General features: G+C 42.2%; 1 protein-coding gene and 1 pseudogene across 1 annotated transcript; both read right to left on the bottom strand.

Moving 5' to 3' along the window:
• Positions 1-36,092: 36,092 nt before the first annotated feature.
• On the bottom strand, positions 36,093-101,853 carry LOC123594352 (annotated as a pseudogene).
• Positions 101,854-101,961: 108 nt separating this feature from the next.
• LOC123594351 (glycine-rich cell wall structural protein-like) lies at positions 101,962-125,607 on the bottom strand (the record flags this gene model as incomplete). Its single annotated transcript, XM_045471147.1, has 6 exons — positions 101,962-102,296; positions 102,398-102,640; positions 124,371-124,460; positions 124,717-124,766; positions 124,882-125,029; positions 125,217-125,607. Coding segments are annotated over 6 exons (1,257 nt in total), but the record flags the coding sequence as incomplete, so codon positions are not given.
• Between the last annotated feature and the right edge of the window lie 18,572 nt (positions 125,608-144,179).

Raw genomic sequence — 144,179 nt, 5'->3', positions numbered from 1 at the left:
AAGCAAAATGCTAGTTCGTAATCAAGTTTTACTGAGTCTCACTTTGCAAGTGTTTTTGTTTCTAGCTTCTGAGGTCCTTGCAAGGATGACAGACAGATGAGTTGAAACAATGTCCTTGGATCTCTAGCCCAACACCATCGTATCATGCCTTTGTCGTATTCCATCGTAGCCCCAACTGCAGGGTCTTTCTGGAGCCAATAACTGCCCTTGTAGAAAGAAAAACATGATTTTGACATCTACTCTAATATGTATTTTTTCGTAGAAAACAATGGATTGGACCCCGGCCCACCAAATTGGAATTGTGTGTCTACCAGATTTGGCCATTGTTGTGGGGAAAGGTTCTTTATTGGTGTGTGGGGTTTTCTTGTTGTTGTTATTCCCAGCGTTTCCCAGGATTTGGGTAATTTATTCAAAAGTAAGGTGGGCCACTCATAATCTAGAGAGCTCATGTTGAAGTGAATTTTCAAATTTCATCCATCCATAACAACCCAGGAGTGATTCTCTCTTCAGTTGAATTGGGTCTCCCTTCCCGGTACCGCTGCAAATTCTTATGTTGAGGTCTTAACCCCCAGGGGACATCTGACTTTCACCTGGCCAGAGCTATGAGGAGCACCCAGCACTTGAGGATTCTCAAACATGAGCTTGTGTCTCTATGTTTATTGGAAAACGCCTAGCCTGCGCCTTCTCTTAAAAATTTTAATATTCTGTGTGACAAAGTGAGAAATACGCACAAAGCACTTCCGTCCACTAACATGTGAGAGTTGTCTGAAAAACAAGTAGTTGTACAATTGAGTCGTGAGCTGAACTAGCTGCCTTTTTCATGGAGGACCATTTTCACTTGAACAAATAACTGAGAGACAAATCACGGTTATTCGGCCTTGGGTATTTGGCAGATACATTTTTTTTTTTTTTTTGACAATGAACAAAGTGAGTCTGTTATTTCAAGGAAAACAACTGACGGTGTTTGTTGCCAAAGATAAAATTCCAACTTTCAAGAGAAAATTAAAATTTTGGAAAGCTTACATCTATCACCATGTGCCTGGCAGCTTCCCAAACTTTAAAGACGTTTGCTGTTGAGATTAGTGTTGATATGAACAAATCCGATTTAAAAGTTTTTGTGTCATGAAATGTGTCGACATTTGGAATATCTGCATAACTTGGTGAACCAATATCTTCTAAATGACCAGTTCATAGTTTCCTAAAAGTATGCACGGGGGAAAAAAATGTATTCCACGCGCGAGACGTCCCGACGAATTTTAATGTGATAGAGAATGAAAAGCTCACTGACGGTGGTCTCGGATTCCATGTTGCAACGAACCTTTACAGGACTCTACACTTTGCTGCATTTTGGTGTAGTATCTAAAACAGCTATGAAAATACTCCCTCCCTTTTCCAACTACATGTCTGCGTGAGCTGGATTTTGTTCATATGTATGCTTCCATCAAAACAACATATTGCAACAGCTAGAATGCAGAAGCAAATATGAGAACCCATCTGTCTTCTATTAAGCCAGATGATAAAGAGATTTGAAAACAAAATAATGCCAGTCTTCTCACTGATCTTCTTGGTTTGGGAAGAGAAAAAAAAGTTATTTTTCACGAAAATATTTTACTCGTGTTAAATTGTAAAACGGGTATTTGTTGTTATTTCAAAGATGATTTCTAAATAGATATTTACAATATTTCTCGGTTCTGATTTTTAATATGGTAAGAGTCAACAGACATAACCCACACAAGCCAAGGCTCATTGGGGTCCTAAATAATTTTTTGACCCTGTCAGGGGATTCTGGGCTCCAAAAATTTAAGAGGTGTTGGCCTAGGTGACCCAGGACAATGGTTCCCAAAGTAAGGTCAGGGAACTCTTTGTATCAGAGCCATCTGGGTAGCTTGTTATAAAATGCAGATTCCTGGGTCTTGTCCCAGATTGAATTGGGCTTCTTAAAGGGCCAGCCTGTATTTGTTTTCACATACTGACCTTTCCAAACAAAACGAAACTTGGGTTGAATCAAGTTAGTGTGCCAGTTTTTCCAAGATCCTATACAACCAAACTGAACACAATACTTGTTCGACCGGAATTCCAAACCTCAGGACTTAACGGCCACCCTTGTGCAAAGGCAGTGGTGGGAATTCATTAGAATAATATTTTCTGCAGAGATGACTTAGATATGGAGAGAGAGTGACATATGGCAGTGGCATGCATTTGACACATTTTCTCCAGCTTGTTGTGGAGCCAAATATGTATTCCTTTTCCTTCTTTCTGTTCCAGTATTGAAGCCAACCACTGTGGTGGCCATTTGAGATGAGATGGGGCGGGGTGGGGGGGGATGTGCAATGAGGCCGAGTTAAGCCCAGAAGAGTGGATCTTGGCAACTAAGACACACAGAAGCCAAGCTAAGGAATGTGTTTTTCTGAAAAGCCACATCTGGACCCCTGGTTAACATCCCGACTAATCTTTTGCCTCAGACAACAGGCCAACCACAGAAAAACACAGAATATGGAGATTGGTCCACTCCTTTGATTTGTCACATAGAGTAACATGAATCCAAAGCACTTTGGCCATAGTCATGAAGAAGCGTGTGCATGTGTTGGAAGCTTCAATATTCAACTGGGAAACACGTTTTCTTGTAATCTGCTTCCTGGATCAAACCCAATCTCTTCCTTTATGAACTCTCAAAACAGACAACGCGGCAGGCTCTTGTCGTTGGAATAGCTAAGCAACGGTACGGGCTAGAAGCTAGGGCCTGAAGGTCTGTTGTTGGTCCGTGGTACAGGATTTCTCTTGCTTTTTTCAATGACCGTTTTTGTTATTGCACGAGAGCATGTTTACAGAGCGAAGCTTCTGACATGTGATTCTATCACACTCGATTCACTTGTCCTTTTCCTTTGTCTTACTCATGGATGTTTATCTCCCAGTCCTTCCTCGACCCTACACTCCTGTCCCTGCGTAGACCTCTAAAGTTGGTTTCATTCTGATCAAGCTTTCTCCTCTCAAAGTTCGCCTGCGTCCTGCACAGCGCAAAGCGTAAGAGGTTCGGTTGGCTTTATTTTTTCCATAAAGCAAAAAATGTGGCTGGCAAGTCACTTACGTGTTACAGACGCAAGGGACGCAGGCAGGGAACATTGATTTGAGCGAAGAAATCCAGAAAACGGAGTCCATAGCGGCCAAACGTGTTGGAAAGATGAATTAGACTCGTGCAAGCTTAGGATGCGAGTCAGTATAACAGGCTGCGTTTGTGGGTTATTATCATAGTGCTTGCTTCTCCTTTAATACAGTATCCCCTCTGTACTGGCGGGGCTGCTGGCCAGAGAATGATATCTCTGCTTGCTCATGGCTTCCTCCGGCCTTCCCACCCTTGTTACCCCTCCTCTGAGAGGTGCTGTGTGGCCACCCCCCCATGCCCCACCACTGCAGAACTGCCTCTGAGCTCCAGAACAGCTTTCCTTCTTCCCTCCAGGTTAAACTTTTACTTAAGGACAATCTCTTCTGGGCCGGATGTTTGGTATGTGTTACTTGACTTGATTCTCACCGCAGTCCCATTAGTAGCCCCTTTCTACAAGTAAGGAAAAGTGAGGTTACGACACCTAGTGAGTATCAAAGAATTCTGGGTGTTCATTCCACTGGACGATCCTATCCACACCTGCCTGGACACCTTCCCCTTTTGTCATCCCCGAAGTGGATGCAATGAGCTAGCATGATCTAAGCAGCTAGTGAATGATGAGTTCTCAATGTGCTCCCCACAAGGGTGACTTTGCATTTTTTTTTAATTTAAATTTAAGTTAGTTAGCATACAGCCTAGTATGTTATGTGGCTTCAGAAGTAAAACCCAGTGATTCTTCTCGTACATACGACACCCAGTGCTCATCCCCCAGAGTGCCCTCCTTAATGCCCATGATCCATTTAACCCATCTCCCCACCCACCTCCCCTCCATCCAGCCTCAGTTTGTTCTCTGTATTTAAGAGTCTCTTATTAATGAAAGCAGCAAAAAGAGATATCAAGGAATCGATCCCATTTACAACTGCACCAAAAACCATAAGGTACCGAGGAATAAATCTAACCAAAGAGGTAGAAGGTCTCCACACTGAAAGCGACAGAAAGCTTATGAAAGAAATAGAAGAAGACATGAAACAATGGAAAAACATTCCATGCTCCTGGATAGGAAGAACACGTATTGTTAAAATGCCGATGCTACCCAAAGCAATGTACACATTCAGTGCAATCCCTATCAAAGTAACACCAGCATTCTTCCCAGAGCTAGAACAAACGATCCTAAAATTTGTATGGAACCAGAAAAGACCTGGAACAAGCAGAGTAATGTTTAAAAAGAAAACCAAAGCTGGAGGCATCACAATTCCGGGCTTCAAGCTGTGTTACAAAGCTGTAATCATCAAGACAGTATGGTACTGGCACAAAAACAGACACATAGATCAATGGGATGGAATAGAGGCCCCAGAATTGGACCCATAAACGTATGGCCAACTAATCTTTGACAAAGCAGGAAGAACATCCAATGGAAAACAGAGAGTCTCTTCAGCAAATGGCGCTGGGAACACCGGACAGCGACATGCAGAAGAATCAACTTGGACCACTTTCTTAGACCGTACGCAAGAATAAACTCAAGATGGATGAAAGACCTCAATGTGAGACAGGAAACCATCCAAACGGAGAAAACAGGCAGAAGCGTCTTTGACCTCAGCCGCAGCAACTTCGTACTTGACACGACTCCAGAGACAAGGGGGAAAAAAAGCAAAAATGAACCCTCGGGACCTCATCAAGACAACAAGCTTCTGCACAATGACGGAAACAATCAGCAAAACTAAAAGACGTCAGACGGAATGGATGGCTTTGCACCTTGAAAGAAAGGTCGTAGAGCTGGGAAAGACTGCTGCAGACTTCCGGGGGAGTAGCATATGGTAGGGCACACGTTTGGGGTCAGAAGAAACCTCTCCGGGAAACTGAAGTTGTACCACATGGCGGACGGTCCCAATCCTTGGTCTGTGGCTGGCAAACATTTTATTTGACCCACACGGTGTTTTTAAAAACTTGAATATCTGCCAACATTTCAAAACTAGGCGATTCAACCTAGAAAGCTAGCTTTGTACTTTCTCCTGAAAAATCGGAGGACCTAACATCACCGTATCCATATTCTTCAGTGACAGCAACGTCCTGGAGCTGCCCTCTGGTGAGATCCAAGCTCTCCTGTCATCCCAAGCCCTACAGGTTTTCTGGTCTATTTTGCTCACGTCGGGGCTGCTGTAGGCATCTGAGTCGAAGGCCTCTGAAGTACATGACGGTCTCTTCTGCCCATGGGAGGGGCACCATCCTTGAAGGTTAAGTCTATGAAGAGACCTGGAGGCCAAAATACTGTTTGCTTTCTCTTCCATTTTCCTTCCAGAGAGCAGAGAATAAGTACATCAGCCCTCATATTCCAAGGCTGGGAAATCTCTGACAAAATAAGGGCCCTGTGAAATAAAAAGCCCCCCAGACTTGTGGGCAGGGCTCTGCAGTCTGATGAGGCTGTGTTCTCATTAAGAGTCAGACCTTTGTCTCAATCATAATTAAGGTGCTGAGGCCACGGAGAGCTGGCAGCTAGCTACATTCACCACTACAATTTAGCTGAGAGAATTGAAAAGTATCCAGGCCCACGAAAATGGCAATAGGCCCATAAAACTCACAGGACCTTACCCACTTTTGTAGGCATTCTTTCTCCCCTAACTTGGTCGTCGCGATGTCCACTCATGGGGAAACCTACTCCCTCTGTTGATCCTTAACTAATCATAATGCATTTCCAATCGAGGGGGTCACCTAGGAAAAGTCATCAAAATTCATGCTATATTGTAATAATCACAACTGCAATTGTAGCTCAAATTCATCCAACTTCTAGTTTATAACCAGGCGCTGTGCTGAGCTCTTCTAATGCCATATCTCATTTGATCCTTGCAACGATCTCAGAACTAACCATCATTACTATTCCCTGTCTACGGATAAACAAACTGAGACCAAAGGGGTTGAGCCATTTGCCAAAGGTCGCACAGTTAAAAAGTCTTGGAGTCAGAATTGAGGACCAATTACTAGGGATGGGTACCCTTCCCATGGGCAAAGACGGTCTCCATCTACACTATTAAGTTTGGAAATCTTTCATTAAAAACCCACACTAACTAGAGAAGACATGAGACCAGGCTAATTCTGTCGGCTTCCTTTTGGCAGCCAGTGCCTGATGCTTCTATCCTACTTTGTATTCTTCTTTGCACATGGCTGGTCATCGAGCCGCCAGAGTCCTAATCATATCTTGGAAATTTCTTTGAGCGCTTTTTGACTGAAGATCGCAAAAGCTGTTCCCATTCTTTTGCTCATTACCACTTGTGCTCAATTTGGCTCTGTGCTCGATCCCAGCGATCAAAGACCTCACCTCACTGCAAGTACACTTCGTTTTATATGCACCACATTAGGAAGCCTTTTCAATCAGAGTTTGATATGTGCTGAGAATTTAGCAGTGAGTGGGAGAACTTGAGCAGATCTGTTGAAGTCGAGACAGTACCAATGATTTCCCCTTTAACGGGAAATGCCTTAAACTTTATATCCATGGAATATGGTGCTCGCGTGTGCCTGGATAATTTTATGTCTCGGAGCGACGTAAACATGGCCATTATTCTACCAGCCACCATTCTTCTGTTTTATGTGGGACTTCATAGAATGGAGCAGTTCCATTCTTCTATTCTCAGAAGGTTGTTATTTTTTTTCTCCCCCGCCCAGAAGAAAAATATGGAGTGTGCTGAGTTATGTTTAGGTGGTAGCAAAGAACAAAGGTGCAAATGACAGTTTGAAAAATTTTGGTGTTGAGTGGGCAGCTCTAAAATGTCATAGAAATAAACTCAGTTAGATCTTTGGCTGGAAACCATCAAAATGGATTATCACTGCTTAGGCTGGCTTCTTATAGCCTGAAACAACGTGGCACAGAAAGGGTATTCAAAGGCATTGGTTGTAGGAAAATTGCTACCCCAAGCAGGGCTTGGGCAGGGTGAGTTTTGGGGATGGAGGAAAAAGAAACCTCTTTGTATCTGGGCTAGAAGTTAAAAAGGAGACGGTGATAAAACCGAGACAGCACTTTTCTGTATCAAAGCACAGACTTCACCTCTGACTTAGCGAGCAGGTGCCCTGAGCAGGTGGCCTGTGCGTCCACCATCAATCTCTATTGAGCTCTGCAAAGCGTGAGGGGAGCGCGAAGGGTGCCAGAAGGGCCAAGTTTCAGAGTGAGTTAAGGCATGCGGAAAGCACAAAGAACACAAAAAGGGCTCGTTTAGTCATACACAAAAGAAATGCAAGGAAGGGAGCTGTTCACCAAATGGGAGCAGGTCACGGGATAAAAGCAAAATGCCTCAACTTTTTTTTTTTTTTTTTTTTTTGCCTTCACAATTGAGAAAAAGGATCTTCAACCTCCCAAATATATAGTCAACAATACACGGAGGGACAAAAGTGCCAGAGAATTAGAGAGCTATAAAGAGCTCTTACCCAATAAAATGGATTTAAATTATACCCTGGACACTGAAAGAGGGTGTGAGAGGCTCCTGAAGAATGGGGATGGTCCTATGAGTCTAGTTCCCTGGGAAACAAACTCTGAGTCAGAGACTCACATTAGGGTGTGCCTTCAGGACCAACGCTGGTGAAGAAAGAGGGGAAGCAGAACAGGAAAGAGAGAGAGAAACTGAATGGAAATTCAGTTACAACAAAGACCTGGGTTGATCCCACGGTGGGCTCTGAGGCAAGAGAACCAGGTCTTTGTAAACTCACTTCCACCAGTTGACAAATATGAAGATTAACTACCCCCTTCCTCCCACCCAGGAGCGGGAGGTGGCCTTAGGAGAGGTGGCTTCTCTTTAGCAGGGGGCAGTGCCCAGAGAAGGATGCAGCTATAAGCTGTCAATAACCTAACTCCCAGAAGTTGGAGAAATGAGTTCCTTGGTCTTAATGGGGTATCCAGCCGTGCACCGTCAGAGTATCCCGATTTACGAAAGGAAGAGAAATTTAGATTCCGGAAACTATATACCGGTAGTCTTGATATTGTACCTCAACCAAATTGTAGAAGGATTATCAGATAGATGGTCTTGGGGCCTTTAGAAAAAGAAGTGGGGACCACTAAGAACCTAGGTGGGATCGGGGTGCCTGGGTGGCTCAGTCGGTTGAGTGACTGACTCTTGATTTTGGCTCAGGTCTTGATCTCATGGTTCATGAGATCAAGCCCCTCATTGGGCTCCATGCTGAGAGTGTGGTACGTGCTTGGGATTCTCTCTTTCTCATCCTATGCCCCTATCCCTCATGTTCTCTCTCTCTCTCACTCAAAATAAACAAACTAAAAAAAAAAAAAAAAAAGAGAGAACCTAGGTAGGATCATTGGGAACAGTGTTACATTCATGAATTTATTATTGTCCATCATGGTGACAGCCCTCCAGACTCCACTTAGCTTTGCCATTTTCAGCATTTTAAGTCAAATGCCTGGTGGAATACATATAAGACACATTTGTCAAATCTGCAGATGACCTAGAGTTTGAAGGCTAGCCAAACCCAAAACACGTATAACGTATTTTTTTTAAGCCGTGTCCAAAACATCAACAGAATGAAATTTAGGAAGAATGAATGTAAAGTAACTCCCTGAGGTCCAAAAGTGCAAGAAGGAACAGATTTGACATAACAGTAGCTCATAATGAAAGGTGACGTTGGCTTTCATATAATTTCAATCAGCGGCGTGACGTGATTGCCAAGAAGGTTAATGCAGTATTGGAATTCACCAAGAGAGATATGATGTCCAAAGCAATTGAAGTAAATCCCAATTTATCAGCAGCTCTATTAGAGAGAGTGCTCTATGAGAGATTAAGTATGTGAGGTTTTTCATGTCTTTAGAGAGAGGTCTTCTAAGATCATCACCATGTAGGCAGAAGCAAAGAACCTGCCTCAGAAGGAGTGGTGGCCTTGGAATCCCTGAAAGCAAACTTTCTTATGGTGGGACTGAGAACCTTAGAAAAAGGGTGCCAGATAGGCTTTAAGGTGGTGCCTATGATCCCAACCTTCTAGGATGCACACCTTTCTATGATCCCCTCCCCTTGAATGTAGGCAGGACCTGAGACTTCCCTCTAACTAATAGAACCCTAGCAAAGGTGATGGAATGCAATTCCTGTGGTTATATTTGGTTATATACCATTCCATCTTGCTAGCGGACTCACTCCCTTCCTCCGTTTCTGAGTCTGGAGAAGCAAACCGGCATGTTGTTGGGGTGCCTAGGGAGAGAGCCACGCGGCCTTCAGGAACGGTTGGAAGTCTCTGGGAGTCCAGGGCCGCCTCCAGCTGGCAGCCAGCAAGAACCAAAGCCTGGAATGGATTCGGACAACTTGAGGGAGCCTCTCAATAATAACTGAGCCTTGACCAGCACCTTGATCCGAGCCTGACAGAGGACTCAGCTAAGCCAGGCTCAGACTCCTGACTGACCTCCATAAACTGATACCTTAAGCTGCTACACTCGCGGCAAATTTGCTTCGCTCAGCAATCAGTCAATAATACAGAAGGGAAAGTAGGGTGGAGGAAAGAAAGAGAGGTTGGGTTGGGGGGCTCTGTGTTTGTGAGGTAACAGATGCCCGATCATGTACTCATACTTGATCCAATCAGTGTGGCCACAGAAGGTGACACTCGGATTGATCAGGCCTGTGTCCTGTAACTACCCTGAACACAGAGTCTCGGAGGGCAGGTAGCGGGCCCTGTTAATGCCTTTTCCCTCAGCCCATCTTTAGTCCACTGGTAGCTGAAGTTTTTCAACCTCAAATTCCTAAGCCTTTCTGCTTTTTTTTTTTTTTTGCCTGAGGGCTTGCTCAGCCTTCCAGTAGGGCAAGCCAGAACTATTAGCCATGTCACAACCACCCCCCCCCCCCCCCCGGGGCCACCTCCAGCTGCTGAGGGATGGGAGTCAACAGATAAATGCTGCGGCCTCCCTCGCCCTTGATGGAACAATTGTGAGGCACGTTTGACACAATTCCTGTGAGGGTCACAGTGGGATTGAGCAAACTACCCATTAACACACCCTTTATTGACTTTCCTCTCTTCCTGTCTCACGTGTGCTTCTGGGACCATCTCCCAAATCAACTACCTACACCCAAGTCCTTGTTTCACAGCCTGCATTTGGAGAAGCCCAAAGTAAGACAGAGTATCAAACCCACTGGTGTCACCTAAATTGACGGGAGGTGGTGTTGAAGAAAAGCAGAGAAACCGCATTCAGAGCAAACCTGAATACCAGATTTCATGGCAGGATTGATTTCAGGCATTTTGTTGACTTCTCTGTTCCTATTCCATAGGGAATGCCAGCGTCAGTTTCCTGTACTTCTAACCCTGGCCATTCCCTTTACTGGAGAAGGCCACTGGCGACTAGAGAGGCCAAGTTAGAGTGCGGGATGGGTTGGAGAAAGCCCATTCTTTCACCTCAAAATACAAAAAGTCAAAATACGGGTTTAATAGACAGTAGCTCAATGGTATCATCTTTTTATCCTTAAAGGTGAAATTTACAGTCAGTTTTCTGAGGTCGAGGCAAATTTTAACAAAGTGTGAAGATAATGTTATCTTGCGTATGTATACATACAGACTATCTTATTTTTAATGCTTTTTTATTTGTTTTTGAGAGAGAGGGAGCACACACAAGCAGGGGAGGGGCAGAGAGAGAGAGAGAGAGAGGATTGAGAGAGGGAGACACAGAATTCACAGCAGGCTCCCAGCTCCGAGCTGTCAGCACAGATCCCGCCCGATGCGGGGCTTGAACTCACAAGCTGTGAGATCATGACCTGAACCGAAGTCGGATGCTCAACTGACTGAGCCACACAGATGCCCCCAGAATATCTTATTTTGATGCCAATAACAAAATTTAGACAGCATGTTCATGTTCCCTTGCTTTTATAAAATAATCCAGTGGGATTTAGAATTCAATACTCAGAAGACTGTACTGTTGATTACTAGGCATATTATAGGAGAGATAATACCCATTCTTGCCTTCTTTTACCTATTGGAACCCTGTATTAATGGAAACAACTATGTGCCTGGCTAAATGCTACCATCTGTTACAGATAGGGGCGGCCGATAAGGGGTGCTGATATAATTGGGAAATGTACCTTTCCCCCTCTTCCCCTTTCCTTCCTTTCTGATGCAAGATTGTTGGAGCTCTAGAACCATCTCTAATGATGAGAGAGTCTTAACAAAGGGAGCCGTGTGTTAGGATGAGTTAGAGCCATGTGTTAGAGTCAAGGGACTAAAGGGACGTCCGTCTCTGACATGTGTAGACCTGTTATGCCAGTTCTAGAGAGCTTCTCATCACTATAATGTGGGCAAGAAATTGGTGTTGCGTCTAAAACATTGTTAGTTGGCTTCCGTGGTACCTTCAACCAACCTTGATCCTAGCTGCTACATATATCCGCACATAAAGTCAGAAGACAACAGTTGAAAGGCTAGCTTAAAATTATCAAGAGTGAAGATGGTTCATTAATATCAGCGATGGGTATGCTTGCACAACGCAAGAATAGTTCCACTGCAAACCAAATTATGATGTGCACAAACATATCCACAAACATAGGCACAGTTGGATAACGCCGTTGTTTGGGAGTATGGTCGAATTCAACAGCAGGATGTTGAGAAAGGGGACCTGTTCTGGACAAAATGTCTGTGTCCCCTCCAAATTCATATATTGAAGCCCTGGCCCTCAGTGTGATGGCATTCAAAGGTGGGGTCTTTGGCGGGTCATTAGGGTTGGTTGAGGTCATGAGGGTGGGCCCCTCGTGATGGGATTCATGCCTTTGGAAGAGACCAGAGTCAGGACACAGCAAGAAGGCAGCTTTCAGTAAGCCAGGAAGGGACTTTCATAGGAACTGATCTGCCAGCACCTCGACCTTGGACTTCCCATCCTCCGAAACTGTGAGAAAATAAATGTCTGTTAGTTAAGCCGCCCAGTCTGTGGTCGGGTATAGCAGCCTGAGTTACACCACAAGAACGTGTGTGTTTTCAATTTTTCCCTTTCCCTTGATTATCTGAGACTCAGAGATCTTATATAGCTTGACGTAAACTCAAGCATCTCTTTTAACCCCGTCCCTTTCGAAATGAGAGAGCCAAAGTTGCCCCCTCCAGTCCCTCTGTTACCAAGTTCCACAAACCTTTCTTTGAAACACGGCAGATTTATCTTCTCTTTCTTGTGTCTTCTCCTTGCATATCAAACCAGCTCTCACCGCTTCACTTGGGAGAGTCCACTACCCCCTCACTGAACCTCCCTGTCTACGGTCTCCCCTTCCTTCAGTTAATTCTATGCCTTTCTCCTGTGCCAACGATCCTCACAAAACCCTACTTTTGCCCAGCGACTTCCCTTTTAGAGCACCTCCGACGGTCTTCACTGGGCTAATCAACCCACCACCGTGGGTCCTGCTTTTCCCCAGCTCTAAATTTTATTCTTTCACATTCGACTGTGCCCAGAGAAAGCGTTTACATCAATCTTTACTGTTTCAATGGGCTCATTCATCAGTCTCAATAACAGATCCATCAGATTTAGCTGCCCCGCTGCACACTCAGGCATTGGTTTGACTTGCAAACAGGCAGAGGCAGGTTGAGACAGAAAGCAAGGACAAGGAACGGAAGCAGTGTGTGCAAGGACTGCCGCATCCACAGGGAAATGGGATTCGCCACCTTGCCTTTGATCGCGCTTTGCCGACCCGGTGCTCCTTTCTTCTCTCCGACCATTCAAATTCTGTGACATCCACCCAGAGGAGTCAAGTCCCCTTCCTCTCTCTATGACTGTTGGAGGCATTTGGCTGGGAATTTTGTTTTATTTTCCAGCTTATTATATAGCCTGGTTTGGCAGTAGCATTGTCTGAGATATGCAAGGCCCATCTCTCCCAAATAATGTTTCCAAATAATGAGAACTAGTGGTATGTTGTCGTAGATAGATAGTAGATGATAGATAGATGATAGATAGAGAGAGAGAGAGATGATAGATAGATAGATAGATAGATGATAGATAGATAGATGATAGATTGATAGATAGATGATAGATAGATAGATGATAGATTGATAGATGATAGATAGATACATAGATAGATGATAGATGATAGATTGATAGATAGATGATAGATAGATAGATGATAGATGATAGATTGATAGATAGATGATAGATAGATGATAGATAGATGATAGAGAGATAGATAGATAGATGATAGATTGATAGATAGATGATAGATAGATGATAGATTGATAGATGATAGATAGATAGATAGATGATAGATTGATAGATGATAGATAGATAGATACATAGATAGATGATAGATAGATGATAGATTGATAGATGATAGATAGATAGATAGATAGATAGATAGATAGATGATAGATGATAGATTGATAGATGATAGGTAGATGATAGATAGATGATAGATAGATAGATAGATAGATGATAGATTGATAGGTAGATGATAGATAGATAGATGATAGATAGATGATAGATTGATAGATGATAGATTGATGATAGATGATAGATTGATAGATCTTTCTATGATAGATAGAAAGATGATAGATAGATAGATAGATGATAGATTGATAGATGATAGATAGATGATAGATAGATTGATAGATAGATGATAGATACATAGATGATAGATAGATACATAGATGATAGATGATAGATACATAGATGATAGATATAGATATATAGATATACATATAGATATAGATATAGATATACATATACATATACATATACATATATTATCACAACAGGGCTTGGCATATAGAAAGTACCAAAGAGATTGACTGAGATTATCTGAACGTAGACAAGATATATTTAACATATATAAATATGTACAGTTGAGAAAATTTTCTTCAATATAACAAATATTCTCTTCAATATAATACAAGTAAATTTGATTTGTATAATATTTTACTAATAAAATTGAACATTCTGTAGTCATTAAAGCTCATTAAAGTCATTAAAGCTATACACACCCCGGAGGCACCTGAGTGGCTCAGTTGGTTGAGCGTCCGACTTCGGCTCGGGTCATGATCTTACAGTTCGTGAGTTCGAGCCCCACGTCGGACTCTGTGGTGACAGCTCGGAGCCTGGAGCCTGCTTCCGATTCTGTGTCTCCCTCTCTCTCTGTTCCTCCCCCATTCATGCTCTCTCTCGAAAATAAATGAAGATTAAAAATTTTTAAAAGTATATAGACACCCCAATTCTTTAAATCGGCAGAAATTACATTCAACATGTTTCTCACCGTTAGATTGACAGGGACTTAGGGACTCTGATCACACAGATTTCTTTTTCATGAAAATTTACTATATATACACCAGCAGAGCAATTTCAACCTGGATGGTTAATCAGATCATGAAAATAGGCTCGTTATGTAATTATGACAGTTCAGTGGTACTCATTAAGATCAGATTCCGCCTATAATATTACATTTTATAACATCAACAATAGAACATTTTCTCTGCACAACAGAGAAATACAATGTCTGTGAAAGCATATTCCATGGACTGATGATGTTAATGGGTCTTACGTTTAAAAAAATGGGTCTTACGTTGGGTTCCTTAGTCCAACAAGCTTGGGAAAGCTAAACTGACATCTCGGTGCCTTTTAGATAGTAATGTGCTTTTTGCGTCTCCAAAAAGAAATACGTAGCTACGCCAGCTATCCAAGAACAGGCATCAGACGTGTGGATAATGAAGTCATCTGAGACGCCCCAGCTCTAGCAAACGTCATGTGGAGAAGAATCCAGGAACTCGACCAACAGGTAGAGCCGTGACGGCTTTCTCCAGCCATTCAATCTACTCTAGCTAAGACCTTAGTTATTGTGGAGCAGAGGCGAGACCACCCCACCGTGCCCTGTCTGAATTCCTGGCCCCAAAGGCTGTGAGATGAATACAGTTGCTGTTTGGTGACACTAAGGTGTAGGCTAATTTGATAGGCAGCAGCAGATTCCTGGGCAGTTTTGGTGACATGAGTACAAACGTGAGGTTTACCTTGATATTTGGCATAAAATGGATGTTCACTAACATGAGTTTCTTTCCTTTTTTTCCTCCAGAGGCCTTCCATCATGTGGCCCACATGCCCATGGTTGACTCTATTCTTATGTAGGTCGTGATGCTGAAAGAGAATAAAGGTGATGACAGGACAAAAGTCAAGATTCCAGATACCAAAAACACTGAAAATGTGGATATCCGTGGGGGTGAATATCTGGGCGAAAGAAGGTCTGTCTTAAGATTGACCGGCGCTCATTCTCCACAAGGAATGTAAATTGTCCTCCTCTACTTTCTGGTGTATTTGCAGTGATTTTTAAATATGTCTGCAAATTTTTTGACTCTCGCCACATTGAGAGGTTGGATCTAGATCCCTACCCATTGAAAATGGGTGGGATTTTGTGACTGGGTTGACCAAACAGAGTATGACAGAATTAATGTTATGTGACTCTCAAGGCTAGTCATAAAGACGATTCAGTTTCTACCTTGTGAGCTGGAATATTTGCTCTTTTTTTAATGTTTGTTATTTTTGAGAGAGAGAGGGGGAGAGAGAGAGAGAACGTGAGCAGGGGAGGGGCAGAGAGAGAAGGAGACACAGAATCCGGATCAGGCTCCAAGCTCCGAGCTGTCAGCACAGAGCCCAACGCGGGACTCAAACCCATGAACCGTGAGATCATGACCCGAACGGAAGTTGGACGCTTAACCAACTGAGCCACCCAGGCGCCCCTGGAGTATTTGCTGCTGAAGCTTTCTGCAACCATCAAGCAGTCTGATAGTTACAAAGAAATCCGAACTAGCCCATGTAGAGAGACCACATGGAGAGTCCCAGAGACTCCTGGAAGAGAGATACCTGAACAGCCCCCGCTGTTTCCAATCCAGTCATTGCCCGGCTGCAACCACATGAGAAAATCAGAGCCAGAACCATTCAGATGAGCTCTTTCCCAACTCTCCTCTAAATTCCCGTCACACAGAAACCATTAGCAATAATAAAATAATTGTTCCCTTAGGCGGCTAACTTTTGTGGTGGCACGGGCTAATAGCCAGTTGGAACTGTATCCTTTCGGGGCGCCTGGGTGGCTCAGTCGGTTGGGCGTCCGACTTCGGCTCAGGTCATGATCTCAAGGTCCGTGGGTTCGAGCCCCACGTCGGGCTCTGTGCTGACAGCTCAGAGCCTGGAGCCTGTTTCAGATTCTGTGTCTCCCTCTTTCTCTGACCCTCCCTTGTTCATGCTCTCTCTCTGTCTCAAAAATAAATAAATGTTAAAAAAAATAAAAAAAAAAGAAACTGTATCCTTTCAAATACATTAGTAAAGTGTTAGACTCTTGTTAAATTATGATCAGCAGGTGGTGCCCATTTTCCTTTGTGTGTGTGTGATTCTATTAAATTTGGTACTTTTTTTTTTTCTAACCACTCAACTATCTGTGGGCAAATGATATATTTACCTGTGAGCGGAAAGCCTCCATTCGTTAAGCTAACTCAAACTGCAAAAAACAGTTCTGACCTATGAAATAAAAAGTTACGGTGCAGGGGTGCCTGGGTGGCTTGGTCGGTTAAGCATCTGACTCTTTTTTTGCGTTGTTTTTTTTTTTTTTTAATTTTTGAGAGAGAGCGAGAGAGCGAGAGCGTGCATGTGAGAGATGGGTAGGGGCAGAGAGAGCACAGGGCAGTGGGTCTGAGGCGCCCCTGACTCTTGGTTTCAGCTGAGGTCCTGATCTCATGTGGGATCGAGGGATCAAGCCCCCACTCTGGGCTCAGTGCCGACAGTACAGAGCCTGCTTGGGGTTCTCTCTCTCTCTCTCTCTCTGCGCCTTTCTTGCTCACCAACACACATGTGCTCTCCCTTCCTCTCTCTCTCTCTCTCTCTCACACACACACAATAAATAAATCAGCCTGAAAAAAGTTCAAGCGCATAATTGCTTTTTACATTTTCAAACACTCCAATCATTCTGTCTTCCAGTGGGCGCATACTTCCCCTGGGTATTAAGATTTCTGGCAGACCAGAGTCCAGAGTTTGTGGACACAAGAAAAAGCATTGAGGACGGTGTTACTCAGACTTCTTTTCTTTGATTCCTATTCAGGAGGACATGAATAAAAGGACTATTTTTACTCCTCTCTGGGCCATCTCTTATCAGTCTACTCTGTATGGCGAGTGAGACGTGAATATTTTAGAGGGGAAGAAATTTCAAGGAAGGATGCACAAACTCTTAAGGGCTCAGCTAACACAGATCTCCCCTCTTACTATCACATTGAAAACTGCACAGCTTCTCCATAACACTAATCACTGTTTGGCTCATTTGGCAGGGACCCCAAGTCCACAGCCTTGGCAAAACTCAGATTTTTAATTGCTCCTGAGCTGTACTTCCAAATGTGCCTCTCCGCTTTCCACATGATTGAAAGTGAAAAGACCGGCTGGCTTCTTTACCTGTTTTCACAGAAAATCACCTCCCAACTACGATGACCAAGAGTTCAGCAACTTTGCTGTAGATCTGAAAGGCCGTGGAGGGTTGTGAAGTCACGGAGGACAAGGTGTTCTTTCTCTCCACTGGCTCTCACCCTCTTTCTCCTTATGTCGCTAGATCATCTTCTCTCCTTTTCATATGTACTGGTTTCTTCTCACCCAAAAGCCCTTTTGGATTTTAATTTTTGAAAGTATGCCTTAAAAACTATAAATCGAGGGGCGCCTGGGTGGCTCAGTCGGTTAGGCGTCCGACTTCGGCTCAGGTCATGATCTCAAGGTCCGTGAGTTCGAGCCCCACGTCGGGCTCTGCGCTGACAGCTCGGAGCCTGGAGCCTGCTTCAGATTCTATGTCTCCCTCTCTCTCTGCCCCTTCCCCACTCGGGTTCTGTTTCTCTCTCTGTCTCTCAAAACTAAATAAACATTTTAAAAAAATTTAAAACTATAAATCCAACTACAAACTAAAACTTTTGGTGTCTGGAGAGAAATATATAGCCTTAAATGCTTAAGCTGAAAAAGAAGAAAAGAAAAATAATTAACGGGATAAGCATCTGACTTAATAGAGGGTTTATAAAACCAATAGTGAATTCTTTGAAAAGACTCATATATGTGCAAACTTGTGGTAAGATTGATCAAGAAAAAAAGCAAAAATACAAAAATACTAAGAATGACAAAGGATACGGGGTGCCTGGGTGACTCAGTCGATTAAGCACCTGACTCTTGATTTCAGCTCAGATCATGACCTTACGATTTCTGAGTTCGAGCCCCACATCAGTGTGGGGCTGACATCCCACTGTCAGTGTGGAGCCTGCTTGGGATTCTCTCTCTCCCTCCCTCTCTGCCCCTTTCTCTCTCTCTGTCTTTCTCTTTCTTTCTCTCAAATTAAATAAATTAAATAAAAACTTTGAAAAAAAGAATGAGAAAGGATACAGGCATTAAAAAGAACTTTGTCCAGGAACCCATGGGGGAGGGGAAGGAAAAAAAAGAAAAGAGAGAGGTTAGAGTGGGAGGGAGCCAAAGCATAAGAGATTCTTAAAAACTGAGAACAAACTGAGGGTTGATGGGGGGTGGGAGGGAGGGGAGGGTGGGAGATGGGTATTGAGGAGGGCACCTTTTGGGATGAGCACTGGGTGTTGTATGGAAACCAATTTGACAATAAATTTCATATATTTAGAACAAAACAAAACAAAACAAAATCAGGAAATTATTCTGAATAAAGTATGCATTTTAATTAATAAAAAAAAACTTTGTCCATACGCTAAAAATTTCAGGCAAAAAATTAAAAATATGACCCAGCAATAGCACTGCTAGGAATTTACTCAAGGGATACAGGAGTACTGATGCATAGGGGCACTTGTACCCCAATGTTTATGGCAGCACTCCCAACAATAGCCAAATTATGGAAAGAGCCTAAATGTCCATCAACTGACGAATGGATAAAGAAATTGTGGTTTATATACACAATGGAATACTACATGGCAATGAGGAAGAATGAAATATGGCCCTTTGTAGCCACGTGGATGGAACTGGAGAGTGTGATGCTAAGTGAAATAAGCCATACAGAGAAAGACAGATACCATATGTTTTCACTCTTATGTGGATCCTGAGAAACTTAACAGAAACCCATGGGGGAGGGGAAGGAAAAAAAAGAGAGGGAGGGGGCCAAATCATAAGAGACTCTTAAAAACTGGGAACAAACTGAGGGTTGATGGGGGGTGGGAGGGAGGGGAGGGTGGGAGATGGGTATTGAGGAGGGCACCTTTTGGGATGAGCACTGGGTGTTGTATGGAAACCAGTCAGACAATAAATTTCATATTTAAAAAATAAATAAAAATATGTACAAGAAAATTTCAGGAAAATGCTCAAATTCCTAGAAAAATATAAAATTAACTCAAGATGAAATAAAGTGTCTAAAATACTACTTTATTTTTTTTTATTTATTTTATTTTATTTTTTTCTAAGAGTTTCCAACTGATATATTTTTTTTAACGTTTTATTTATTTTTGAGACAGGGAGAGACAGAGCATGAACAAGGGAGGGTCAGAGAGAGGGAGACACAGAATTCGAAACAGGCTCCAGGCTCTGAGCTGTCAGCACAGAGCCCGACGCGGGGCTCGAACTCACGGACCGCGAGATCATGACCTGAGCCGAAGTCGGCCACTTAACCGACTGAGCCACCCAGGTGCCCCAACTAAAATGCTACTTTAAAAACTCCTTTCACAAGGAGGACATGTACAAAGAACATACACATTTCTGTAAGTGATTCCAGAGGGGAATTGCCCAACTCTTTTTATGAGACCAGCATAAGCTGGATGTCAAAACCCACCTTTGACAGTATGAGAAAGGAGAATCATAGGCTATCTGAATGACTGATGTAATGCAAAATACTAAATCAAATACTACCCAGTAAGACAGCGTAATGTAAAATAAAAGTAATACATCATGACAATATTGGGTTTATCCCGGCAATGGAAGCTTGGATGAAATAGAAAATCATCTGAATACACGCAAATGTGTTTAATGAACTTTTAAACAATTCCGAGCAAGATTCATACTTAATGTAAGAACGGTAAAAGCGTTTCCTTATGGAGCAGGAACAAAAGACAATGGACTGTGTTATCAGAAGTTCTATATCTACAATTGTCATAATGAGCACAGTAAGGAGAGAAATCAAAGATGCGAGGGCTCAAAAACAAGAAATAGTAAACTGCTGTTTTTCAAGAGTGAGATTATTGTCTCTATCGAAAACCCAATTTATTAGAGTTTGTAAAAAGTTGAGCAGGATGCGGGGGGGGGGGGGAGTTGTATTCAAGAATAGATTGCCCTCGACAATAGTTTGTTAATGGATAAAGAATATAAAAAGGTGCGAATGGTGACATCCGAAACATAAAAAGGTGGAGACTCAAAGGGTAGAGTGATCCAAGTTAAGTTGCTATCAGCTTAAAATAAGCCATTATGTCTATAAACAGTGTTGTGTAAGCTGCACGGGAACCAAAAAGAAAAAGCCTACAGTAGATACACAGAAGATAAAGAGAAGCGAACTAAAGCATATCACTACAAAAAATCAATTCACAGGAGTGCCTGGGTGGCTCAGTCGGTTGAGCCGTGACTTCGGCTCCCGTCGGGACCTCACGGGTTCGTGAGTTCGAGCCCCATGTCCGGCTCTGTGCTGCCAGCTCGGAGCCTGGAGCCTGCTTCGGATTCCCTGTCTCCCTCTCTCTCTCTGCCCCTCCCCCACTTGCGCTCTGTCTCTCTCTCTCAAAAATAAAAGAAACATTACAAGATTTTTAAAAAATCAAGTCACAAAAGAAGACACGAAGAGAGGAAGAAAAGAAAAAGGAGCCAGGGAATAATGAATAAGTGGCATTAATAAGTCCTTACCTATCAATAATTACTTTAAATGCACATAAATGGCTTCAGTTCTCCAAACAAAAGACAAAACTCAGCTATATACTGCCTACAAGAGACTCGCTTCTGTTCTAAGGACACATTTGTTAACGTATCTGAAGGGAGAAATCAGCAGTGGTACAATAGTGTAGGACTTCAGTACCTCACTTTCAACAACGAATGAATCTTCCAGAGAGAAAAGCAATGCAAAGATGTTGGACGTGAACTGTACGTTAAACCGGAAGGACCTAACAGACATACACAGAACATTCCATCCAACGGCAACAGATACACGCTCTTCTCAGAAGCACACATGAAGTATTCGCCAGGATAGGTCATGTTACATCACAAAACAAGCCTTAGCAAATTTGAGAAGATTAAAATCACGCCAAGTATCTTGTCTGACCACAATAATATAAAGCTAGACATAAGTAGCGGGAGGAAGATAAGACAATTGATAAAGATGTGGAAATTAAACACCACGCTCCTAAACAGCCAATGGACCAGAGAAGAAATCAAAAAGAGAATAAAAAAACATCTTGAAAGAAGTGATCACGGAAACAGAGCATACCAATACTTACGGGATGTAGCAAAGGCAGTTCTAGGAAGGAGAGTTATAGTGATAAACACCTACATTAGGAAAAAAGAAAGATCTCAAATCAATAACCTAACGTTACACCTCAAGGAACTAGAAAAAAAGCAAACTAAGCCCAAAGTTAGCAGAAGGTAGGAAATAACAAAGATCAGAGCAGAAATAAATGAAATGGAGACCAGAGGACAATAAAAAAAAAAAAAAAAAAAAAAAGATTAACAACATGAAGGGCTTTTTTTTTTTTAAAAAAAAAAAACACAAACCAAATTGACAATGCTCTAGCTAGACTGATTAAAAAAGGGAGAGGACTCCAACATATAAAATCATAAATGAAAGAAGAGAGATTACAACTAAAATAAATGTGTGTGTCTATAATTAACCAAATCGAGGGTTTCCGGGCCATTACTTTGTTGTTATAAATTTGTATTAGATTAAGAATCATTTTAGAAACGAGCAGAGCCAATGTAGCAAGAAGTCAGCACCTGTGAAGGCAGTCGGGATCACTGGATGGGCTGAGGACCAAGAAAAGGACAATCCTCCCTGTGAAAAGAAACCTTAACCTCTCATTCCTTAACGACCCCCTAGGCCCCCCCCAGGCCAGTCCCTGAAACAGCTACTCCCCCAAAAAACCCCAGGCCTGATCCCCACCTGTCTTGTCAACAGACCTTAGACCAACCCCTAGCAAAACCCGCAACTGCAAATCCCACTGGAGGGCAACGCATTCCGATGCACCTGCAACTTTTTACTCCTTGGAATTCTTGCCACTGACCCCTCTCTTGATTGATAGTACTATTTTTATCCCCACTGGTCACTCTCTTGATCAATAGTACTATTTTTATCCCCAGCAGCAGGCCAAAGTTCCCTAAAGGTTCTACCTTATAGATTCCCTTATGCGGGCACTTCCTTGAATTCTGACACTATTAAATTTTCGCTAATTCTTCAAACTCTTTCTTCCTGACATCACGTACCCATGATTCTTCTCCTACTTCTATGTAGGGGCGTCCTCCTCTGGAGGCGCATCAATAGAGTTTCTCAAGACTCGGTTTGTTTGAGGCCCCTTTTCCCTCTCTCTCTCTCTCTCTCTCTCTCTCTGTAACTCTTCCTATGAGGCAAAGTCATCCACATCCAAGGATGATTGTTATTTTTTTAAACATTTATTTTTATTTTGGAGAGAGAGAGAGCACAAGTGGGGAAGGGGCAGAGGGAGATTGAGAGAGAGAGAGAATCTCAAGCAGTCTCCACCCTCAGCACGGAGCCCGATGCAGGGCTCGATTCCATGACCCTGGGATCACGACCTGTGCGGAAATCAAGAGTTGGACCCTCAAGCTCCTGAGCCACCCAGGTGCCCCCACAGGTGATTATTAAAAACGGTATAACCCCATCCCAAATCTCCCCTCTGAGATTCAGACCAGTGCATCCAACGTCAGACACCCCAATTCAACGGGTCCACGTTGGACTTTATGCTTTCTCTCCAATGTCTGATCCTCTCTTAGTGCCCCTTACTGTTTTGATTGTTTCCAGTAGGCTCCATGCTGGGTGTGTCAAAGCTCAGGTCAAACTTCATTTCCTGAAGGAAGCCAGGTAGAAATGCTTTTCTACCCGCACCAGAGTACAGGCCAAAGGAGGCCTCCAGGGCAGGAAAGGAAGGCATTTGTAGAACCTTGTTTTCTCATTCTTCCCTACATCTGTTTTATATATTGGTAACTTGGGAGCTCTATTTTCCAAAACTCCCTGCATCTCCTCATATCGCCACAAGGTCACAGCCGTGTTTCCCTGGGAAACACGGGTCCATGGTTTTGTATCATGGCCAACTTGGCAGTTGACAACTGACTCAACTTTGAGATATAAAGGACAAAAAAATCCATCCTTTCCTTGTCCCCATTGATCTTGAGATCAAGGAGCTGTTATTCTTATTAGGCACTAAGGAGCAGAAACCAAGAACTTCCCTTTTTCAGCCCGGATGGACACAGATCTCCAACAGTTCAAGACTGGGTCTAAATTTAGAATTGCTAACGTTGGAGTGTTTGCTTAGTCCGACAAGTACACTATTCTCCTGAGTCTAATATTTAAAGCCTACCTACTTGTTTTTCCCATTCACGAATCGCTACAGACTGTGACTGCTAGTCAGCTGGGAGTTCTAATCATAACCCTTAAAAATGCTCAAGTCATTCTGACTTGGACCTTCTTCACCCAAAGACATAACCAACGTATTTTACTTTAGCAAAACGTACTTACCATTTTCCCCATGCAAGTCTGTCTTACATGTCTCCTGGTTTCTCCCCAGAATTTAGTAGTGAAACTGCCATTAATGGGAACACATTTTTCTAGTTGTCCCAATTTGGAAGAGTCACAGGAGCCACATTGCTAAGTTGTGATGACACATTGGGCTGTGGCTGAACTGCCCCAAACAGGAAAATATAAACTGTAACAATCTACTCCAGAAATGGGAGAATGGGCCACCTCCTTAGATTTGATTAGATATTAATCATGTCAATCATTTAGGGGCCCCCGCCCATTTTTCAATCATTTAGGCACCCCCCTCCCTGTTTTTTCCAGCTTTCTGGAGATGTAATTGACATATGACGTTGTGTAAGTTTAAGGTGTACAATGTCGTGATTTTATATATGTATATATTGCAAAATGATTACCACGATAAGGTGAATTACCTCACCTCCATCACCTCACATAGTTATAATTTGTGTGTGTGTGTGTGGTGGGAACTTTTGCATTCTGCTTCATTAGGGACTTCCAAATACACAATATGGTATTGTTGTCATGCTGTCCATTACATCCCCTGAACTTAATCACCTTATAACTAGACGTTTGTACCATTTGACTACTTTCATCCATTTCCCCCACTCTACACTCTCTCGCCTCTGGCAACCGCCAATCTGTCCTCTGTTTCTAGGAGTTCAAGTGTTTTAGGTTCCACGTATATGTAAGATCATACAGTATTGGTCTGTCTCTGTCTGATTTATTTCCGATTTAGTTCTCTGATTTCTTTAGCATGACGCCCTCAAGTTTCATCCACGCTTTTGCAAATGGCAAGATTTCATGAGTTTTTTTTTATGGCTGAATATAAATATGAAGAGTATATCCAGGGGCGCCTGGGTGGCTCAGTCAGTTGAGCGTCCAACTTCGGCCCAGGTCATGATCTTGCAGTTCGTGAGTTCAAGCCCCACGTCGGGATCTGTGCTGACGGCTCGGAGCCTGGAGCCTGCTTCGAAGTCTGCGTTTCCCTCTCTCTGTGCCCCTCCCCCGCTCACACTCTGTCTCTCAAAAATAAATGTTTAAAAAAATTTAAAAATGAATATATATATATATATATATATATATATATAGTCTTTATCCATTCATCCAGTGATTGATGGACACTCAGTTTGTTTTCATGTCTTGGCTTTTGTAAATAATGCTGCTATGAATATGAGTTTGCAGATATCTCTTTGATATGATGATTTCATTTCCTTTGCATATACACCCAGAAGAGGAATTGCTGGGTTGTAGGGTAGTTCTATTTTTAACTTTTTGAGGAACCTCCGTACTGTTTTCCATGGCGGCTGCACCAGTTGGCATGCCCACCAGTGGCGCACCAGGGTTCCTTCTCTGTACACCCTCCTGAGCACTTGTTAATGTCTTTTTGATAATAGCCGTTCTAACAGGTGTGAGGTGATGTCTCGCTGTGGTTTTGATTTGTATTTCCCTGCCGATGGGTGATGTTGAGCGCATTTTCGTGTCCTTGCTGTCCATTTGAGTAACTTCTTGGTTGTGACAGTTTCTATCGAATTTCTCAGTGAACTCGTTGCATTTCTCAGCTCTTGGATTTCGGTTTGTTTTTTTTTATGGTTTCTATTCCTTTGCTGAGCTTCTCATTATGTCCCTGCATCGTTTTCCTAATTTTGGTGTCTGCCTGTGTGTCCTTGTCGTTCACTGAACATCTTTATGAGGGTTATTCTGAATTCCTTATCAGAATTCCTTGGTGGTTGATAGATCTCTCTTTCCTCACCGTCAGTTATCGGAGCTTTGTTAGTATCTTTGGCGATGTCACGTTTACCTGATTTCTTTTTCCATGATCTTCGATCCCTTGCATTGGTCTCTATTCATCTGAATAAGGGGTCTCCTCCCGTAAACATTACAGATTCACCTGGGCAGGGATAGTTCTGCACCACTTGGCTCAGCCTGGCTCCCGGGATGGGTCAGTCGGTGCCATCCTTGGGAAGGCGGAGCTTCCTTTTGGGGGTCTCTATTTGGGCAACATGCCGCAGCCTTGGGGGTGGGGTCTCACATGCTGTGATCCCCAGTGGTGCTCTGTGATGAGGCAAGGATTCGCGCCGTGCCCCGGAGTCGGGCTGGGCTGTAGGCTGGGCTTCGTGCTCAGGTAGGCCCGTGGTTGTGCTCGGTTGCTGGTTGGGCTCACTGGCTGGACCCTTCGGTCAGGAGGAGCGTCCAGTTGTGTCTTGCAGTTGGGTGGGGCCAAAGACTTGGCTCCACGGTTGGGTGGGGTCACTTTTCCCGGGCTTTTTGTGGTCGTTGTTGTGGGGAGGGGCCGCAGGGAATGCGTCATGACTGGACTGCATCACTGGCTGGGCTCTGAGGCTGGTGGGGGGGACTGTGGACTAGCTTCTGAGGCCGTCCAGTGTCACTGTTAAGGCTTTCCGGTTATTCAGAGCCAGAGGCTCTATTCTTCACTGTTGAGCTGTACCGCCGGCTTCATTTCCTGCCCAAGCATGGCTATCGGATGGGCTCTGTAGCTGCCCAGATTCTCTTGGCAGGTGACACTCCAGGTGGCAGTTGGGGCTTCACATTGGCTTTCCTGCCCGTGTGGCTCTGAACCAGGCAGAACTGCCCACTATGCTCCCCGGTCATACGGGGGCCACTAGCTCGGCTCTGGGGCAGAGTTGCTGGCTGGAAGCCCTTCTGGAGCACAGCCGGGGCCTTATTGCCATCATGGTGCATGTATCATCCGTCCTGTGACGGAAGGCTTCGACTTGCTCGTCCATAGATGCTAATGTACTCAGGCCAGATTCACTCACAAAGCCACACAGGCATTCCCGCAACACCACACGGCCAAACACACCAACTTGCGCGTGGTGGGGCATTATCCACGTCTTTTGGTTGACTGCAGTCATTCTAGGGAAGGCCCACCGACAACTTTGCGGCTTGCTACAGTGTAGGGCCTGAATCCGTAGGCCATACTCACACGCAGCCTGAAAGGGCACGACTGGATTGGAGAAAAGAACGTGTCCCGATCAAATGGTTAAAGTCCCAAGAGCTTGGCAGAAGTCTTCTCAAGACTGGGTTTTCCGCTTGCCGGGTAATCATACACAGGTGAGGGCAATGCAAATACATTTTTTCCTGAAAGGTAAGCTACGGTTACCAACGCCAAGGTAGAAAACAAGACAGGAATTGTTGTGACAAACAAAGAGCCATAAGCAATCGCAGCACCGCTAAACCCAGAGATCGCGCCAAGCTTCAGGTTATAGGGATGACTCCCTAAGGCCAGAAAGGGTGTGTTATTACTTTAGGTTCAAGTTCTGAGCGCAGTTTTTTCAAAACCAGAAATAACATCCTTTGCAGAATTCAATTTCAACTTGGCAGTGGAGTCACTTTGTTTTCGTGCTGATTCACCCAGAACATGCCGAAGAAAGTACCGGCAACAATGTTCATGAAGTTCTTGATAAAGCAGGAGACAGAGAGAGTGGTCTTTGAGGCTTTTCTGAATGGTTTCTCTAAATTCTTCTTGAATTTGAAAGACGAATCTGCACTCCTTCAGGCTCTGAAGGTCAGGCTAGACCAGTTACGACTTTTCCAGGAAATGAGTCATAGTAGGACCAGGGGACTCATTTCTAGAAGCCGGGAGGGACGTTTCATCCAGAGCCTGTAGGTGGGGTTTTCCCTCACAAAAGACTTCAGGGAGTTCCAGAGGCGTGTGCAAACTTGAGATGGGAATAGTCAACCTGACACAAGCTTGCCCTGGGGATTCTGCCAACTCTCTTAACTCTTGCCTTGGTTTTCCCCACCTGGCACGGCTGGTCCTTCCCATTCCTTCTCATTCTTCTCTCATTTTCAGCTCACTGTCCAACATTCCTCCCTACAAACTCCAAATCTTAAAACCTGAGAATTATTAAATAAGCATCATTTAGAATTCTCTCTTCCTGGAAGACATGGGAGGAGGCTGCGACAGCCATGGAGAATTCCTAAGAATCATCGCTGGGTGGTGGGCGGGCGTGGGGGGTTGTGCATTCATAATTCTTTTGAAATTTGTCTTCTCTATAGAGTGAAATTTATAGTTTTTGTGTTAACATTCAGTTAAGTGGCTTCACTTCCTTCCTTCCTTCCTTCCTTCACCGAAAATGTATTATGCGCCTACTGTATGCCAGGTGTGGTGGCTGGGAGATCCCGCGATAGAAGACACAGTCGCTACCCACGAAGATTTTTATGGCGTGGCGAAGAAGGTAAGAAACATGATGATGATAATTACCCAATTCCTGGAGCCCTGAAAGATGAGTAGTAGTTAATGAGGAGGTGATGTGTATGCGTGTGTGCGCCCTCCTTTCAGTTGTTCAATGTCTCTCCTTCTCATTAGGTTGTGATACTCAACACTGACAACATTGTTTCCAAGCAAAGCCTTGGGCTCAGGAGTCTCCATACGAGGATAGAGCAAACCGATACGTCACACTCTCCCCAGAAAAGGGTGAGGAGACAGCGGAGAGATCACAAGGAGGGGAGCTACTGGGATTTTCAAACGTGAGGAACTTCTGGGGTTGCTCAGTTTTACAAAGGCTCAAGTTATCACCCAAAGTCACTTTCTAAAGCTTATGACATGGCAGTAGGATTCTGTAGGCAGAAGAGTGAAGTGGACCAAGCTTTCCTCAGTCTACCTTTTCGTCTCTCTGGTACCCCCAAGTTTTCTTCTCCCTTCCCCTGCTTTCTTCCCAATGTTCAGGAAAGAAGCAGCAGGTTCAACTCTTCTTTGGGTTGTGTTTTATTGCTTACCCCTCACAGGGACATACGCACCTCAGTAAATGGCAGTGTCTTCATTCAAAGTCGAAATCTGTAACGGAATGTATTTGGAAATCAGGGGGTAGGTGGGAAGGAACCCTTCTGGTGTCTTAACCCTTGCCCTGGTAGGCAAACACCTCTTCTGCCCATCCTGCCCATGTCTTGAAGGAATGATCTTGGCACTTCATGGCACTGAGGAGCAAAAGGGAAACCTATCCTACACACCTTCAACTGTAGGTCAGGGTCCATCAAGGTGAATTCCAACGGCTGCCCAAATTCTGTAGCTCTATTGGAATATAGTTGCATCTAGTGTTAGGCAAACTGAGTAAACTTTGCACTAGTTTAGAAAGAGCTGATGTCGCGGGACGGATGATCTCTCCAGCTCCAAAGTGCCACAAATTCTATGAATTGTATCCCTATTAAGTTCTAGTTGTGACCTGGGGATAAGGCTAACAGAATAAAATTAAAAGCTTAAGTTTGTCTTTTTTCATCTAAGTTTGTATGACGAAGCCATGCACGATATGTTAAAAAGTCCACCCTCCGATGAATATACAAAATGTGAACTAAATCTCCCTGCCACTCCTGGTTTCTCTACCCAGAGTCAAACACTGTTAATATTCTCTTGTAGATCTGCTCAGATATTTTCTGCGCATGCACAAAAATCTTAGTCTTTTTAAGAGAAGAATTTTTCCATTATGCAGGACTGCTAGAAACAGACACAATGAATAATATATTTTCTATTTTAGTGTATTTAACTTATTATTCTTTCTACTGTTTCTCGTGTTAAAATTCTTGTTCTTAAAATGATTTTCTTAAAAAACGCATACATATAGGCGGCATAATATTCTCGGATCATTTACATAAACTGGAGAATTTGGGGAACATTCGATTTTTACTGGTAGTTGAGTTCTTTTTCAAAACACACTTACATAACCTCAGATATATTTACACTTAAGTTAAAAGTGAGCAAATTCATGTCAAGCATATTTTTAATCTGTCTTCAGAAAGGATCACACATGGGGGCGTCTGGGTGGCTTAGTCGGTTAAGCGTCCAACTTTGGCTCAGGTCATGATCTCACGGTTCATGGGTTCGAACCCCGCGACGGGCTCTGTGCTGACAGCTCGGAGCCTGGAGTCTGGAGCCTGGAGCCTGCTTCAGATTCTGTGTCTCCCTTTCTCTCTCTCTCTCTGCCCCTTCCCCTGCTCGCACTCTGTCCCTGTCACGCTCTCAAAAATAAATGTTGAAAAAAAAATAAAAAAAGAAAGGACCACACACGTCAGGTGGTTTGTATTCAAATGCTGATGTCTCATTCATGGATCCATATTACTTTATAAAATATATAGTTTCAAAAATTCTGTCAGTGTGCCTTCTCGAAACCGTGACTGTTTGACACATTCGTAACTTCCTGGCATGAGGCTTTTTTGAAGGAACCACCCTAGCTCTATTCTAGGTCTTATGAATGACATATTAGATGATACCGGGAAAACACGACAGCATAGTTAATAGCAATTATCAGATAAGATGTGCGTGATTTTTGTTTTGTGGATTTCTGAAGAGAAGAATCCCAGGGAAGTGATTGTTTAGCTTCCTGAAATGCCTTTTAAACAAGGTTTTTTTTTTTTTTTTTTTAGCTTTGTGGAAAGCCTAGAGGCCGAGCTCTATTGTTACTAAATGCTAAACTGTACCTCCGGCCAGACCTCCTGCTGCCTGAATTGATCCTATTAACCAGATTGTTGCTAGGTTTCCATTTCAACCTGAAATGACTCCCCCAGAGATGAGGGAGGGGGTATTTTGAGATGAAAACCCCAGCCCCTGGATACAGTTTTTATATCAGCAACAAGGTATGTCCCTGAAGAGAGTGTGAAACAGCTCGTACAAATGAACAGCGGTTTGTCGCTTTGGCTTTCAGAATGCGTGTAGGTGACACGCATGGCACCAAGGCACATGGGGCTGTCGGCTGGGGCCCTGGGGGTTTCCCTGCACCCACACGCCCTCTAGATGGCTCCAGATGGATAGAAAACTCGAAACTTCTCCTTCCGGCATCAAGAGGCAGGTGATGAGCATTTGCTGAGGCGTGTGACACAGAAGAAGCACTTGAACGTTAGGCGAGGACAGCCACCCTTGTTCTGTTCCCAGTAGGATGTAAAGGGAAAGCCCCACAAAATAGCAAGATCAGACCTGTGGAAACACCGAGCGGCTATAGCTGCAAACCTTATGTAAGTGCCTCTCAGGGATGCACCAAAGGAGAAAAGAGAAGGGGAAAGAGAGCAGACTAAGTAAGGGAAGCCTAAGGAAAGGTACTGACATTTTTGTGGGGTGGGGAATAGTACTTGGAATCCAAAGGGATCAGAACGTTAGCGTGTTCAAGTAGTGTATTGGATCCAGGAAGACGAGGGGCCAAGTCAACAGTTAGGGAGAACTACAACAGAAGGGGAAAATTTGTCTACAGCGCTTTTTTTTTTGGGGGGGGGTGGTTGAAGACAAAGGAATTCGACCTATGATGGCGTATGCTGATTCTGAGGAAAATCTGGAATCATGGTGGGGTAGACTGTTCCGTTGATGGGCTCCAATGAAACACACCTCGCGGCATTCATACCTTGTGTAGGCTTCTTCCGAACGGACTTAGGTTTGCCCATCTGACTGGCTTTGGCCAATGGAACGTGAGCAAGCAAGATGACAAGGAGGCTGGATGAATCCTCTACGTTGGAACTTGCCCTATGGGAAGACTGCATCTTGGGGTGGAAAGAGGACACAGGGAGAGAGACCGTCGGTGGCGAGAGGCCACTTTACATGGTACTGCCCCAGCCAAACTCCCAATGGAATGCAGCTCCCTGAGTGACCTCAGCGATACTACGTAGAGCAAAAGAACCTTCCAGCTAATACCAGCGAACCCACAGAGTTATGAGAATACTGAATTGTCATTTTAAGAAACTAAGTTTTGGTGGCTTACGATCCAGCAGCAGATATCTGAAACAAATAGTCATGGGAATGCCCTCCTTTTCCGAAGGGGAACCTGGGACAGAAAATGGCCAAGGAATTTGCCCAAAGTCCTGCAACTAGTTAGCGAAAGAATGGGGACTAGAACTCAGATCTCTTGACCAATCCAGTACCCAAAACACTACTATCAATATCTAACACTCCGTAAAGAATTTCTGCATGCCAGGCACTACAGGAAGCATTTTATATTCACTGAGGCAGATACTACCATTATCCCCACTTTATAAGCCAGGGAACCAACGTTTAGAGAATAATTTGCCTGAAGTCACACAGCAGGTAAATGATAGAGCTTAGGCTTCTAAGCCTGCACTCTGGCTTCACAGATTTGTCTGAAGCAAGTCATTCTTTGCTTCAGATAAATTATAGGTTAAGTCTGAGTAAAATAAAACAGCCTATACAACAGCTCATTTCATCCATGTCTGTCTTATTCGTCAACTCATTTGAATTAAAAAGGAGTTGATCCCCACTAACTACTGTTGTTGAGGATTAAATCAGCTGGGCCTTGATCCTGTTCAGATATATGGTCTGCCACTTTGGGGATTTGGAAACCAACATTAACACCTTGTCACTACTTAAATGTTTGGCAAAATTCTCTCTTTCTGTAAGTTCATATAGAACTTAAACCCGTGGCTTTTTTTTTTTTTTTTTTGCAATAAAAGTATCCATATGGTATTTTCTCGGTTACATTTGAATGATTGATATGTTATTTAGCAAGAACTGTTTGCTTCATAAGGAGCCTTAAAAATGCATATCTTTTATGCTTGAAAAATGTTTTTGGCAACTGAAGTAAGGCATTTAAGTATACCTCTTCTATAAAGCCTTTCTTGGCAAATCCTGGTCCTTAATGGCTCACTCCTTTATCCATTCTCCTTATTCAGTATATATTAAAGCGTTCTGGTGTGAATACACTAGACACAGGGGCACACAAATGAACAAAACAGAGCCCTGGTTTCACAAGGTCAGGGTAATGGCAATATATGTGGACGTGTCCCGTAACAAAGGTTCGGGTGAAGTGTTCTTCATTGTTCATGAAGCCAATTTTGATTAAGTGCTGACCTTGGGCCAGATAGAGAGCAGAGAGATAGACACAGCTCCTGTCTTCAAGATCCCACAGCCCAACGGGGGAGGCCACTCGTGGTCTGGTAGACCCATTGAGAGAAGTGACGGGAACAAAAATGAGGAGGCTGCTGGAATCAGCTGGGGAGAGAGAGCTGGAGAGGGAGTATTGCTAAGAAAGGAAGATGGGGGAAGATCTCGGGCATGGTAACATTTAAACAGCCAGACAGACGTGTGGAGGAGGGGAGAGGGGAGGAGACGCGTTACAGAGCCAACTGAAAGTGCAAAGGTGCCGGGGAAGAGGCGGGCCTGGGACTGGGGCCTGGGGAGTTCAAGTAGTGGGCAGCGGTAGAGGACGAGCAAGGCAGGGAGTAGATCACATAGGCCTTGAAAACCACGGTAAGAATTGTACTGTCAGTGGGATGAACGGCCGAGAGGGGGACGGCATGGGGACGGTGTGATGCCGAGATCAAGGACTCCGGAGCCATGCTGTCTTGGTAGTGAATGTGCTCCCTTGGGTAAGCAACTTAACCTTTCCGTGCCTCATCGTGCTGATCCGTAAAGTGAGAAGAGGGATACATACTGTTGTGAATATTTAAGGCGTCAACAGACACAGGGAGCTTAGGAGTGCACCTGACATGAAGCATTTGGTCTGTTGTAGCAATTCAGCAAGGAAGGGGCCTGATCCGAGGCACGCTTTTTCAAGATCATTCTTCCTGCAGCGTGACGTCGAAATGTCCACTGACTGATGAATGGATCAAGAAGATGTGGTTTGTATACACGAGGGAGTACTACCCGGCAATGAGAAAGAATGACATCTGGCCATTTGCAGCAACGTGGATGGAACTGGAGGGTCTTCTGCTAAAGTGAAATAAGTCAGGCAGAGAAAGACAGATACCATATGGTTTCACTCATAGGTGGATCCTGAGAAACTTAACGGAAGACCACGGGGGAGGGGAACAGGGGAAAAAAAGTGACAGAGAGGGAGGGAGGCAAACCATAAGAGACTCTTAAAAACTGAGAATAAACTGAGGGTTGATGGGGGGTGGGGGGGGGGAAAGTGGGTGAGGGGCACGGAGGAGGGCACCTGTTGGGATGAGCACTGGGTGTTGTACGGAAAACAGTTTCACAATACATTATGCTTAATTTTTAAAAAGGAAAGAAAAGAGGAGGTTGGGGGAGAAAGGAGAGACCTACCTTTGCTATTTATCTGAACTGGAGACAGGACTTGGACTGGGCTTGGGCTCTTAACTGCTATGCTCTCGTATTAGACCATATTGCCTCTCCAGCCGTATGAGGTCACTTGACAGGTAGCTGAAAGGAGATTTACTCAGCATGGTCAGAAATGGACTTTGGTTGAGTTAGAACAAGCCAGACGCATATCCACCAGGAAGGTTAGTGAAAACAGAAAGATCTCTGAGATAGTAAATCATCCAGGGAGATGGGACTGGTATCTAGAACCAGAGGGACGCTCGGGTGGCTCAGTCGGTTAAGCATCTGACTTCAGCTCAGGTCACGATCCCGCGGTCCGTGAGGTCGAGCCCCGCGTCGGGCTCCGGGCCGACAGCTCGGAGCCTGGAGCCTGCTTCGGATTCCCTGTCTCCCTCTCTCTCTCTGCCCCGCCTCTGCTTGCACTCTGATTCTCTCTGTCTCAACAATCATAAATAAGCGTTAAAAAAACTTAGAACCAGAGTGATCCAGCAGGGGACTAACTGAGCTTCCCTCAGACAAGCTGAGGGAATTTGGTAGAAACCAGTGTAGTTCAATGAGAATTTCTGGGTGTCGACTGTGTGTATGCCCACAGTTGGGCAGACGGTTGGCACAATGGGGTATGGCATGACCCTGATGTACAGCACAATCGTCTTCCCGGTGGGTAACAGGAGTCTATCCTGAATGCACTGACTTCTCGAGTCAGAAGTGAAGGCAGAGGCTCAAGTCTAAACACCGGCAATGACCATTTTATCTATGCTAAAGCGTGACTTTCTTAAGAGTCGGGAAATGATCTTATGTGTATTTTATTTTATTTTATTTTATTTAAAAAAATTTTTTTAACGTTTTATTTATTTTTGAGACAGAGAGAGACACAGCATGAACGGGAGAGGGGCAGAGAGAGAGGGAGACACGGAATCGGAAGCAGGCTCCAGGCTCTGAGCCATCAACCCAGAGCCCAACACGGGGCTCGAACTCACGGACCGTGAGATCGTGACCTGAGCTGAAGTCAGACGCTCAACCGACTGAGCCACCCAGGTGCCCCAATGTGTATTTTAAAAGCTGGTAGCTTTATTGAGATGTAATTCACAGAACATAAAGTTCAATATTTTAAAATATGAAATTCAGTGGTTTTTATGAAGCATACAGTTTGCGTGGCAGTTTGTCTGGCTTCCTTCACTTAGCATAATGTTTTCAAGATTCATTCATGTTGTAGCAGGTGTCAGAACTTTATTCCTTTCTATGGCCAAATAATATTACATTGTACGCCTATGCCACATTTTGTTTATCCAGTTTTCAGTTGATGGTTTTTTCCATTTTTTTTCTTTGAGGGAGAGAGAGAGCTGGAGCAAGTGAGCGAGAGAACAGGGGAGAGGGGCAGAGGGAGAAAGAGAATCTTTCTTATTTTATTTATTTGTGGATTTTATTATTTTATTTTTTTTATATCACTTATGGACAAGTTAGTAAGTTAGTTAACATATACTGTATACAGCGTGCTTTTGGTTTTGGGAGTAGATTCCCGTGATGCATCACTTAAGTAAAACACCCAGGGCTCATCCCAAGACGTGCCCTCCTCAACGCCCATCACCCGTTTTCCCCGCCACCCCCTTGCACCCTCAGTTTGTTCTCTGTATTTAAGAGCCTCTGATGGCTTGCCTCCCTCTCTGTTCGTAACTATTCTTTTTCTTTCCCTTCCCCCGTGGTCTTCTGTTGAGTTTCTCAACTTCCACATATGAGTGAAAACATATGATATCTGTCCTTTTTTTGGACTGACTCATTTCGAGAAGGAGAATCTTAAGCAGCCTCCACGCTCAGGGCGAAGCCCCATATGAGGCTCAGTCCCACGACCCTGGATCATGACCTGAGCCAAAATCAAGAGTCGGGTACCCAACTGACTGAGCCACCCAGGCGCCCCAGTTTTTTTCCAGTTTCGATTTTATGAATGATGCTTCTACGAACATTCATGTCCAAGGTTTTCACGGACATCTGCTTTCCCTTGAGGATACAGCTCAGGATAGAATTTCTGGGTCGTGTGGTAACTGTATGTTTAATTATTGAAAGAACACCTAAACTATTTCCCAAAGGGCCTACGCCCTTTAACATTCCCTCTGTCGATGTGTAAAAGTGTCGATTTCTCCACATTCTCGTCAACACTTATCCTTGTCCATCTTTTTTAGTATAGCCATCCTAGTGCCGTGTTGTTGTTGATTTGTTTGTTTTTGCAGAAAAAAAAACCCCCACTCCACATCGTTGTATTTCAACCTTTATCGAAAAATGTGGGAAGTATTAAACATGTGTAGTGCTGAGCTTCCGATGCTGACCTCCGATCTCATAGGTAAAGTGGGGAAAGAGGGTCAGAATAGAAGTTAAGAGGTACTGCCACTCAAGGACGCTGGGGCCTGCCCCCTTGACTCTTGGCAAGCAGGAGGGGGGACAACTCGGCTTCCTCCTCCTCACTCCCCTCTTCACTCTCTTCTTCATCAGAAATGTCATTGCTTTACGCGTTGCCCCGCGATCCGCGCAGGCCCGGAACCCGACTCCAGATGGAAGGTTACAGGGGGTTGAAGCTGGACGTCCTCCAACCTGAGCGTGAGTTGGACAACTCAGGACAACTCAGGACAACTTGAGGTTGGCCACCGGGACTGCAGTCTCCTGGCGGTCCTGGTTCCCGGCCATGACTTCTAGGACATTACACTGACCTTTGGCCCCCTTGATGAGGCAGAGCGTGGTCAAAGCCAGCACACGCCCCACATCATCCTCTTCCTCTACCTTGAAGGTGAAAGAGCAGATCTGGCTGGATTGCTGACAGTCCACTTAGGAAAAGGAAAAACTGTCCATGGTGACGGGAGGCCAGACCTGCCCACCACCCTCTACCCTGCCCGGGCATGGGCTCGGCTGTCCTGATTCCAAAATGCTAAGGCGGTGGCAACACTGGCGGCCGTGCTGCAAGCTTGCTGTGATTCTGGTTTACATTTCTTCCCTGATGACTAATGATGTTAAGCAAGTGCTTGTTGGCCATTTGTATATCTTCTTCGGAGAAAGGTCCATTCAATCCTTTGCCCCTGTTTTAACTCATTTAATTGTGTGTGGTTTTTTAAAAAAATTGTTAAATGGTGTTCTTTATTTACTCTGGGCACAACGCCCTATCAGATATATTATTTGCAAGTATTTTTCCACTTATGTGAATTGTCTTTTCATTTTCTTAAAGACGTCTGTTGACGCGCAAAAGTGTCTAATTTTGATGAAGTCTAATTAACGTATTTTGTCCTTAATTGCTTATGCTTTTGGTGTGGTCTCTAAGAAGACGTTGCCTAACCCGGGGTCATGAGGTTTTACTCCTTTATTTTCTTCCAAGAGTTTTATAGGTTTGGCTCTTACATTTGGGTCTATGATCTCTTTTGAATTATTTTTTGTATATGGTGGGAAGTAGGAGTCTAATTTCTTTCTTTCTTTCTTCTTTCTTTCTTTCTTTCTTCTGTCTTTCTTCTTTTTTTTTCTTTTTTCTTTCTTCTCTTTCTTTCTTCTTTCTTTCTTCTCTTTCTTCTTTCTTCTTTCTTCTTCCTTCTTATTTCTTTTGTATTTTTTCTTTCTTTTCTTTCTTTCTTTCTTTCTTTCTTTCTTTCTTCTTTCTTCTTTCCTCTTTCTTTCTTTCTTTCTTTCTTCTTTCTTCTCTCTTTTTTCTTTCTTCTTTCTTCTCTTTCTTTCTTTCTTCTTTCTTCTCTTTCTTTTTTCTTTCTTTCTTCTCTCTTTCTTCTTCCTTCTTCCTTCTTTTTTTCTTCCTTCTTTCTTTCTTCCTTTCTTTCTTCTTTCTTCTTTCTTTCTTCCTTCTGTCTTTCTTCTCTCTTTTTTCTTTCTTTCTTCTTTCTTTCTTCTCTTTCTTTCTTTCTTCTTTCTTTCTTCTCTTTCTTCTTTCTTCTTTCTTTCTTCTTTCTTTCTTCTTTCTTTCTTCTTTCTTCTTTCTTTCTCCTCTTTCTTTCTTTCTTCTTTCTTTTGTCTTTCTTCTTTCTTTCTTTCTTTCTTTCTTTTTTGCACGTGGATGTCTAGCTGCCTTGGCTGGCACCATTTGTTGAAAAGACTATTCTGTCTCTCATTGCATTGTCTTGGCACTCTTGTCAAAAATCAATTAACCATGAGATCATACTTATCTGTGATTTCTGCTCTACAACTTAGAGTACGGACTGAGCTTTGAAATTTCCTAGTTTAACTCAATACAGACTTCCATTGTATTTGACCTGACATGACCTTTTACGTCTGCCACTACTGTATCATGCTGATCCTTTGTACCACCAAGCTCCGGGCCTCCCCCCGCCCCACTTACTCCTATCCATCCCCAAAGTTTTGTGTCCCTCTCTGGTGTGCATGTCGACAAAAGGAGCAGAGAGGTGGATGACCTCTGGTGGGCATTAAGGTTTACATATGCTATTCAAGTATAGCAAATGGGTAGAGGGCTAAGCAGGAAATATTTATAGAATGAAAATAAAAACTACATATGCCATCAATGATAATAATGGGAGACTTCACTAGCCTATGTTTAATAGTGGCTAGAAAAAAAATAGATGATCAACAAGGAAATGGAAGATACGAACAATACTATAGACGACTTAGAAAAGACATCTTCGGATCACTCCACGGAACAACGGTAGAATGCACATTCTTTTCAAGTGCACACCAAACACAATCCAAGGCAGACCATATGCAGAGCTGTATAACAAGACTCAATAAATTTCAAAGGATTTAAGCCATACGAAGTATGTTCTCTGACCACAAAGGAATGAAATGAGAAACCGACAACACAAATAATTTGTGAAACTCACAAATATGAAGAAATCAAGTCACGTACTTTTAAATAGCCAATGGGTAAAAGAAGAAATCACAAAGGAAATCAGAAAATACTTTGAGCTGAATAAAAGTGAAGATAAAATATACCAAAACCTATTGGATGCAGTGAAAGCAGTGACTAAAGAGAAATTTATAGCTCTGAACACCTATATAAAAATGATCTCGCGATCAACAACCTATTCTCCCATCTTAAGGAACTAGAAAAAAAGGGAAACTAAACCCAAAGAAAGCAGGAGGGAAATAATAAAGATCAGAGAAGACATTAACGAAATAGAGAATACAAAACCAAAAGAGAAAATCAACAAAACCAAAAGTTGATTGTTAAAAAAGATCAACAAAATGGACAAGGCTTTAGCCAAATCGACCAAGGTGAAAAGAGAGAAAATTCATATTGCTAAACCACGTATGAAAGAGGGACTGTTACCTACAATCTTACAGAAGTCTTAAAAAAGTAGAAATAGAAGGGAACTTCCTCTTTCTGATAAAAGGTATCTACAAAAAATTCACGGCTAACATCACACATAATACTGAATGCTTTCTCCCGAAGATCAGAAACAAAATAAAGGTATCTATTCTAACTACTTCCTTCCAACATTGTACTGGAGGGTCTAGTCAGGGCGATTAGACAAGAAAAAGAAATAAAAAGTATCTAGATTAGAAAGGAAGAAGTAAAACCATTTCTATTTTTACATGAACGGATCTTGTATATAGAATATTTTAAGGAATACATACACAGAAAAACTATTAGAATAAAGAAGTTCAGTAAGGTTGTCAGGTACAAGATCAATATACATCAATTAACTGTATTTTTCTAGGAAAGAAAAAAATATCAAAAAATAAAATAAAATACTTACGAATAAGTTTAACCAAAAAAGTGCAAAATGTATAGTCTGAAAGCTATAAAACAAGGTTGAAAGACAGGAAAGAAAATGTAAATAAGTAGAAAGCCATACTGTGTTCATGATTCAAAAAGCCTAATATTGTTATATGGAGATACTCGCCACGTTGATCTATAGATTTAATGCAATCTCAGTGAAAATCCAAGCAGCCTTCTTTGCCAGCTAATCCTAAAGCTAATCCCAAAATTCATGTGGAAATTCAAAGTTCTCATGATAGCCTAAATGATATTTAAAAAGAAGAGCAAAGTTGGAGGACGCATTCTTTCTGATTTCAAAACTTACTACAAAGATACACTAATAAAACCAGTGTAATGTTGGCATAAAGATAGACATATAGATCAATGGAATAGAATTGGAGTCCATAAATAAAGGCTCACACTTATAGTCAATTGATTTTATTTTTTATCTTTATTTTTAAAATGCTTATTTATTTATTTATTTATTTATTTTGAGAACGAGTGTCTGTGTGAGAGAGCAGGGGAGGGGCAGAGACAGAAGGAGAGAGAGAATTCCAAGCAGGCTCTGTGTTGACTTGGGCCTCAATCTCAGAGTGATCATGACGTGAGCTGAAATCAAGAGTCAGATGCTTAACCAACTGAGCCACCCAGGTGCCCTGTAGTCAATTGATTTTCCTGAAGAGTGCCAAGTTAATTCCATAGGGTAAGAATCGTCTTCAACAAATGGTTCTGGGACAACTGGATATCCACCTGGAAAAAAAAAAGGGAATTTACTACTTCACACCGTATACAAAAAATAATTCAAAAGGTATCATTAGGGCGCCTGGGTGGTGCAGTCGATTAAGCGTCCGACTTCAGCCAGGTCACGATCTCGCGGTCCGTGAGTTCGAGCCCCGCGTCAGGCTCTGGGCTGATGGCTCAGAGCCTGGAGCCTGTTTCCGATTCTGTGTCTCCCTCTCTCTCTGCCCCTCCCCCGTTCATGCTCTGTCTCTCTCTGTCCCAAAAATAAATAAACGTTGAAAAAAAAAATTAAAAAAAAAAAGGTATCATTAACTTAAATATAAGAGCTACAATTAGAAAACGCTTAGAAGAAAATATAGGAGTAAATCTTCATGACTTGGGTTAAGCAAAGACTTCTTAGCTATGACACCAAAAGCATGAGAGCAAATCATATGTCTGTTAAGGGACTTGCCCCTAGAATCTATAAAATTCTAGAATATATGAAATATAAAATATAATTCAGTAATAAAAGGGCAAGTAACCCAGTTGAACCATGCACAAGGATCTGATTACACATTTCTCCAGGAAGATATACCAATGGCCAATCAACATAAGAAAAATGCCTGACATCATTCAACTTCAGGGAAATGCAAGTCAACAGCACAATGAGCTACCGATTCATATCCACGGGGATGGCTAAAAGAAACCAGATGGGCGAGAGTAACTGTTGGTGAAGACGTGGGGAAATCAGAACCCTCATATACTGCTGGTGGGAATGTAAAATATTTCAACCGCTTTGGAAAATGTCTTGCAGTTTTTCCAGAGGTTAAACATAGGGTTACCACAGGCCCCAGCAATTCCACTCCATTTTTACGTAGGTATTTTCTTGAATAAATGTATAATGACTATTAGATTAATAAGTACATTATAAATAGTGTCATTTTCCACAACAATCTCTTAAGGTGGGTACGGCCAGTATCTTTATATCACTGTGACAAGATTGAGATCCAAGGTTAAGTAACTTGCCTAAAGTCATACAACTGGTAAGTCGTGAGGCTAAAATTTGAACCAAGGTGTCTGACTCCAGACCCCATGCTTTTATTTATTTATTTTTTTTTTCAACGTTTATTTATTTTTGGGACAGAGAGAGACAGAGCATGAACGGGGGAGGGGCAGAGAGAGAGGGAGACACAGAATCGGAAACAGGCTCCAGGCTCCGAGCCATCAGCCCAGAGCCTGACGCGGGGCTCGAACTCACAGACCGCGAGATCGTGACCTGGCTGAAGTCGGACGCCCAACCGACTGCGCCACCCAGGCGCCCCAGACCCCATGCTTTTAACCATAAACTTCACTGCTTCCATATAAAAATAGGTATTTGAAATATGCGTATAATAAAAATCCACAGTCTTCTTGAAAGGCTTCTTGAAAAATTGTCCCTTGTACATGGTAATAAACCACTGGTTTTTAAAATTTTATCCTACGTGTCAGACACCTAAGAAAAATTTTTTTTTCATTGTGACATAAACACGTTGGCGTGGATGCTACTTTTGTCTCATTTTGTTAGAGCAGTTAAGCGATTTGCCCAAGATCACACAGCTAGTTAAGTGTCAGAGCTGGGATACAAACACAGCTAATCTGGCTCCAGTGTCCATGTTTTGAACCACTAGGAAAGACGTCTCTCAATAAAATATATTGGGCTTAGGGGAGCCCCAATAGTTGCCACCCTTCTCTTCCGTCTGAGCTCGCAGGACGCACACTATGAGATAGAAACACCAGCTTTGTTGTGGCTAACGCTGTTGGGAGAAATGAAACTTAGGTGGGTTATCTGCCTGTCCCAGGCCTCTCCCACGGAAACTCAAAGCTCTTTGCAGGCAGCTACCAGGGAGAGGCCGAAACAGTCACAGCGGCCCAGGTCTTTCTCCCAACCTCACCCACTAGGTAAATCTGACCACGGGCTGGACAGAAGCCAAGGAGTGTGACCACAGGCCCTCAGGAGAGGTCAGAAATTGTAGACAAATTCTACAGTTTGTTCACCTGTAAACCAAGATGTCCTTTTACAAATAGCGAGGCACGGCATCTGCAAAGCTTTCTCTACCCAGAAGGGAAGCAATACAGTGAAAAGAACCCCAGTTTAGGCAGGCCCGACCCAGCTCTGCCTGTATGACCATGGGCGTTACAGTTCACTCCTCTGAGCCAGTAACTAATTACTCCATCCAAGATTCTGCCAATAACATACACTCTGCGAGAACAGTTTCAGAACAAAATAAAGCAAGACAAAACAAAACTGTCCACTTAGAGAAAAATTAAGACTGTTCTTTCTTTTAAAAAAATAATGTTTATTTATTTGTTTTGAGAGAGAGACAGAGAGAGCATGAGTGAAGGAAGAGCAGAGTGGGGGTGGGGGGAGGGAGAGGGAGAATCCCAAGGAGGCTCCTTATTGTCAGCGTGGAGCCTGACGCGGGGCTCGATCTCACAAACTGTGAGATCATGACCTGAACCGAATCATGACCTGATCGTGACCTGGGTCAGATGCTTAACTGACTGAGCCACCCAGGCGCCCCAAGAATCTTCCTTCCTAAGTGATTTCCTTCTTCTGGATTTATTTCTCTAAGCTTACCAACTCTGCCATTAGTTTCTATTATCAAATATTTTAAACAGAATTCACGGGGTCTTTGGTGGTTTTCCTTCCTTTCTTCACTTCCTTTCCTACATCTTGTTATTCTTCTTCCCATGCTTTCTACTTGAGGAAAGTGTTCACGTTGTCCTTTAGGTTTCCCTCATATTGATATATTCCAATCTCCTTCAACTTATACATTCTCCAATAAGCAACAAGGGGAGGAGGAGGGGGCGGGAAGGAAGGAAGGGAGAAAAAGAAAAGAAAAAATTTAAAGCTACTTTGCATTCTTTTAAAAAAAAATGCTTTTTCTGGGGGCACCTGGGTGGCTCAGTCGATTAAGCGTCAGACTGTTGACTTTAGCTCAGGTCATGATCTCACGGTCCGTGAGTTCGAGCCCTGCATCAGGCTCTGTGCTGACAATGCAGAGCCTGCTTGGGATTCTCTCTTCCTCCCTCTCTCTCTCTTTGCTCCTCCCCTTCTTGCTCTCTCTCTCTCTCTCTCTCTTTCAAAATTAAAAAAAATGCTTTCTCTTCATTTTTTAAGTATAAAGTAAATCACACTCATCATGTGTATATATTTGTCTAATTATGTATTCAAACCCTCTCTCTTGTCATCTAAACTATCAGCTCCATGAGGGCAAAAATTACAATGGTTTGTTCAGTTTTGCATACCTATACCTTGCCTGATGTTGAGCATAAAAGTGAGTAGTTACAAACAAGTTCAGTAATCATTTTAAAGAAACCCAAAGTGTATGGGATTTCTCATTACAAACAAGTGACGATCTTCATCAATTGTGAGAGTACGATCATTTCTCTCCCGTTTTCTTCTCGGTAAGCATGCAACCTCTTCCCTCTAGCCTTCATGTTGCAAGTTGATTCAATCAATCCAGTAAAATAACTTGCCAATTCAGCTACAAATTACAAAGCCATCGTCTAAATGTATTGATCATGAAATTGATTGACTAGGGTAGCACCTAAGTTCATCAATAGTGCCACGGAACATAGCACAGGGCTTAATGAAAATGCTTTACCCAAGCGCAGTGACACAACCAGGTCTAGGTACACACTGCCAGTGACTCTGTCCTTTCGGGGGCGTCCATAGACATTTGAAACGGAAGGAGCTATTTAGATCATCTTAACCTGATAAAGATGAAAAAGGTGCATCTTGTTGGTGTCCAGCTTTTCCAAGTCTTAGAGTTTATTCCTCTGAGATGTTCAACATTTGTTATACTTGAGAAAATTACAAAAGGTAATTCACTGAAAGCTAAACGCTGTCATTGTCTCCTTTTTCTCTCCATACGTGTGTAAACTTCCCAAGAAGCTCTTGATATTCATTTTGGCAGTTAACAACAGTTAAGGGAACCTTTTTTCCCCCTAATTTTTTTCTGGGAGCAAATAGCAGTAATTCCTTCTGGAACCTCCCCTCTGGAAGCTCCCTAAGACTGGCAGTCGCGATGGGCTGAGATTTTCAGTCCTGCAGTATTTCCACATTTGTTCTATTTATAGGGCTGTTATTTTTTTTAATTTTATTTTTTAATTTTTTGTGCTTGATGTATAGGAGAGAAGTTAAGTCTCTAACTAACCAAGACATTTTTCCCCCCAAACTTCCAGCAAGTCCTTTGCATCATCTCTTCCCGTGCTGATCCTTCTTTTTGGAGTGCAAACAATGCCTTAGGTAATGCTGCAAACGTTTGGTTCAAGCTGAAGATCCCTTGGTTAAAGTCACATTTGCAGACCTTGAGGGTACTTCATACCAAACCAATGCATCTCAAAGACTTCCATAGACCTCCCGGAAGCCCCTATACCAGTTTTTCACCAAGAAGGAGGAAAATGGGTGTGTGAGGAAGTGATAACAACTATGGTGGAAAGAAGAAGCAGAATGTGTGTGTGTGTGTGTGTGTGTGTGTACGTACATACTCGTGTACTTGGGTAGTAGGTGCCCAATAGGAGTCTGTTCTTTTTCTTCTTATTATTACTATCATCATCATTATTATTATTATTAGTCACATGTGAAAAAATGTCTTCTTTCTAAAAGGATACAGATCACACAGGTCAAGGGTTATATTGGCCCTACACTTCAGTGACTGATAGGTCAACTCTTTAATCCTTTGTTTTTTCCTGTGTCAATAGCGAAGTATCTGCCAACATAATGGGGAAAATGTCCAAGCAAACATGGTAAGTGCTCCTCATGACAGCTGAGGACATCTGGGTGTTCCGTCAAAATTCAACCTCAAACTCTTGGAGTTTGACCTGAAAACAGAAAAATGCAAAGTTTAGATTATATGAATAACAGTATACTTGTTTCTAAAAAGTCCCAGGCGTAACAAACAATTGTTGCAAACATAGTCTAATCACTGGATTCTGATGTATTTGTTCCTCATACGACAGAACGATGTTTTAAGCAATAGTTTTTTTTTTTAATGTTTCCTCATCGAAAAAGAAAGCCCAGAAATGGCTTATTTATTAGCTTTCAAAACTACAGTGAAATCACAGCTGAAGGAAGGAAAAAAGACTAACTTTCTCTTCCATTAAAATGAGATGGGGGTGTCTGGGTGGCTCAGTTGGTTAAGCGTCTGACTTCGGCTCAGGTCATGATCTTGTGGTTTCATGGGTTCGAGCCCCACGTGGGGCTCTGTGCTGACAGCTCAGAGCCTGGAGCCTTGCTTCAGATTCTGTGTCTCCCTCTCTCTCTGCCCCTCCCCCGCTCGTGCTCTGTCTCTGTCTCTCAAAAATAAAAAAAAAAAGTTTAAAAAAAATGTAAAAAAATAAAATGAGATAAAAATAGTTAAATGATGAATACAAAACTTACTTATGTTTTAATTTTTCTCTCCCATTTTTATAACTGACTCATGCGAGTTCATTTTTATTTCAACTTCTAATTAAATGAAATAATGTAAATTTCAGTCATAATACAAGTAGGTAAAGCAAGAAAATAAGTAATTCATCTTTCCATGATTGGCTCTGTTACCAGATTAGAGTGGGTTCAAAAATATGTGTATTAACACTTGAATGATAATACTAATGTATTATTATTATTATTTTATATTATATTTATATTTATATTATATTATATTATTTATATTTATATTTATTATATATTATATTATGTTTATATTACTTTTTATATTTTATATTATATTTATTTATATTATATTATTATATATTACATTATATTTTTATATTTTATATTATATTTATTTATATTACATTTATATTATTATTAATAATATTATTAATATTCTATATTTATATAGTTCCTCACCTTGATAAAGAATATCTACAAAAAGTCTATAGCTAACACCATACTTAATGGTGAGAAACTAGAGGTATTTCCACTAGGATCAGGTACAATGCAAGGATGTCCCTCCCCATCAGTCCTTTTCAACATTATCCTGGAATTTTTAGTGAATACAATAAGACAAGAAAGGGAAATAAAGGGCATACAGATTGGGAAGGGAAAATAAAACTATCTTTGTTCACAGATGACATGATGGTCAATGTAGAAAATCCTAAAGAATCAACAAAAAACTCTTGGAATTAATAAATGATTCTAGCAAGTGGGAGGATACAAAGTTATTATACAGAAGCCAGTCATTTTCTTATATGCCAACAATGAACAAGTGAAACTTGAAATTAATATCACAATAGCAATATTAGCAGCCCCAAAATGAAATACATAGGTATGAATCCAAAACAGTGTGTATAAGATCTATATGATGAAAACTATGAAACTTTGATGAATGAAATCAAAGAAGAACTAAATAAATGAAAAGACAGTCCATATTCATGGATAGGAAGACTCAATACTATGAAGATGTCAGTTCTTCCCAACTTGATCTATACAGTCAATAGAATCCCAGTAAAAATCCCAGCAAGTTATTTTGTGGCTATCAACGAACTGATTGTAAAGTTTATATTGAGAAGCAAAAGACCTAAAATACCCAACTGAATACTGAAGAATAAAGTTGCAGGACTGCCACTACTCAACTTCAAAACTTACTATAAAACTACAGTAATCAAGACAGAGTGGTATTGGTGAAAGAATATACAAATAGATCTATGGGACAGAATGGAAAAGCCCAGGAATAGGGACATATAAATATGGTCAACTGATATTTGATAGAGAGCAGAGGCAATACCATGGAGCAAAACTGGTCTTCAACAAATGGCGCTGGGGCAACAGCACATCCACATGTAAAACAGTGAATCTAGACATAGTCTTTACGTCATTCACAACAATTAACTCAAAATGCATTGCAGAACTAAACGTAAAATATGAAGCCATCAAACTCCCAGAAGAGAAGACAAACCCTAAATGACTTTGGGTATGGTGATGACTTTTTATCAACGTTTATTTATTTTTGGGACAGAGAGAGACAGAGCATGAACGGGGGAGGGGCAGAGAGAGAGGGAGACACAGAATCGGAAACAGGCTCCAGGCTCTGAGCCATCAGCCCAGAGCCCGACGCGGGGCTCGAACTCACGGACCGCGAGACGGTGACCTGGCTGAAGTCGGACGCTTAACCGACTGCGCCACCCAGGCGCCCCGGTGATGACTTTTTAGATATAATGCCAAAGACCACGATCCATGAAAGAAATCGTTGGTAAGCTGAACTTTACTACAATTAAAAATTTCTGAGTGACAGCACCAAGATGGTGCCACAGGTTGTTCCTGACTTCCTTCCCTATCACTAGAAGAACAACTGACAGCTTTTTAAAAACAAGACACCACTCAGGGAATTATAGTACGTGGGGGGTGAGGTGAAGCACCTTCCCGTATCACAGACACCAAGGCAGACTGCATTCGAGGGGTAAAAGAAGAGGCTACACATTGGCCACATAACCCTTCCCCCAAACCAGTGCAGCACCATGCAGAGATGTCTCCTCTAAGCCTTCAGTCTCTGTAGGAAAAGGGAGCCCACGTGGACAACTCATCCTCCCAGCATTGTGAGTTACCCAGCAGTAGGCGCTACTCTGATCTTGCACCATGGGGATTGTGGGGAGATCTATGGGGCTCCACCACGGGCATCTGAGAAAGGGGAACACAGAGACGGGGGGAAGGGGCTCATAACAACCAGCGCGTGGATCTTAGTAGACCGAGTTCATATCTGCAGTGTCCCGAGTATTAATCTCAACCAGTGGCATTGCTCCTCCGCAGAACCAAGGCAGAGACACGTTCTGACCAGGGGATGTGATGGGGTGCGGATTTGCTTGATTTGGATCCTCACATGAAAACTTTTGCCAGCTCAGGAGCCCGACTTGTCCACATGCAAGCAAGAGGCTGAATCACAGTCCTACCTTCTGTGGAGAGTGTCTTCTGGTCCTATCTTGACCAGAAGGGCTGGTAACAACTCCTGAAAGCTGTGCAGCCCAGAGGCACTCGAGCCAAGAAGTGAGCAGGAAGAGCTGGTAGTTTCTAGAAGGAATCGGCCTTGTTCAATTAGGAAACTTGGGGTGTGGGTCAGCTTGAGTTGAGACAACAAAGAGCTTTACCAGCCTTAGAATGACTTCTTCCACTACACCTGGGCAGGGAATCTAATTTATAGCCTTGCTCATCACTGACTAGAGCCTTCAGCCTGCCTGGCCAGGGAACCTAACTAGAGCATATGGGAAGCTGCATAGTCCATTCAACAGGCCTCTGTACAGTGGCACTTAAACAGAGAGCACATCCCATGGCTTCTTCCACCTGCAGAGCAAAATGGCGACTTCACTTCACCAGGGAATATAGTATACTCTCTGGCCTGATTTGGGTCCCCAAACAATGAGCTGTACAGACCCTAAGTCTTATCCTACTGCCCCGCCCAGATAAGGAGGCTAGTTCATAGCCCCATCTATTATCAAATATAGCACCCAGCCCCAATCATCTAGTAAGCTTTACTGGAGAATCCAAGCAACTTCACAGCTAATCCTATATCTTCACTTGGTTAGGGAGCCAAGCCAGCTGTCCTATCTAACTGTTCTCAACAAGAGGCACACACCCCATTTCTGTCCTTAGAGCTCAAACACTCGTCTTGCCCCCAAATAGGCCATAATACCAGCCCCGACCTGCCCAAGGACATTACCAGAAGACACATCCAGAAACCCAAACTGAGCTAACTGGTGAACTGTCTCTTTCCAAGCAAACCATCAAAGTCTGAAAGAGGAACCTGATTACCCAAGTGCACAGATACCAATGTAAGGAATCAGGGATCATGAAAAATCAGGTAAATATGACACCACCAAAGGAAATTAATAAAGCTCCAATAACTGATCCTAAAGAAATGGAAGTCTATGAACTCTCAGACAGAGAATTCAGAATAATTCTCTTAAGGAAGTTTAGGGAACTACAAGAAAAAACAAACAGGTAACTGAACAAAATTAAGAAAACAATGCATGAACAGAATGAGAAGTTTGACAAGGAAAAAGCAAGCCACCAAAAAAAACCCATAGAAAAGTTTAAAAATGTAATAACTGAACTGAAAAATTCTATAGAAAGTTTCGAAAGTAGACTCAATCATGTAGAGGACTCAGCAACCTGGAAGATAAGACGCTGGAAATTACCCAGTCAGAAGAGCAAAAAAGAATAAAAGACGGAAAAAGAGTGAAAATACCCTATGAGAATTATGGATCAATATGAAAAGAAACAATATTTGCATTATGGGAATTCCAGAAGGCGAAGAGAAAGAGAACAGGACAAAAAGTATATTTAAAGGAATAATGACTGAAAATGTCTTGAATCCGTGGAGAAAATGGGCATACAGATGCATGAGGCCCAAAAGACCCCAAATAGGTTGAACCTGAATAGGGCTGCCCCATGACACACTACAATTAAATTATCAAAAGCCAAACACAAAGAAAGAATTTTAAAAGCAGCAAGAAAAAGAGAAGTTACATACAAGGGAGCCCCCATAAGACTATTGGTGGATTTCTTAACAGAAAATCTTCAGGCCTTTTCTCAACAGAAACCCTTCAGGCTAGGAGAGAATGCAATGACATATTCAAAATATTCAAAGAAAATAGCTGTCAGCCAGGAATTCTATACCTGGTGAAGCTGTCCTCCAGAAGCAAAGAAAGGATAAAGACTTTCTCAAACAAAGAAAAGGTAAGAGAGTTCATTACCATCCGGCCTGCCTTGCAAAGAAAGATGAAGGGAATTTGGTAGAAGTAAAAGAATGCTAATTGACGTCATAAAAACATTAAAAGGTAGTTAATCTCACTGGTAATGGTAAATATACAGTCATAGTCAGATTAGCAATATGGTCATAGTGGGACATAATTCACTTGCGACTCTAGTTTGAAAGTTAAAAAAATGAATGTAATAAAAATAACCATCGTTACGATAACCTATCATTAGTTACACAATATAAAAAACACATAGATTGTAACTGCAATAACCTAAAATGCGAGGAGGAGACATAAAAGTATAAAGCTTATGAATTCTTTTGAAGTTAAGTAGTTATCAGTTTAATAGGGTGTTCAAGTTTAAGATATTTTGTTAGCCTCACTGTAACCACAAGGGAAAATCCTGTAGCAATTGCACAAAAGGATACAATAAAGAACACAATAAACACAACAAAAGAATACAATAAAGCATACTGATACCAAAAGACATCAAAACAAAAAATCGACACCACGATAAGAAACAAGAAACAACAGGTTTACAAAACAACCAGAAAACAACTAACAACATGGCAATAGTAAGTCCTTATTTATCGATAATTACTTTAAAAATAAATGAATTGGGGCTCCTGGGTGGCTCAGTCGGTTAAGCGTCCGACTTCAGCTCAGGTCACAATCTCACGGTCTGTGGGTTCGAGCCCCGCATCAGGCTCTGGGCTGATGGCCCAGAGCCTGGAGCTTGGTTCCGATTCTGTGTCTCCCTCTCTCTCTGCTCCTCCCCCGTTCATGCTCTGTCTCTCTCTGTCTCAAAAATAAATAAACGTGGGGCACCTGGGTGGCGCAGTCGGTTAAGCGTCCGACTTCAGCCAGGTCACCATCTCGCGGTCCGTGAGTTCGAGCCCCGCGTCAGGCTCTGGGCTGATGGCTCGGAGCCTGGAGCCTGTTTCCGATTCTGTGTCTCCCTCTCTCTCTGCCCCTCCCCCGTTCATGCTCTGTCTCTCTCTGTCCCAAAAATAAATAAAAACGTTGAAAAAAAAATTAAAAAAAAATAAATAAACGTTAAAATAAATAAATAAATAAATAAATAAAATAAAAGTAAATGAATTAAATTCTCCAATTAAAAGACATATAATGGGCAAATGAATAAAAAAGCAAGATTCAACAATATGCTGCCTGCAAGAGACCCACTTTAGCCGTGGACACACACATAGATGAAGAGTGAAAGGATGAAAAAGACATTTCAAGCAAATGGTAACCTCCTCCCACGCCCCTCCCCCCAAGAGCAGAAGTAGGCTATACTTACATCAGACAAAACAGACTTTAGGTTAAAAATAGTGAAAAGAGACAAAAAAGATGATTATATAATGACAAAGGGTCACTATATCAAGAAAACATATCAATTATAAGTATTTATGCACTTAACTGAGAAGCACCTAAATATTTAAACAAAAACTGGCAGAGCTAAAAGGAGAAATAAACAGTAGTACAGTAATAGCTGGAGGCTTTAATGCACCACTCTCAACAATAGATAGATCATCCAGGCAGATAATAAGGAAACAGCAGATTTGAACAACACTACAGACCAAAAGGACCTAATAGATATACACAGAACATTTTAGGCAACAGCAGCAGAATAGACCTTCTTCTCAAGTGCACACAGAACATTTGATAGGATAGACCATATGTTAGACCACAAAACAAGTCTTAGCAAACTCAAGATTGAAATCACATCTAATATCTTCCCTGAGCAACATGGCGTGAAATCAATAACAAGAGGAAAACTGGAAAATTCACAACACATAGAAATTAAGCAATGCTCTCCTGAACGAAGACGAAATTAGAGTGGAAATGAAAGTTTCTTGAGACAAATGAAAATGGAAACACAACATACTAGAACTTGTGGGATGCAACAAACGCAGTTCTAAGAGGGAAGTTGATAGCAATAAATGCTTACGTTAAGAAGCAAGAAAGATCCTAAATAAGTAACCTAACTCTATGCCTTAACGAACTAGAAAAAGAACAAACTGAGGCCAAAGCTAGCAGAAGAAAGGGAATAATAAAGATTAGGGAGGAAATAAATGAAATAGAGAGCAGAGAAACAATAGAAAAGACTAACCAAACCAAAAGGTGGTTCTTTAAAAAGATCAACAAAATTGACAAACCTTTAGTTAGGCTAAGTTAGCATAAAAGAGAAAGACCCAAACCAACAAGGTTATAAATGAAAAAGGAGACATTACAACTGATATCACAGAAATTTAAAGGATCATAGGAGGTTGTTCCGAGAAACTCTCCACCAAAAAACTGGACCACCAAAAGAAGTGAAAGTAACCGTAACAACATACAACTTACCAAGACTGAATCATGAAGAAATAGAAAATCCAAATCAATCAATTACCAGTAAGGAGATTGGATCCATAATCAAAAACCTCCCAGTGAAGAAAATCCTAGGACCAGATGGTTTCACTGGTGAATTTTACCAAACATTTAAAAAAGAACACCAGTTCTCAAACCCTTCCAAAGGAAAAAAAAAAAAAATCAAAGAGAAGGGAACATTCCTAACTTCATTTTAGGAGGCCAGGATTATCCTGATACAAAACCCAGAAAAGGACACTACTAGAAAAGAAAACTACAGGCCAATATCACTGATGAATATAGACGCAAAACTTCTCAATAAAATACAAGCATATCGAATTTAGCAGCACATTAAAAGGATCATCAAACACCATGATGAGTGAAATTTATCCCTGGGATGCCAAAGATGGTTCGACATATGCAAATAAGTCCGAATGATACATCGCATAAATAGAATGAAAGAAAAGAATTATATGATCCTCTCAATAGATGTGGAAAAAGTATTTGACAAAATTCAAAATCCATTCTTGGTAAAAACTCCTAGCAATTTAGGTACAGAAGGAACATAACTTAAAACATAAAGGCCATGTATGAAAAGTCCACGGCTAACAACATACTCAATAGTGAAAGGTCCAAAGCTTTTCCTCTAAGAAGATGAACAAGACACGCGTGCCCATTCTCACCACTGTTATTCAATACAGTACTAATAGCCTGGAACAATGAGGCAAGGAAAAGAAATAAAGGGTACTAGAATTAGGAAAGAGGAAGTAAAGTTGTCTGTTTGCAGATGATATGATTTGGCATATAGAAAATCCTACTAGGAAACTGTTAGATCCATTCAATACAATTGCAGGATACAAAATCAACAAACAAAAATCAGTCGCATTTCTATACGTTAATGACGTATTATCTGAATCAGTCCCATTTATAGCAGCATCAAAAAGAATAAAATGCTTAAGAGTAAATTTAAGGAGGTGAAAGATCTCCCCTCTGAAAACTATAAGACACTGATTAAAGAAATTGAAGACACAAATAAATGGAAAAATACCTTGTGTTCATGAATGGAAAGAATTAATATTGTTAAAATGTCAATACTACCGAAAGCCATCTATGGATCCAACGCAATTTCTATCAAGATTCCAATGGCATTTTTTACAGATGTAGAAAAAACAATTCTAAAATTTACATGACACCACAAAAGACCCTGAATATTCAAAGAAATACTGAGAAAGAACAAGGCAGTAGGCACCACACTTTCCGATTTCAAGCTATACTGTAAAGTTATAATCAAAGCAGTATGGTACTGGCATAAAACCAAAGAGACCGGTGGAACAGAATAAAGAGTCCAGAAATAAGCCCAAGGATATACAGTCAACTAATAGCTGACTAGGGAGCCAAGAATTCTCAATGGAGAAAAATAGTCTTTTCAGGAAAAGGTGCTGGGATAATTGGATATTCACATGTAAAAGAATGAAACACTCACAAAAAATAACACGAAAATGGATTAAGAACTTAAATGTAAGACCTGAAGCTATGAAACTCCTAGAAGAAAACACAGGAATACACCTCCTTGTCATGGATCTTAGTAATGATTTTTTGGATATGACGCCTAAAACACAAGCAACAGAAGCAAAAATAAGTAAGCGTGACGACATCAAACTAAAAACTACACAGCAAAAGAAACCATCAACGAAGGGAAAAGACAACCTACAAAATGGGAAAAGTATATGCAAACCATGTATCTGATAAGGGGTTAATATCCAAAATATATAAAGAACTCAGACTCATTGTGGTTTTGATTTGCATTTCCCTGATGATGAGTGAGGCTGAGCGTCTTTTTATATGTCTGTTGGCCATCTGTGTGTCTTCTTTGGAAAAATGTCTAGTTGGGGCCTCTGCCCATTTTTAATTGCATTATTTGGTTTATTTTTGGTATTGAGTTGCATCAGTTCTTTATATATTTTGAATAGTAACCCCTTATAGATATGTCCTTTGCAAACATCTTTTCCCATTCAATAGGTTGTCTCTTTTGTTTTGTTGATGGTTTCCTTCATTGTGCAAAAGCTTTTTATTTTAATGTGGTTCCAATTGTTGACTTTTGCTTTTGTTTCCCTTGCCGTAGGAGACATATCTGGAAAACATGTTGCTATGGCGATGTCAAAGGAATTATTGCCTGTGCTCTCTTCGAGGAAATTTATGGTTTCAGGTCTCACATTTAGATATTTAACCCATTCTGAGTTTATTTTTGTGTACAGTATAAGAAAGTGGTTCTTCTGCGTGTAGCTGTCCAGTTTTCCCAGCACCACTTATTGAAGAGACTTAGCGACCATTTACAGATTCATTGACCATAAATGCATGGGTTTTATTTCCGGGCTCTCTATTCTGTTCCATTGATCCACGTGTCTATTTTATGCAATGGAATATTACTCAGCCATAAAAAAACGATGAGATCTTGCCATGTGCAATAATCTGGATGGACCTAGAGGTCAGTGAAATAAGTGCATGTAGAATGTAAGAAAGAACAAATGAATACACAAATAAAACGCGGCATCAGACCTATACACGTAGAAAACAAACTGGTGACTGCCACAAGGCGGGGTGAGGGGTGGGCAAAATGGGTGAAGAAGTTGGAGATAAGGCTTCCAGTTATGAAATAAATAAGTCATAGGAATAAAAGGCACAGCCTGGGGAATAGAGTCAGTGGTACTGTAATAATGTCGCATGGTGACAGATGGTCACTATGCTTGTGGTGGGCACAGCATAACGTATAGAGTTGCTTAACATCACGTTGTATACCTGCAATGAATGTAACATTGTATGTCGATTCAAATTTAAAAAGGAACTCAAAAAAAAAGAACTCAGACAACTTGCTAGCAAATAATAAAATAATAGTGATAACAACAACCCGATGTAAAAAAATGGGCCAGAGACCCAAACAGACGTTTGTCCAAAGAAGATACATGAAAAGCCAAAGGTACATGAAAAGATGCTCGACATCACCAGTCCTTAGGGAAATTCACACGAACAGCACCATGAGAAATCATCTCGTGCCAGTTAGAACGGCCATCATCAAAAAGATTGGAGGTAACCAATGTTGACATGGATGCAGAGAAAAGGGAGCCCTTGCGAACTGTTGGTGGGAATGCAAATTGGTGAAGCCATTACGGAAAACAGTATGGAGAATCATCAAAACATGAAAAATAGAACTACCATATGATTCAGCAATTTCACCTCTGGGACTATATTCAAAAGAAATGAAGGCATTAACTCAGAAAGGTATCTGCACCCCTCTGTCCATCACGGCATTATTTACAATAACCAGGACATGGATGGATGAACAGATGAAGAAGTTGTGGTATATACATACAGTGGAATATTATTCAGCCATAAAAATGAGAAAAATCCTACCGTTTGCAGCAACATGGATGGACCTTGAAGGCATTACGCTAAGGGAGATAGGTTAGACAGAGAAAGACAAATCATGTATGATCTCACTTGCATGTGGAAAAAAACAAATACACAAACTCATAGAAAAAGAGATGAGAATTGTAGTTACCAGAGGCAGAGGGTGGGGGGAAGTGAAGGAAGGTGGTCAAAGGGTACAAACTTCCCGTTATAAGATAAATAAGTACTAGGGAGGGTCACCTAGGTGGCTCAGTCGGTTGAGCGTCTGACTTCAGCTCAGGTCATGATCTCACAGTTTGTGGGTTGGAGCCCCGTGTGGGGCTCTGTGCTGACAGCTCGGCGCCTGGAGCCTGCTTCGGATTCTGTGTCTCCCTCTCTCTCTCTGCCCCTCCCCCGCTCACACTCTGTCTCTCTCTGTCTCTCAAAAGTAAATAAACATTACAAAAAATTTTAAGAAGTACCGGGGATGTAACATACAGCGTGACGACTGTAGCCAACCCTACTGTGTGATATACTGGACAGTTGTTACGAGAGTAAATCCTAAGAGTTTTCATCACAGGGAGAAACTATTTTCCTTTTTTTCCTTTTTATTACATGTAGGTTAGAAGATGGATGTTAGCTGAAGCTATCATGGTAATCATTTCACAACGTATGTAAATCAAACCATCATATTGTATATCTGAACCTTAAGCAGCAATGTATGTCGATTGTTTCTCAACAAAACTGGAAAGAAAAGATACTTGTAGTAACATGTTTATAACAAGCTACTTACAAACTTCATCAATAGCAGTGTTATGTCAGTGAATGCAAGAGATCCACATTCTGTAATGCGTGTAGAGAAGTGTCTAAAAACACTTGTAATAGTGATGTTTCTAACAAGCTACCTGAAAGCTGCCTTCAGAACAGTGTTATTTCAGAGACGGGAACTCATACTCATTCCTTAATGTATGTAGTGAAGTGTAAAAATCTATCTTATTGAAGATTTTTAAGCGTCCACAGTTTTAAGCTGTGCTCGGCACAGTGTTATTTCAGTGAATGGAAGTGATCCCCACTCGGTGATGCAGGTAGTGAAGCGTTAAACAACGCTTGAGATGAACATGTTTTTAACAAGCTAAAAACAAAAAAATAAAAAATAAATAAAAACTCTCTGCTCTGCCAAACACAATGTCAAGACAATGAGAAGATCAGCCACAGTGTGTGTGTGTGTGTGTGTGTGTTTGTGGGCAGGGGGGTAGAATATAATTTATATTATATTATATTATATAGAGAGATTATATATATAATATATATATAATAATATTATATTATATAATATATAATATATATTATATATATTATATAGAGAGATTATATTATATATATTAATATATAATATTAATATATTATTTATTATATTATTTATTATTTATTATATTATTTATATTTATAATGTTTATTATAAATATTATATATTATAAATATTATAAATTTATTTATAAATTTATATATATATATAAAATTTATATATATATAAAATTATAAATATTATAAATATAAAATAAATATTTATAATATTCATTATATTATATAATATATAATAATATATTATTATATATATTTATTATATATATATTATATATTATTTATTATATATATTATAATTATATATATATATAATATATTATATAATATATATAATTATATATATATTATTTATATATATATAATATAATATATATATAAATATATAATTTATATATATATAAAATTATAAATATTATAAATATAAAATAAATATTTATAATATTTATTATATTATATAATATATAATAATATATTATTATATATATTTATTATATATATATTATATATTATTTATTATATATATTATAATTATATATATAATATATTATATAATATATATAATTATATATATATTATTTATATATATAATATAATATATATATAATATATTATATTTATATTATATTATATTATATTATATTATATTATATAGAGAGACAGAGGCACAGAATCCAAAGCAGGCTCCGGGCTCCGAGCTGTCAGCACAGAGCCCAACGCGGGGCTCGAACCCGCAATCCGTGAGATCATGACCTGAGCCGAAGTCGGGTGCTCAACCGACTGAGCCACCCAGGTGCCCCCCAGGAGAAAATATTTTTAAAAAAACACTTCTGATAAAGGGCTATTATCCAAAATGTACAACGATCTCTTAAAACTCAACAATAGGGGCGCCTGGGTGACTCAGTTGGTTAAGCATCTGACTTCCGCCCAGGTCATGATCTCGAGGTTCAAGCCCTACGTCGGGCTCCTCTCTGACAGTGCAGAGCCTGCTTGGGATTCTGTCTCTCCCTCTCTCTCTCTGCCCGGTCCTGCTTTTGCTCGTTCTCTCTCTCAAAATAAGTAAATAAAGTTAAAAAAAAAAAAAAAACCCTCAACTATAAAAACAGACAATTAAAAAACGGGTAAAAGATTTTTATGGACACATTTTTATGGTCAAAAAGCAGTTGCAGAGAGCAGGCAAGCATATGGACATATACCCCACATCCTATATCATCAGGGACATGTAAATTAAAACAATTGTGCTACTCCTGCATGCCTTTAAGAATGTAAAAAATCTGGAACACTGATCACTAAATGCTAGTGAGGAGGTAGAACAGTAGGGAACACTTACTCATTGCTGATGAGAATACACAGTGGTACAGCCATTGTGGAACACACTTTGGCAGCTCTTTATCAAAGCGAAATATTCTTTTACTATACGAGCCAGCAACTGTACTCCTTGATGCTTACCCGAAGGAGTTGAAAACTCATGTTCTCACAAAAACCGGCACACAGACGTTCACAGCGGCTTTATTCACGGTTGCCAAACTTTGGGGACACCCAGGATGCCCTTTGGTAGGTGAACAGGTAAATAATCCGTGGCACATTCAGACAATGGAATATTAGGGCTAAAAAAGAAATGAGCTCTCAAGCCATGAAAACACATGGAAGGACCTTCAGTGCACGTTACTAAGTGGGAGAAGCCAAACTGAAAAGGCTGCCTAAGGTATGGTTCCAACTGCATGACCTCCTGGAAAAGGCGAAACTACGGAGACAATCTAGAGATCGGTGATTGCCAGGCTTTAGGGGTGAGAGAGCGCTAAATATACTCTGTGTGGTACTGTAATAATGGATAGATGTCATCATACATTTGTCCAAACCCATACAATGTACCGCACCAGGAGTGAACCGGAAAGTAAACAATGGGCTTGGAGTGATGACGGTGCCTCCACGTAGGTTCCTCAGTTGTAACAAATGCATCATTCTGGTGGGGGATGCTGGTAATGGGGGAGGCTGTGGGTGTATGGAGGCAGGGAAGGGGGTACATGGGAAATCTCTGTGATGTCACCTCAATGTTTCTATGAACCTAAAACTGCTTTAAAAGTTTGATTTAAAGAAGATTTAGGGGCGCCTGGGTGGCTCCGGCGGTCGAGCGTCCGACTTCGGCTCAGGTCACGGTCTTGCGGTTCGTGAGTTCGAGCCCCGCGTCGGGCTCTGTGCTGATGGCTCGGAGCCTGGAGCCCGCTTCGGATTCTGTGTCCCCCTCTCTCTCTGCCCCTGCCCTCTCTCTCTCTCTCTCTCTCTCAAAAATACATAAAATGTTAAAAAAAAATCCTTTTTAAAATTTAAAAAACATTTTTGTCAGTCATTACGCTTCTCCACTCAGTGATGATCCTGTGGCAGGCGGCCCTCACCTCCTGACTCTCCCAGGGCTACCCACCAGCTCTTCCCAGCCCCAATCAGATCTTTTCGCACCATTTCTCTCCTGTTGTGCGTGTGTGCCTACGTGCGCGTGCACGTATGCACACTCTTGCACAACGGAAGTAGAGGATTGCTGGCTACCAGAGGCGCGTTTCCTTTTCTCCTGTTGCCTGAACACCTCGCACGGCCATAGACGTCAACCAGGCCCCGTGGAGATGCTGCCGCTCCCTGGCACCAACACGCACCCGAACCCTCACCAGCTCGCACCCAAATCACTTGGGGGCTCCGGTTGAAGTGACGGCGGTACCAGATCTGGAGCCTGGGAATCTGTATTTCAACCAGACTCCCCAGGAGCGTTGAATGCGCGTGGACGCTTGAAAGTGGATGTTTCAAACGTGGTATGTGGCTCATAGTCAATTTTCAACAGTACGCGTTGCCCGCAGGAGTATATCGTTAGTATTTCAAACTTCATGTGTGGCGGTATTATTCTTTGAGAATATGCTTTAGAAAAGGATAACGAGTGAATGCGTTTAGGCTTTTAGACAAGCTCGAAAGGCAACATTCCGTAAGTTAATAGTCCTTTAAACAGACCTAATCGAAAATGCATCGCGTCTTGCTATGGACTGACTTGTGTACCCCCCAGTTCCTGTGTTGCAGCCCTCCACCCTCAGTGTTGGGGTGTGGGAAGTGGAGACTTTGGAAGATAATTAGGGTTAGATGAGATCATGACGGTGGGGCCCTCCCGATGGGGTTAGTATTCTTATAAGAGGAGACAACAGAGAACTTGCCTTCTCTCTCCGCCAAAGGAAGACAAGCCAGCAGTCCAAGCAAGAAGGCAGTCATCTGTAAGCCAGCTAAAGGGCCCTCACTAGAACCTGAGCATGCTGGCACCTTGATCTTGAATGCTCCACATCCAGAATTGTGAGAAAATCAGTTTTTGTTGTTTAAGCTACCCCGTCTATTGTATTTTGTTACGGTCGCCTGAGCAGACTAAAGCCATCCATCGTCAACGTCAGATTTGACTCTCTCCTTGACTTCTGAGTCTCTCACTTCAATTATCCACCTCTCGAACCCTTTACTTCAGGAGATTGCACCACACCACATATCCTAGATCACTTCCGGGTTGTCTGGAACTCTGAAGTTGTGTCTAACAAACTCGAATTATCATATTTTATTTCATCCACTTATCCTGTGATCCGTTCATTTTGAGACAATTTATTGAGGGCTTGCTATGGGCTGGGCCCCAACTTAAGTGGTGGTAAACAGAGGTGAATCAGATGTATGTGCTCCCTGCCTTTAGGGAGCTCCCGGCCCCATCAGGAGCCAGTAAGGTAATACACAGATATGTAATCATAAATCATGAAATAGGAAGAAGGAAAGCAGGAAGGCCTCACTGTGACACTGATATTTTAGCTTGTTTCTGAAGGATGAGTGCATGACATTTTCTAAAGGAGAAATGACTTTGAACTGAAAGACACCTCGGCGGAATGCTTATCATGTACCATCTAGATCCCCTTTCACTGAAGGACTTATTGTCCCAACTTCTGGGAGTGCTAAGGGCAGACAAGCTCTCTCTAAAAAACATCCTGCACAGGGGCGCCTGGGTGGCTCAGTCGGTTGGGCGTCTGACTTCGGCTCAGGTCATGATCTCGCGGTCCGTGGGTTCGAGCTCCGCGTCGGGCTCCGTGCTGACAGCTCAGAGCCTGGATGGAGCCTGCTTCAGATTCTGTGTCTCCCTCTCCCTCCGCCCCTCCCCCACTCATGCTCTGTCTCTCTCTGTCTCTCAAAAATGAATACACTTAAAAAAAAAAAGATCCTGCACAGTAAACTCCATCTCACGGTCTGCTTCCTGGGCAGCTCAAACTACCATACCGTGTGTGGTTTTTTAATTCTAGTGTACTGGAGACCTCTGAAAAAATCTTTAAATAAGGCCTACTCCAATGCCTCCTTCCAATCATTAAAAAACATCAGAAAAACCGAAACCAGGGGACATCTGACTGAAATGACTAACTATTACTCTTCAAATATGTCAAGGTCATGAAAGAGAAGGAAAGAGTGAAGAACTTTTATAGATGGGGGGAGATTAAGCAGAACCAACAACCAAATGCAATGTGAGATCCTGCATAGGATCCTGAAAGAGAAAGAAAAAAAAAAAGGCAGTGGGAAAACTACTAAAATTAGAATAAAGCATGTAGTGTAGTTAATATTATTGTGCCTATGCGAATTCCCTGGTTTTAATAAGCATGCCGTGGTTACATAAGATGCGAACGAACGTTACGGAAACCTGACTGAGGGATACAAGGAACTCTCTTGTACTACTTATACACCTTTCCAATAAGCCTAAATTAGTTACACTTAAAAAACATAAAACAAATGTTATCCAGGCCGCTGTGTGGAGAATGGGCTGCAGGGAAAGCAAAAGCGAGAGAAGACAGACCCGTTGATAGAGTATCATAACGGTAGTAGCAACAGACAGTAGTAACAGTAGGTGTTAACTTTGACCATAGCAGCTAGTGGAGGGGGATTTAAGGGGGAAAAAAGAAGTCAACCGTGTCAACCACACCACATCTTTTCTGTCGCAGACTTCTAGTCTGAAGCACGTACAGAGTGAGAGAGAAATGTAGTTTAATGCTACATCAAGCTTGGAGTTTTGACTCAACCGGGACTGAACAATCTAATTTCTCAACGTAGACTGCCCCATAGAGCATCTTGAGGTCTGTCCAGTCATGGTCAAGAGTCTTAGGCTGCTGGAAGTTTTCAAGCCTAGGAAGTAGGGACAAGGCTGTCAAGACAATTCCGTGAAGGTTTCAGATGGAACGTATTACGCGTAGAAAGGACATATTTAACGCACACACATAGCTAAATGAAAATTACAAAATAAACTTCTGTTTACCTACTACCTAGCTTGGTTCTCAACACTTGTTGCCTACCAGAATCAAGTGGAGAGCTAATAGAGAAGAAAGAGGTTCAAGTTCATGGAAGCAGGATAGGGCTCAGCCTTTGACTGAGTTTTCCTCCTGATTTTGATGCAGATCAAAGTTTAAGAACTGCTGAGCTAGAATATTACCAATACTTTTGAAGGCTTCTGTATACCTCTCCCTAGTCACATCCCACTCCTTCCAGATTCAACTATTGTCTTCAAGCTTTGTTAATCATTCCTTCATTGTTCATTATTGGTTTTTCATTTGCACTCATTCAGGTATCCCTAAAAATATTTTGCTCAGGGTTGCTCAGTCGGTTAAGTGTCCGACTCTTGATTTCAACTCCGGTCATGATCTCACGGTGTGTTCGAGCCCCGCCTTGGTCTCTGCGCTGACAGTGCAGAGCCCGTTTGGGATTCTCTCTCTCTCTCTCTCTGCCCCTCCCCTGCTCACTTAGTTTTGCCCATTTTCAAGCTTTATTTAGTTATAAGCACAGTATATGTTTTCTTCTGTGACTTGCTTTTTATTTGTCACATTATGTTCTTGAAATTCATCCATTTTGGCGCACGTAGCTACCATTTGTTTGTGGTCATTGGTGCATAGTATTCCATTGTATAAATATGTCACAGTTAATTATCCATTGTCCTGATGTTGAATATTTAAGTTGTCTTAAAATTTTTTTTTTCAACTTTTATTTATTTTTGGGACAGAGAGAGACAGAGCATGAACGGGGGAGGGGCAGAGAGAGAGGGAGACACAGAATCGGAAACAGGCTCCAGGCTCTGAGCCATCAGCCCAGAGCCCGACGCGGGGCTCGAACTCACGGACCGCGAGATCGTGACCTGGCTGAAGTCGGCCGCTCAACCGACTGCGCCACCCAGGCGCCCCATTAAGTTGTCTTAAGTAACTACATATTGAGAACTTCGCTGGCTGCTTGGGAAGTGTTAGGACCTAATGAAGGGTAGCATCTCTGCCCTCTGTTACTCCCTTGCTGTCCTCTCCTCATCCACATTTTTCGTCCCCAACGGCCACCAAGGAATGACAAGGAGCCCCTTTCACCCAAGGGCTAATGGAAGCTGAATGGAGAACCTGAACTATCATCCTCACCCAACGGTAATGAGGTGACCCTCTCACTCACCGGAATGGTATCAGAAAATACATATTTATTTTCATTCGAGCACTTCCCACTGATGCTAGACTATGTATTTATCTCTTTTATCTGTCCCCAACATTAGAATGTAAACTCTATGAAGCCTAAGAACTTTATATTGCTTATTGGTGAATTCTTAGATCCTACAGCTTGCCTGGGGAAAATCACCCTAAATCTGTGTTTATTGAATGAATGGATGGATGGATGAATGAATAAGATAATATCATTTAATTTTTATTAGGTGTCCATAAGCCACCTATTGTGCATAGAATATTCTTTGAAAGGTCTTTAAATGTAAATGTAAGTTTTGCGAGTTACGGAATTGCCCAGATTTCGTCCAAGCGTGCAACAGGTTTATTCTACTTTACTCTTTATTCGGCTTCCACCAGTGGCTCTGCTAAGGAAAGCATGGAGAAAAGAGAGCTTGGATTGGTGTTGTTGATGTTTCTCTTGACTGTTGGATACCTTCCATGAAGTGCATTGGTGGAAGCTACCTCACTATACCTTTCTGTTACCTTTAAGCTTTCTGGCAGACCTCTGTTAATAATACCTCTCATCTTCTGCTTCTAGGGGGCTTCCCATAATCTCTATTCTTGTGGGGTCTTTTTTTTTTTTTTAGCCCAGCAGGTAGCTTTTTTGGGTGGAGTCCTTTCTTTTTTTTTTTTTTTTTTTAATTTTTTTTTCAACGTTTATTTATTTTTGGGACAGAGAGAGACAGAGCATGAACGGGGGAGGGGCAGAGAGAGAGGGAGACACAGAATCGGAAACAGGCTCCAGGCTCTGAGCCATCAGCCCAGAGCCCGACGCGGGGCTCGAACTCACGGACCGCGAGATCGTGATCTGGCTGAAGTCGGACGCTTAACCGACTGCGCCACCCAGGCGCCCCTGGGTGGAGTCCTTTCAAGGATCCCCTTCATGGCAAGGACTTGAATTTGCTCGCCCAAAGGTGGCAGTACGGTTTGACCCAGTACTGATGCTCCTCTCCATGCCATGCCCTCGTGATCTACTCTACCAGGATCGATATCAGTTATCTACTGTTGCATACAGACTTAGTGGGTTAAAACACTCCAAATCTTAGTAGATGGAAACAACAACCACTTTATTTTCTCAGAATTCTGTGGGTCAGTAATTTGGAAGAGGCTCAGATCGATGGTTTTTCTACTGGTTCGCCTTGGGGTAACACATAAAGCTGAAGATCACATTAGTGGCCATCTAGCCTCATATATATATTCTGAAGATTGGAGATGGGGTGAGTAACTGAAGGACCAGTTAGCCTACATCTTAGCAAACCTTGGGGGACTGTGCCTAATGGAGGCCTTGTACTCAACTTTGGACAAAATCATTCCATACCTTTTCATGTAACCTGTTACCCAAACTTTTCCTGGGCTGGATACATATATATGATTTATCTCTATATAAATAATACATACTGAAGGATGTGCAGTCCTCCCATCCTAGAGATCCTAAATCTTATCCTTGAAATAAGCGAGAGCATCAGAGAGCCGTAAATCTACATGTTGGCGCTCTGCCGTTGGCCTACACAGACGCATGTGTGATTTAAAAAAAAAAAAATTGAAGCGAAGAGTTAACCATTCTATTTCCTCTCAGAACACTGCTTCACCCACTGCTTCTCTGAACACCGAGAAGGCTTTATCTCACAAACACCAGAAGATTTGTAACAGGCCAAGTGTTTCGTCTTGTTCTGGACATTAAAAAGTACAGAAATGCTTTCCCTTCTCTAGCAATTGTTCAAGGTCACGACGGTTTGCAGTTCCCGCATCATCTGATCCTTCTAGACTTCTGTTTTTTTTCCTTTCTTCCTTTCCTACTTTCCCCTCCTTAACCTCAGCATTGTCGTGACCAGAGGCAGAGGGAGGCGGGGGCGGGGGGAGTGGAGGAAGGTGATCAAAGGTACAAACTTTCAGTTATAAGAGAATGTAACAGGGATGTAACATACAGCATGACGGCTGTAGCCAACCCTACTGTGTGATATTACCGGGCAGTTGTTACGAGAGTGAATCCCAAGAGTTTCCATCACAGGGAGAAAATAGTTTCCTTTTTCTCCTTTTTAAGGTATGTAGGTTAGAAGACGGATGTTAGCTGAAGCTGTCATGGCAATCATTTCACAACATACGTAAATTGAATATGTAAATATTGTGCATCTGAAAGTTATGCGGGAAAGTGTGTCAATTGGCAAAAATCTCAATTTCTTCACCTTTTTTATTTTTTATCTTGTTTTATCACTCATGGTTTCATAAACGGCAACAATTTTTTTTTCTTTCAACCAAGAAGATGTACATAAAGAAATCATAAAAAGACTACTCTCCTCGGAGTGTGGTCCACGGGTCACCAGCATCACCTGGGAGTGTTAGAAAATGCAGAATCTCAGGCCTCGCCCCAGATCTACTGAATTAAAACCTACCTTTAACAAAATCCCCCGGTGATCCAAGTACACATTCAAGTTGGAAAAGCACTGTGCTGAGGCACTCCCTCTGTTTGGTGCCTTGGAATCCTCAACAGTAAATTGCAGCAACGCCAAGGGCGCCTGGGTGGCTCAGTGGGTCGAGCGTCTGACTTCGGCTCAGGTCATGACGTTGCAGTCTGTGAGTTCGAGCCCCGTGTCGGGCTCTGTGCTGACAGCTTGGAGCCTGGAGCCTGCTTCCGATTCTGTGTCTTCCTCTCTGTCTCTCTCTCTCTGTTAAAAATAAATAAACATTAAATTTTTTTTTAATTGCAGCACGGTCACATCGATGGGTGCAGATTTCATACTCATGGATTTCTGTTTGCTTCTTTGTTCTCAGGACTTTCTATCTTCAAAATGTAAGAGCCCTGCTAAGTCCCTAAGACCACGTTCCTGGGAGCCCTGAACAGAATTCTGAGAATGTTCTACCATCTGTGGGGTAGGTAGCACAAGTTGTTTGGCTACCAAGAGTATGGTGCTTTAGCCATGAAACTTTTTGTTAACAACTTTCAAATAGACTGTCTGTCAAGCCACACAGATTTAAAATGGTAAATAATAATAGGGGACAAGAGAAACTGGGAGAAGTGAGGGAGAAAGATGCAGGAGAGTTGTTCAGATAAGAAAGGCTATAAAATAGAAAGTTCTCACAGCAGGAACTTGACGTGAATTGACACCAGATTGATTCCTGATCCTCAACTCCATGCATTACAATTTCTAAGTGATGTGTCTGAATGATGTGATGCTGTTTTTGAAGCTAAGTCGGGGGAACATCAATCTTATAACTTTTGTAAGGTCCAATTTGGGGGGGGGGTGGACTAGGAAAGGATAGTAAATGTCGTATCACCGATCTCCACTGTCTTCAAAATACGTAAAGCAATTTCACCTTTAAAACTGCAGGCTCAAAAGTAAGTAAATAAATGAATGAATAAATAAATAAATAAAAACGCAGGCTCAACATTAATTTCGGAGTCATCTTTCTTCGACACGAACAGTGTCTAATGGGGGCACATTACTTTTACTCATCTTTGGAACTACATTAAATACCCACAGAACTGAAGAATGAGTACAAGCCTCCTTCCCTCTTCTAAATTTTAGGCAGAGATCTCTGGTAGACCCTTCTTTGGAAAGCACACTTCTGGCCAAACCACTGGAAGATGGGCCCTGCGACTCAGCATTTTGTCTCTGTGAGCAGCATCTTGGTGTACCTATGGCGAAGGGGTCACACATTCAAGAAACCATCGAATAACTCAAATATATAAAATTAAACACTGATCTCGGCTCCCAGGCTTCAATGCACCTTATCTTTCTTGTCTTCCATACATATCTGTTCGGTGTCTACTATGGGCCAGGTCCTACATTTTGAGCTGGAGAGGGAGGGACAAATAAAATAGTCCCTGGCCAAAGACTCCTATTCTCAGTGGCCATTTGAAGAGATTTTTCATAATGAAGAACAAAAGACCATGTTTTCTGGGGGTGAATGAGTTGTTGAAGAACGTCCATCCTTCCAAATAGGATCTAGTTTCTCCCCATGGCCTTGAAGATTCCAAAACTTAAGGAGAGGGTCTCCGTCGTCATGCTGACATGTCCCACCAGATGGAAACCTAACAGTGAGAGCACCAAGCTCTTCGAAAGGGATGTGGAATAGCCTGTAGAGTAAGAGAACGGTCTTGAAGACATGGCAAGAGACTATTACATGCAAGCAGTACTTATTTTAGCCATCCCTTACATATGGAAAGCCCTGTCCTAAGGTTCTTCCTTAAGAAGCCCGACATACAGGCCCATTACATTGACCTAAACCGCAGTCATCAGAGATAAAGGTGTCATAGAGCCCTGTATTATGAGTCGGTGTGCAACCGGAAGGTGAATTGTGGGGCCATTACGTGCCTTACCCTTTTCGAAGAAACTCGAGATCTGCAGGGAGTTGGGGGTCAGCCTGATGACAGTTCAATAAAGGTTTTCGCCTGAGGCCACAGGGTCTCCAAGGAAGAATGGGGTAGAGAGCCAGAGCCACGCAGGGTTACTGAGATTCCGAAAGTCAGGAGGGATGCACAGGGCTGGCACGATCAAAAGAGGCCAGAGACAAATCACGGGAGTAGAGGCTGAGACTGAGGATCTAGAACAATGATTAGAAATAGATGCTGGGGGCTGTGGCTGGCTTTTAGAATCTTCAGCAGTCTGAAACCATAGGGTCAGGAACATAACTGGACGGGATGCTTGTTGGGAAACGTGACCCCACTCTGGATGAATGGTGTCCCCTGCAAATTCATGTTACAGCCCCAAACCCCAAGGTGACTGTATTTAGAGTCAGGAAGCAATTAAAGTTAAATCAGTTCATAAGGGTGGGGCCCTGATCTGATGGGATTAGTGTTCTCATAAGAAGAGGCACCAGAGAGTTCCTTCTTTTCTCTTTGCCATGTGAAAATACAGCAAGATGGCAGCCATCCGCAAGTCAGGAAGAGAGCCCTCAGTATCAAGTGAGTCAAATGGCACCTTGATCTTGGACTCCTGGCCCCCAGAACCACGAGAAATCTGTGTCCGTTGTTTAAGCCACCCAGTTTGTGGTGTTTTGTCAGAACAACCTGAGCTAATACAGACCCCATTACAGATACCATCCAAATGCCTGTTCATCACCAACAAAAACATAAAGAACATAGTAGTAGAGGAAGAGCTGGCATTGATCAATGGAAGAGAAAGGAAAATCCAGAAATCGATCTGATCACAGATAACATAAAGGAGGCATCCAAAATATTGCAATTCAGGTAAGTGGTGGGCAATGTAGAAAAAGAACAACTTAGAAGTGAATGTCACAGAATTCACCAAAATAAATTATAAGCGTATAGGCAAGTTAAGTAGAAGAGTATTCGAATATCTTTCAGGTTTCTGGAGGAGAGTTAACTTTAAAAACTTTAAAGCCTTCAAAGGAAGCACAAGAGGAAAGATGGAGTCAATCATATAAACATCAAGACCATCGTTTTGAAAAACAAGATCAAACAGCAAGCCACATACTGAGAAGAATGCTTCAGGTAATGATTTGCAGGGAGGTGAGTTTTAAACGCCCCCACCTCCAAAAGTAGAAATTGACCAGAATATAAAACATGCAGATATCAATAGAAGATTGGGACAAAGAAAATTCACACAAAAATTCCCTACTTTAGAAAATACAAATAAGATGAAAGTCTCAACTTTGGTTCCAATTAAAGACGGGCAAATAAAAATCAAACAGAATGGGGCACCTGGGTGGCTCAGTCGGTTGAGCGTCTGACTTCAGCTGAGGTCACGATCTCATGAACTTTGTGAGTTTGAGCCCCACGTCGGGCTCGCCGCGGTCAGCGCAGAGCCCGCTGCGGATCCTCTGCCCCCCCCCACCCCACTGCTCCTCTCCCGCTCATGCTCTCTCTCTCAGAAATAAACATTAAAAAAATCAAATGGAATATTTACACAAAAGCCTGCACATGATATTTACAGTAGCGTCATTCATGAATGCCAAACGTACAAGCAACCAAAATGTTCTTCAGCAGGTGAATGGATAAAATAAACTATGGTGCATCCAGGTAATGGAATATTATTCAGTATTAAAAAGAAACAAGCAGCCAGGCCATGAAAAGACATGGAGAAAATCTTAAATACATGTTACTAACGGAAGAAGCCAATCTGAACAGGCTACATACTGTCTGAGTCCAACTATAGGCCATTCTGGTAAAGGCAAAACCAAGGAGACCGTAAAAGATCAGTGGTTGCCTGGGATTGGAGAGGAGGAAACGATAAATAGGCAGAGTGCAGAGGATTTTTAGGATAGTGAAACTGCTCTGTGTGATTCTCTGATGGTGGATACGTGTCATGATACGTTTGTCCAAATCCCTAGAATGTACGATATCAAGAGCGGCTCCCCGATGGAAACCATGGACGCTGGGCGATAATGACAGGTCAACGCAGATTCACCAATTGTAATAAATGGACCACTCTGCTGTGGGATGTTGATAAGGGGGGGAGGCTATGCATGTGTGGGGCAGCGGGTATATAGAAAATTTTCCTCTTCATTTTACAGTGAACCTGTTCTAAAAAAAAAAAAAAATAATAATAAAGCCTTTAAAATTAAAAAAAAAAATCAAATAGGTGATGGCATAGAATACTAAATGAGGCCACGTCTCATCTACTAAATGGGCCCAAAGTATGATGATTAAGATAATCATGTGCAGGAGTGCTGAGGAGAATGTGGCAAATCTGGAAGGCACTTGACGCTGAAAGGTTGTCATTTGACTAACGGTACTTTTAGAAAGCGATTTGACAAGACAGGTCAATTGCCATAAAAGCACTCATGTTCTATTAGGGATTTATCTTAAGGAAACGATCGAAAGAGAAAGTGAACGCTGTAGAGGTGAAGGAATTTTTGACACGATTTGCTTAATGTTGAAAAATAGGGAGCAATCTAGCTGTTTAATGGTAGAGAAATTACGCCATAGCCACTTTATTGAATGTCATCTTAGCACTAAGAATTACAACGTTGAAAGTAGGCATTTACACGATGAGATATGTAAAGGTGAGTAAAAAGCCCCCACTTGCACACACTTTGGGACTATGTCAAAACGTGGGGCCACGAACAGAGGCTGGGAAGAAATGCACAGAATTGGAAAGCGCCCTTGTTGTAGGATGGTGAGATGTTCGGTGGGTTTTCTTCATCGTTTTGCCAAACTTTCTGCAACGCTTTTATATGGCCTTTCAGTGGCAAGGAGAGAATAAGACACGATCTGCCTCATTGGGGTAATATTGTGAGCATTCTATTCTATAAAAAGAAGAAACGACTGGGAAATGAAGAAAGGAAAAAATAGTTGCAGTAAGAAATTCTCAGTGACAAAAACAACCCAGGGGGACATGGACAAAATGGTGCTAATGCTATTCCTTTCTAGTGCAAAAGACTCTCCTAGTGTTTTCTTTCTTTCTCTTCTGAGTTTGGAATGAGCTTCATTCTGGAGTAAATGTCAATTTCCTTCCTTCCTGTGAAATAGAAGATACTCTGAAATAAAAGTAGTTTTATAGCCCTAGAGAAACAACGCTTCAGGAATCAAGGCCAACCTCAACTTACATTCACTATAGAGTAAACCCTTTGAGTTTTGATAATTCAAAAAGAAAAAAACCCCACCCAAACCCTCATAATGGAAATGGGTTCTTGCATTTTAGTTTTTAGAGAATGAGACGTATTACACATTTTTTCTTCCTTTCCCAAGATGTATTCTATTTTTTTTTTTTTTATTTTTTTTCAACGTTTATTTATTTTTGGGACAGAGAGAGACAGAGCATGAACGGGGGAGGGGCAGAGAGAGAGGGAGACACAGAATCGGAAACAGGCTCCAGGCTCTGAGCCATCAGCCCAGAGCCTGACGCGGGGCTCGAACTCACGGACCGCGAGATTGTGACCTGGCTGAAGTCGGACACTTAACCGACTGCGCCACCCAGGCGCCCCGCCATATTACACATTTTTAAGAGACTATCAGGTATTTTAGGAATGATCCCCAGAGACTGAATATTCAATCCAATGTTATGCCTTCTCTCCAGTGGCGGTTGGATATTGTTGCTAGAATATCCAGAATTTTGAACAGACATTACAGGAAACCTGGGGCTTTCTGGGCAGCATTTATGAATTTTCAGGGGACCGAAATAACCCGTTTTTCTGGGAAGCACTCGCTTAGGTAGAATGGACTCTTCTTAATGATGTGTTAATGAGGCGGTGGCCAAGGCCTGATGCTGTGGCCTCCTGCTGCTCCCCCTCTGGGGCTTTTATTCAGGAGAACGCTCCTGCGGTCAAGTTCCTTGAATTCCTCCACTCCTTCCCTCTTTGGGGCTTGACCTCTGTGCACATACACGCGTCCTGATGTATACACCAGACCCCTCCCTGTCGCAGGCACAATCAACCCAAGCTGGGGTGTGGCCCAGACCTGGTTTCAGCACTTGTTCGACCTCTAAAACACCATCCCCTGAAACACCAAATTGCACATTTGCTTTGTGCAGTTAACGCCCTACTGACGTCTAATGACAAAACCCAGAGACGTTTCCATCCTGCAAGACATGTGTTCTCCATTGTGGAAGGATCGACTTGGGGATTCGGAGCGGGACCTTTTTCTGTTTTCTGATCACCCTGCCTCCTGCACCGGGGTTAAGATTTGAGCACAAAGGGAAATCCTTCCACCTGGCCTGCTCTCAAATGTTGCACCCGCTGCGAAGGTAGTATTTTTGGAGTAACTTTTTGTATGCGAATTTTTTACTTTGATTTGGTTTCAAGTTCCACGTATAAGTGTAAGGATCTCTCTTACGTTCTTCACTCAGATTCACCGATTGATTACATTTTGCCCCATCTGTTTTACTCTCTCTCTCTTTCTTTTCTTTTCTTAAATGTTTATCTTTCAGAGAGAGAGAGACAGACAGAGCGCGAGCAGGGGAAGGGCAGAGAGAGAGGGAGACACAGAACCCGAAGCAGGCTCCAGGCTTCGAGCTGTCAGCACAGAGCCCTACGCGGGGCTCAAATCCATGAACTGCGAGATCATGACCTGAGCTGAGGTCGGCCGCTTAACTGACTGAGCCACCCAGGCGCCCCTCTCTCTCTTTCTTTTTATGTGCATGTGCATATATGCTTTTTTCTCTTAATTTTTTTAATGTTTATTTATTTTTGAGAGACAGAGACAGAGCATGAGTGGCAGAAGGGGAGAGAGGGAGACACAGAACTCATAACAGGCTCCAGGCTCCACACTGTCAGCACAGAGCCTGACATGGGGCTCGAACCCACGAACTGTGAGATCCTGACTTGAACCGAAGTCGGATACATAAGCGACTGAGTCACCCGGGTGTCCCTATGTGTTTTGTTTTTGGTTTTTGGTTTTCTGAACTGAACACTCTAAAATGAAAGTAAGCTGGCAACATTAAGCCCCATTACTGAATACTTCACTGTACGTTTCCTGAGATCAAGGACATTCTCTTAAATAACCAACCACAGTACCACAGTCAAAATCCTCCTTCTCCTCCTTTTCTCCTTCTTCTCCTCTCACTTCTTTTCTCCACCCCTCCCTCTCTCTGGGTATCACAGGCCTATACATTTTCACTTATTTCCTGCTACAGTAAAATACAGCAATTTTCTCATTCATGCCCAAATTGTCAAATTGCTTTATCCTACAATATATTTCAACCAAACTGATAGTATTGACAATAAATCTACAGAGTAAAGTTTAAGATATATATATCTTATATATATGGAAATGGTTTTCTTGCATTTGAGTTTTTAGAGAATGTATCTTATATATATATATATGTTCAAATCCATGAACTTGGAGATATATATATGTATATATATATTGCAGCTCTTTTTACCTTTAGAATATATGCCACTAAATATATAGTGTATTGGAGTCAGAGAACAGTGCTCATAAGTTGCTTGAAAGGATTTATGGTTTTTTTCCCTGTGTGATTATATTATCAAGTTTTTTAATGTTTATTTATTTTTGAGAGAGAGAAAGAGAGTGCAAACGGGGGAAAGGTGGAGGGGGGGAGGATGCAGACGATCTAAAGCGGGCTCTGCACTGACAGCAGCAAGCCCCAGGTGGGGCTTGAACTCACAAACCTGAGATCATGACCTGAGCCAAGTCAGACCCTCAACTGACTGAGCCACCCAGGTACACTATCTATTCTTTGATATACAGCAAGGTTCATTGGTTTCTGCTTATGGTCCATATTAGGATTTTCTTTTTTTTTTTTTTTTTTTGCTTTTTTTGACGTAATTTTAGTCTTGAATATGTAAAATATTAATAGATTTCAAAAGCGAGAACTGCACAGAAAGTCATCCTCAAAGAAGTCTCAGTCCCGTCTTGATACCTTTCTCTCCATTCATACCTCCATAGTAGCAATTTTTATGTTTCTGATGGTCCTTCCTGCATTTTTTTTTGTTTTGCAAATATTAAGCCCATGTACATGTAGCTATACATATGGGGTTATATATTGTTTTATGTTTTATATATATATATATGCATATATATATATATATACACAATATACACAATGTAAATAATGTGTATGTGTGTAGACACACGTTGTTATACCTATGTGTGTGGCAGGTGGTAGACTGTTCTGTACCTTGATTCTTTTTTTTTTTTTTTTTTTTTTTGCTTAATACATCTTGGGAAGTACTCAGGTTTTTTTTTTTTTAAGTTTATTTATTTATTTTGAGAGAGAGAGATTGAGAAAGAGAGAACGAGTAGGGGAGGAGCAGAGAGAGAGATCTGGGGCTTGAACTCACGAACCAGTGAGATCATGACCTGCGCTGAAATCAAGACCTGGACGCTTAACTGACTGAGCCATCCAGGTGCCCCGGAAAGTACTCAGTTTCGATTCATGGAGTTTGTCTCCATTCCTTCTTTATAGCTGTATCGTACTCCATTGTGGGGCTAGTTTGTTCGACCACTCTACAGGAACAGAGATGCATTATTTTCAGTCATGTGATAAATAATACATGACTAATAAACTTAGGAATATATTGTGTTAGTCTTGTGGAGGTATATTTTCAGTACGGCTGAGTAAAAGAGTATGTATGTATTTAATTCCATTCCGTATTGCCAAAATCCCACCAAAGCGTTTGTGCCGTTTTGCACTTCCCGTCATTAACGATGAGTGTGCATATGCTTGGGCACTATCTTGCAACAGAACGTTTGGTCAAGCATTTCATTAAAAAAAATTTTTTTTTAAGTATGGTTTGCACCCAGTGCAGAGCCCAACAAGGGGCTTGAACTCACAACCCTGAGGTCGAAAACTGAGCTGAGATCAAGAGTTGGATGCTTAACCGAATGAGCCACCCAGGTGCCCCAAACATTTCATTTATGCCAATTAATAAGCATAAAGGATCTTTGGGTAGTAGTAATTTATATTTCTGAGTGATTTTAAGCATATTTTCCTATGTGTAAGGGTCGTTTTATGTTTCTCCGTGCAATTTCTCTGTCACATCTTTTTCTCGTTTTTCTGTTGGGCTTTTGGTATCTTTCTTCTCAATTTGAAAAAAGTTCATATATTTATTTATTTTCCTATTTTTATTTTATTGTGGTAAGGACACTTAATATGAGATTTAACCTCTTTACAAAATTTTAAGTGTACAATACATTGTTTACTATATGTACAATGTTATACAGTAGATCTTTATTTTATTTAAATTTTTAAATGTTTATTTATTTTTGAGAGAGAGAGACAGAGCACGAGTGGGTGAGGGGCAGAGAGAGAGAGGGAGACACAGAATCCGAAGCAGGCCCCGGGTTCTGAGCAGTCAGCACAGAGCCCGACGTGGGGCTCAAACTCACGAACCGTGAGATCATGACCTGAGCCGAAGTCGGAAGCTTAACCGACTGAGCCACCCAGGCGCCCCTGTTGCATAGATCTTTCGAATTTATTCATCTTCCTTAACTGAAATGTTATACACATTGGTTACTAACTCCTTATTTCCCCCTTTCTCCAGCCTCTGGCAACCACCATTTCATTCCTTGATTTTATGAAGTTGACTATTTTAGATACCTCAAATAAATGGAATCAGGCAATATTTGTTTTTCTCCGACTAGCTCATTTCACTTAGCATAATGTCCTCAGTTTTCCTCCATGTTGTCACATATTGTGGCATTTCCTTTTTTTCAAAGACCGAATAGTATTCCGCTGTATGTATATACCATATATTTTTTTTTTAATTTTTTTTCAACGTTTATTTATTTTTGGGACAGAGAGAGACAGAGCATGAACGGGGGAAGGGCAGAGAGAGAGGGAGACACAGAATCGGAAACAGGCTCCAGGCTCCGAGCCATCAGCCCAGAGCCTGACGCGGGGCTCGAACTCACGGACCGCGAGATCGTGACCTGGCTGAAGTCGGACGCTTAACCGACTGCGCCACCCAGGCGCCCCTATACCATATATTTTTTAAGTCATTTCTCTCTTCATCGACATTTAGGTTGTTTGTACATCTTGGTTACGGTAAACAATGTTTGAATGAACATAAGAGTGCTAATATCTGTTTGAGATCCTAATGTCATTTCTTCTGGATAAGTACCCAGAAAGAGGATTGCTGGGTTATATGGTAGTTCTAGTTTTAATTTTTTGAAGAACCTTCATACTGTTTTCCAAAAAGCCTGCACTATTTTTCACTTCCACCAACATTGTGTGCAAGGGTTTCAAGTTCTCCACATACTTGCCAACATTTGCTGCCTTGTGTTTTTGTTTTTTTTTTTAAATAATAGCCACCCTGACAGTTGTGACCTTATTGTGGTTTTGATTTACATTCCGCTGATAATTAGTGATGTTGAGCATGTTTTTTTCATATTCCTGTTGGCCATTTGTATGTCTTCTTTGGAAGAATGTCTATTCAAGTCTTTAGGCCATTTTTAAATTGGGTTATTAGTTTTTTTACAATTGAGTTGAAGGAGTTCGTTATGTTTTGGATATCAACTCCTTCTTAAATGTGTACCTCGTAAATATTTTCTTCCATTTTGTAGGTTGCCTTTTCACTCTTGATTTTTTTCCTTTGCTGTGAAGAAACTTTTTAGTTTAATGTGTGTGTGTGTGTGTGTGTGTGTGTGGGTGTGTGTGTTTTGGCCTGTGCTTTTGGTGTCTTATCCATGAAACTGATGCCAAGACCAATGTCATGAAGCATTTCAACCTATGTTTTCTTCTAGGAGTTTTACAGTTTGGGGTCTTACATTTAAACCTATAATTTATTTTATTGATAACTGTGTATGGTGTAAAATAAAGGCTTAATTTCATTATTTTGCATGTGGATATCTCACTTTCCCAACACCATTTGTTGAAGAGACTTTTTCCTCCATTGTGTATTCTTGGCTTCTTTGTCAAAGACCAGTTGACTATATATATGGGAATTGATTTCTTCGCTCTTTATTCTGTTCCATTGGTCGATATGTCTGTCTTTATGTTAGTGTCATACATACTGTTTTGATTATTATAGCTTGCTAATATATTTTGAAATCAGGAAGGATGATGCTTCCAGCTGATTTGGCCATTCATGGTCTTTGTGGTTCCATATAAATTCTAGAAATATTTTCTGCTTCTGTGAAAAAAAAATGCCATTAGAATTTTGATAGGCGTTGCATTAAATCCGTAGAAAACTTTGAGTGATATGGAAATTTTAACAATATTAATTCTTTCATTCCTTGAACATAGAATGTCATTTCATTTGATTTTGTATTGTTTAATTGTTGTCATCAATGTTTTATAGTTTTTAGCATACAAGTATTTGATCTCTTTAGTTAAGTTTATTTCCAAGTGCTTTATGCTTTTTGGTGCTATTGTAAATGGATTGTTTCCTAACTTCTTTTTCAGACAATTCATTGTTGGTGTGTAGAAATGCAACAGATTTTTGGATATGATTTTGTGTCCTGCAACTTTACTAGAATTCGTTTCCTAGATATAATGTTTTTTTTTTTTTCAACGTTTATTTATTTTTGGGACAGAGAGAGACAGAGCATGAATGGGGGAGGGGCAGAGAGAGAGGGAGACACAGAATCAGAAACAGGCTCCAGGCTCTGAGCCATCAGCCCAGAGCCCGACGCGGGGCTCGAACTCCCGGACCGCGAGATCGTGACCTGGCTGAAGTCGGACGCTTAACCGACTGCGCCACCCAGGCGCCCCTAAAATACATTTTCAATTTTAGCCTCAAAATGTCTATCGAACTGAATTTCCCTTTAATAGTCATCTGATTTCCTGTCTTGAGCTCCTCAGAAGCAGACCACACGTTGAGGATTCATAAGTATGTGATTTATGTAAAAAGGGCTCCCAGAAGAAATTAGGAAGGAAGTGGGGGAAGCAGGACAGAGAAGGGGAAGAAGCCAAAGCAGAGTGAAACGTCAGGCAAGGTGATCCCTCAAGGGAACTTTATGGTTAAGTTACGCCTCCAAGATGTCCCGACTTGCGGCAAGGAAGCTGAGCTTTCGTATTGCCTCATCCATCAGTCACTGGCTTAAAGCTGTCCCAGGCAAAGAAAGCAGGTCATCAGAAGAGCCTCAGATGTGGCCTTTGGAAGCAAACGCACATCCAAACCAGGAGAGGGGGGGGGTGCAGAAACAGTAAGAGAAATCTGAAGGGATCTGAGTACGAGCCATGCTTTCGCCACAGCTGGCAAAACCTAAAAAGCTTTTAGGTTGTGGGAGGGGCATGGCCGGTGTTGAGAAGGAAAGAGAGAGAGGAAACAAACAAACAAACAAACAAACCCAGAGAAGCAATCATCTCTGGTCTCAGCAATCCTGTTAATTATGACATTTTCTGAGGGTTCCCCAGGAGCCTGTCCGCGAACTCCTCCCGCTGGCCGATCATCTGGAAATCCGAGGGCAGACTGCTGACCCTGACTGAGGGTCCCTTCCAGCCAGAAGAACTCGTGAACACACTTCTAGGTTTTCAGTGAGATGAACCCATGAAGTCTCCCTGGAGACCAAGGAGGTCATTGGAGGCCACTGACCAAAACGGGAGCTTCTCCAGCACCCACTGCCCTTCTATCCTTTCGCTGATTGAAAGATTAAGCCTCGAAGTCAAATATGGGAAAATTGATTGGATACGTGACTTTAAACAAGTTTCTGCGTGCCCCCATTGTCCGTTTCTTCATATGAAAAAGAGCGATAACGCCTACATTGTGAAGTGAGGGTAGTAATGAAAGAAAATAAATATATAAACCCTTGGTAAGGTTTCTGACACACAGTATTATTATCACTCGTGATTGTCATTCTCCCTGGATATTTCTCACACTGTTGCCTTCCCTCCAATCCTTTCCTCAAAGTCCCTCATTCTCCTCTAAATAACCTCTCTTGTATCCTCAACACTTCGCAGAGCACTGTCTCTGGGCTCTCTCCAGAGCACAACGTCTTTCCTGAAATTTCCAAGCTGCTTCTATGGGAAAGGCTGATTCTTCCACACCCGCTTACCATATGCTGTGGCTTGATCAGGTCTCCTAACACTCCCAACACGACTGGCAGATTATTATTCCTCCATCCTGGGGCAAGAAATCCTCCTTTATTAAGATTTGTGCCAGGGGCACCTGGGCGGCTCAGTCGGTTGAGCGTCTGACTTCGGCTCAGGTCATGATCTCACGGTTCGTGAGTTCGAGCCCCGCATCGGGCTCTGGGCTGACGGCTCGGAGCCCGGAGCCTGCTTCGGATTCTGTGTCTCCCTCTCTCTCTGCCCCTCCCATGCTCCTGCTCTGTCTCCCTCTCTCTCTCTGTCTCTCTCCTCTCAAAAATAAATAAGCATTCAAAAAAAGATTTATGCTAACTCTGTATACTTCCTTGATCCCTCTCCTCTTTGTGTTATCGTTGAACCTCTCACCTGTTCCTCTGTATTCATTAAAAGCCTGGATGCCTGCTGCCTCCTTTCTTCTCCTCCCCGTGTCCTGTCTTCACGCTCTCCATGAGAAGCCATCCAGCATCCTGGCCTCAGGGCCATTTTCAAAAACGTCTTGAACACCAACGGTCATCTCCTGTCACTGCCTCAGTGACCCACTTTGATTGTCGTACCTTAGACCTCAGATCACTTGGAACAGCCCTGCCTCTAAACTCATATTCTAATGTACCATTATGGACCTTATTCTTTTCTGCTTCTGGCCTTTTCTCTCCCTTCAGCTCTTTAACCTCACACACAGAGACATCAAAGCCATTTTATGACCAGTCCATCAGCCCTGTTGGCTTTACTTCCTCATCTATCCAACCTTGATTCCACTCTACTCAACCACTGTACCCTTGAACTCAGAACCAAGCCCATCACCTTTTCACCACATCTCTCCTACAGTCTTCAACCTTAGATCAACCTTACCATCTTCCTTTGCTGCTCCCATATCTGGGCAGCTGAACGCCACTCCAGAAAATCACATCCTTGAATGGATTAGGACCGCCATGGATGTATGGCCTCCAGTCTCTCCTAGACCCTCAACGTCCCTTATTAATTTGTTACCTACTTTCTGACCAGTTTCTCCTCTTGTCTCTCTGAGTGGTTGCTCCACTAAATTCAAGTACTCCATCACTTCGGTGCAGATGGCCTTACCTCCGATTTCACCCAGAACATCAGGTCTATCAGGTATTGAACTTGTGTAATTTCCCGCCACACCGATGAGTCATTTTTATCTGCACCTACTTTCAGATTTGGTCACTGATGCTCATGAAGGAGAAAGTAGGCTGTGGAGGCTGTCCTTTCTCTTGCTCAAGGCAATTCCCTCCATAGCCCCCTCATCTATGGATTCAAGGCATTATTCTGCTCATTACCATCATTATTCTCTATTTTCAACTTAGCTCCTTTCTGAGGGACTTTTCTGTGGCTTCTCAATCTTCCAATAACACTATATCCTCCCTCGTCTTACACTAGCCTTCTCTGTCCCAGTCTTTTCACAGCCCAAATGCTAACAAACAATATTCTAGACTTCCCTTCTTTCTCACTTCCTGTATATGCTCCAACCTGCCCTAGCCAGGTTTCAGCCTCCACATTTCACACGGACTGATCTGCCCAAAGATACCAGAGGTCTCATGACTGCCAAATCTGTGGACTGTTTTTCAAAATTATGTCACGAACTCCGCAACATGAAACACTACTTGTATGGGGCGCCTGGGTGGCTCAGTCAGTTAAGCGTCTGACTTCGGCTCAGGTCATGATCTCACGGTCCGTGAGTTCGAGCCCCGCGTCGGGCTCTGTGCTGACAGCTCAGAGCCTGGAGCCTGTTTCAGATTCTGTCTCCCTCTCTCTCTGCCCCTCCCCTGTTCATGCTCTCTCTCTGTCTCAAAAATAAATAAACATTAAAAAAAAAAAAAAAAAAAAAGAAACACTACTTGTATTAAATCTCTCTCCTCCCTTGGCTTCTACTGTACCACTCTTCTTCTGTTCACTTACTTTCATCATTTTCCCTCCTTTATTAAAGTATTTTCACAGGTTCTCCTTCCCTTACACTTTCTTTTTTTTTTCCTTTAATTTTAAAATTTATTTTCTTTATTTTTTTTTATAAAATAAAGTTTATGGTTACAGACAGTCAACAACTCATACTCTTTTTAAAAATATAATTTATACCTTACACTTTCTTAATATTGGAGAAGCCAAGGATTTTCTTCTCTTCTCTCTATGCTCTTCCCAAAAGATCTCATCGTAGCCAGGACTTCTGTTACTGTATTCATGTATACTTATATCCCAAATATACAGCTCCATTCAGGCCTCTTTCCTAAGCTCTAGAACATATATCTAATTACTTATAGATGAGTATCTTGAATGTCTCACAGGTACCCTAAACTCATCATGCTCAAAGTAAAACTCATGCTTTATCTTAAAATCTGATTTTCTATAGACTCAATGCAATCCCTAAGAAAATTCCAGTGTCTTTTTTTTTTTTGTAGAAATGGAAAAGCCAATATCCAAACAAATAATATTGCAAGGGATCCCCGATAACTAAAACAACCTAGAAAATGAACAAAGTTGGAAGACTCACATTTCCCAATTTCAAACATTACTACAAAGTTATAATAATCGAAACAACGTGATATATATAAATCAATGGAATAGAATTGAGAGTCCAGAAATAACTCCCCAATCAATTGGTCCCCATCTATGGCTAACTGATATTCACTAAGGGTTCCCAAACCATTCAATGGAAAAATAATAGTCTCTTCAATAAATGGTTCTGGAGGGGCGCATGGGTGACTCAGTCGGTTAAGCATCTGACTTCGGCTCAGGTCGTGAGGTCGCAGTTCATGGGTTCAAGCCCCACATCGGGTTCTGTGCCGACAGCTTGGAGCCTGGAGCTTGCTTCAGATTCTGTGTCTCCCTCTCTCTCTGACCCTCCCCCACTCACGCTCTGTCTCTGTCTCTCTCAAAAATAAATAGACATTTAAAAAAATTTAAAATAAATAAATAAATGGTTCTGGGACAACTGGATATCTACATGCAAAAGAATGAAGTTGGACACCTACCTCACACCATATGCAAAAGTTATCTCAAAATGAATGAAAAACCTAAATATAATAGTTAAAACCATAAACTTTCTATTAGAAATATAGGAGTAAATCTTTATGACTTAGGATTTGTACAATGGAATCTTAGATATGACATCAAAATAGCATGAGCAACAGCAGAAAAACAGATAGATTGGACTTCTTCAGAACGAAAAACTTTTGCGCAACAAATAATACTATCAAGAGAGTGAAAAGACAAGCCACAGAATGAAAGGAAGGATTTACAAATTATATATATATGATTAAGGTCTAGTATTTAGAATATATAAAGAACTCTCGCCACTCAAGAACTATAGGATAGACATCCCAATTAAAAAATGGGCAAAGGACTTCAATACACATTTCTCCAAAGAAGATAAACAACTTGCTAATAAGCACAGGAAAAAATGCTCAACACCACCAGTCATTGGAGAAATGCAAATGAAAACCACGATGAGATTTCAGCTCACATCACTAGGATGGCTATAACAACAACAACAAAAAGGAAAATAATAAGTGTTGGTAATGATATAGAGAAATTGGAACTCTTATACATTGTTGGCGGGAATGTAAAATGATGCAGTCACTGTGGAAAGCATTTCGGCAGTTCTTTCTAATGTTAAACAGAGTTACCATATAATTCAGCAATTCCTCTCCTAGGTGCATACCCAAAAGAACTGAAAACGGGTATATGAAAATACATGTTCATTAAGCGATGAATGGATAAATTGCGCTATATCCATGCAGTGGAATATTAGCCATTAAAAGGAATGAAATACCGATACATACTACTATGTAGATGAATCTCAAAAAAATTATGTTAAGTAGAAATAGCCAGACACAGTAGTGCACATACTGTACGATCCCATTTGCATGAAATACGCCAAACGGGTAAATCCGTAGCGACAAAACACAGATTGGGGGTTTCCCAGGGGCTGGGAAATGAGGGAATGGAGCGAAACTGCTTCATTGGTACAGGATTTCAGTTTGGAGTGACGGAAATGCTTTGGATTTAGAGATAGGTGGTGGTTGCTCGGTTACTTTTCTGTTACGTGAGTTTCACCTTGGTCAATTTTTAAAAATCCGCTTTTCCTGCTATACTTCTCCCTCCAAGCTCAATTCACCCATTCATCCCAGTCAGAAATCTGGACATAACTCTGACTCTTTCATTTTCCTCATTGCGAACATCCTATTAATGACGCAGTCCATTTGGCTCTGGATTCACTGAACTTCTTGAATTTTTTTCCTATACTCTATCTACTAGCAGCCCCTCAGTTTAGGCCATATGCTAGTGCAATCGTGTCCCAACTGGATTCATTGTCTTTAAACTTACACCCTTTAACCTCTCACCCTTCCATCACACAGTAACTATGTGGAATAGTTACTCTCAAATCTTAGAGTGCGTCAGAATTATATAGAGTGCTTGTTAAAACATAAATTGGTGGACCCTATGCTCAGATGTTCTGATTTGGTAGGTCTGATTCAGAAGAGCCCTAGAATGTGCATTTCGAGCAAGCTTTTATGTGATGCTTATAATTCTGGCCCAGAGGACTACACTTTGAGAACCTCTAATATATGACTTTATTGATTGATTACTTTCTAGTTGAAAATCCCCTTGTCGTTATCCTAAGAGACTCCAGGGTCTGGCCCTTGTGAATCTCTCCAGCTTCAGTTTTATCTAGGGCCCATCTGTACCATATCCATGTTAATAACTTCAGCACCTTCTCTTCCATAAAGCTATGCCATTTAGGGGCTCTTTAGAAGCACCTGCAACTGACTTGGGTTTATTTAGGAAAAAAAAAAGGGAAATTTATTAGAAGTGCATCACAGATATAATTGCAAGGTTGGAGTACCAGATTCAGAAATAGACAGACGTCAGGACAGATCCGGGGTCTAGGGAGCAGGAATTAGAATATGACCATCTGGCCCAAGAGGTAGTTTTGGAATAAGCCAACTGTATCTGTTTTTCCATCCTTGAATTTCTCAAGATGAAAAACCCTGTATTCCAGCCTGGGTTATATACAGTCCTCTTGGTCAGGGAAGACACAGTCGCCTTAGACCCATAGTCACGCTGACACAGCACACAGTGGAGAAAGGTAATTCCCCAGAAGGAAATCAGGCTGTGGTTACCCGATTAGTGTGAATGAATACTCAAGGGACACAAAACCAAAAATACCCACTACTATTTCCTTCTTTGTGCCCTATTGTGTATTGTGTAAACTTCTATATTACTTAAGACTTCTAGTAATTTTTGTATATGTGTCTTTCCACCCTACTAGACAATGAGTTCCTTGGCAATGGGAACCATGTTTCTTTTTTTTTATGTCTAGAACTTAGCATCGCATGTGACATCAAGCAGGTGCCCAACAAATGTTTGTTGAATGGATAAAGAAATGAACAGAGAAATGAAATTGAATGGATCGAGGGCACAGGTGAATTACAGATGAGAGAGGAGACCAAGCACCAAAAGGAGAGGAAAAAAAGAAGAGTACAGTGGTTTGGGTGGTTCCTCAGAAGCGGGAAACACACAGAAAAAGAAGAAAAGTCACCTTGAGCAAGAGGAAATTTGCTGTTTCCTCCCAGGACCAGAGATGTTCAGAAAAAAAGAAGAAGAAGAAGAAGAAGAAGAAGAAGAAGAAGAAGAAGAATGGAACTTTTTAAAAAATATAATTTATTGTCAAATTGGTTTCCATACAACACCCAGTGTACATCCCAACAAGTGCCTTCCTCCATGCCCATCACCCACTTTCCCCTCTCCCCCATGCCCCCATCAATCCTTAGTTTAACCGCTTCATTGAGGCATGACTGCCTTACAACGAACTTCACATATTTACAGTGCACAATTTTGGGGCGCCTGGGTGGCTCAGTCGGTTGGGTGGCCAACTTCGGCTCAGGCCATGACCTCATGGCTCCTGGGTTCGAGCTCCATATGGGGCTCTGTGCTGACAGCTCAGAGCCTGGAGCCTGATTCAGATTCTGTCTCTCTCTCTCTCTCTCTCTCTCTCTCTGCCCCTCCCCCACTCGCGTTCTGTCTCTCTCTCTCTCAAAAATAAACATTAAAAAAATTAAAAAAAATTGAAGCGTACAATTTCATGTTTTGACACATATATTAGCTCGTGAATCACCACAATGAAGATAATTAGCATGTCCATCACACTGAAAGGTTTCTTCACGCTTCGTTATTATCCTTCCCTCCAATCACTCCCAGTGAATCTCGTCTATGGTATTTTCTGTTGCTACTAGTTAGTTTACGTTTTCTAGTAGGTTGCATAAAACTAATCATAAGGTACGTGTGGTTTGTTTTTTTTTTTTTTTTTTTTTTTTTTTGGTCTCACGTCTTTCACTTAGTGCAATTATTTTGAGATTCATCCATGCTGTTGTGTGTATAAATAGTTCACCCTATTTCATCGCTGAGTAGTATTCTGATGTGCTGATATATCATAATTCATGTATATATTCACTTGTTAATGGACATTTGAGTTATTTCCAATTGGGGACTATTACAAATAAAGTTGTTGGGAGCATTCGTGTACAAGTCTTTGTATAGACAAATGTATTCTTTTCTCTTCGATAAATAATCAAGTGTGGAATGGCCAGTTCCTATGGTGGATATATATATTTAACTTAAAAAAAATTTCTAAGAATGTCACTTCTGACATGACAACATCATAGGCTTTGTGGGTATGCTTCTCAGTTAAACTGGTAAAAATTAGTTTGAAAACAACCATTTAAAGTCTCTGAAAATTGCTCTCAGGACATATGAGAAATGAAGAAATGTTTTTCAAGAAAATCTACAAAAACTCAGTGAGAACTGCAAGACTCTATGGTATTTGAACCAACACCTATGCCCATCTTCCCCCCTCCCAGCTCAGTGAGGTGGAAACTATGCTCCAGATATGTGCGCCTAACAACAGAAGCAAAAATGGACAGAATTAAAGGGAGACTGCAATAAACTACCTTCGACAAGGAATGGAACCACCGAGCAGGAAATCAACAAGGAAATAGATGACTTGGGAAAGGCTGTAATTCCTACAGCTTTGTAACAGAACTTGAAGTCTGGAACTGTGATAACTAGCTTTGCTTTTCCTCTTCAAAATTGCTTGGGCAATTCGGGGTCTTTTGCGGTACTATATAACTTTTAGGATTTTTTGTTGTTACCAAATGTTGTTGGTATTTTGATAGGGATGCATTAAATCTGTAGATTGCTTTGGGTAGTAAAACCATTCCAACGATATCGGCAGTTATGCACAATGGAACATTATTCATCCATAAAAAGGAATGAAATCTTGTCATTTGCAATGGCATGGATGGAGCTTGAGGTTCATGCCAAGCGAAAGAAGTCAGCCAAAGAAAGACAAATACCACATGGTCTCACTCATATGTGGCATTTAAGAAACAAATGAGTAAAGGAAGAAAGAGAGAGGCAAACCAAGAGACAAACTCTTAACTATAGAGAAAAAAATGATGGTTATCAGAGGGGAGGTGAGTGGAGAGATGGGTTAAATCGGTGATGAGGATTAAGGAAGGCACTTGCTGTAATGAGCACCGGGTGTTGTATGGATGTGCTGAATCACTATATTGTACACCTGAATCTAATATAACACTATTAATTTTACTGGAATTTAAAATAAAAAAGAACAACACTGTAAACCAACTATACCTAACAGACATCTGTAGAAAACTCCACCTCAAGACAACAGAATACACATTCTTCTCACATGCACATGGAACATTTTCCAAGATAGACTCTAAAACAAACCTAATTACGTTTAAAAGGATAGAAATGATACGGAGTATGTTCTCAGACCACAAGGGAATAAAATTTAAAAACCAGTAGTAGGGTAACTTGCAAAAAGATGGAAATTAAACAGCACTCACATAAATCTCACATAAACGACCAATAGTTCACAGAAGAAATCCCAAAGAAAATTAGAAAATAATCTAACATGAGTGAAAATTAATAACTTTCTGCCTGAAGACATTGGAAAAAAGAAGAACAAACTAAACCTAAAGTGAGGAGAAGGAAGGAAAAAATTATTAGAGCAGAAATTAATGAAATAGAAAATATAAAAAAATAAAGAAAATCAGTGCAGCCAAGGACTGGTTTTTTGGAAAGAATGAGCTTCAATAAAATTAATAAAATTGACAAATGTTTAGCAAGGATTATAAGTACAATGAACAATTATATGAAAATAAATTAGGCAACACAACTGAAATGGCTAAATTTCTAGAACTCACGAACCACCGAATGTGACTCAAGAAAAACTAGACAATTTGAGTGGACTTACGGCAGTTAGAAGATTGAATTAGTTACCAAAAAACTACCTAAAAGAAAAGGCCAGGCCCAGACGGCTGCACTGGTGAATTCTACCAAACAGGTAAAGCAAACGAATAGCAGTTCTTTACAAAGCCTTCCAAAAGAAAGAGAGGAAGAACACTTCCCAACCTTGGTACCAAAACCAGAAGAATATATCACAAGGAAACTGCAGACCCATACATCTTATGAATATACATGTAAAAATCCACAACAAAATAGCAGGAAACCAAACTCCACTACATATAAGAAGGATTATGCAACATAACCAAATGGGATGCCAAAGTGGAAAGTTGGTTTAAAATCCAAAACATTAATTAATATCATATAACAAAGAGCAAATGATCGCCTCAATAGAAGCAGAAAAAGCATTTGAGAAAACACAATACCCATTAGAAATAGAGGGGAGCTTATTCTGATAGAGGGGATCTATGAAAAAAAAAACCCAACGAGATATCACCTCACACCTGTTGTTCAGGTTTGAGTTTGGTATGTTCTTTATAGATTTTGGATACTAGCCCTTTATCCGATATGTCATTTGCAAATATCTTTTCCCATTCCGTCGGTTGCCTTTTAGTTTTGTTGATTGTTTCCTTTGCCGTGTAGAAGCTTTTTATCTTGATGAGGTCCCAATAGTTTATTATTGCTTTTAATTCCCTTGCCTTTGGAGATGTGTCGAGCAAGAAATTGTTGCAGCTGAGGTCAAAGAGGTTGTTGCTCGCTTTCTCCTCTAGGGTTTTGATGGTGTCCCATTTCACATTTAGACCTTTCATCCATTTGGGATTTATTTTTGTGTATACTTTTTGATTTATTAAGTCTTCTCTAATTTCTCTTGATGATGGTTTATACGTTTCAGTGTGCCGGTCTCACATATATTTTGTCACGTTTATCCCCAAGTATTTTCTATATCTTATTGTGAATGGTATTGTTTTTGAGTTTCAGTTGCTGATTTTTGTTGCTTGCCTATAGGAATACTGTTGATTTTTGCACATTAATATAAAATCCTGTCACCTTGCTAAGCCATTTATGCATTCATGCCACATTTTTATTTATAGGATTTTATTCACGGATGACATATTGTTTGCAAATACAGTTAAACTTTTCAGTATGGATGTTCAGTTTTAAGGTGAATACATGTTTAGGATTGATGTGTTCTCTTGATGAACTGACCCACTTACAAGCTTACTGTCTTTATCCCTAGTAATGTTAATTTTTCTGAAATCTACTTTGATATGAATGTATCTTCAGCTTTATTTTGATTAGTATTATCATGGTCTGCCATTTCACACTTTGAATTTTTAAGCTATTTATAGGCAAAGCATAGTTTGATCCTGATTTTTTGAAACCTAATCTGAGCCTTTATGAAGTTTTCATTGGAGTGTCAAGATCATTTGTATTTTATTTGATTATTGATTGTGTTTAAGTCAAACATCTATTTATTTTCTTCGAACTGTTCTTTGTTCAGCTCTCTTTTTCGCCTTCTTTTGGGTTGATTTTTTGTGATTCTGTTTTATCTCCTTTGTTGAATTATTGACTATAATGCTTTGTTTTGTTATTTTGGTGGCTGCTCTAGGTTTTATAATGTACATCCTTACGTTATACTAGTCTATCCTCAAATGCTACACTTCACGGGTAGTATAACAGCCTTTCTGTTACATATATTTTCCTTTTTCCCTTCCAGTCATTGTGCCTTTTTGGGGGCATCTATCTTATGTTTATATATGTTATAAACCCTCCAATATATTGTTATTTTTGTTTTAAACCAAGGTTTGGTAAGCTATAGCCCATGAGTCAAGTCCAGACCACCATCTGTTTTTGTAAATAAAGTTTTATTGGAAAATAGTGACATGTACTCATTTGCATATTGCTTATGGCTGTTTTCATGCAAAAACAGCGACATTAAGTAGTTGTGACAGAGACCATATAAGCTACCAAGCGTAAAATACTTTGGACTGGGCTCTGTACAGAAAAAGATTTCCAATTCCTGCTTTAGACCATCAATAATATCTTAAAAGGGATTTAAGATGGGGCGCCTGGGTGGCTCAGTCGGTTGAGCGGACGATTTCGGCTCAGGTGATGATCTCACGGTCCGTGAGTTCGAGCCCCGCGTCGGGCTCTGTGCTGACAGCTCAGAGCCTGGAGCCTGTTTTCAGATTCTGTGTCTCCCTCTCTTTCTGACCCTCCCCCGTTCATGCTCTGTCTCTCTCTGTCTCAAAAATAAATAAACGTTAAAAAATTTAAAAAAAAAAGGGATTTAAGCAATGAGAACTTATTTTTAATATTCATCCATGTAGTTATTATTTCCGCTGATCTTCCTGACTTTGTGTAGATCCAGATGTACATCTCAAATCATTTTCCTTCTTCTTGAAGGAATTTACTTTTTAGAGCACAGCTTTTATGTGTCTGAAAATGCCTTTATTTTGCCTTAAGTTTGAAATATATTTTCACTGGGAAAGAATTCTACGTGGATAGTTGTTTTTCTTTCAATGCTTTGAATATGTCGTGCCTTTGTTCCTCTGGACTTAATGTGTTTTTTTCTCTGGGTACTTTTTAGATTTCTTTTCTTTATCAGTTGTTTTGTGAAATTTATCATGCGCCTCGATGTAATTTTCTGTCTGTTATTTGTGTTAGGGATTTGTTGAACTTTTAAAATATGTTCACCTATAGTTTGCATCAAAATTTTTTTGCTATTATTTTTTCAGGGACTTTTTTCTCCTCCTTTCCCCCAAATCCTCTCCTTCAAGGACTCCAATTTCATATACATTAGGCTGCTAGAAATTGTTGTACAACCCATTAACGTTCTATTATTTTTCCCATCTTCTTGGACGTTTTTTATTGCTGTGTGTTCAAGGTCAGAACTAGACATTCTGCCATGTCTAATCTGCCATTAATTCTATACAGTGCCTAGAAATTGTAGTCTTTTTATCTCTAGAATTAAAAGCCCAATTGATGTCTTTGTTTTATCTCCCATTTTCAACATGTCCAATCTGTCATCTAGCTTCTTGAACATTTGTTAACAAGTTGAATGTCTTTGTCTACTAAGCTCTATCATTTCTGGACTTCTCTTGATTGATTCATTCGTCTTCTCACTGTGAGTGGTGTTTTTTTTTTTTTTTTTTCCCCAGTCTCTTTGCATCTTTGGTAACATTTGATTGAAATAAGGACGTCTAGCAGAGGCCCACACCCATGATGGCTGGAGAGAGGGTAGTGTATCTATTAGCTATGCCACATTAATGGGTAACACCCCAAACTTAGTGGCTGCAATAATGTGTAACAAACACCCCACACTTGGTGGCTGAAATTAGCCAGCCTTTATTCTCACAGATCTATGGATCAGTTAAATTGGCTTTGCTGATGCAGGCTGGGCTCCACTTGATGGTTCGCCTTCATCTTCTCATGGCTAGGGCAGCTCTACCCTCTAACTGTATGTCTTTAAGTCAACTGGCGTGGCTCTACTCCGTATGTGTTCATTCTGGGACCCAGGATAAAGAGGCAGTAGCTACTCGAGGAAGCTCTTCTCATCGTAATGGCAGCGGTCCAACATGGCAAATGGAAACTGAGAAGTCAGGCTCTCGGTCAAACATCTAAATGTGATCTTTCAGGCCCGGCCATTCTGGCCATTACGAAGGGCCTACCTACCAGGCCTCATTGGCCAAAGCTGTCATCTCTCCACACCAGACTTGGTGCACAGATAATGCGTTACAGTCTGTAAAGGGAGCTGCAGTCAGGGATTCAGGCCTCCCAACCAGCCATGTTCTTTTTTTTTTTTTTTTTTAATTTTTTTTCATGTTTATTTATTTTTGAGAGAAGGAGACAGAGAGACAGAGAGACAGAGCATGAGCAGGGGAGGAGCAGAGAGCGAGGGAGACACAGAATCCAAAGCAGGCTCCAGGCTCTGAGCTGTCAGCACAGAGCCCGACGCGGGGCTCGAACCCACTAACCATGAGATCATGACCTGAGCCGAAGTCAGACACTCAACCGACTGAGCCACCCAGGTGCCCCTCAACCAGCCATGTTCTTATGCATATCTGCTTTCCTAGCCAAGGCACCTCCATTCGGAGGCCTCTTTATTAGGGACCTTTGGCTAGTGCATCTCTCTGTCACCTCTACTGAGAATATTTTTTCAGGGATTCTAAAGAATATTTTATCCACTCTACCTCAATATTCAGTACTTTCCACTCTTAACCTTTCCTTCTCTTTCTTCCCCTCACCTCCAGATCCATTAATGGAAGGAGGTTTTTTGCTTGGGGCTCCCTCAGCAATGAGATGATTCCTCCCATCCAATGATGTATCTGACCTTCACCTGGTGCTCTTTCATGGTGGAAAATGGAACACTGGGGAAACTAACACTTTCTACTGTTTAGTCTCTTGCTTATAATACCACAGTAAGTGATTAAATGCTTGGCTGTTATTTCCTTTGGGCTTGTTATCTTTTTTAAAAAGTCTTTTTAACATGTATTTATTGTATTATTGAGAGAGAGAGAGAGAGAGAGAGACAGAGAGTGAGTGCGGGAGGGGCAGAGAAAGAGGGAGGCACAGGATCCGAAGCAGGCTCCAGGCTCCGAGCCATTATCACAGAGCCCGACGCGGGGCTAGGACTCACAGACCGTGAGATCATGATCTGAGCCGAAGTCGGTCGCTCAACCGACTGAGCCACCCAGGCGCCCCTTTGGGCTTGTTAACTGACTACCTAGAAGCTCAGATTTTTTTTCCAGTTCGGCTCAGCTCTTCACAGAAACATGCAGAGGCTCTTAAGGTCTGGGCTCAGGATTGACTCAGCATCACTTCAGCCCACGTTGGCCAAAGCAAGAGATGACTGAATCTAAAATCAAAGGCCACAGAAAGCACGAGGATAGGAAGGGTGAAGAATTGATTTCCATGATTCGGTCTACCATAGGTGGCATAGGGGCAAATTTCTTGCCCACAGAAGGTTAGACAACCTCTTGGCTCAGCCCAACATCCTCAATTCAGGTGGCTAGTGATGTTTCTGGGCCATATGTACAGATAAGTTGTCCCCCTAGAGAGCCGTCCGTAAGTGGCAGAACCTTGATCACCAACCTTGTATTAGGTCACTTACCTTACATTCAGCAAGTATTTATTGAGCACATGCTATGAGCCAGAAACTGTCACTGGGAATGACACCAAACCAGGAGCAACAGAGTTGCTGCCCTGAGAGAACGCAACCGAAATTTAAATGTAAGAAAACAGACATAGCAATGATTTCAGACGTTATAAGCGTGGCAAATAACATGCTGAATCAAAGACTAGCTGAAAGTCTCCACCAGCTAAGGTGGCTGAGAACAGCACGATCTCAGGTGAGTTGTTTTAAGCACAGCCAGAATTCCTGCAGGGAGGCTCAAGAAGGGACAAAGAGATTATGGGATTATCTAAGATTATCCATCATGGGAAGAAGCGGACCTTGTAGCAGGATCCAGGGTTTCCCTTTGTTTTCAGGGAAAACCTCACTTTTTACTATCTTTTTGTAACTGCGTCAGAACAGCTCATCCTAATATATACAGAAGAGCCCTCTTCTCTAGGAAGAAAATCTCTTGGGGCGGGGGGGGGGGGGCGGGAAACCACACCATGAATTATGTTTCTGGAGAAGAATGGCCCTCGGCTTTGAGTAAGGGGGATCTACCTTTTTTACATTAAGGAAAAATCGGGCCTCATATTTAGCGGGCCATCAAAGCATCTCTCAGTAGCTGTCAAGAGGAATCATAATGAGAAGAAGAGAGTAGGGACTATGGGGAGCGGTAAACGATGCGTGAGTGGGAAGTAAGAAAGTCTGGGAGGAGACCGAGAAGAAGATCCCGAGCAGGGAGAAAATTTCAAGAGTGGGACCATTGTGTGGGAGACACAGAGAGAAAGCTGGCTGAGAAGGTGACATCCCAGGACGCATTTTGGGCCAGAGACTTTGCTATCTAACTGCCTACGAGGGAAAATATTGTCCAGGTAACTCTCGGGCTTTCCAGATTTGTAGCTGAAACAATGGGGCCATCTAAATATTATTCCTGGCACAGATCAGGTGAAGAAATCACAGATTCCGAGTCACTTCCTCGTCTGTATACATCCTTTACGAATCTAGACCGATTGGCCCAATCCTGTTAATAATTTCCTGATTCACTTTCTGCGTTACGTCACGCAGTGGAGCCCGCTCTGTAGAAATCACGTGGAGGTTTGGTTGCCGGCGTCACAAAGCTCTACAATGTTTCGAAAAACCACTTATTCTGCAAACCTTCCCTGGGCCTTCCTTTCCTCGTCTGTACAATGAATGGCACAGGGAAGGTATAGGTGGACGGTTGCATTGTCCGTGCTTTGAGGGGGGTGGGCAAAATGACCACTACCCCCAAGGTTCTGACATTCTAGCAAGTTTGCTCCAGATCAAATGTACCTTCCATTTCCATCATGATTAGTTTGAATAAAATTAGATAGTTTAATGAATGATATTATTGTGCTTTCTTCCCCTTTGAGCACAAAGTATAACTTTGGAAGCCCACATCAACGGTGAAGTGTTCCTTGTTCTTTTTGTATTCTCTATTCTCCATTCTGCAGCCTGATTCATTATTTCAGCTGTATTTTCAATGCTCTCTCATTACCCCTCTTCTGTGTCCACCCACAACTCCACCTACAGTGTCTATAATGTGCCTTCTATCTACTGTAGCTTAATAAAAGGGAAATTATGCTAATTTTATTCCAACTTTAGAAAAGTAAAACCTGTACCATTATTCTTCTGCCCCTCTTTCCCTCTTATTTATTCATTTCAAAAGAAAAAGTGTCTAATCATCTGAGAAAATTGTACTTGCACAACGTTAACCACTTTCCTATTTAATTAAGTAGATTTTTCCAATTGAGTTCGGATAGATGAAGAAAGCCAGTCTTCGAGTAGCCAGGTTCTGATGCAATTAGGGGCTGGGTCCAAGGCAACTTCAGTGTCCGCTAATAATTTTGGTGCCTGGGAGGTAGCCTGTAAGGTCTGTTGCATGTGCTGCATTGGGGGTGAGGGGCACCATTTCTGGAGGCAAAAGTCCAAGGCTTGGTACATAATCGAGACCTGAGCGTCAAGCAGGCTGCGTGCACGTTAAATACAGCCATTAATAGGCAAGGGATCTGTGTCTGCAAATGCCTACAGGTGCAAAAGTTTACCTTCAAATTCTTCTTCAAGAAGAAGAATTTCTTTGTAGCACAGACCAGCTTTGTTGAAAAGATCCTTGAGTAAGGATACAGAGAGGGAGGATGGAGTTTCCGAGGCCCAGAGTCCCTCAAGGAAGAGAGGTGAACTACGCACTATTTGGGCCAAGTCTGGGGAAGGAGAGACAGCCAGCGGCGGAAATCTCAACGACGAGTCTCGGAGCAGAGGTGGTTCTGTTTGGGAGTATTCACGTGGAACACTGTGTGTCATCTAACCCGCTCCTTCCCTGTGGCCCCCCAAAATCTTCCATAAAACCTAGGATGTAGTCGGTATGATTGGCTTTCTTGCAGAGAGGGATTAAGGGGCCAAGACTTCGTCAAGTTCCGCTCAGGAAAAAAATCATGCTCAAGACTCCCGGATGAAAGCTGCATCTGACATCAAGATTTTACAGAGACGTCTTTTTCCTTCCCGGGACATGTGTTTTATCATTGTCAAGGCGCTTCAGGAGTCTCGATGTGTGCATAATGTTACGTTGGGGGGGGGGGGGCTGTGTGATTGGGTCAGATTAACAGAGATTGTGTCTCCAGGTTGCCAGCACAAACAAGCGATTGTATTCCACTCTGAGAAAAAGTTCATCACATCAGCTACGGTAACTCATCACGTAACTGAATATTCAACTGAAAGTTTGACATTTTCACAAATTACATAAATCATCTTTGTGTTTCTTAACACATTTAGATCTCAGAACGATTCAAATCTTTCGTTTTCTGGACGAAAACAAAAACAAAAACAAAAAACAAACTAATAAAGCTTGCCCCAAAGCAAGCAGTTGGCTATTGGCAAAGCAGGGTTAGACTCTGAGGTCCTTTGACTCAGGTATCCTCTTAATTTGTGTAAGTAGAAAACACATTTACAGATGGGACTTACATGAACTGAACTTTACAAGCCCACTTTTCAAAAGACGCAGAGATAAAAGGTAGGAGGAAGAAAGATTTGGAAGATTTTGCGTGTTTCTACCCCGTTCTAGCCACAACGAGTAGGCCATGGCATAAGCATAAAATGCGGGGTTAGAATTTTTTTCTCTTTGCCTGTCTCAGACGCGGCTTAATATCTCATGACGGGAGCATCTTAGCCCATTGAGTGTAATCATGTCTTTAAAGATATAGATTTTTATAAATAACAGGATCACTAAAATCACAGCGACGCTTCATTTGATTTTAAAATGTAAAAACAATGACATAACTCTCGTTGTTGGAGGAAGGGCTATCTGTGTTGTTGAGCTTAGTGAGTCAGTCCTCTGTAACTTCTTTCAAGAAAATGAATGAAGGAATGAATTACTTTTAAAAAAATTTAATGTTTATTTATTTTTGAGGGAGGGAGAGAGAGAGAGAGAGAGACAGAGACAGAGCACAAGCAGGTGAGGGGCAGAGAGAGAGGGAGACACAGAATCCAAAGCGGGCTCCGGGCTCCGAGCTGTCAGCACAGAGCCGATGCGGGGCTCGAACTCACCAACGTGAGAGATCATGACTCGAGCTGAAGTCGGACGCCCAACCGTCTGAGCCACCCAGGCACCCCAGAATGAATTACTTTTTTATAGATACAAAGTATCAAACACTCCCAAGAGGTTAAAAAATAATGCAACATACGTCTATATACCGGTCACTCAGAGCTCAGATTTAACAATTATTTTGCCCTAATAGAACTGTTTTGTTTTGTTTTGTTTTGTTTTGCTTTGCTTTTTTAAGATAAGGTTAAGGAGACTATGAGAGTTCCATCCCTAAACCTTTCTTCCTGTCTCCCTCCCTCTCTGGAGGTAACCACTGTCCTTGAATTGGTATATAACATTTCCATGATGTTTCAGGCTTTCACTACCTACCTACCTATCCGTTAGCTATAACCGATGTGTATAATGGAAACATATGTTTATGGATCGACTGACGTTCCCCCCCCCCCGAATTCACATATTTAAGTCCTATCCCCCAGTACCTTGGGATGTGACCTTACGTGGAAATAGTGTCATTGAGGATGACACTTAACTAGTGAGAGTTAAGAGGAGGTCATATTGAGGTGGTATCCTTATAAAGAGTGGAATTTGGGAACAGACACACATTTTCCAGCTTTACTGAGATACGGGTAATATATAACATTGTGTAAGTTTAAGGGGTGCACCGTGAGAATTTCGTATTCCTATATATTGCAAAATGCTTACCACGGTAAGGGCAGTTAACACATCCTTTGCCTCCCATAAGTACCATTTGGTTGTTTCTGTTCTTGTTGTTGTTATGGAGAGAACATTTAAGAATCAGTCTCTTAGCAGCTTTCAAGTATACAAGGCAGTTTTGTTAACTATAGTCCCATGCTTACGGGACGTCCCCAGAACGTACTCCTCTTATAACTTCAAGTGTGCATGCTCCGGTCAACATCTCTTCATTCCCCCCAACCTAACCTGCCTCCCCCGGCTCCTGGTAAACACTGGAGTTGGGCTTTGTTAGATTCCACATATAAGTGAGATCTTATAGTATTTGTCCTCCTGTCTGACTTACCGCGCTTAGCATAATGTCCTCACGGTTCACCCGTGTTGTTGAAAATGACGAGATTTCCTTCATGTTTATAGCTGAATAGCATTTCATTAAATAGATATAATACACGCGTGTAAGATATAATATATTTTTTTATCCATTCATCCATCAGTGGACACTTAGGTTGTTTTCATACCTCGGCTATTGTCAATAATGCTGCAATGACCCTAGGGAATTTCTGGATTTACTTGGTAGTTCTATGATTAATTTTTTTTTTTTTTTTAGGAAACTCCATACTGTTTTACTCAATGATTGTACAAATTTACATTTCGAAAACAGTGTAGATGGGTTCCCTTCTTTCCATACCCTTGCCCACACTCATTTCCTCTTGTCGTTTTTCTAATAGTCATCCTGACAGGTGTGAGGTGATATCTCTTTGTGGTTTTGATTTACATTCCCCTGATGACTGGTGATGTTGAGCACCCTCTCATACATCTGTCGGCTATTTGTATGTCTATTTTGGAAAAATGGCTGTTTATGTCCTTTGCCCGCTTATAAATTGGACTGTTATTGTTTGTTTGCTTCTGCTCTTGAGTTTTAGGAGTTCCTTCTATATTTTGGATATTAACTCCTTTCAGGTATATATCTATTTCAGTCTTCAAATATTTTCTCCAATTCTGTAGGTTGCCTTTTCACTCTATTGATTGTTTCGTTTTGGTGTGTGCAGAAGCTTTTTAATTTGATATCTTCCCACGTGTTTATTTTTGCTTTCGACGAATGTATTTAAATTCTAGTTAGTTGATCTACAGTGCAATATAGGTTTCAGGAGTAGAATTCAGTGATTCATCACTTACATACGACACCCAGTGTTCATCACAAGTGCCCTCCTTAATGCCCATCACCCATCTAGCCCATCCCCACTCACCTCCCTCTGTCAACCCTCAGTTTGTTCTCTATCATTAAGAATCTCTTGTGGTTTGGGGCACCTGGGTGGCTCAGTTGGTTAAGTGTCCAACTTCCGCTCAGGTCATGATCTCATGGTTCGTGAATTCGAGCCCCGCATCGGGCTCTGTGTTGACAGCTCGGAGCCCGGAGCTTGCTTTGGATTCTGTGTCTCCCGTTCTCTCTCTGCCCCGCCTCCACTCACAATCTGTCTCTCTCTCAAAAATTAATAAACGTAAAAAAAGAAGAAATTTAAAAAAAGAGTCTCTTGTGGCTTGCTTCCCTTTCTTCTTTTCCCCCCCACTTCCCTTATGTTCATCTGTCACTTCTCTCAAATTCCACGTATGAGTGAAATCATGTGATGTTTGTCTGATTTACTTATTTCGCTTAGCATAATAAGTTCTAGTTCCATCCACGTTGTTGCAAGTGGCAAGATTTCATTCTTTTTGATGGCTAAGATTCCATTGCATATCTATACCACATCTTCTTTATCCATTCATCAGTCGATGGACATTTGGGCTTTCTCCATAGTTTGGCTATTGTTGATAGTGCTGCTATAAACATCGGGGCGCAGGTACCCCTTCGAATCTGTACTTTTGTATCCTTTGGGTAAATACCTAATAGTGCAACTGCTGGGTCATAGGGTAGATCTATTTTTAGTTCTTTGAGGAACCTCCAGACTGTTCTCCGGAGTGGCTGCACCAGTTTGCATTCCCACCAACAATGTAAGAGGATCCCCCTTCTTCACCGTTTCTCACCAACACCTGTTGTTTCCTGCGTTGTTAATTTTAGCCATTCTTACAATGTGTGAGGTGCTATCTCATCATGGTTTTGATTTGTATTTCTCTGACGATGAGTGATGTGGAGCATCTTTTCCTGTGTCTGTTAGCCATGTGGATTTTACAATAGACAATTGCAAAATTGTCTATTCATGCCTTCTGCCCATTTTTTAACTGCATTGTTTGTTGTTTTTTTTTTTTAGGAGGGGGTTGAGTTTGAGAAGTTCTTTATAGATGTTGGATACTAACCATTTATTAGATATGTCATTTGCAAACATCTTCCCCCATTCCATAGGCTGCCTTTTAGTTTTGTTGATTGCTTTCTTTGCTGTGCAGAAGGTTTTTATCTTGATGAAGTCCAAAGAGTTCATGTTTGTTTTTGTCTCCCTTGTCTTGGGTGATGTGTCTAGTAAGAAGTTGCTACGGCCAAGGTCAAAGAGATTGTTGCTTGTGTTCTCCTCTAGGATTTTGATGTTTTCTTGCCTCATATTTAGGTCTTTCATCCAGTTTCATTCTTTTGCCTGTTGCTGTCCAGTTTTCCCAACACCATTCGTTGAAGGGACTTTTTTTCTATTGGATATTCTTTCCTACTTTGTCAAAGATGAGTTGACCATATAGTTGTGGGCCCATTTATGGGTTCTCTATTCTGTTCCATGGATCTATGTGTCGGTTTTTGTGCCACTACCGTCCTGTGTTGATAAGCACAGCTTTGTAATATGGCTTGAAATCTGGACTCATGATGCCTCCAGTTTTGTTTTCCTTTTTCAGGATTGCTTTGGCAATTCAGGGGCTTTTGTGGCTCCATACACATTTTAGGATTGTTTGTTCTAGCTCTGTGAAGAATGCTGGTGGTATTTTGATAGGGATCATATTAAATGTGTAGATTGCTTTGGGTAGTATCGACATTTTAACAATATTTGTTCTTCCTATCCAGGAGCATGGGATCTTTTTCCATTTTTTTTGTGTCGTCTTCAATTTCTTTCATAAGCTTTCTATAGTTTTCACAGTACAGATCTTTTACCTCTTTAGTTAGGCTTATTCCTAGGCGTCTTATTGTTTTTGGTGCCCTTGTAAATGGGACTAATTCCTTGATTTCTTTTTCTGCCGCTTCGTTACTGGCGTATAGAAATGCAACAGATTTCTGCATGTTGATTTTATATCCTGTGACTTTGCCGAATTTGTGTGTTAGTTCTAGCAATTTTTCGGTGGAGTCTTTTGGGTTTTCTACATAGAGTATCATGTCATCTGCAAATAGTGAAAGTTTGACTTCTTCCTTGCCAATTTGGATGCCCCGTATTTCTTTTTGTTGTCTGATTGCTGAGGCTGAGACTTTAATGTGATACACCACATTAATAAAAGAAAGGATAGAAACCATATGATTCTCTCAACAGATGCAGAAAGAGCATTTGATGAAATACAGCACACATTCTTGATAAAAAAAAAAAAAACCCTCAACAAAGTCGGGATCTCTGGGATATACCTCAACATCATAAAGGCCATATATGAAAAGCCCACAGCTAATATGCTCAATGGGAAAATCTGAAAGCCTTTCCCCTATGGTCAGGAGCAAGACAAGGATGCTCGCTCTCACCATGAGGATTTTTGTTCTTGTTGCTTATGCTTTTGATGTCCTACCCCCAAATCATTGTCAAAACCAGTCTCGAGGGGCCTTTTCCATATGTTTTCTGAAGGAGCTTTACAGTTCCAAATCTTACATTTAAGTCTTTAATCCGTTGCAAGTGGATTTTGTGTTTGGTCCAACATAAGGGTCCAATCTCATTCTTTTGTGTGTGGGTACCCAGTTTTATTGAACAGACCGCTCCTTTCTCACTGGGTATTTAGCACCTTTTGTCCAAGATGAGTTGACTATATATGTACTGGTTTATTTCTAGGCTCTTTATTCTGTTCTATTGGTCTATGTGTCTGTTTTTATGGCAGTAACACACTGTTTTGATTACCGTAGCTTTGTACTATAGTTTGAAATAAGGAGGTGTGATGTCTCTAGTTTTGTTCTTTTGTTTCAAGATCGCTTTGGTCATTTGACATCTATTGTGGTTCCATATGAATTTTAATATTATTTCTCTACTTCTGTGGAAGACGCCACTGGAATTTTGATCGAGATTGTATTGGATCTGTGGATCACTTTAGGGTAGTATGGGTATTTTAACAATATTAATTTTTCTAATCTTTGCACATAAAATATCTTTCCATTTATTTGTGTCTTTTTCAATTTCTTCCATTGAAGTCTTATAGGTTTCAGTATAAGGATCTTTCACCTCCTTGGTTAAATGTGTTCCCAAGTATTTTATTCTTTTCAATGCAGTTGTAAACGGCATTGCTTTCTTAATTTCTTTCTAGATAGCTTATCATTAGTGTATAGAAACATAACTGACTTTTGTGTGTTAATTTTGTATCCTGCAACTTTACTAAATTTGTTTATTAGTTCTAACATTTTTTTTTTGGTGTGGTTTTTAGTGTTTTCTATGTCTAAGACCATGTCGTGTGCTAACAGAGACGATTTAACTTCTTCCTTCCTGATGCTGGCTAGGACTTCCAGTACTATGTTGAATGAAAGTGTGAGGCTGAGACATCTTGTCTTTTTCCTGATTTTAAAGGAAAAGCTTTCAAGCTTTTACTACCGAGTGTGATGGTAACTGTGGCCTTGTCATGCATGGCCTTTATTTTGTTGAGGCTACTTCCTCTGGCCATGAGGATTCATTCAAATTTAGAGGTTCAATGTCCCCAGTTTCGTCAGGTCTTCCCATACATCCCCATTCCAATTTTCAGGATCTCATTCCTTTTCAATCAATGCCCTCACTTTGATGGCAGGCACCCTGGGAAGTTGTGAATTCGATTCATGTTGTAGTGCCACAACTCATACATGGGGCTACAGGCTGGAGACCTCGGGAAGAGAGGCAGTCGGAATTCAAAGGCAGTCTGCTGGCAGAATTTCTTGCTCAGGAAAGTTTTTGTTCTAATAAGGGCTTCAGCTGATTGGATGAGATCCACCCACATTATGGAGAGTAATCTGCTTTATACAAAGGCCATCAACGTAACTATTACGCCCATTCAAAAAACACTTTCACAGAAACATTCCGAACAATGCTTGACCAAATACCTGGGTGCGATGGCTCAACCAAGTTGACCCGTATAATTAACTATCACATTGGCCTTTTCGGTTTCCAGTAGTTAGTTTTGGTTTCTCTGGGTTCTCTCGTAGTTCTCTGAGCCTCTTTAGATCGATTGTTTTAAATCCTTTCTTGGGCAATTCCTGGACCTCAACTTCTTCGGGATCAGTTACTGGAAGGTTATTATGTTCCTCTGGTCGTGTCATGTTTCCCTAATTCTCCGTGATCCCTAGAGCTTTGCACAGATATCTACACATTTGAAGAAGCAGTCACCTTCTCCAGATGTCGTGGGTCGACTTCATTAAGGGGCGACTTCAGCTGGGGGCGTGCTGAAGCGTGCTGTGACCCTGGGTCTGGTGGTAGAAGGCACCAAGTGCAAGGGCATGTGGCAGCACCAGCTCTGGGGAAAATCTGGTGGCTCGTCCACTCAGGCCACTGACAACTGCATGGTCCTTGGCAGGCCCTGCAGGGGATACACAAAGGTTACAAGAGCTGCTGGGGTCTTCAGCCATCCTTCCAGGCCCAGTAGCTAGGGACCGGGACAAGCAGTGGTAGTAGCCAGAGTTGGCGGTGTGCACATCCTTGGCTGTAGGTGAAGCGTTCCAGGGCAGGTGGCAAGGGACAGGGCCGCCTACAGGTACACTGACGGCTGCGGAGGCCCCAGGTGTCAGCGTTAGTGATGTGTACTAATGTGGCTGCTGAGTCCGGCCGTGCTAGCACAACAATGGAGGCTGGGGACGGGGTTCGTGCCAGAGGCGTGCAAGTACCTAACTGGAGGGGCCCGATTTGGCCCCAGAAGCAGCTGCGGGTCCCCTGCTTGTTGGCATGCTGTCCTGTGGCTGCAGGCCTCCCTCCGAGTGTGCTCGGTCTGGCAATAGAGGCTGGTCGTGGTGACAGGCCTGCAGCATGCGGGTACACAGCGGCCCAGCCTAGCCCGGAGCATGCATCCAGCAGTGTGGGTCGTCCACACAGGGTCTAGGCTGGTGTCCTGCTCTTATGCAGGGGGATAGCGTGATGAGGGACTCAGGCAGCTGGTAGCAGGGAATATAAATGCCCTTGGGGGCTGCCAGTGTAGTCTGCAGCAGGGGGGCGGCGGGGGGGGGGCGGGTTTCGTCAGTGGCAAAACCTGCTGGGCTTGCCTACATAGCTAGTCATTGGGAACCCCAGTTGCTCCCAGTGAGTCCCTGCTCCTGGGAACCCCAGCTTTTCTTCCTTGTTCTTAGCCATCCCTATACACACCAGCTTTTCCAGTCCCTGGGTCGGGGAAAACCAAAGCAGAGCCCTCGCGCAGGGCCTTCCAAGGCTGGGGAAGACGATCGTTCACGCCAGTCTTTCTTTCCCCGCCAGGGAAACTCTTTCTAGCTGGGAATTTCCTCTTGAGCCTGAGCAGTGCTGGGGGGGGGGGGGCTTGTGGTAGGGGATGATGGACGCAAAGAGAAGCTGCCTTCCTTCCCTTTTGTGTGTGGGTGCTCTCGAGTTTTTTTGGTTCTACTCTGTCGGTCCGTTCCATCTACGTTGTCGAATTTATGTGCATAAAGTTGTTTGTAATGCAGGCATGCCTCGTTTTATTGCGCTTCGCTTTGTTGCGCCTCACGGATACTGCATTTTTACAAATTGGAGGCCCGTGGCAATCCTGTGTTGAGTGAGTCCACTGGCACCATTGACCCGCTTCGTGTCTCCGTGTCACATTTTGATAATTCTTTCAATGTCTCCAAGTGTTTCATGATTATTGTATTTGTTAAGCTTGTCTGTGATCAACAGTCTTTGATGTTACTGTTGTAATTGTTTGGGGATCCCATGAACCACACCCATATACGACGGCAAATTTAACACCCAAATGCGTGTGTTCGGACTGTTCCCCTGACCAGCCATTTCCTATATTTCTTTCTCCTCGGGCATCCCTCTCCTTTGAGACACAGCAATGTTGAAATCAGGCCCGTTAGTAACCCTCCAACAGCCTCCAAGTGTTCAAGTGAAAGGAAGAGTTGTACGTCCCACTTCAAATGAAACACATAGACATGATTCAGCTTGCTGAGGAAGGCATGTTGCAAGCTGGGATAGGCCAAAAGCCAGTCTCTCATGTCAAACAGCCAAGCTGTGAGTGCAAAGAAAATGCTCTTGAAGGAAACTGAAAGTGGCCCTCCAGTGAACACACAAATGAAAGAAAGGGAAATCGCCTTCTTGCTGGTAGGGAGAAAGTTTTAGTGGTCCAGACAGAAGATCAAATTAGCCACCACATTCTGTCAGACCAAGACCTAATTCAGAGCAGGATGACAGCACATCTGTTTACAACATCGTTTACTGAATGTTTTTAAGCTCACTTTCGAGACCTACTCAGAAAAAAAAAAAGCTTCCTTGAAAAGTATTACTATTCATTGACAATGCACCTGGCCACCCAAGAGCTCTGATGGAGATGTACAACGAAACTAATGTTGTTTTCGTGAATGCTAACACAAAATCCCTCCTGCAAGCCATGGATCAAAGAGTAGCTTGACTTTCAAAACTTCTTATTTAAGAAATGCGTCCCATAAGGCTGTGGCTGCCATGGATTGTGATTCCTCTGTGCAAAGGAAATCAAAAACCCTCTGGAAAGGATTCACCATTCTCGATGTCATTAAGAACATTTGTGACTCACGGGAAGAGGTCAAAATGTAAACATGAGCAGGAGCTTAGAAGTTGACACAACCCTCATGGATGACTCTGAAGGGTTCAACGCTTCAGTGGAGGAAGTAACTGCAGATGTGGCGGGGGGGGGGAACAGTAAGAGAACTAGAATTAGACGTGGAGGCTGAAGATGGGACTGAATTGCAGAAATCTCATGATCAAACTTTATGGGGTGAGGAGTTACTTTGTATGGATGAGCGAAGAAAGTGGTTTCTTGAGACGGAATCTACTCCTGATGAAGATGCTGTGAAGACCGTTGAAGTGACCACAAAGGATTATATTACACAAACGTAGTTGATAAAGCAGTGGCAGGGTTGGAGAGGGTTGACTCCAATTTTGGAAGAATTTCTACTGTGGGTAAAATGCTATCAAACAGCATTTCACACTACAGAGAAATCATTTTGAGAAGAAGGATCCATTGATACGGAAAACTTCATGGTCTTCACCCTGATCAGCAACCATCAACATTGAAGCAAGACCCTCCACCAGAAAATGATTACGACTCACTGAAAGCTCAGATGAAGGTTAGCATTTTTTAGCAGTAAAGTATTTTTTAAGTTTTATTTTATTTATTTTGAGAGAGAGAGAGACAGCGAGCACATGCAAGTGGGGGAGGGGCAGAGAGAGAGGGAGATAGAAAATTCCAAGTGGCCTCTTCCAAGTGGCCCCAGGTGGGGCTTGATCTCATGAACCATGAGCTCATGACCTGAGCCTAAATCAAGAGTCAGACGCTTAACCAACTGAGCCACCCAGGTGCCCCAGCAGTAAAGTATTTTTAAACATTTTTAAAAAATTATTTATTTTTAAGAGAGAGAGACAGAGAGAGCGTGAGTTGGGGTGGGGGGCAGAGAGAGAGGGAGACACAGAATCCGAAGCAGGCTCCAGGCTCTGAACTGTCAGCATAGAGCCTGACGCAGGGCTTGAACTCACAGAGTACAAGATCACGATCTGAGCCGAAGTCTGACACTTAACTGACAGAGCCACCCAGGCACACCAAGCAGTAAAGTATTTTTAAATTAAGGTATGCGTATTTTGTTTTTAAACATTATCCTATTACCCACTTAATAGACTACAGTATAATGTAAACATAACTTTTATATGCACGGGGAAACCAAAAATTTATTTGACTTACTTTATTATTATGTTTACTTTAGTATGGTGGTCTGGAACCCACAGTATCTCTGAGGATGCCTGTGTCACTTTAGTATCCTTATGAATGGCTGCAAGTTATATCCAGTTTTATTCCCATTTTTGGTGATAGGGTCTTCTCTCTTTGTATTTATAACTCTTGCCAGAGATTTGTCAACTTTACTGATCTTTCTTGCTTTTTGTTTCATTGATCTTTTTTCTCTTTTGTTCTCTTGTTTTCAATTTCCTTGAGTTTTGCTACCTGTATTACTTATTTCCTTCCTTCTACTTGTTTTGCTCTTCTTTTTTTCTAGTTTCTTTAGGTAGGAAATTACATTATTGATTTGAGACCTCCTTTCTAATGTAAGCAATTAGTGCTATTAATTTCCCTCTCAACACTGCTTTAGTTGCATCGTACAAATCTTGATATGTTGTATTTTCATTTAATCCTGTGAATTTTTAGATTTCCTTTGATATTTCTTCTTTAACCCATGGGTTATTAGTGTTTTGTTTAATTTCCAATTGTTTAGAAATTTTCCTGTTATCTTTCTGTTATTGGTTTTTATTTTATTTTACTTACTCTTAAAAAAATTTTAATGTTTATTTATTCTTGAGAGAGAGATAGTGTGAGCAGGGGATAGGCAGAGAGAGAGGGAGACACAGAATCTAAAACAAGCTCCAGGCTCTGAGCTGTCAGCACAGAGCTCAATGAGGGGTTCGAACTCACGAACTGTGAGATCATGACCTGAGCTGAAGTCGGATGCTTAACCGACTGAGCCACCCAGGTGCCCCTCTTTCTGTAATTAGCTTTTAGTGTGATTCCATTATGGCCAGAAAGTATACACTGTATGATTTCAATATTTAAAAATTTGTTAATGTTTGTTGGGTGATTCAGAATATGGTTTATCTTAATAAATATTTTATAGGCACTTGAAAAGAACGTGGGTTCTACTATTGTGGGGTGAAGTATTCTATAAATGTGAATTCGATCCTGTTGGTTGATGGTAGCATTGAGTTCTATATTCTTGCTTATTTCCATCTATTTGTTAAGAAAGGGCTTTTGACCTCTCTAGCTATTATTGTGGTTTTGTGCATTTATCCATTCAGTTCCACCAATGTTTGTCTCTTACACTGTAGTAAATACCCTTTGTTTATTTCTAGTATTGGTTATTCCTTTTTTCTTTAATTTATGGATGGTCTCATCAGAGGTCTATAAATTTGGTGTTTTCAAAGGACCACCTTTTTGTTTTGTTGATCTCTATATTTTTTCTGTTTCATTATTTTTCCTTTTTTAAATTTATTTTTGCCTATTTTCCTGAGATCAATTTTCAGATTTCTTTTTCAATTATATGCATTTACAGGTCTAAATTATACTCTACATCTTGTTTCACCTAGTTTTTATTTGTTTTTATGTTGTTGGGTTCTTTTGGTAACAGCTTTTTGAGATATAACTCAACTACCACACCATTCATACATTTTATTTTTATTTTTATTCTTTTGACCTCTTTATACCCACGTATACCAATGTTATTTATTATTTATTTATTTATTTTAATGTTTATTTTTGAGAGAGAGAGAGAGAGAGACTGAGCGTGAGCAGGGGAGGGCAGAGAGAGAGGGAGACACAGAATCCGAAGCAGGCTCCAGGCTCCGAGCTGCCAGCACAGAGCCCGATATGGGGCTCGAACCCACCAACCTCGAGATCGTGACCTTAGCCGAAGTCTGACACTCAACCGACTGAGCCACCCAGGCGTCCCTAATTTTTTTTTTAATTAATAGAACTCGTTGTCAGATTGGCTAACATACAGTGTGTAAAATGTGCTCTTGGTTTTGGGGGTAGGTTCCCGTGGTTCGTCGCTTACATACAGCACCCAGTGCTCATTTTAAGGTGTACAAGTCAATGTTTCTTAGTATTGTCACGGAGACATGCAACCATCGCGACAGTCAGCTTTAGAACATTTTTATGACCTCAAAAAGAAGTTCTATGCTCTTTAGCTCTCACCTCCACCTCCATAGCCCCCCGCTCTCAGCAACCATTAATCTCCTTTCTGTCTCATTAGATTTGCCTGTTTGGGAAGGTTCGTATAAATGAAGTATATGTGGTCTTTGGTGACTGCTTTATTTTATGTAGCATGTTTTCAAGGTTCATCCATGGTGAAGCATGTATCAGCACATTTTTATGGCCTCAATATCCCGCTAGATGGGCATACTTCACTATGTTTAGCTATTATTCATTCATGTGGGTTGCTTCTACTCTTTGACTCTTATGAACAATGCTACTATGAACATTCATATATGTCTTCATGTGGAAATATATTTTCATTTCTTTTGAGTATGTACCTAGGCATTGGGAATCGCTGAGTAAAATAGTAACTCTGTGTGTAACTTCTTGAGAAACTGCCAGACTATTTTTTGCAGGGGCTGTTCCGTTTTGCATTCCTACCAGCAGGGCATGAGAGGTCCAGTTTTTCCAAATCCTCACTAACACTTGTTATTTTCCGTATGAAAACAATTATACCTATCCTGACGAGTGTGAGGTTATAGCTCACTGTGGTTTTGATCTGGATTACCCTGAGGACGAGTGATGTTAAGCATGTGTTTGTCAGCCATTTGTACGTCTTCTTTGCGAGAGCATCTATTCATATCTTGTGCCCATTTTAAAGTTTAGTTATTTTGCCTTTTATTGTTGAATTGTAAACCTTCCTTATATATTCTATTCTTTTTAACGTTTATTTATTTTTGAGACAGAGAGAGAGACAGAGCATGAACAGGGGAGGGTCAGAGAGAGAGGGAGACACAGAATCGGAAATAGGCTCCAGGCTCTGAGCTGTCAGCACAGAGCCTGATGCAGGGCTCGAACTCACCGACCGTGAGATCATGACCTGGGCCGAAGTCGGACGCTTAACCGACTGAGCCACCCAGGCGCCCCTTTCCTTATATATTCTAGATACAAGTCCTTTACGAGATATATGATTTACAACGATTTCATGGTTTGCCTTATTCCTTTCCTGGTGGCGTCTTTTGAGTCAAAAAAGCCCGGCAAACCCCTTTTTTTAATTTTGATGAGGTCCATTTTATCTATTTTTTCCTTTGGTTTCTCATGCTTTTGATGTTAGACCAAAGAAGGCTTTGCTAAATCCGAGGTCACGAAGATTTACCCCTACCTTTTTTCTAAGAGGCTTATGGTTTTAGTTCTCAAATTTACCTTACGATCCATTTCAAGTGAATATCTAGATATGGTGTAAAAAACGTGGATGGTGCTGGAGGGGATTATGCCAAGTGAAATAAGTCAGTCAGGGAAAGACAGATATCATGTGATTTCACTCCTATGTGGAATTTGAGAAACTTAACACATGATCATAGGAGAAGGGAAGGAAAAACAAAAGAAAAACAGAGAGGAAGGCAAACCATAAGAGACTCTTAAGTACAGAGAACAAACTGAGGGCTGATGGAGGTGGGGGGTTGGGGGAGATGGGGAAAATGGGTGATGGGCATTAAGGAGGGTACTAGTTGGGATGAGTACTGGATGTTATATTTAAGTGACGAACCGCTAGATTCTACTCCTGAAGCCAAGACTACGCTGTATATTAGCTAACTTGAGAATAAATAAATTAATTAACTAATGAATTAATTAAGAGATCTAAGTCTATTCTTTTGCATGTGGATAGTCATTTGTCCCCACACCATTTGTTGAAAGACTATTTTTTCCTGAATAGTGTTGGCACACTTGTCAAAATAAATTGATTATGGATATATTTGTTTATTTCTGGACTTTATTCTATGGAATTCTATTCCATTGTTCTTGATGTCTGTTCTTACATCAGTACCACACTGTCTTGACTACTGTAGCTTTCTGGTAACTTTTGAACTTGGGAAATGGGAACTGTGAGTCTTCCAATTTTGTTCTTCTTTGTCAACAGTACTTTGGCTATTTTCAGTCCCTCGAGTTTCCATATGAATTTTGAGATCAGCTTCTCAATTTGTACCAAGAAGCCCAGTGAGATTCAACAGAAATTGAACTGAATTTATGGATCAATTTGGAGACTCTTGCCATCTTGACAATATTGCCTTTTAATCCATGAAGCTGGGATGTCTTTCCGCTTATTAAGGCCTTTAAGGGGCGCCTGGGTGGCGCAGTCGTTAAGCGTCCGACTTCAGCCAGGTCGTGATCTCGCGGTCCGTGAGTTCGAGCCCCGCGTCGGGCTCTGGGCTGATGGCTCAGAGCCTGGAGCCTGTTTCCGATTCTGTGTCTCCCTCTCTCTCTGCCCCTCCCCCGTTCATGCTCTGTCTCTCTCTGTCCCAAAAATAAATAAAAACGTTGAAAAAAAATTAAAAAAAAAAAAGACCTTTAAAACATTTCTTTCCACGATATTTTGTAGTTTTCAGGGGGTAGGTTTCACACTTCTTCCGCTGAAGTTACTCTTTTTGATGCTACTGTAAATGAAGTTGTGTTCTTAATTTTATTTTTGGATTTTCCACTACAAATGTATAGAAATCCAACGAACTTCTGTATATTGATTTTGTATCCTGCAACACGTTGAACGTGTTAGCTTTCCTAACTTTGTAGTGAATTTCTTGATATTTTCTATTTGTAAAATCATGTCATCTGTGAATAAAGAGCGTTTTACTTCTTCTTTTCCAATCTGGATGCCTATTGTCATTTTACTGACTAAATGTCCTGACTAAAATCTTCAGTCCAATATTTGTTTGTAGATTGAGGGAGTTCCCTTCTATTCCTAGGTCATTGAGTGTTTTTATCGTGAAAGAGTATTGTAATTAATCAACTGCTTTTCTCAGTCTATGGAGGTAATCATATGGTTTTGGCTTTTATTCTATTGATGTGGTTTATTATATTAATTTATTTTAAGATAGTAAACCAGCCATGCATTCCTGAGATAAGTCCTGCTTTCATATATCGATAGATTCTGTTGGTTAATATTTTGTTGAGAATGTTCACATTTATATCCATAATAAATATTGGTCTATAGTTTTCTTTTTTAAAGAATATTATCTCAGTCTAGTTTTGGTATCAGGGTGAGTACTGTCCCAACGGAATGAGTTAGGAAGCGTTTGTAAAGAATTGGTATTAATTGATTTAAGCTACTGCTCATTAGGATTTTCTGTCACTCATGCCTAAAGTGAATCCGAACTCATGTAATGTGTGCTTACTTAAACCTTCTTGAGTATCTCTGACTTCATTCTAAAATGGCCAACATTGGAAACAAAACCCAGGAAAAGTTGTCTTCCCTCACCTTCAATAGAACCCTTGGTATCAGAACTTTGCAGCCTTCTCATCCATTCTCTTCATTTGGGTTTGTTAGCAGCAGAAATTATCTGTAACCAGCAATTTGAGATGTCTCCAAAGAGGTAGGAACAATGCCAGGCTCTTCTTGCCAGCCTCCCTTTCCCTTGAGTCTTCACTTCCTTTTTTTTCTTGACTAGATCTTAGGTTAGCTCAGGCAAACCCTGGGATGTACCCAGAACGCTGAAGATTGACGACCAAGCTTTTATCAGGTCCAACTGAAGCATAAAGTGGTGGGCTCAGGGCTCAAGGTTCAACATCTGGCTCTGTCACTTATAAGCTGGATAATCCCGAGCAAGTTCCTTAAACTCTCTAAGCCTGTTTTCTCATCTGTGTAAAAAAAAAAAAAAAAAAAAAAAAAAAAAAAAAAAAATGGTGGCAATAATGTTTATATCATAGAGTTGTGAGAATTAAATTATAAGTAAATATAAGTTAAATGCCTGCCACATAGTAGGTGCTCAATAAATTGTAGCCAGTACAAGTAATAATTGGAATAATAATATCACCCGGATCTGCCCCCATTCTGACTAACTTCCAGCTGGATAAAGGTAGCGGGATTCATCAGAGGGCCGTCTTCTTTCTTCAAAGTGTTGTGACAGTAAAGACAATAATTCTGGGGCGCCTGGGTGGCTCAGTCAGTTAAGCATCCGACTTCGGCTCAGATCATGATGTCGTGGTCCGTGGGTTCGAGCCCCGCATTCGGCTCTGAGCTGATGGCTCCGAGCCCGGAGCCTGCTTTGGATTCTGGGTCTTCCTCTCTCTCTGCCGCTCCCCCGTTCACAGTCTGTCTCTCTCTGTCTCTCAAAAATAAAGAAACACTAATATATCTATCTATATCTATAGATAGATTAAATACAATAATTCTACCCCCAGGGATACTAAGTCGCGTTATTTACCTGGCTTTGCAGCACTTAGTATTGAAAGTAAACCCGAATTATTTTAGGCGAACATTGATCACTCGACTTCCAAAACTAAGCTTCCCAAAGAAAAGGGTAACTTATAAAGAAAGTGGGAGGTACAGACGGGCTTGAACATCAAATACGTTTTACACCACCATATTTTTATTCATTAAGTGCAAGTGGATGAAAAAACACACCACACAGGTCGATTTCCTTTGAATACACGGAGGTTTCCTAATTAAAGGACAGTCTTCGTAAAACTCCGTTTGTTGCTCCGCCCAAACCTGAGCGTTTGCAAAGCGCTATGCCCTCCTTGGATTCTCTGAAACACACGATTCCCATCCAGTATTAATCTAGGCCATCGCAAAGTGCTATGTCTTTGTGACTGTTCCCCCAAATGTGTGAAGAAAAAGCTACCAAGACACAAAAGGCCGTAAGTGTATTTGATAAAGTGCTTTCAAATTCCAGGTCAAAAAAATAAATTTCTTAATCATATCTCATACTAGGACTACGAAGCAAGTGGCAGCACTCGTATTTCAATTGATCTTGACAACATCCTTGAGATTACCTCTCCTTTCAAGATGTGGAAATTGAGGCTTAGAGAGATTAGGTAGAATTGGAAGAGCCAGGTCTTGAACCGAGGTGAGCAAAGCCTCAGCTCTCAGTCACTCGAGTCTCTCTACCAAACGTGACTGTTTCAGTTTGATGAAGTTATTTCGGACCACTTTTCACGTAGAAAGGCCAAACGAAACTAGTTCTGTCTAGGTTGTCCGTCTGAAAATTACCCCGCGGCAGGCTGGTGTTCTCCATTAAGTCATGCAGTTGAGGAGGTCTGCTTCCGTGCCTCCCACTGGTCCCCAAGTTCTCGGACCCCCTCTTCCACGCCCCTGCGTTATTTGGGTCAAGTCAGTGAATGGGAAATTTGCCAAATTTACCAAAGTATTTAAAAAAAAAAAAAAAACGGATTGATGTAACCATTTCAACATGTATAGCAACTCCAAATGGCTGGGGTGGTTGTATCAGCTTTTGGAGATGTTTGCGCGGAGTAAGTTACTGGCAGCAAGATGTAACTGAGTCTGGTTTTGGTTATTCTGCCGCTATTTTGCAGAAAATAGCTTTCATCATGGGTGAAATTTAATGTATTCTAGATTCTTCAATACTCTGGCTGTAAGTGACCTTTCACATTGAGGATTACTTATATATTTCAAATTACAAGTGCTGCACATGTCTCAAATATTAAGGATTTCAGAAAAAAGGTAGAGGGATTTGCTTCACAAACGTATTTTAAATTCATCCCCTGGTATTTTGTAATTACTGTAATTCGTGGATTTTTTTTAAACTGACTAGATAAAATGAATATTTGCATGTGTTTTAGACAGTGTCAAGAATTGAGAAGTGTTTGGGATTTCAGTCGACTTGTAATCTAATGATTTAGTTGGATACAGTTTCATGGATGCCAATAGAAGACACAAGACTCTTAGGTCAGAAATGAAGGACAACCTATTACTCAAAGAAACAGAAGTAGCTAGGCTGTGAGCATCTTTTGTGCAAGTTCCCTGAGCCCCATTTCTCACAGGGTGATGGGTAGGGGGCCAGGTGATACCCCCACACACACAGTGGGTTGCGTGACAGAAGAATTCTGAGCTTAGGGAACTCGAATCTTCTTAGATGGAAAGTAACCATTCCTGCCCTTTGCTTAGGAGGGAGACATTGTTCACTACACAAATATCTTTGAAAAGATAGCCCAGACTGAAGGATGGTCTCGTCTTGCTTATAAGATGCTTATCTTGCCTACAAGATGTACAGAAACACATGGAAAATTGTCTCCTAGTAGGCAAGTGAAAAGTGCTCGTCTTCCAAAATGAGAATCACACAAGAAAATGGGGTTCAAACCGACTTAGACCTGCAAGTTTACCACAAAATGGCTGTGGGAAAATGGCTGCTGGGAATTAAAAGCAAAACCTAAGCTAAACGACATTAAAATAAAACTTTGAAAAATCTTCAGTGGCTTGTGAACGATCTTATTCAACCTAGGTTTCTATAAGTTTTATGCTAGTCAACGGAAACGATTTTTTGGTGAATCAATAATGCCACATTGGCACTTTGTCATGTTGGCCATTGGGCAAGTTGAATTGATTTCTGGCAAATAAATCTTTGTTTGAATTGGCCTGTATCTTAGGTCCACATTCAAGGTCCTATTCCCTATTAGATCTAATCGCAACTGGCTATAAGCTAAGGTGCTAACAAAAAAGGACATAGTTTCTTTCTTTCTCAAGAATGTCTGCACTTGAACAGAAAACTTGACACCCTGGCCAATTTGACCCTTTGACAAAATGACTGGCAATTCCCAGAGTAACTAATGTATATTGTCAAATTTGCTAGCTCCAGTATGCCTATAAATTGATGAATGCCAACCCAAAATGGGCACGTAATAACACCTGGCAATCTTACCGAAAATTACACATTTCTTACCTAAAATGGCTTTCCCACTGCCCACAAGGATATTTCACACTTTATCCACTCTTCAAATTCCCTATTGTCTCCTTCTCCCCTAAAAGAACTGTGTTATGATTTTTGTGGACTCTAGCCACTTTTGCTTTCATGGGTCCTTTCCTTTATTAAAAAAGAAAAAAGAAAAGAAAAGAAAAGAAAAGAAAAGAAAAGAAAAGAAAAGAAAGCAAGCTAAAAATTATGTTTTACGACTGAGCTGGTATAAAGCCAAATATAATCCAAGCTTGATTCATTATTGTACATTCACGGTTGCTATATTCATTTTTTCTTCTGATTTCAAGAGAAATTAAAATTAAAGCATTTTTTTTTTTAACATTTATTCATTTTTGAGAGAGAGAGAGAGACAGAGCATGAGCGGGGGAGGGGCAGAGAGAGAGGGAGACACAGGATCAGAAGCAGGCTCCAGGCTCTGAGCTGTCAGCCCAGAGCCCGACGCGGGGCTCGAACTCAGGGACTGTGAGATCATGACCTGAGCCGAAGTCGGACGCCCAACCGACTGAGCCACCCAGGCGCCCCTAAAATTAAAGCATTTTAATGGGCCCTTAAAAGTATTGTGTGTCCTTAAACAGGCACTGTGACTAACTACCATGTCTCATGGATAAGTCAAGTTTGATCCCCAGTATTTCTTCATCTGATGACCTTGCTTTTTACTTTATTTAGAATATAGGTCAAAGATTCCTCATCTTGCCATGCAAAGCTTGGGAGTGAAACCTGGGCAGGAGACGTGGGCTGGGGGTCGTCTCTATAGAAAAGGGTGTCTCAACCTCGGCACCATTGAGAATTTGGAGTGGATGATTCCTTGTTGTGGGGGGACTGTCCTGTACATTGAAGGGTGTAAAAACAGCATCTCTGCTCTCTATCCTGTACACACCAGAAGCGTCTCCCCAGTCGCGGCGACCGAAAATGTCTGCAGATATTGCCAAATGTCCCCTGGGGGGCAAAATAGCCCCTGGTTGAGAACCACTGCCATACAGGTAGAGGTTGGAATGACGGCAGTAGATGAATCATCCTCGGGAAAGCGTTTAGAATAATACAAGAAAATAGCAGTGAATGCCAGCGTGGAAGGGACGCGCAAAAGAAAAGAAACCACCAGGGAATACTGCCTTGCTTGTGACCTGGGGTAGGCCTCGAGGACTGAGAAAGATTCAAATGTGTACAGCCTCCTCGTGCCATAGCTGAGCAAGGGATTCACAGAACCGCCTCCTGGGTCTATCTCAAAGACGGAAAAGTTCCCCCCTAACAGGAGCATTCGATGCATCCCTGTCTAAAGACAAAGAGGTGGCCTGGGCAGTCTCAGAATTTGCATAAGCCCCTGAGGTTCTGAGATAGTTCTCATCACTATAAACAGGGTACTGCGGGGCACCTGGATGGCTCAGTTGCTTAAGCGTCCGACTTCGGCTCAGTTCATGATCTCGCGGTGCGTGAGTTCGAGCCCCGCGTCGGGCTCTGGGCTGACAGCTCAGAGCCTGGAGTCTGCTTCGAATTCTGTGTCTCCCTCTCTCTCTCTGCCCCTCCCCCATTCATGTTCTGTCTCTCTCTGTCTCAAAAATAAATAAACGTTAAAAAAAATTTAAACAGGGGTACCGCGAAGATACTATGAAGCCATAGGATTTTTTTTTTAATTGAAGGTCAGATCTGCGACCTCTGTGGGCCCCATGGAGTTGTGTCAGACGCAACTGTTCCTTGCCAAATTCTGTTTCCTCACAAGGTGTTACTCCCCCCACCCCCCACTAACTAACCCCACCCTGGGCAACTTCATTTCAGCACTTGCTTCTTAGAGAATCTAGCCAACACAGGAGTATAGACTAATTGTTCTTTCCACAGTACGGAAACTATTTAAGGTGTATATTATCCTCAGTTCCCACCCCAGTTGGGGTCCATAATCTTGTGTGTGTGCGTGAACCCATGCCAAAGAGAATGTTTACAGAATGCGCTGTTTTATTTTATTTATTTTATTTTATTTTATTTTATTTTATTTTATTTTATTTTTCAATGTTGCCTTTCGTTTGAAAACAGGATGTGGCGTTTTAAAGACCTGTAACACACGGTTGCTTTCAACAGGAGGGATGGTAGCTCCTCACTTTCACATTTTACTATTCCTCATGGTATTTTTCCCACATGAAGAACGTTTAACCTCGCTTCGCTTCACCTCTCCTCGTGAGATGGCTAAACCCGTGGCTGACATCCGAGGAAGGCTGGGCTTGCAGTGACCGAACCAGACTCTTCTGTGGTCCCTCTAGGGTTCCAATGTCGGTTCCCTTGACAAAGGGTAATTTATCAGGGGTACTACAAACAGGATCGTCACGGTCCCTGTAAAACCTTGATATACTTGGGAATCCTGTGGTTCTGAATCTTATCGTTGTAAATACCAACAAGTATGTTAGTCAAAGGGTGCTCTGTCTGGTAGACTGCCTTGAATTTCATTGGCAATTGTTAAAATACGCTTTCAGTGGTGCAGTAGACAGAATTCGAAGATGGCGTCCATGCTCACACCCTGTATAATCCCCTCCCCTTTAGGGCAGGGAGAACTGGTGACTTCTTTCTTTTTTTTTTATTTTTTTATGTTTATTCATTTTTGAAAGAGAGAGAGAGAGAGAGAGAGAGACAGAGCATGGGTGGGGGGAGGGCAAAGAGAGAGGGAGACACAGACTCCGAAGCGGGCTCCAGGCTCTGAGCTGTCAGCACAGGGCCCGACGCGGGGCTCGAACCCACGGACCGTGAGATCATGACCGGAACCAAAGTTGGACGCTTCACCAACTGAGCCACCCAGGCGCCCTATTGGTGATTTGCTTCTAACCAACAGAATATGGCAAAGATGCTGAGATGTCTCTTCTGTAATTGCCTTGCAATTTATATACAAGCCTCTGAGCAGACTTGCTTTCCATTCTCCTAATGACCTTGAAGAAGAAAGCTGCCACGAGTCATAGAGCCACAAGGAAATGAATCCTTCCAACAACGCAAGGGAACCCGGTAACATCACCTTCCCCAGTCAAACATCTGATGCGGACAGAGCAGGGCTGACACCTTAACTGTAGCATTTTCAGACCCTAAGCAGAAGACCCAGATAAGTGGTGACCAGACTCCTGCCTTACGAGAGCTTTAAGATAATAAATGCATATCATTTAAGCTTCTAAATTTGTGGAAGTTTGTTCCACAGCAATAGAAAACTAGTACACACTGTTTATTTTAAAAATTTCTTGCTTTTTTCTTTATTACCTCTGTCAGTGTTTATTGGAGGTTGTAAATCTTGGGTTTTTTTTTTTTTTTAATCTGTTTGAGAGGAAGCCTTTAACATTTTTATGGAAAGGCATACTATTTTAATATATTTTTTTCCCTTAAACTAGCAACAAAGACTGCAAAATATTCAAACCCTTAACTATTCCAAAACTCTCCTAAATGTTTCATTTGCATTCAATGATGAAAAACGAGGTGAAAAAGAACCGACCCCCTTAAAAAACAAATCTAAGCAAGACAAAACAGACTTTGGCAAATGGCTGATTGTAACCCAAGCCATCAAATATTTGGGTAGTGTATTTTCACTGAGTTGGCTACTAAATGATATTTCCTAAAGGAAAAAAGGACAATTGAAATGTTTCAACCTTTACAATGGCTGCACTGGCGATTGTTATGTGAGTCACCGAGCTTGGGACTTCAGTGATACAGAGAAGATAATCAATGATGAGAGAAATGTCTTTGAGCTGGTTTCATCATTTGTATCCCTCAAGGACACAGAATCATTTTCTAGAGTGATCTTTTGGTAAGTTTATTTTATTATTCCAGATGATGTGTAATGAACACATTTCAGTATCTCTTTACCTAACGTAAAGTCCTTTTCTAGTGTTTGCCAGGAAATTTTTCCAAATTTCAGTGAAAGAGCAAATATGATCTTTCGGTGAGTAGTAGAAAGGGACACGGGGGCGCCTGGGTGGCGCAGTCGGTTAAGCGTCGACTTCAGCCAGGTCACGATCTCGCGGTCCGTGAGTTCGAGCCCCGCGTCAGGCTCTGGGCTGATGGCTCAGAGCCTGGAGCCTGTTTCCGATTCTGTGTCTCCCTCTCTCTCTGACCCTCCCCCGTTCATGCTCTGTCTCTCTCTGTCCCAAAAATAAATAAACGTTGAAAAAAAATTTTTTAAAAAAATTAAAAAAAAAAGAAAGGGACACGATGGATCGTGTAGTTCAAACTAAAGAGGTTTGATATGAATTGCAAATGTCCTGCAATATCTTTTTTTTTAATTTTTAAAAATGTTTTATTTATTTTTGAGACAGAGAGAGACAGAGCATGAGCAGGGGAGGGGCAGAGAGAGAGGGAGACACAGAATCTGAAGCAGGCTCCGGGCTCTGAGCCGCCCCGCCTTGGGCTCCAACCCACAAACTGCGAGATCATGACCTGAGCCGAAGTCGGGCACTTAACCGACTGAGCCACCCAGGCGCCCCTGCAATATCTTCATAAGTCTATATGACTGAAAGTCTTATCTCCTTAGTCTATCTTTTTTCTTTCTTTCTTTTTGATAGAAAGTAGATGGCTCACTAGACTCACTCAGAGAAAGTATGTCGACATGCCTATAATTGTAAAAGCCCTGGTGGGGGTGGGGGGGGGGAGGTAGCTATCAGTTAACATTATTGTTTTTATGGTACTTGAGACGTATCCTTCCTTATCAAGAAAAGCGTATATGCTTTAGAAAGCTTTTTCAAAGTAAGAGAAAATTGCGAAGCAAAGACGCTATTGCACCAAAGAATGTCTTAGAATACAAACTATTTTGGAAACACTCTAAGGTGGTAGCATGGGGAAAACCAAGAAAAAGAGGAAACGTAAACTGGTGAAGACTTCTCAAATGATAGAGAGGTTTGAAGATTCTGGAGATAATCCAGAAGAGAGAAGACATTAAAAGAAAAGAGGGGAGCCTGGGTGGCTCAGTCGGTTGGGCGGCCGACTTCGGCTCAGGTCATGATCTCACGGGTCGTGGGTTCGAGCCCCGCGTCAGGCTCTGTGCTGATGGCTCGGAGCCTGGAACTTGCTTCGGATTCTGTGTCTCCCTCTCTCTCTGCCCTTCCCTCATCCCCTCTCTCTCTCTCTTTCTCTCTCTCAAGAATATTTAAAAAAAAAAAAGCAAAAGAAAGTCATATATATGACTTTTCTACCGCTAAAAAAGTTGTGTTTTTGTTTTAAACTAGAGAAGAAATTAACAAATTGTTTATAGTGTGTAGGTAAAAAAAAGTCAGCTATATCCTCCTCTCACGGATAATGGCAGCAACAATTCAGTACCCATTGTTCAGGTTCCAAGGGGCAATCTGTGGTGTTGGTGCCCAGGGGCAGTAACAGTGGGGGCCGTTCTGGAGCCATTTTGAAGTGCCATTGACTATGGTTCCTGCCCTTCTATCTTCTAGGCTGAGTCTCTTGTCCTCTCAGATGGATACTGACACGTCTCATATCTGTCAGATAGAAGTCTGCTGTTGAACCAGCTACGGTGAATTCTCACGTTTGCAACCAAGAAACCTGACTGATATGGATCCCTTTCCAAACACAACAGCTATGAAACCCTAGGTACAAGGGGCTGCATCTACAGAGACCTTTTCTAAAATTTTTGTTGCAATTTTATTGCAGCCAGAATCAGAAGAAATAGTGCCCTGGGGAAGTTGTTTGCAACTTGGTATTTTACTAAAAAAATTGGGAAATTGAAACACGCGCACATGAGTATACTAGGATAAGATAAATGGAATGCCAGGTTTTGTTTTATTAGATGTAGAAAGATCTATTTTCAGAAATAGTCATATATAATACAGTGGAAGTAAGAAACACCAGTGGTATAAATGAAATTGCTGAATCACGGTGATGGATATTTCATTTACTTTATGTGGTTGACATTTTTCTTTTTTTTTTTTTAGGTTTATTTATTTAAGTAATCTCTGCACCCAACATGGAGCTCAAACTCATGACCCCAAGATCAAAAATTGCACGACTTTCCAACTGAAACAGCCAGTGGCCACAAAATATTTTTCTTTTCCTTTCCTTTCCTTTCCTTTCCTTTCCTTTCCTTTCCTTTCCTTTCCTTTCCTTTCCTTTCTTTCCTTCTTCTCTTCTCTTCCCTTTTTCTTTCTGTTTTGTTTCATTTCTTTTCTTTTCTTTTTCCCTTTCCTTTCCTTTCTTTTCTTTTTTTCCTTTCCTTTCCTTTCCTTTCCTTTCTTCTCTTCTCTTTTTCTTTTCATTTCGTTTCATTTCTTTTCATTTTTCTTTTCTTTTCTTTTCTCCTTTCCTTTCCTTTTCTTTTTTCCTTTCCTTTCCTTTCTTCTCTTCTCTTCTCTTTTCTTTTTCTTTTTGTTTCATTTCTTTTCTTTTCTCCTTTCCTTTCCTTTTTTTCTTTTCCTTTCCTTTCCTTTCTTCTCTTCTCTTTTCTTTTTCATTTCATTTCTTTTCATTTTTCTTTTTTCTTTTCTTTTCTTTTCTTTTCTCCTTTCCTTTCCTTTTCTTTTTTTTTTTTTTTTCCTTTCCTTTCCTTTCCTTTCCTTTCCTTTCCTCTTTTTGAGAGACAGAGAGAGAGAGGGTGCATGCAAGCTGGTTGGGGGGAGGGTAGGTGAGAGGAAAAGAGAGAGAGAGAGAGAGAGAGAGAGAGAGAATCTTAGGCAGGCTCCATGCCCAGAGTTCAGCCCAATGCAGGGGCTCGATTTCACAATCCTGAGATCATGACCTGAGCCAAAATTAAGAATCAGATGCTTAGCTGACTGAGCCACCCAGGCAGCCCTGAAATTTTTCTTAGTAAAAAGTTGAAAATTGGGGCACCTGGGTGGCTCAGTTGGTTAAGCGTTGGACTTTGGCTCAGGTCATGATCTCATGTTTCATGGGTTCAAGCCCCGCATTGGGCTTTCTGCTGTAGCGCAAAGCCTGCTTCGGATCCTCTGTCTCCCCCTCTCTCTACTCCTTCCCCTGCTCATATGTCGTGTGCACACACACTCTCTCTCTCAAAGATAAATAACCATTAAAAAATTATTTTTAAACAGTTTAAGGGGAACCTGGGTGGCTTAGTCGGTTAAGAGTCCAACTCTTGATCTCGGCTCAGGTCAGGATATCATGGTTGGTGAGATTGAGCCCTGCGTTGGGCTCCGTGCCGTTAGCAGAGCTTGGAATTTTCTCCCTCCCTCTCTCTCTGCCCCTCCCCTGCTTGCACACACCCTCTCTCTGTCTCAAAATAAATAAACCTAAGAACAACTAAAATTATTTTAAAAAGTTTAAAATTAAAAAATCACGAATTAGCGAGTTAGCAGTAGTTGGGGAAAATATATGCTTCCTTATTTACCTTTAAAATGAAGAAGTCAGACAAGGCTACACAGTGTTTAGAGATGTGGATATCCGCGTTTGCCAAGCAATAGAACTGAGAAATTTTTGTAAACCTAAGAGATAAGGACAGACTTCCAGCTGATGCGTCTGCCTTTTAGGCCATTTTGACCCAGGCTTTTCAGGAATAGTGCAATCCGCCAGTCCACCAATCTTTTTTTTCTCAGTTTTAAGGAGAAATAATCCTCACACGTAGAAGTTTAAGGTGTCCAGCATAATGGTTTGATGTGTATATATTGTGAAATGATCACCACAGCAGATTCAGCTAACATGCGTCTTCTCATATAGATACGATAAAAAGAAAAGAAAGAAAACGCTTGTCCCTGTGATAAGAACCCTCAGGATTCACTCTCACAACAACTGTCCTATATCACCCACGGCAGTGTTAGCTGTAGTTACCAGGTGGTACATCACATCTCCAGTACTTACGTATCTTATAACTGGAAGTCTGTACCTTTTGACCGCCTTCCTCCAGGTTCCCGACTCCCCACCCTCCGCCTCCGGTAACCACAACCGCAAGTCTGATCTTTTTTTTTCCCCCTCTGGGTTTTATTTTATTTTTTATTTATTTTATTTTTTAATTTTTTATTTTTTTAATTTTTTATTTTTTTATTTTTTATTATTTTTTTAACTTTTATTTTTCATTTTTTTTATTTTTTTATTTTTCATTTTTTATTTTTATTTATTTATTTATTTTTTATTTTTTATTTTTTATTTTTTATTTATTTTTTATTTTTATTTATTTTTTATTATTTATTTATTTTTATTTTTTATTTATTTATTTTTTTTTTTATTTTTTTATTTTTTATTTTTTATTTTTTTTTTTAATTTTTTTTAACGTTTATTTATTTTTGAGACAGAGACAGAGCATGTACGGGTTTTATTTTAGATTTCACAAGTAAGCGAGACAATATAGTATTTGTCCTTCTCTGCCCGACTTATTTCACTTAGCATAATGCTTTCAAGTCCCATGCATGTTGTTGCAAATGGCAGGATTTCCTCATTTCTTACGGCTGAAAAATATTCTATTCTATACCGCAAAGATCTTTATTAGTGCCTGCCATATGTCGGCATTGTTCTAGGTACTTGGGACACATCAAGAAATCAAACAAAGATCCTTGCCCCTAACTGAAGTGTTTTCTATATTTTATTACATACAATCTCAAAGATTTTTTTACGCGTATCTCCAGTCCATAAGCCTAATCACCTAATTAATATATTTTTATGTCTTTATTTTTTTAATTTTATTTTTTATTTTTTTAAATTTGCATCCAAATTAGTTAGCATCTAGTGCAACCGTGATTTCAGGAGTAGATGCCTTAGTGCCCCTGACCCATTTAGCCCATCCCCCCTCCCACAACCCCTCCCGCAACCCTCTGTCTGTTTTCCATATTTATGAGTCTTCTGTTTTGTCCTCCTCCCTGTTTTTATATTATTTTTGTGTCCCTTCCCTTATGTTCATCTGTTTTGTCTCTTAAAGTCCTCATATGAGTGAAGTCATACCTAATTAATAAACTTTAAAATTGTCTCCTATATCTATGGTTTAGGACCAGAAGATTTCATAGTTGAGAAGAAGCTTAGATTTCATAAAATACTACTCCTCATTTTATTACAACTGATATAATACTTCGGCTTTGTAGAGCCTTCTATTTTATTTTTTAATGTTTATTTATTTTGAAAGAGAGATAGAGAGCGAGTGGGGGAGGGGCAGAGAGAGAGGGGGAGACAGAGAATCCCAAGCAGCCTTGGGATTCCATCAGTGCAGAGCCTGATGCGGGGCTGGAACTCACAAACACGTGAGATCACCACCTAAGCCAAAACCCAGAGTTGGATGCTTAACCGACTAAGCCACCCAGGCGCCCCTGTTGAGCTTTTTGCAAGTTATGACATACCTTCCTGAGACCCAAAGAGGATAAATGACTTGCCAAATCTATATGACCACTAGTAGCCGAACAAAGATCTCGACAATTTGCATGTGGGTACTCTTTCTGCTCTACCAAATTTCGCTTGCTTAAATGCAGTGGTTGGAAGAACTGGAACCTAAAAATCCTATTATTTGTCCATCCTCAGTCTGCCTCTTCCTCTTGCCTCCATTGCTGTCTGTCCCCTTTCTTCTTCCTCTCTCATTGGCTCTAACCCAACCCTACAAATGACTAAGGGATACCTTTCTCTTTGTCACTGACGTCCTCGTGCGCCTGCCACTCCTCAGCCATTGTTTGGCTAGGCTCTCCTAATTCAGAGCCTTTAATTTTCTCAGATGACATCCTGTCTTCATTATTCTAAATAATTTGTCGGAGGTGGGGGTGCCTGGGTGACTCAGTCACTTAAACGTCCTACTCTTGATTTCGGTTCAGGTCATGATCTCACTGTTCATGAGATTGAGCTCTTCGTTGGGTTCTGCACTGACAACACAGAGCCTTCTTGGGATTCTCTCCTTCTCTCTCTCTCTCTCTGTCTTCCCCTCCACATCTCCAGAATAAATAAATAAACTTAAAAAAATGAATGTCTTTTAATAAGTAAATAAGTGGCCAGAATACTGTAATACATCTTTCACTTATCTACACATTTCAGATGTCTATGGACCAAATAATGAGCAAAGAATGGGGGGCTCAAGGCTGACAATTCTACTGTTGCTTTGAATGACCTCCAGAGTCTCTCCTACTTCTTAGCCCATTGGGTATGGCCCCATCTCATGCAGCCCCAAAGGGCCTTCTGTTTCTGTCTTCACTGTGTTATGCCTACTCGTAAGTATATGTTCATCACATCGCTAGTGTCATAAGATCCCTTAGAAAATCTTCGAGGTTCAGGCTATATCACAAGCGCTTCCAAATGTTGGTTTGTAACATAATCTAATGAGTTACTATTAGCCACCTGATATCTCTCTCTCCTTCACCCCCTCCTCCTCCCCCTCCTCTTCCTCCCCCTCCTCCCCCTCCTCTTCCTCCCCCTCCTCCCCCTCTTCCCCCTCCTTCCCCTCCCCTCCGCCCCCTCCTTCCCCTCCCCTCCTCCCCCTCCTCCCCCTCCTCCTTTTCCTTTTCCTCCTCCTTTTCCTCCTCCTTTTCCTCCTCCTTCTCCTCCTTCTTCTTATTTTTCTTCCTCTCTTCCTCCCCCACCCCCTGCTCCCCCTCACCCCCTTACTCCCCTTCCTCCCCCTCCCCTCTTCCCCCTCCCCCTCCTCCTCCCCCTCCCCTTCTCCTCCTCCCCCCCTCCTCCTTCTTCTTCTTCTTCTCCCCCTCCTTCTCCTCCCCCAACCCCTCCTCCTCCCCCACCCCCTCCTCCTCCTCCTCCCCTCCTCCTCCTCCCCCCCTCCTCCTCCTCCCCCCCCTCCTCCCTCCCTCTTCCTCCCCCCCTCCTCCTCCCCCTCCTCCTCTTCCTCCGCCTCCCCCCTCCTCCTCCGCCTCCACCCTCCTCCCCCTCCTCCCACCCTCCTCCCCCTTCCTCCCACCCTCCTCCCCCCTCCTCCTCCTCCCCCTCCTCCTCCTCCCCCTCCTCCTCCCCCTCCTCCTCCTCCCCCTCCTCCTTCTCCCCCTCCTCCTCCTCCCCCCCCTCCTCCTCCTCCCCTTCCCCCCTCCTCCTTCTCCCCCTCCTCCTTCTCCCCCTCCTCCTTCTCCCCCTCCTCCTCCTCCTTCTCCCCCTCCTCCTTCTTCTCCCCTTCCTCCTTCTTCTCCCCCTCCTCCTCCTCCCCCTCCCCCTCCTCCTTCTTCTTATTCTTCTTCTCCCCCTCCTTCTCCTCCCCCACCCCCTCCTCCTCCTCCCTCACCCCCTCCTCCTCCTCCCTCACCCCCTCCTCCTCCTCCCCCTCCTCCTTCTTCTCCCCCTCCTCCTCCTCCGCCTCTCCCTCTTCCTTCTCCCCCTCCTCCTTCTTCTCCCCCTCCACCCCCTCTTCCTCCCCCTCCTCCTCCACCTCCTCCCTCACCCCCTCCTTCTTCTCCCCCTCCTCCTACCCCTCCCCCTCCTCCACCTCCCTCACCCCCTCCTTCTCCCCCTCCTCCTCCCCCTCCCCCTCCTCCTTCTCCTCCTCCCCCACTCCCCCCCTCCACCCCTCCCCCTCCTCCTCCCCCTCCTCCTCCTCCCCCTCCTCCCCCTCCTCCTCCTCCCCCTCCTCCTCCCCCTCCTCCTCCCCCTCCTCTCCTCCCCCTCCTCCTCCCCCTCCTCCTCCCCCTCCTCCTCCCCCTCCTCCTCCCCCCTCCTCCCCCCTCCTCCTTCCCCTCCTCCTCCCCCCTCCTCCCCCCTCCTCCTCCCCCCTCCTCCCCCCTCCTCCTCCCCCTTCTCTTCCTCCTCTTCCTCCTTCTCCTCCTCCTCCTTCTTCTTGTTCTTCTTCTTCTCCTTCTTCTCCCCCTCCTCCTCCTCCCCCCCTCCTTCCCGCCTCCTCCTCCCCCTCCTCCTCCTCCTTCTCCTCCTCCTCCTCCTTCTTCTCTCTCTCTCTGTTTCTTTCTCTGCCCTGTCAATTTGAAGTGCCCAGGTTATGTATTGCAGTGCAAAAAAAAAAAAAAAAACGCCCACAAAAACATAGGAGCTTAAAAACCTTTCTTGTTATCCCTCATTGTCTTGTGGGTTGATGGAACTCACCTAGGTGGTTTTGAGTTCTCTCAGATCGGTGAAGTTAGGTGGTGCCTGGATTCATCAGAAAGCTCAACTGGGCTGGATGTCTAAGATGGCTTCCTTAGTCACATGTCTAGCGTATCAGCTGGGGTGTCTGAAACAGCTAGGGGTCTGCGGGGAATTTCTGTCTCCCAGCAGCCCCTTCATGTCGACACTTGAGCTACCTGAAACATAGTGGTATTGAGGTAGTCAGACTTCTTACATGGCATCTGGCACCTTTCACAGTGAGTGTTCCAAGAGACCCAAGTGGAAGCTGTGAGCCTTCCTTTGGCTTCAAAAGGAAGGGACTACAGCCAGGTGTGAATGCCAGGAAGTGAGCTTCACTGTGGGGGGGGGAGCATTTTTGGTGACTGGCTACCGCAGGAGGGGAAGTGGAATCCACAGCTTAAAAGTCCAGTTGGCTGTCCGTCCACCTGGCTGGCAGGACTCTATTTTTGAAACAGATATCATTGCCTACAGTACAGCCCTCGGTTTTTTTTGGTGAGGCATGGCGGACCCAGGGTTCCTTTTAATTCAACAAAAGAGAAAAAAAGAGAACAGCTTTGAACTCGGATCTCTTTAAACTCTATATCCTCCTCGGACTTGGCTCTGTCGGGGGGCTGGAGGCAGACTTGCACCACGCTAGAGCTGACGAGCCCAAACAGGTGAGCCCGTCTTGCATGATTCGCTTTGGTAGGAGCGACGACTGCTCACGCTCCGGGCTGCTGAGCTACCTGCTCCCTTTCACACGCGTAGGCTCGCCCACAGCCTGACGCACACCCTGCGCCCTTCCAGAAATGGCGGCGCGCACACGTACGCAGCGGCATCCAAACGCTTCGCTCTCCAACGGCAGACATCTTGTGAAGTCTCTGGCGGCACGCTGGCTGGCCAAGCCACCCGGCTGGCACGCTCCTCCCGCGTCGAGTTATGGCACTGGCACCTCTGCTCTGGAGAGTTTCGAAATTTCGATTTGCGCACCCTGTGAGATGTGAGTCATTCCGCTCGCAAGGGAGGAGGCGGCCGCCATCTGCTAGTCATGAGCAGATGGCAAATACCCTGCACTGCGAATTTCCATCCTCATTTCACAATATTTAAGTAAACACATTTTGTAACCATTTTTTCTTCAGAGTTCCTTAGTGCTTCAGATGGAATTTTTTTTTTCTTGGTAAACAATATAGAAAAGCCACCTTCCCTCCTCGAAACAATTGTATTACTAAAGTGACACTGAAGGCAACCACAGCAAAGTGCTGTCTGCGGAATGACCGGAGCCAAAAGAATACACATCTGAATTGAACGGTGAAGCCCCACGCTATTTCCGACCCACCGAGCTATGTTGCCAGGTCTCTGAGCAGTCATTCCATCATGCGCAGCTCCATGGTGACCTCTACCGTCTGCCTGCAAGAATCCTTAAAACATCTCCCATGAAATGCAATGAGTTGCCCAATGCGATGCCACAGGAAGGAAGGAAATTGAGGAAAGAGAGGAGGGATGCTTTGCCCTTAAATCATCAGAGACAGGTCACACCCACAAAACAACCGGGAACCTGGGCCGGGTCTAATTTTGTGTTCGCTTCAAGCTGCACCACGCGGCGCACCGGGCAACGTCGTCATTTCTTCCCCAACTTCACGCCGAGAAACTAACAAACGTCGACGACAAAACTCGTCCCACCGGAAGAGAAAACTGAGGTCAGGGGGAGAAGGGCATTACAGATGGGCTCCGCCTGAAGGTCGGCGTTCGAAGGAGTTGCAGGCCTGGCCCTGGGCATCATCCTAAAAGCCACAAGACGAAGAAAAGCAGTAGGGTGGATGGCCGAGGCCTTGCTATCGTGAAGAAGGGAGACTATCGTTCCCCCAGTGGAATCATTGCTCTCGGCGTGAAATGCTCATGGGGCTTCGGTGGCACGTGCCAGGGGGTCGAAGGGATGCTCCTCGGAATTTGTGCCATTGCTGCCAGAGCAGACGAAGTAGGGCTGCGTCAACTTTCATGAGAATCAAAAGGGTGTGCCACTGAGAAGAGAAAAGTCATCCTGTTGACAAGCAGAGAAAGTGAGAAACGGACCTGCTGGCGGCCAGACCGTGATGTTCTCCACTAACATAAACAAGGCCACTCCATGATCATATTTGGAACAAGATGAAGATAAAGCCACTCGGCAATCACAAGAATGACTAAACATCCTCCTTCTCTGACTAACACGAGTGACTGCTGTTCCTTTACCAACGACAACTCCTGCCTTGTTTGTTCACGGAGAAGACGATCAAGGTACCAAACTCCTGAATCCCCCCCTGTTTCTTGAAAGCGGCCAATCCAGAATGGCCCCTGCTGCCCTGATCCCTCCTAGGAATTACTCTAAGTAAACCCAATCCCAATAAGAGGCCCCTGCCCACTCCCCCCTTTCTGAGGTGCTCCAAGTTTCATCTGGTCCGTGTTCTCTCTTGCTCCAGTGAACTCAAGAGTGAGGAGTGCGTTCCCTGGAGCTCTTTCGTTACTGAGCCTTAACAGCACTGGGCACTACACAGTGAAGGTGATTCTAAGAGGGCCTCAGCTTCGTATTTTGGCTGGTATTTTCGATCCAGGACAGCGTACAGAGTGTCTCATGGAGGCTGAAGAATGGCTTTTCACTTGGACCACCTCCTCTAAATGTCCCTTTGCTTGTCTAGGCTTTTAATGCGAGGTCGCTTCCAGAGAGTTGAGGCTCATACTCTCTCTCTCTCTGAAAGTCTGGGAGAAGGAGCTGGGGTTCTGTTCCTGGGTGAGAGCAAAGCAACGTGGTTTGAGTAATCCCTGATGAATCTCTAACCAAGACGAATATTTTTCCGTGATAGCAGACGCTGTCGTTTTTTCTGCCCAGGGCCCTCTTATTCCTTCTACCTTTCCTATGAATTCCTTTGGTTCTAACAGCCCACACCAAACCTGGACACAGGTCGTCCCTGTCGTATTTCCCCACTGTCTCCCCTGGGGGCAGATCCATAAATCATTTGCACAGAATCCTCATCTCAAGCTTTGCTTCTGCAGAACTCGACCTATGACATTCATCTAGCCCTCACTGTATCACTACGGAGTAGAAATTATAATTTCTCAGACGAAGAAAGAAAGGCTCAGGGAGGTTGTGAGACCGGCTCAAGGTCACACAGCTAGTCAGCAGTGGGCTAGACCTAAAATTTTTATCTCTATAACCTTCAAGATTAGAGTACCCCCCTTTTTTTTTAATATGCCTCACTTCCTCTCCTTTGAGGCCCCGTATCCGGCCTTACCTCCCACCTGTGGGCACACCAAGGGAAGGTTCTGATGCATGGGGCAGGCAGCAAAAACCCAAATGTCCTCTGCCAAGCATCTGAGGCTTAATAGAATGTTAATGCTGCCATCTGGGGCATAGTTTTTTTGTCCACAGTATGTGGACATGTTTCCTCTGACCTCTGGACAGATCACCCCATGCTGCTTATGGTAGATAATCCTCCGTCCCCTATAACCTACCACTTCTCCCAGCTTTCACGAGATAGACATCAAAGTAACAGCCCTCGGAGAAGGCACGACTTCTGTCCCCTTCATCATACAGAAGGGTCACCACTGCGTCCTGGGTGGCCTTTCCTCCGGTCACCTCGGAAAAGTGGAAGTCACCCTTAAGAACACCCCCCTGCAGAGTGACTTTCATTGCGAGGCTACCTTTTCAAATCAGGGTGCACTTGTGGAAGGAATACTACCTACGACTTCACAACCACTCACTGCGGGGGTCACCCTTAGCCTTGGACTTCCTCTCACCTCTCACAGACACTCCTGAAGGGAAGGGGTCAGGGATGACAGCATCTGGCCCCCACGTTCCATGGCCAGCATCACCCAGAAGGCTGAGTTGTTAGCAGAAGCTACGAGAGTTCACAGAATCTCAGAGCCGGAGGGAGTTTTAATCCCAACTCAGTCCTGCTGTGATGCAGGGGCAGGCATCACCTCAGCAGCAGACCCGCCATGCGGCTGGGTTGCTATGGCCAAATCTGTTCACTGGCCACGAAACTTGCCAGTGGGCCTGGGAGATTTTCCTCTCCCCTCACCAAGCGCTGGGGGAAGGTTGAGTAAACAGGAAAGTTACAGAACACAGAACACGATGAGTGCGTGCGTGTGTGTGCGTATATGCACACACACACTCAAGCATACTAAGACAAGATGGGTCGGAATACATAATTAAGGACACTAAGGTGTCCCTGAGCCTTAATCGTAACCACCACACTACTTTACTACCTCTCCAGGATTTTCATCAAGACAGCTTATGTCTACCTTTACATGAAGATTCGGGGTTGGTCCTATGGGGGGGGGAGGGGGTAGGTGACGAAGCATAGCGACTTTGAGAGTCGTCAGGGTCTGCACCAGTGCCTGAAACTGCATCCTTAGCTTCCATCTTTCGCGTTAAGATTCTGCTTCCATCAACACCTCAGGGCCCTCCGAGAGTTGGTTTATTGTTAGCAAACACACAGCCAGATCCAGAGAAATAATAACTATTCAGGTTTGGGGGTAGAAGGTTTATATTTTGGGGAGGACCCTGGTCAGAAAGTAGGGGGAGGGCAGCGTGAGAGGTCGAGGACTAGATGGAGGGCAGAGGGCAATGCCATCAGACTTGCTACATGACAGGGCCCATATGGTACCTCCTCTCCGGGTAGTGTCTGTATAGCCATGAAAAGTTTTAAGAGAATGTCCTGTGGCCAAAACTATGCAACCTGACCTGGAATCATATGTGAGGGAAACCGAACTGCCCTTCTGGAAGCAACAGAAGCATCTTCCCTCCTGGAACCCCCAAGCCTCTCTTCCCTCCACGAGTCCTTGGCTGGATCTCAAGGCCAAACCACAGGTGAAGCTTTCTGTGTGGCACAAGGCCAAGGCCAGCCTGTCCAGCCACTCTTCAGTCAACCTTCCCCAGATTCATTAGCCCTCATGCCTCTGCTGTTCAACTCCAAAGTAAAAGGCCAACCCAAATGATTATTTAGCCCAAATTTACTGCACAAAAATTTAGATGTGAGGTCCACGGTTTAGGCTCAGTTGTGACAAACAAAGATTCATGGACAAAGTAGTCTCTAGTCTTATCTGTTACGTTTGTCACTCTCTGAAAATCCAAAATGGAGATGATCTGGCTCTCATCCTTGGAACATAAGCCAAAGCCTTAAACCCTTAAACTTGGGTGAGGGAGGGGAGAAGGAGGAGGGAGTAGTCTACAGAAGCTTACTTCTTTATCACCCTAAGAAGTTTGTACAGAAAATGAGTCTTTCGTAATATAGACAGCCAGAGATTCAAGAATTTGTGTTAGATGATACAGAATTAAGGAGCCCAAGAGAAAGGCTGTGGGTGGGTGGGCGTGCATGCATTGCATTATTAGAACACTGCAATCAATATTAGTCAGAAAACCTACCACAACCCTAGATTAAGTCATGTGGACTTAATCTAGTCATTTTTTCTCTCTGGCCTCTGTTTCCACATTCTTAACAAGGAGGTAATACCTACCCCATCGACCTCAAAATTAAATGGAATGACTCCCCTTAAGGCTTGAAACACGCTGGGGTTTCCATGAATAAGGATAAGGCAACACTACTGGGATATCTCTGGGAATAAGTGACTAATTGGCTAAAGGAAAAGGAGCCCCAAAGAATTAAAAGCAACTTAATTCAATCGCAAAAGGTACTAATGTGAACGGCAAATATTTGCTGAGCACTTACTCTGTGCCAGGCGTTTCGTTGAGAGTGCTCTAAACATTACCTTATTTAATATTCACAACAAATCAATGGGCCAAAGGCTATTACCCTCTCCATGTGACATGTTTAGAAACTGAGGCATAGAGCGATTAACTAACATGCCCAGTATCACACAGCTAATGAGTAATAGAGCCAGGGCTTGGACTGACGCTTCCAGATCAGGAACTGTTTCTGCACAGATCCTTAAGACTTCTGCAAGCATCTGTAGGAGTAAGAACCCTAGCTAATAACAACAACAAAAGCCATTATTATTCTTACACCATATTATACAGTGCTGGGTGCTTCATTCATTATCTCATTAACACGCTAGCAAAAAATGTAAGCTTAGCAAGGTACACAATTCCGGGAAGGGTTGTATCTGGCTCCACCGCTTACCAAGGATGTGGCCTTGGGCAAGTTAATTAACCTGTGCCTCTCTTTCCTAATGTGCAACATGAAGATAAAAATGGTGCCTACTCCCTATGGTTCCAGTGGATTAAATGAGTTAGTATTTGCAAAGCCCTGAGGAGAGCGCTTGGAATGTAGCTGATGCTGTGCGTGTTGGTTACCTGAATACACTAAACAAATCAACGAATAAAAATTGCTCAACTCAAAGCTGAAAATCATATGTGTGGTCAGTTTATATCCATGTGTTGCCGGTAGGAAGAATGTAGAATTCTCTAAGAAGAAAGAGTGTGTGTGGAGCTAATTATAGGCAGCGTGTTGGCTTGAAGGTCAGCCTCCCGGCTCCCTCCCCTTCCTCCCCCCAGCAGACCCAGTAATGGCCTCCGCTCATTGGTCTCCTCCAGGGCCATGGGCCAGAGAAGGCTGCTCTCCTGTCTCCAGTTCTCCAAACTGTACAAAACCAACTACTGTCAGCTCAGCCTTCACCTCACTTGCTGTCTGTTCCCTGCCAGCATCCACCTCTGTTCCAAATCGGGAGCTAGAATAAGCCCTATGTATAGATGCCTTCAGAGAAGAGCCTGCGGCGGGTTGAAGAGGAAGAGGAGTGGGCGTGTTGGAAGTGACTGAGGCCGTATCTTCAATCAGCTGGGGCGTAAGCAAGCGCAAAAGAAAAGAAAACCACCCAGGTCGCCACCGCGAGAGAGGGGCAACTGAGGGATGGTTCAGGGAAATGAGAAACCAAGGGAGACAGGAGGCACCACCAAAGGGATGACGGACCAGAGGAAAACCACTCCCAGATGTTTCGCAGATCCCTTTCTGCTTGTCCATATGCATCCCTCCTTCATATAGAGCTCCCTGTTAGGTCATCGAATCCCCCCCAGGCAGGGGGAACACCCAGATTCCCTGGAGAATCGTTAGCTGCGGGCCATGCCCACACTCAGGGCTTGCCAAAAACATTCCCGCAAAGTGCCGCTCTCAAAAGCCTCTTCCGGTACAAGTTCCCCAGCACACCCACTGTAATGGAAGGGAAAGTAAAGACTCTGACAAAATATTATTGAAAAGAAAATTTTACCCCCCCCCCCACACACACACACATACACCCTATCGTCACCAAAAGTCAACCGAAAACACGGATGGAGGTCTTTAAAAAGATGCTTCTCGGGGCGCCTGGGTGGCGCAGTCGGTTGAGCGTCCGACTTCAGCCAGGTCACGATCTCGCGGTCCGTGAGTTCGAGCCCCGCGTCAGGCTCTGGGCTGATGGCTCGGAGCCTGGAGCCTGTTTCCGATTCTGTGTCTCCCTGTCTCTCTGCCCTTCCCCCCTTCATGCTCTGTCTCTCTCTGTCCCAAAAATAAATAAAACGTTGAAAAAAAAATTAAAAAAAAAATAAATAAATAAAAAGATGCTTCTCCAACTGCTCACCCTCTCTGCTGCCTTCCTCAAAATGAGTTCTGGTGAATTTAACTTCCATCCCCCTATGCAGAACTCCCTCCTTGATCTCTATACCCCAGCACTCAGAGGGAACCTTCTTTCTGCCCGGGCGTTGCCCTCCTCCTTGGCATTGCTTTCCTTGAACGGTTCCTGCCCCAGAACTTCCCATCACTCCTAGCCTCAGTGAGGAGCTCCCAGTCTATCACTCAGTCCACCATTCTCTCTCAGCCAGGCCCTTCCTGCTCCAAAAGGTGATGGCTGATTACTAAATGAAACCATTTGGGGAAAATCTGACGTGGCCGGTTAGGTTTCCATTCTAGAAGTCTTGCATTGAAAGCTGGGACCTCTGGAGATGCCATCAACTTTATCTCAAAGGATATGGCCAGGGATAAGTGGGATGGATTGTCGCTATCCTTAGCATGTAGCTGGTGCCCAAGCTTCAGAGCCTGTCTTTTCTCTGAGGACACTATTTAGCTGATGGTAATAGAATGGGTTGTTGCCATCCGTCTCAGCTTTGAATCTTGTCTTGGACGTTAACTACCTACGTGACTTCACGGCCATGACCTTCAGTTTCTTCGTCTATTAAATCGGAATTTAAAATCTCCACATTATTGGATGAGCGAAGATTAAATAAGCACTTGCTACACAGTAGGGACTCCGTAGTAATTGTCATACCCTCAACCTTTAATGTCCCGCCCGGACCCTTGTTGGCATTCCATGATGCTTGACACAGAAGGAAGCTAGAGATGGCTATGAGGGTTTGCTGGAACCTTACCAGAGTCATGTCTCATGGGCCGTAGGCCAGCCTGTTTCTAACAGAGAATATGTCCATGTTGCCCCCAAGGATGTGGCTACTTTTCTGTTCCCCAATGAGGCCATTGTCCAGAGACGGGAACTAGAGCATTCCTCTGCTCTGGTTTCCAGGAACGGTGAACGACACCGGGAGTGATTAGCTGAAACCAAGGAGAGGTCTTTGGCCTCTACCTGCAGAAGATTCATCTCGAAAAAGAAAGACTTGTGTCCACAACCGTTTCTGCTTTATACATGCCTTTTTCAAATGCCTTCTATTTGGGGAAAACCTTTCGGCTTTCAGTCTTTTCCCGTTCGGGCTTCTGACCTCTCACCTACTTTGAATGATTCACTCAGGCTATTCATTGCCCTGGAATGTTGGCTTTGGCAAGGGACCGCAAGTCTCTTAAAATAAACACAACTACGCTTTCATCCCACAGAGATCACTGCTGGCTGCATATTTCACACACTGTATGGCAGGATATGTTAAATTAAAATCATAATCTCCCAAGTGAAATCCAGGGCCTGGTTAAGCCACGCGAGAATTACTCATGCATTTCCTTCCAAAGAAGTGTATGAGTAAGATCTTCAGCCATTAAGTCTCCCAGGTAATAGTCTCATCCCCTCCCAACTATCCTAGCCCACGGTAAATGAAACCCGTCCAGAAGGAGGTCATTCGCAAAAGAAGAAGTCAAGGCCAACACCCTGTGAAATAGGTGGGCCCTAGAGAGGTGAGTTGGAATTACTTTGTCAGTTCTTTCAAGTGCATCTCGAAGTTCCCCTCCAATCCTGCCAAGTCAATATACCCAACCCATATGGATTAAACACTCTGTTCAGCATGATGTTAAATGCTCTGGGCAGTTCAAAGAAATGTACGACACCGAGCTTTCAGGAGCTTAAAGGGTTATGGGTGATCGATAAGATTAACATGCCAAAAATAGTAACAAAGGCCGGGTGCAAGGCAGTAGTGATGGGAAGAAGCAAAGGCCTTTCTCCAAGGGGAGTCTGGGGCGTGACTTCTCCCAGCTGTGTGACGGCAGAATAAACCTTTGGTTTCCAGAGTATCTTGTAGGTTTCTCGCCTATGCAGCGGAGGATATTACACTAACCTTCCTGAGCTCACAGAGTGGTTGTCAGACAGATAAAGAAGATAAAGCCGCCATGTATCAGACCACCCATTATGGCCTATGATAAAACAAGCGGACCAAGTTAAGAAGTAAGTTCAACAAAGGTTGTTATCTGGGGTTGCCTTTATTTTTCTTTATGTTCAATCGGTTTCAAATCTGGGGTTGCCTTTATTATTATTGGGGGGAGGGGGTTGCCTTTAAATGCTAGTGAACACATAAGCTCCCAGCCCATAAGCTTCTTGAGGACCAAGAGCGTTCCTTTTTCACTCTGGGAGGTAGGTCCGACCTTGCTTCGTGTCTGATACATAGTCAGTACTTTGTATATCTTTTGTTAAACAATTCCTGAGTACAGCGAAATTAAATTTGTTTTCGGTACAGTGATGAGAGGCCCTGCCTTTCAGGCCTCCCAAGCGTCCTTCGTGTTTATATTATTTAGAGAATGTGAAAGAGGTGAAACCCTGATGCCTTTAAAAGAGGCTTTTTTCCCCTGTCAGCTCTCTTGAGTTATTGCTGATAGCTTATCCCTGGGCACCGTTAAAACGGGCTTTTCTGGCCAGAACCAAGTCACAGAAAAGAGTTTTCCTTCACCCGAAAAACCCCCAATGGGAAGAGATCAGCATCGTGGCTAAAACAAGACTGAAAATGCATCCGGCTTCAAGTGGCTGAAGATATTCATCCCCCGGCACACAAGTTAGTTGAGTAGTAGTCTCAGGCTACAAAGACGGTTCTTGCTCCCCGCTCATGGGCCCCTGCCCAGGCAAGCTAGAGACAGGGGGACAACTGCCCGTCGTGCAATGAGATCCACCATCTTGCTTAAGAAAACAACAGCGTCAAAATATTTATAGGGTTAACACGGCTCTTTTCCCTTCTCCTAAATGGAATGTGCTTCTCTTTCCGCTGGGCCATTATAAAAGGAAATGACAGGCTTTAGACAAACAGGAAAACATAAAATACCTTAGAACGGAATGATTTTCCCATTAGGAAGCATTACCTTCCCCGAGCGACACACGAAGCAGCAAGACCTTTCCCCAGAGACTGGCAAGCAAAAATGCATGCCCTCTGGGGTGACATCGTGTTATGATCGGCTTGCAGATGAGAGGGCTCACGGTACAAGCAGGCATTTGTGGGGCACACTGTGGTAGGAACCGAGACTCAGGGCGTTCCCACTTTCTTACTTACGTGCATCCTGCACCTGTCACCGTACATAGAGAGTTGATATCGCTCTCGTTTACTGGGTCCGGGGACTCACGTCCGTGTGTATTTGTCCGTCCCATTTCTGCGATGTGGCTGTGAGATCAGAAGTTTTTGTTCCTCTTCCTTTAAAGTTCCACAGTACTTTCCTACCCCTAGTACTGTTTGCAAAAGTACTGTCAGATGGACCTAGGGGAACCATCATATGGGTCAGGATCTCACCAGGAAACAGAACCTGCTTCATAAGATTCAAATGAAGAGCTTTCATGAAGGGACCACCCACTGGGCTTGGAGAACAAACGAGGGATATTGAGGCACCCAGAGATTAGGACAGCAGGAAGCCCTTGCCATCTGTAGGCTTGAGGGGAAGACGGGAAAGAAAAAAACAGAATCCTGTGGGGGGCTGCTACATGGAGAAGGGAGGGACTTTCCAGGGGGAGGTGTGGTCATAGAAGGATCTCAGCTGCTGTCAGAGAAGGAGGGAGCAGGAGGCATACCTCTACGTGTTCTCCTTCTGGCCTCCTGTCTCGCGTCTCTGCCTCCCATGGACCACGCCCAACCAGAACCTGGGGTAAGGGAGTCTAGTGATGTAGTCCATGGGGAGCCTCTTCTCAGGTCAAAAGCATGGCAGAGAAGGGTAGAGAATGGAATAGGGGCTGGGAGGAATGGTGACAGAGAATAACCCTCCCACCACACCCACCACCGTGTTCTGGTAGGGCTTAAAACCTGTTCTAGGGCGGTCGTCAAAGAGAAGCAAGAAAAGACCTCTATCAGTCCTTGCTTGTTAAGATTATAAACGGAAGGAAAGGGGGAAAATAGGGAGGGAGAGGCGAAAATAACTGATGTTGAAAGGGAAGGAAGAATAAACAAGGAGAGCTGAAGTAATTGTTTGGAAAGTGTGTATTTTTATGGAGCTTTTAAATCTCTGATAATAGTCAGTGAAATTCTTCAGGGGGTGCATGTGGCGGTGGGGGAGGCGGGGGAGAGGGCTCATTAAGCAAACTGAAGCCATTACATTTCAACTCCACTTTTCCCAGGACCTCAGAATCCCTTTGAAAGCAGTCAAACCTTCAAAATTGCCTGAGATCAGTTCTGGTTTGCTGAAGATTCTGTATTCACTACTGACCGTATCAGCCACTGGCCAAAGAAGTAAGGTTCCTTTTCAGTTCTAAGAGCCTGGATATATACTTATTTTAGAAGTAATGAAGTGAAAGGGAATGAGTCCAGCATTTCCTTTCTAGCAGTCAAAAATAGAATAATTGGGGAAGGGGAGATTTAAGCATAATTATCTTAAGCTCCTTTAAATCACTTCACTCTTTGCAGAACAGCTTGAAGACATATCCAGGCTTGTTTGCATGATGCTGCTAGAATATTACCGTTCTCTCCTATGAATCCCTGAATTCTCTCAACATCCCCTTGCCAGGGAAACTCTAGGCATTTATCAGGAGTCATCTTGTGTGATTACCACACTCATCTTCCTTCACTTCCACTAGCTTACGTTAGGAGACACCTGCTAACAGCCTCCAGAGTATCTGATACTTCCCCAGGAACATCCCTCTCACTGTACGATGATTGTTTGCTCAACCTGCTGACGTCTCCATCACACTGTGGGCTCCCTAAGGGCTGGGCTGTATCTGTCTTGCTCCCCATTGTGCATAATGTCTGGCACATAGCACAATAAGAGCTCCAAATAGTTTGTGAATAAATGGAATGAGCGTCTTTGCCCTCTCGCCGAGGGCTTAAGTCGCTGGAGGTCAACAATCCAGCTACACTAACCAAGTTTCCTTGATTCATCTCGGGTCACTAGCTCAAACCCATCAAGAAAGAAACAGGCGTTTTTGTGCAGCTAACACAGAGGTGCTCACCTATCCATTTATTTGTTTCACAAATATTTATGGAACGCCCTCTATGGGCCAGGCTTGTGCTAGGTGCTAGAATAGAATCGTGAGCAAAACTAGACAAGGCCACTGCCCTCCCGGAGCATAGAGTTTTAGGAGACAGATGTTAACAAATAATTATGCGAACGAGAAATCAGAAATGTGAAGTAAACTATTAAACTTGCAAAATTTAGACAGTTAAATGATGCCAAGTGTTGTGTGGATGTAAACATCTAGAAATCTTTTATGTTCTAATGGGGGGACTGTTGTAGACTGGTACATTCTGGAAACACCTGGAATTATATGATCAACGTAACTGTATGCATGCCATATGGTCCAGTAATTCCCCCCAACAAATTGTTGTATGGGCCCAAAGGATATGGATAAATAGACAGATACATATTCATTTCAATATTACTTGTGGTGTTGAAGAGTTAGACACAAACTAGCGTCCAACTAGAAGGAAGAATAGGAAAAATGTAAGAGATATATTCAATGAAGGTACCCAATGGTTGGAAGCTAGATCAGAGCAAACTGTGGTTGATGTGTGAAATATGGCCCACCTCCTATTGTTTGGGATTTTTGTAAATAAAATTTTATTGCAACATGATCGAGTCCATTTTTTTGTGCATTGTCTAGGGCTGTTTTCACACGACAGCAGTAAAGTTGGGCTACAGCGGACGATATATGGCGTGCAAAGTTGAAAATATTTAATATCTGACTCTTTACAGAAAATGCTTGCTGATCTTTGGACTAGATACACATGAAGAGATATGGACAGATCTTAAAAACATACTGCTGGGTTTAAAAACTAAAAAACAGAATGCTATATATCACTGATTTTCAAACTTGGCCACATATTGGGATCATCTGGGGTCATTTAAAACTTGTGATGCCTGGGTCTTACCCCCAACAGTTTCTGATTTTTTTATATGGGCTACAAGTTGGGTGTCAGATTAAAGTAACACAGGTGATTGCAAAGGGCAGCCAAATTCCAGAACCCCTCAGGGGTGTGTGTGTGTGTGTGCGCGTGCACGCGCATGTGTGTGTCACAATATTTTCTTGGTTGCACACGCCAAACGTGAACACGAACCAATACTACACATTTTAGGAGAACACTTAATGAACTAAATGTTACCTACCAAACACATTCAGAATAATTGCTTATGGAGGCAGAGGAAGAATGGAAATGATATATATATATAAGTATACATATATACATATATACATACACGCATACATACATACTAGAGACGGGCTTTGCATGAACTAATGGTGTTAACATGCAATGGACTGAGAAATATGATGAGTCAACCTTCTTCAACAGAAGTCCCAAAATGAATACTAACAATCGCATCTGTTAAATACTGCATGTATTTAACTGCTTACTAAATATCTCCTCCAGGGCAAATTTGGTTCAGGTAGCCCAAAATGGACCTCGTTACCTTTCCCTTCAAATCTGCACCTAAAGAAGCACTTCTGAAGTGATGGAATTAAGACCTTCAGAAATCTAGCCTTCCATAAAAAAAAAATGGCAATACTGGGGGAAAAAGTGTCAAAATCAATGATTTCAGAACTCTGGAAATTAACTCAAAGCCTGCAACAATTCAAAGACGATTTATTTTAGAAAAATGGCCGAATCTCTGAAAGAACAGTGAGCTCGATGGCGTTTTAACTTGACTTCCACTGATCCTCATGTTCCCAGCTTTTCAATAGTCTTTGAAAATCAGCAGCTTCAAAATCACAGTAGCTGTGAAAACCAGCAGCCTAGCAGCAACTAGAAGGGGGCCGAAAAGATTTGGAGCTCCCCTAAAAGATTCGCTCCCAGTGACTTATCACTATTTGATCTGGCTGGCAGCTTCCTGAAAAACTTCCATTCACTGAGCTTTTTTTTTTTTTTTTTTTTTTTTGACCCGACTCAGATCACTCAGCAAGGAAAATCATATTCAAAATGTTTGTCAAAGACAATCAGTGGCAATTGTTTAACCACATAGTTTCTTGCGGCAAAGAGATAGCCAATCACTTAAAGGGAAAATCTGGGAAATGAGATGCCTACAGGGAGCCTTGAAAATCTTCAACATATTTCCAGGTATCTAGAAAGCCCATGCATATGCAGGATTCAGGAAAAACTTGAGAAGGCCTTAATCTATCACCCCTCTCTGATCTTGAAGCTATGTAAAAGCGGTAAGTAAAGGCTCAGGCAGAGTTTGAAATTGCTAGAGCATTGAAGATGTGCCCCAACACCCACACACAGCACTTTGGCAAAGAGTGGTTCAGATATTTAAGGAAATCCTTGTCCAAGCATTAGCTGACTACTAAGCTAACGAAACAAAGATTTCAGTCACAGTACACAACAAAGAATACAGACCTACATAACTGACTCAGGAGAGTCATTAAACAAACAAACAACAAAAATAATAATAAACTCTAGGGAGGGAAGGATCTGATTTCCAGAGTGTCCACATTACAGTTATTTAAAATATCCAACTTTTGACCAATAAATGACACACCAAGAAATAAGAAAGCATAGCTCATGCCCAGTGGAAAAAAGCAGCCAATAGAAACTTTCATTGAGGAAATCCGTATATTGGACCTACTACACATAAACCAGCTATTATATATATTAATATATTAATCATTTAATGATTATATAATTAAATAATTAATTAATTATAATTATTCATTATATAATACAGTATTTAATATATAACTAATTAATTAATTATACAACTATTTTATATGTGTTCAGGAGCTAAAGGAAGCCATATCTAAAGAGCAAAAAGAAAGTATGAGAACAACATCTTGCCAAATGGGACATATGAATAAAAGGGACAGAGATTACAACAAACGAACCAAACAAATTCTGGAGTTTGAAACTATAACACCTGAAAGTGGAAAAATTTACTAGAGTGGCTCAACAGTGGATTTGTGTAAGCAGAAGAAAAAAAATGAGAGAACTTGAAGATAGGGTCAGTTGAGATTATCCAGTCAGAAGAACAGAAGGCAAAACGAATGAGGAAAAATGAACAGAGTCTCAGAGACCTGAGTGAAAACATCACTGAATATGCCAAAGTACGCGTAATGGGAGTCCCAAAAAGAGAGAGAGAGAGAAGCATAAAGAATATTTGAAGAAACAATGGCCAAAAACTTACCAATTTGATGACAAAACGAAACCACGTTAATCTAAGATCTATAAATCTAAACCAACTTTAAGTCAGAGAAACTCAAAGACACATTGTAATCAAACAGTTAAAAGACAAAGAAAAATATAATATACTGAAAGAAGCAAAAAAGGATATAATTTGTAATATAGGAGAGATCTTCCATAAGATTAATAGCTATTTTCTCATCAGAAACCCTAGCATCCAGAAGGCACTAAGATAACATATTCAAAGTACTCAAAGAAAAAGCCTGTCAAGGGGTGCCTGGGTGGCGCAGTCGGTTAAGCGTCCGACTTCAGCCAGGTCACGATCTCACGGTCCGTGAGTTCGAGCCCCGCGTCAGGCTCTGGGCTGATGGCTCGGAGCCTGGAGCCTGTTTCCAATTCTGTGTCTCCCTCTCTCTCTGCCCCTCCCCTGTTCATGCTCTGTCTCTCTCTGTCCCAAAAATAAATAAACGTTGGAAAAAAAAATTTTTTTAAAAAAAGAAAAAGCCTGTCAACTAAGAATTCTAATTCCAGCGAAACTATTCTTTAACAAGGAAGGAGAAATGAAGACATTTGTAATAAATAAAAACTAAGAGAAATGCTTCCACCAGACTTGCCCTGCAAGAAATACTAAAAGGAGCTCTTCAGGCTGAAATAAAAGGACACCAGACAGCAGCTTTAGTTGACAAGATGAAATAAAGAGCACTGGAATGGGTGACTGCATAGGTAAATATAAAAGACTATAAGCATGTTTGTGTTTATAACTATTTTTTCTTAAATCCGACTTAAAAGACAATTGCATAAAGCGATAATTATGAACATGTGTTGATGGGATTATAACGTATAAAGATATAATTTGTATGACAAGACTAGCACAAAGAAGGGGGAAGAAATGGAGGTATATGGGAGCAATTTTTTTTGTATATTATTGAAATTAAGTTGACATTATTCCAAATGAGATTTTTAAAGATTTGCCCTGTAATCTCCAGGGCAAGATTACAAAAATAACTCAAAAATAAATAGTGAATAAAACAAGGGATTTGAAATGATACCCTAGAAAATACCGATTTAACACCAAAAAGGGCAGTAACAGAAGAATACAGGAACATAAAGTACATAAGATATGTTAAAAAATAAATAGAAACAAAGCAAAGATGTCTCCTCTAAACACTCCTTTTCAGCATTATACTGGAAGTTCTAGCTAATGCAATAAGACAAGAAAAGGAAATAAAAGGTATATAGACTGGGAGGGATCTCACCTCAGCGGTGCAGACACTCCTGCAACACATGAAAGATAATTTCAGACCATGTCTGACCAGATCGTTGGAAGAATTGATGACACGAGTAGTCGCATTGACAACCTGGAGAAACATGTTGCAGACCTGACAAGGCTGGGGTGGAAGAACTGGAAGGCAAAAGCAAGATACCCGTCATACCAAAGGGGTGACGTTTGCTAATTTACACGGAAACCTGAAACACCATTTTTTATAAGCTAAGAGAAGACCGAATGGAGTTTTGAAACAACGATGTGTGGACAGGTGTTTTATTATAACATGTACATTCTTCTTATCACATACTATATGTTAGCTTATAGAGTGATTTCCCCCTCAAATTTCTTGAACATGGTAATTTCACATCTTGGAACTTGGTCAGTTGTGCTGTTAAATATTAAACACTAAAACTTTGGTGGTTCCTGCAAAAAAAAAAAAAAAAGCAGAGACAATTAGAAAAAACAAATATCAAAATATTTAAATATTTTTAAATGAATATTTAAATAAAATAAAATATTTAAATAAATATTTTAAATAAAAATATCAACAAAATGAATCTCTAGCTAGAATGATCAAGAAGAAAAGAAGACTCAAATTTCTAAAATCAGGAAAGAAAGAGGGAACACTATTACCAACTTTGTATAAATAAAAAGAATCAAAAGTGAATACGGTGAGCAACTGTTTGCCAACAAATTAAGTAAGAAAGATGAAGTGAACAAACTCCTAGAAAGATACACACTACTGATACTGATTCAAGAAGAAATATAAAATCCGAATAGACCTATAAGGAAAAGATGAAATTAGTAACTTGAAACTTCCCACAAAGAAAAGCCCAAACCCAGATGGCTTCACTGCTGAATTCTACCAAACACTTAAAGAATACAAACCATACACAAAGTCTACCAAAAGTAGAAGAGGAAGGAACACTTTCCAACTCATTCTATGAGGTCATCTCCCCAGTTCCCAGCTTGGTAATGAGCCCTTCCATCTGGAAGGAGAATGGAGAAGCAGCTATAAAAAGGCAACCATTACCAGTATGAATCCCGTAGACTACCTAAATAGTTATGAATAAACTGCTGGTGACGATTATATCCTCAAATCTCCCCAAACTGAAGGCAATTGTGGCTTCCCTTAGACAGCTGAGTGTTTGCTGTGCAGATGACGCTCTGAGGAAAAGGTTACT

The sequence above is a fragment of the Leopardus geoffroyi genome, chromosome X (assembly GCF_018350155.1).
Source record: "Leopardus geoffroyi isolate Oge1 chromosome X, O.geoffroyi_Oge1_pat1.0, whole genome shotgun sequence".
NCBI lineage: Eukaryota > Metazoa > Chordata > Mammalia > Carnivora > Felidae > Leopardus > Leopardus geoffroyi.
The sequence above is the reverse complement of the archived record's forward strand: the minus strand, read 5'-3'. Positions and strand labels throughout refer to the sequence as shown.